The sequence below is a fragment of the Adiantum capillus-veneris genome, chromosome 3 (assembly GCF_014529385.1).
Source record: "Adiantum capillus-veneris isolate H3 chromosome 3, ASM1452938v2, whole genome shotgun sequence".
Classification (NCBI taxonomy): domain Eukaryota; kingdom Viridiplantae; phylum Streptophyta; class Polypodiopsida; order Polypodiales; family Pteridaceae; genus Adiantum; species Adiantum capillus-veneris.
The window spans coordinates 5,490,753-5,634,931 of NC_140933.1; positions in this window are offsets into that span (position 1 = coordinate 5,490,753).

The following is a 144,179-nucleotide window of genomic DNA, read 5'->3' on the forward strand; positions in this document are numbered from 1 at the left end:
CTACACCAAGACTGCACACAATAGCCTCATCATGTGAGGTACACAATAGGGGCACCACCTAGCTTTGAGTGTAGCTAGGACGCATCGTAGGAGGGTTGGCAAATAGCACAAGGAAGATGTGAGAGAGCAAGAGAGAGAGGGAGAGGAAGAGATCACTAGAGTTTCATTAATATAGGCTTCATAAACACCAGACACAAGGAAGATATGAGAGAAGAAGAGGGAGGGAGAGGAAGAGATCATTAGATCTTCATTTATATAGGCTTCATAAACACCATACAAACATTCATGAGGGAAATTGCTCCTAATCAACATCTCACAAACTCATGTATGCATGGTAGCTAAAAGCCATTAAGAAACCAACCAATAACCATAGCCAATACTATGCCATAGTAGAACTATGGGTGCGTAGAGGTGCATACACAAGGATGTAGTATGAGAGCATGAGTGCTAGAGCTTGATTGTCTGTGTGTCAAAGATGGATTGTGTGTTTGTTTACAAGAGAGAAGGCCTCTTTTTCTAGGCCAAGAGAGTGATTAGGAAAGAGATTATGAACAAGTTAGTACAAAGTAACCTTAATTAGCGGCATTCTCCTAATGAGAGAGCTCTATGTGACCTGCTTATTGGCCAATTTCCTCCTAATTGCCTTCATCATGGGGAGATTTTTCTCCATCCCACCTTCCATAGCTTGAGTCCAAGATCTTTCTTATAATATTTGAGATAATCTTGATAAAATAAGAGAAAATCAAGCAATAATGGAGAGAAACCTATAAGAAATTGTGTGTTTGGAGTTGGAAAATCATGACTTCTTCCCCATGTGGACATATAGGCACCACCATTTTGGCCATATGTCCCAAATTGTAGCTCCAAAAATTATTTAAAAAATAGGTACAAAAAGGTCAGTTCAACGCCTACAACTTTGCTATTGTTGAAACTTTTTCCAATTCGAAATGGAAAGAGTAGAGAAAAATCCCACAAAAATAAGTGTCCATATTTTCCCTTCCAAAAGTCTTCCAACAAGTGGTCCCCTCTGAACTGCATGTGCAAGACTTGTGTCCACAAGTGAATTATGTTTGAGTTTGATAATATTTTGTTGACTCCAACCCCATAATGCATAAGATTCTCCTCCCTTTCACTATTGACTCTTATTCTTTACAAGTAGTGACTGTCAGGTAGTGACCATGAGGTACAATCAACATCTAGTGATTTTTTTGTTTTTCATAGGGTTTGTTTCTCCCTCTCCTTATTTTTGAGATCCAAATGTGTCAAAACCATAGCTATGTACAAATTAAATACATAGGTTTTTTGTGATTTTAATGCATCAGGTCCCTCCTCCTCCAAGAAGCCTTGAAGCCTTGCCATTAAGTACATACCAAGAGAGAGGTGGTCCAAAATTTGAAAAGAGGCCCTCATTAGCTCTCCCCCTGAAGCTAGAGGCATTCATGTCTCTAGTTCCATACTTGAGTTAGACTGCAACAAATGAGTTGATATCTAGCTTTCTTTTGAACTAGCCATTCCTTGTGGCCATTAGTGAGATCTCTAGGAAATTCACCTGTTTTAAAAAAAAGTGATACGTCATGACAAGGCTCCCTGGCTAGAGCATCAATGATCAACAACTCAAATTTTTTTAAAATAAATGGGAAGCCTATGACTTCCAAAATTTGAGCCAATATCCTCCAGGATCCCATGTAAAGAATAGGATAGTCACCTACAATGTCCTAACAATAAGACTTCTTGCTTCATGCCAAAAAGGATATGATTTATAACCACCCTAAGTGAAAAGATAATTGAGTGCTTTAGCTCCTTCCAAGAGAATACTTAGAATCATGATCCCCAAGATTGTACCAAGAGTCCTCCATCTATGGCTTCCTTGTTGATGTGGCAAGTCCTAGTTTTGTTTAGAACGTAGCTTATTTCTATTACTGAAGTGAGCAAAAGAGCCACTATCCTCTTAGGAGTTGTCAAAAAGGTCCATTGCCTTTCCTGACATTGGTAATAAGCCACTGACCTTGCAACTAAAAGACAAGCTTGATACATGTTGTACCAAAGTGCATAGCACATACAAAATATAGTCTACAATCCACATGTTGAAAAACACTTCATCTTGACTATATGCATGCAAGACCATACTGCCATCTTTCTCATATTGGGATCCATTTTCTGTGACCCTTATGCCCATCCCTATTTAAATCTTTTTTAAATGCATCTAACACAATATGATCAAACATAGTCTCTATATCTAGGTTGCCAGACCTAGATTGCCAATAAATTACCACTGCATCCATTTGCTTAATAATCTCCTTAGGGTGGACTTCACAATCCCATTGCTTGGTAACAAACATTCCAGTTTGATCTGCAGTTGCTTCCTTTGATTGGTGTAGTTTCAAAGACTTCATGCTTCCTTCTTGCAATTGTATATCTAGTGGATCCACCTTGTTGTGATCAGTGAGAATGAGACCCATGATTTCAAGAGAGTTGTCACTATCATTTTTTGTTGTAGATTCTTCCTCTGATCCTGTAGTAGAATTTGTAAAGAGCTCATATGCAGTAGTCTCTAGGTCCTTCCATTTTTTCTTACCAGTCTTTGTGTTGTATAGAATGTCCTTGTCCACTCTACCTTGCATCTTGAGAATTCTGGTGTCTAAGTATTACTTTGCTCTCATGGCCATGAGCCATGGTCTCTCTAGGATAATTGGGTAGCTCTCCCCCTTAGGAACCTTTGAGTTTTGCATAGAAACATCATTCACAAGATCAAAAGATTTTGTAGACTCACCATTTGTGAGATTTGAAATGCCATTTTTTGGTCGTGGCTTAGACTTTCTCTTGATTGACTCCCTTTTGGTCTTCATTTTGTCTTCTCTTTGTGAAGCTTCCTTAGGCTTAGAGTGCTTAACTCCTATGGTGTCTACCTCTTCAATGTTGGTTTATCCTCCTCTACTCCCTTGATGTGTTTCTCCACCTTCCCTTTTCCCTTATCTTCAAGACCAATGAAACTCATTGCCTAGTCATTGGCTAGTGGTGGGGGAAAGGGTAGAATGAGGCTCTGTGGTGGTGACTGTTGTTGAAAATGTTGTTACAATATTTGCACAAGTGGTGCTTGTTATCTTGCTATCGGTAATGAAATTTGGTTTTGTCTGGCTCCTTTGTTGAAATTTTGCCTCCTTGAGTGTGGGCAATAATACATGCCATAGCCATCTTCTCCACATGTAGCAGTGGTATTCCTGGTTCTGGCTTCATTGTCCTCTTCCTTGCTCTTGATTGCGGTTGTGTGCATGCCCTTGTTGCACCAAATGCACAAATAGATTCTTCAGCTGAGTAGTGATGCTACTCAACAAGTCTTGTTGCTCCTCTGATGCCTCTTGTGGTTGGGTCCTCTGATGCCTCTTGTGGTTGGGTTCTTTGAGTGGCTGTTGTAGTTACTAGGGTTAGTTGGAACGATCTTGATTCCTTTGACTCATTGACTCTTGCTTGCATGTGCATCTTCTTGTCTTTAAGGCGAGCTACTTCCACTGCCAACTCATACGTTGCAGGGAATCTCCCCTTCACCTTCTCCTTAAGCGGCGACCACCACAGGTCAGCCATGAAACGGTCCTTCTTCAGGAAATTAGGTTCTCTTTCACCTTCCTCCAGTGAGGCAACCCATCGCTCCCACAAATCCACAAACTTGGATTCGTAAGTGGCATACTCTAGCAGACTTCCGTGCTCTGACTCTGTCAGCTAAGAAGAGCACAAGGCTATAATAGAATAAAGATGATTAAATCAAAAGAGTGATAGTAATCAAGAATGGACAAGATGATGGGACGTGGAGATCTAAGGATTTCATCAAGCATCTCTGCTCCGAACAGAAAAAAAATCTTCTGCTAGTAGAACATCTTCCTATTAATGTACACGTTTACATGCATGTGTTGCAAGAAATGGAAAGAAAATACTTTTGGCCTATTGTTATTATCCATGTTGGGTGAAGGGTAAGGATTTGACCACTAGAGTTGCATACCTTAAGGGTTGACAAGGTGACATCTTCACCACATGCCTCTACCTCTTGTTGAAGTAATTATAATCCTCCATATTGGGTTCAAAATAGACTGGGTGAGAAGAGTCTACCTTGATTGGCTTTCCATTTACCATGCAACTGTGATGCTTGGGTGGTCATACTTCACTTGAACTCTCTAGGCCTAGAGAGAGCGTAGGCCCACTTTCTTCCACCAAATGCTTTAGGCTTTGTGGCTTGGACTTTGTGGTTGATGTAGTTGATGATTCTTCTCTGACCGTTTGAGAGAAAACACGTGGTGCTACACAAAATCTGACTGATGTAAGAGTGTTGATGTGGTTCTCAAAAGAAAAACTCACCATCCTTTCTTCTCCTCTATCAACGCTCATTGGTAGAATGCTTTGGCTGACAACAATGATGACATTTTGTAGCCATCCCTCTTAATGCTCTTGATTTGTGATTAGCATGAGCAATGCAAGATCTTGTATCAATGACGCTACAACCCGGAACTAGCACTTCGATGAAGGCTGTGAGTGATTCTACATTGTCATCTTCTTCAATCAATGGGGGCACCAAATGAGAGGTGGATGCGCAAAAAATATCCAATGGCCTCTACACCAAGACTATACACAATAGCCTTGTCATGGGTGGTACACAATAGGGGCACCACCTAGCTTTGAATGCGGCTAGGACACATGGTAGGGGGGTTGGCACATAGCACAAGGAAGATATGAGAGAGGGAGAGAGAGGGAGAGGAAGATATCACTAGATTTTCATTAATATAGTCTTCATAAACACCATACACAAGGAAGGTATGAGAGAAGGAGAGAGAGGGAGAGGAAAAGAACATTAGAGTTTCATTTATATAGGCCTGATAACACCACACAAACATTCACAAGGGGAATTGCATATAATCAGCATCTCACAAACTCATGCATACATGGTAAATCAAACCTCCTGGCCATTAAGAAACCAAAATGAATAACCATTATCCAATACTATGCCATAGTAGAACTATGTATGTGTAGAGGTGCACACACATGGATGTATGTAGTATGAGAGCATGAGTGCTAGAGCTTGATTGTCTGTTTGTCAAAGCTTGATTGTGTGTATGTTTACAAAAGGGAAGGCCTCCTTTTCTAGGCCAAGAGAGTGATTAGGAAAGAGATTATGGGCAAGAGGAGTTATTACAAAGTAACCTCAGCTAGAGGCAGTCCCCTAATGAAAGAGCTCCGTGTGTCCTTCTTATTGACCAATTTCCTCCTAATCGCCTTCATCATGGCGAGCTTTGTCTCCATGCCACCTTCCATAACTTGAGTCCAAGAGCTTCCTTATGATATTTGAGCGAATCTTGATAAAATAAGAAAAAATCCAGCAATAATGGAGAGAAAGCTATCGGAAATTGTGTGCGGAGTTGGATACTCATGACTTCTTCCCCATGTGAAAATATGGGTTCCACCAGTTTGGCCATATGTCCCAAACCGTAGCTCCAAAAAAACAAAAGGGACAAAAAGATCATCTCAACACATACAATTTTGCTATTACAAACATTTTTCAATTTGGAATGAAAAAAATATAGTAATGCATAGTCCATTATCATAGAGAAGATAACTATCTTGTAAGGTAAATGGCTCCTCTTTCTTCTATAGCACAAGGGCGGAAATCACATATCTAAAGTTGGGATCAATAGCTTACTCATGTATCATAGAAGATAGATCATTGTGAGTTGCTATGGAAACCGCATTCACTCTCGGCCGTCTTGAGAGTGCATCGGATACTTGATCATGCCTACCAGCAATGTGAGCAAAATGAAAATGAAAATGGGAAATGAATTTTGCCCACTTCATTTGCTTGGCGCGGAGAGTTTGGTCAGCGTCATGAAGTACTTAAGCTTTGGTGATCCATCCGCAGAATGAAGGAGTCCCCGATAAATAGTGCTTCCACGAGTCTAAGGCATGTAGAAATGCAAGGAGTTCCTTTTCATATATTCCTAGAGTAGAGCTTGCTCAACAGGGTTGAGACTTCGACTTTCCTAGGCTATGGCGTGCCCTTCGTGGAGCAAAGTAGCTCCAAGGCAATCACCACAAGCGTCACAATGGATCTCAAATGTTTTTGAGAGATCCAGCAGTGTAAGCACAGGTTGAGAGATAAGCTTTTCTTTAAGCTTTTTGAAAGCATTGTTCTCCTTGGAAGACCATGTATACCTAACATTTTTCTTTGTTAGTTCATGTAATAGTCCAACGTTTTTTGAGAACTTTTCTATGAAGCGTCTATAGTATGCACACATACCTATAAAGCTTCTTAGTTCATGTAGATTCCTTGGATTATGCCATACTTTTATTACCTCTAGCTTTGATGGATCCATTTGGATGCCATCTTGAGAGATAATGTGACCCAAATACTGAATCTCTTGTAGGAAAACTCACTTTTCTTTTGATTAATATAAAGTTTATTCTTTGGTAAGACTTGAAAATATTACCTGGAGGTGTTGCTTGTGTTTGTCTAGTGAGTTAGATTAGATGATTATATCATCAAATAACACTCCAGTAAAGGTTTGATAAGGCCTAAATAGCTTCTCCATCAAGCGGTTAAATGTGGCTGGTGCATTGTTCAAGCCAAAAGGCATGACAATGTATTTGTAAAGACCAAACGTAGTGCAAAATGTGGTCTTTACAATGTCTTCATCAACTATCCTTATTTGATGGTAGCCACATTTTAGGTCAATCCTAATAAAGTAGGTCGACCCTTGTAGCTTATCAAATAGGTCTTCTAGTCGTGGAATGGGAAACCTATTCTTGATAGTGATCTTATTTAGTGTCCTATAGTTGACACACATACGATATGTGCCATCTTCCTTTTGCCCTTCTCAACTAACTCATTCACTTGCCGCATAACATGGGTAAGAAAAATGGAGATGAGATTGGCCTAACCATGCCCTTCTCAACTAACTCATTCACTTGCCGCATAACATGGGTAAGAAAAATGGAGATGAGATTGGCCTAACCATGCCCTTCTCAACTAACTCATTCACTTGCCGCATAATCTCCTCTTGTTGAGGTTGAGAAACTCTATAAGGAAGTTTATTAGGCGGTGAACTTCTTGGAAGAAGTTCAATTGCATGATCATCATTGCCTCGTTTAGGAGGTAGTTCACAAGGGATGTCGTCAATAAAAACATCTTGAAATCCCTTGAAAAAAATTAGATAACTCTAATTCCTTGTGGTTGTTTTTTTTTTTTTTTGGTAAAGCATTAGGTCATTTTGAGAATTTTTAGCAAAAATTATGTACACGGAAATAGAGCTCTTTATTGACTTATTGAAATCTTGCCTATGTACAATAGGTATGGTGTTACCCAGCTCTTTGGCATCTATGTACATATGTTTTTCCGTGAACCTAAAGTAGATTTGCCTTTTAGGGAATTTAACATTGACAGCCATGCAATCAAACCATGGTGCCCCTAGGATTACATCCTCATGCTTGAGAGGAGAGATAAAGAAATCCTCTTTGTCCACTTAGCTTTGTACATGGAGCCTCAATTTCCCAATTAAGGGAGTGACTGAAGCTTCTTGCCCCTTGAAAGCACCATCCACGGGTAGGACATCTCCCATCTCATAGGCTTGGATGCCTAGCTTGGTGGCCAACTCTGTGGATATGAAATTGTGAGTAGAACTAGGGTCAAAGAGAATAAAAGCATCATGTTCTCTTACCTTTCCCCAAGCATGGCATAGAGTGTTGAGATGTCGAGCTCTACACCTTGAGCTGGCATCCACTACGGGTCTTGGCCGCTTACGGCATTTACTCACTGGCGCGTTAGGTGACCGACACGGAGGATCTCTGCCAGTGATTCTACAGCTGGACTACACTTATAGTGCCAGCCTAGTACGCTTCTAGCGAGTTCACACTCAGTGACCGCATGTACATATGTGCTACTTTTCAGCTTTAGCACTTAGTCATTTTGTACTCTCTTTTCTGTGAAGAAGAAGAAGAAGCTTTCCATCTCTGTGTGCTTTGTGCTTGTCTTGTGTAGCTCTCTTGCATCCTCATTCTTTACATGGTATCAGAGCCTGGTGCAGGCAAGAGAGGCTAAGAGAGCAAGAGCATCACAATCCCTTCGTTCGTTCGCACAAGTTTCTGAACAGGTCTCCAAAGTGCAGTATACAGAGATTTACTGTACAAGTACAGTGGTTGTATGTACGCTTGATTGTGGACACTCGTTTAGTGTAGAAAGCGTTACAAGAACCACGATAGCAGGTTCAGCAGATTTGCAGGTTTTTGCAGATTGCAGCTATTTTGTCTTAGTGCTTCAAGATGTCTGACGGTTTCATTCATATTGTTACTGAGAAGCTTGAGAAAAATAACTACCCCTGCATGGAAGTTCAGAATAACAAATTTCCTAAAAGGAAAAGGTTATTGGGACTATGTAGAAGGAGACAATGAAAAGGAACCAGAGATTCCCGAGGCAAATGCTACAACAGAACAAAGGAAAGCTTTGAGGGACTGGCAACAAGGCCAGAGCAAAGTGATGTATTGGCTGTCTATGAGCATCACAGATGGCATGATGGGCTATCTACAGGATGCTGAAACCCCCGCCATTGCATGGAGAAACTTAGGCAGAGTGTTCGAGGTGAACACCAAGGCCAGGAAGCTTCAACTAAAGTCGGAGCTAAATCAGGTTAAGAGGAACAACCTCTCAATCAATGATTATGCCTTAAGATCAAGAGTATCATTGAGGCTCTTGGATCTATTAAAGTCTCAGTGGAAGATGATGACATTGTCCGTGCATGCTTGGATGGTCTAGGAGATGAGTATGTACATTTTAGGTCTTCCATGAATACAAGAGACGACATCCCCGTGTTCCAAGATTTGATTTCTATGCTTATTCTTGAGGAGAAGAACCTTGACACATCTTCTTCTCATGGCAGAAATAATTCTGAACAGGCCTTCTATTCTAACTCCAACAGAGGTAGAGGTAGAGGTCGTGGTCGAGGCCCAAGGGGTTGCAGGGGCCAATTTCTGGAAGGTCAATCAAATCAAAACAATACAGGTGGCAGGGGAAACCAGTCTCAAGGCAGGGGGAGTCAAAGAGGTCGTGGTGCAGGATCAAGCAGGCAGCAACATACTCCAGATAGTAGAGAATGTTGGACTTGTGGTGAAAGAGGTCACATGTCACGTGACTGGCCAAAGGGAAAACCAAGTAGAAAGAGAGAACAGGGCAACTATGCATCTACTAGCAGAGATGCAGATGACAGCAAAAACGAGCGCATGTTTGTTATGCAGCATGTAATGAATACAATGACTGCAGAGAATTCCACCCAAGATGATGTTTGGTATGTGGATTCAGGTGCCTCTAATCACATGACGTCTCGTGGAGAGTGGTTTAGAGATATGCGCAAACCAGATGTGTCAGGCTATGTGCAGACAGGAGATGACACAGCTCACCCCATTGCTCATGTAGGGGACATACCTCTAAATACGAAGAGTGGGAAATCAAAGTACTTAGCAGATGTACTTCATGTCCCAAACATTACAAAGAATCTTGTTTCTATTGGACAAATGGTTGAGCAGGGTTTGCAGGTTCTCTTCAATCCAAATGGCTGTTATGTAGAAGATTTCCAGAATGGCTGTAAGCTGATCACAGAGGGCAAATGTGTGGGCAGAATGTTTACGCTGAATGTAGACATGCCTGAGGTAAAAGCTGCATTATTTGCACAGGGCACAGGTGTTGTGGCTGATGTTGACATTTGGCACAAACGCATTGGCCATGTCAATGAGCAGAGATTGCGTAGCATGCAATCAAAACAGATTGTAAAAGGTTTGCCCAAATTCAATGTGGATGGTATGCATAAAGTGTGTGCAGCATGCCAGTTTGGAAAACAGTCAAAGGGCTCATTTCCACATGAGCGCAATGTATGTAAAAGGCCACTTGAGGTGGTGCACACAGATGTTTGGGGTCCAACCGATACTGCAAGTATACATGGTTGCAGGTATTATGTCTCTTTCATTGATGACCATACAAGGAAAGTATGGGTCTACTTCATGCGTAACAAAAGTGAAGTGTTTGGTCACTTTCAAGACTTCAAAGTCATGATTGAGAAGGAGACAGATATGCAAATCAAGACATTGAGGTCAGATGGAGGGGGAGAGTACTTCTCCAATGATTTTTCAGATTTTCTGCGAATGCATGGTATACACAGGCAGTTTACATGCAGATATACTCCACAGCAGAATGGGGTCGCAGAAAGGAAAAACAGGCACATTGCAGAGGTTGCACGTGCATTGATGAATGAGAAGAACATGCCTCATCATTTCTGGGCTGAAGCTGTAAATACAACTGTGTACATTATGAACAGGACACCTACAGCTGCGGTGCATGATGTAACACCTGAGGAAAAGTTTACAGGTACAAAGCCTGATTTGGCACACTTGAAAGTGTTTGGCTGCATAGCTTACGTGCATGTACCAGATGAGTTGCGTAGGAAATTGGATCCTAAAGCAGAGAAATGTATTCTTGTGGGATATTCCCTTGAACAAAAGGGGTACAGGTGCTACAATCCTACTACACGAGAATTACGAGTGAGCAGAGATGTAGTCTTTGATGAGATGAGCAGCTGGTACAGTAATGCACATGGCACTATTGGGGCTGATGTAAAAGATGATGTGGTTGTACAAAATGTGAGGCCACAGTCACAGGTTTTGAGTGGACCACAAGAGTCCTCTTCTCGTGGCTCTGTTGAGAAACCATGGAATGGTAGACTACGTACGCAGGTTACTCCACCAACAGGTACAGGGAATGTATCACGAAAAGGAAAGGAAAAGGTTGATGAACCTCCCTTTATGGTTGATGCATCATCAGGTTTTTCACATGTAGACATGGATTCAGATGGTTCTGAACAAAGTTTTGATGAGGAATTTGGAATTCCGGCTGTCAGGACACCTGGTGTAAGGAAAGTACAAGAAGATGCTAGAGGGCAAAGGAGTGACCAAGGACCGCGCAGATCTAATAGAGTCAGAAATCCAGTTCAGAAATTGACTTATGATGGGTATCTAGCGCATCACCAAGCCTACATGGCTAAGGTGATACAGGATGTGGAGCCCACATGTTTTGAGGATGCAGTTGGAAATGTGCATTGGGATGATGCAATGAATGAAGAGATGGCTGCATTGGAAGCAAATGACACATGGGAGTTGGTGCCATTGCCAAGTGGCAAGAAAGCTATTGGCTGTAAATGGGTGTATAAAACCAAGCATAAGGCTGATGGTAACATTGAGAGTCACAAGGCAAGGCTGGTCGCAAAGGGTTATGCACAGACGTATGGCATAGACTATGAGGAGACCTTTGCTCCAGTGGAAAAGATGACGACTGTGAGAGTTGTCATAGCAGTGGCTGCATCTAGAGGATGGATTATGCATCAAATGGATGTAAAGAATGCCTTCTTGAATGGTGAGTTGCAAGAGGAAGTGTATATGGATCAGCCACCTGGTTATGTCGATCCAGGTTACCCAGATTATGTATGCAGACTTCTCAAAGCTTTGTATGGTTTGAAGCAGGGCTCTAGAGCATGGTATGACAGGATTGCCAAGTATCTTGTCAGTATTGGTTTTAGGAGAGCTCATGCTGATCATTCACTCTATGTACGTGAGAGTGATGTGGGGATTGTGGTCATTACCATATATGTAGATGACCTTATTATTGTTGGTGACAATGCTATGGAGATTGACCATGTGAAGGGTCTTCTCAAACAGGAGTTTGAAATGAAAGATTTGGGCGAGTTGCGCTACTTTCTTGGCATTGAGGTGATCAGGACTCCAGAGGGTGTATGGCTGTCACAGAGACAATATGCTTTGGACATGTTGTCAAAGTATGGTATGGCTGATTGTAAGCCGATTTCCATTCCCTTGGATGTGAATGCAAAGCTGAGTGCAGAGAAGGGTGATGTTGTTGAGGATGTCAATATGTACAGGAAGATGGTGGGTAGTCTAATCTACTTGACTATCACAAGGCCAGAATTGAGCTACACAGTAGGCTTGGAGAGTCAGTTCATGCAGCTTCCGAGGAAGCCACATTTGGATGGAGTACGACGCACACTTAGGTATGTGCAAGGGACTCTTGACTACGCATTGTTCTATGCAACAGATGCACCATTAGCATTGTATGGGTATACAAATGCAGATTGGGCAGGTAGCATTGTTGATAGGAGATCTACGAGTGGCTTCATGTTCTCTTTTGGGAGTGCTACTGTTACTTGGAGCAGCAAAAAGCAGCCTACGGTTGCTTTATCGAGCACAGAGGCCGAGTACAGAGGTGCAGCAGTTGCGGCGTGCGAGGTAGCTTGGCTACGCACATTACTTGAGGACTTGGGAGTGCAGGTGGACCAGTAGATTGTCATTCATTGTGACAACCTTAGCAGCATGCAGTTGGCTAGGAACCCAGTGTTCCATGCTAGGACCAAACACATAGAGGTCCATTACCACTACGTTCGAGAGCGAGTGTTGGCAAGCGACATCGACTTGGTCTACGTCAACACAGAGGAGCAGATAGCGGATATCTTTACCAAGGCCCTCGGAGCTGAGAAGCTTCGACGTTTCCGGACTATGCTTGGACTCTGCGACATGCAGAGCTCGAGGGGGAGTGTTGAGATGTCGAGCTCTACACCTTGAGCTGGCATCCACTACGGGTCTTGGCCGCTTACGGCATTTACTCACTGGCGCGTTAGGTGACCGACACGGAGGATCTCTGCCAGTGATTCTACAGCTGGACTACACTTATAGTGCCAGCCGAGTACGCTTCTAGCGAGTTCACACTTAGTGACCGCATGTACATATGTGCTACTTTTCAGCTTTAGCACTTAGTCATTTTGTACTCTCTTTTCTGTGAAGAAGAAGAAGAAGCTTTCCATCTCTGTGTGCTTTGTGCTTGTCTTGTGTATCTCTCTTGCATCCTCATTCTTTACATAGAGGAGATCCTTTGTGCTAAGCATCCTCTTTTTGGATTTCGACCAAGGTAGCTCTAGGAGGCTCATGCCCATGCTCCCCACACTTGAAACAACGGCTATCTTTACGATAATGCTCAAGCTCTTCAGGATAGAGTTTATTTTTGCCTTTATAAACTCCCTTCTCCTTAGCTTTGTTATTGTTGGTGTTGCCTTTAGGAGACAACGTCCTTCCCCGTAGGCTCATTTTTATGGTCCTTGTTCTCTGTGGGCTTAAGATTTCTCTTAGCCCCTTGTTGAAAATTGATTCATCAAGCCACCATGGTATGGTGTTGATAGCCGTTTTTCGGCTTTTCATAATTGCCATAGTAAGCTACCTCACCCTATCAAATCACTCAATTGGTTATCCCTACCATTTCAATGTACATAGGCGTGTGTGAGTAGGGGACTTTTCCCATATCTTCTTAAAAACCCTCAATTAGCTAGTCACTGGGCTAGTTGAGCCAAAAAAATAAAAAATATAAAAAATATAAGTATATTATGGCCCATTTTTGTGTAAATATTTCATTGTATATAGGGCCTAAATATAAGGATTTTTCATAATTATTTTGGTATTTATTTAAATATTTACACTTAGGTGTGTGTTATTTATGCTATGTACATTGATTCACCATTACCATATTTTTTCTTACCATTTTGCATACTCTTTATTCCATATAAAAATAATTTCATGCAAGCTTCTCTTATTTTTGGTGTAACTCCATCCCAACAAAAATCCAAAAAAACTAGTTTTATTTATGTGTATATTTTTTCACTATTGTGATTTTTTCCTTCCTACATCTATTCTCTATTACTCTCATAAATTAGACCACCAAAAATATTCATCTTTTTATGGTAGACTTATAATGAGAGAGATTTATTTTGACCCCTTTATATTTTTTCCACCTATATTATTTATATTTGACATGTACATATTTTTTTTAGACCCCTCAATATTTGATTTTCTTAGTTGTACTATTCACTTATATCATGATCTCAACAATATCTTCAATTATAGACCTACCAAATAAGGTCAAGGGTATGTGGAATGCATGCATGCACCATGGGGGGCTCACTCTTGGAGGTATTCAAAAGAATCATCCAAAGAAGGACCTCACAAGGACCTTGTGCAGTGGAAAAAACAGTTGGTTTTTCTGAATTTTTAAAGATCACATGCTCCCCGAATTTGAAAAGGTGATACAAACAAAAGTTGTAGCTTGTGAGCTGAACTTTCACCTCAAATTTTTTCATATTTTTTGAGCTACGAGTTGTGGGATATGATTTTATTGGTGGACCCCAGTTTGCCCATGCTATGCAGCCACACTCCCTCTTCCACTTTATCACCTCTTTCACAAACACTCCTCCCTCTCCTTCCCACTCCCAAACCTGCAACTCCCATGTCCTAATTCACCCTCTTCACCATTGCCACATCTCTCACATCTCCATAGCCTTCATCCTCCATTTCTACACCCTATGTGTCCCCCTTTCTCTCTACATATATGTCCATATTACCATACTCTCTTCAGCTTTGTAAAGAACTTCAAAAAATCAAAAAAAATCCAAGGATAACCTCTGCAAATGAAGGCTTTATCATGAATTTTCCAAGGATTGAAGATAACATAGCTTCATCGATACGCGCTACTTCGCCATGCTGACCGCTTCTTCTACCGGTGCTGTAAAGAGGTGAATGTCAACTTCTCCAAAGCTTCAACCTCTCTTTACAAGCTCATCCCTTTCTCTAAATTTTCTTATCATATATCTCACCATTTGGTGAATGATTTTGTAAATATTTTTTAGTAATAATTACTAACTACTAACCACTAACCTTATTGTAAAATGCACCCTCTACTAGAGTAGGCACTCCCAAATTATTCACTCAATCCTCTCTCCTATCATCCTCAATAATTCTCTTCCCTTGAGCCCACATCCATGTGACTCAAAGGACAAGAGAGACCCACCCTCATTATATATATATATATATATATATATATATGCATGCAATATCTTTTATTCCTTCAAATAAACTTGATTAGGCCTAATCCTAATCGGGGCTTCTAAAACCTATAAATAGAGCCCTTCTCTCCCTTGTAAATCATCACATGATCACACTACACCACACCATTCTCAACACATAACAAACCACTCTTCAAGCCTAGTTGTGTAGAGTGTGTGCATCGTGAGTACTCTATTCCATCATTACACATAGGTGCATGGAGAATCTTGAAGTTAGTTATTCCATCTAGAGGAGTGGAGTGATACTATACTCTGTAATCACACTTGTAGCCTACTCTTGTCCATAAATAAGATTCATAGTTTTGGGTGCAATTGTATGCTGCAACTACGACTCTTCTCTCCAAATTGACTTGATAAGTTGGCTCATAAGGTGGTTGAAGGTATATTGTCCTTGAAGTTTGTTGTGCCATTTCATGCTTGGTGGTTTGAGGGCTTGTTGAATTGTTTGCCTAAAAGGTAAATTGTAAGAGGGTGCTCGGTGAGAGGGCTCCCGTGACCCTAAGACAATTTGTGTATTGGCAACAAGGTCAAATTTTGTGTTGTCTCTCTATTTCTCATCAAGCTTTGTGTGCATCTAGTCTTTAAGGCTAAGAATGAGTTGCTCAAGTTGATTTGTGCGCTTTACCTCTCTCTGGCATGGTGAATGCTTGTGTTTGGTGTGTGTGGCTATCTTGCATTCCCCTCTCTTTGTGCCTTTGAGTACAAGGAGATATCACGTGCGTACTAGTTCGCATCTACAACTAGGTGGTGCCCCTTTTCTTGTTTGGTTTCTGGCTATGGGTTGTTGTTGTCTCTGATTGTGCTTGCCCCAGCCCCAATTGAGCAGCACGGGAGCCACGAAGGGTGTTTAGAGGCCGCTCTTCTTGTTGCCCGCCCCGGACCACCTCAGTGTATGACCGGAAGATATGGTGTGTGGACTTTGGGAGTTGACATACTCCACCATATCTTCAGTTAGACCCGCACAAAATTGTTGTTTTTGCTCTCCAAAATCCATCTGTTTGAAGATAGTGGCTTTGAGATGTAAGTGCTAAAACTTGTCTACATATTTGTGAATAGATTTGTCGTGAGAGAGCTTCAAGCTTCACCATTCACTGAGTACTTTTTCTTTGGCATTGGTAGCGAAAAAGTGGTCATGATGGAAGCTCTTAAAGGTTTCCATGTTCATGGAGCTTCATTGTTTGCCTTTAGGCTTGCCTGTAGTCTAGACCACCATTGCCTGAAGGACCTTTTAAAATGCATAGGTACATGGTGTAGATTAGTGGGCTCCGTGAAGCCCTCATCTCTAAATGTCGCATCAAATTGTTGAATGAAGGCCAAGACTTTGTTCGTAGCACCAAAGGTGCCATCATAGGTAAGGAAAGAGATGTTCTTTCCTCCTTCTTTGAACTTCTTGAGCTTGGATAACCTCTTCCACGCGGAATAGGATTTCCTATGGCCTCTTCTTTTTGATGGTTCAAAAGTTGCACCATCACTTTCTTTAGAGGAGGAAGAATTTGAGGAGGATGGAGAAGAGGGTGACCTCTTTCTTGGCTTTTTCTTCCCTTGTTCCTCCTTGTCTACACCATCAATTTATTCATAAGAGGAAGAGGATGAAAAATATGGAGAAGAGGGTGACCTCTTTCTTGCCTTTTTCTTCTCTTGCTCTGTCATCCTTCTTTGAATTATGGTGTGAAGAAGTGTGCAATGCTCTTCTCTATTTAGGGGGGTGTTGAGCATTTTGCCTGCTGTCTTAGTGGAGCAATCTCCACCGAGGTGGAAGGAGACTCACTTCTTTCTCATTCCTTTGATGGGGGCTCTACCATTGCAACTTGAGGAAGGAGACGTGTCATCAAGTAGTGGATTTTTGAGCCCTTCATAGGGATCCTCTTCTTCTTCCCTTATCGAAGAGAGGCCTCTTTTGGAAGTCTCACAAGGAGGCTTCCTAGGTACTCTCTCTTCTTGGTGGGGAGTTTGGAGAATCCCATGAGCACGTAGCTATTGTTGCAGTTTTCTTTGGAGGGATGGATTGCCCATGGCTTGTTGAAGCTTAGAAACAAGGTAGTTAACAAGCATAGGGGCATCATTAGTAGCCTGTTCATTAACAAAATCAAAGCTATCAATATTAATTTCTAGGTGTAAACTTTCTAGGTGTAATTTGGCACTTCAAGCCCTAGTTGCTACTCCTCTTTACCCCTTTAGAAAAGCACTCAAGCTCCTATACCCATGGCTCAAATATCATTAGTTGCAAGGAATAGAATAGAGAGTATTTCGACACCAAAATAGTACCAGCTCCTGTCAAGCTTCTAATAGCTCAATAGTGGTTAAGCTGTAGGCAAGCCGTGTACTACTCCACTATTAAGACCATAGCACTTGACGATGATGCCCCGTTATCTGCATGAAGCAGGCACACTGCAAGGCTGAAAAATCCCTATTCTACTTACTCAATTGCAATTAATAATACCAACCATTTATATCTAGCTTGAGGACCTCCCTTCTTGAGCAAGAAAAGAGAAACCTTGTGCTATGATACCAATGTAACATTTAATGGCCTAGTAACTTGTCTGTAGCGGAAAAGAACATAGACATTAGTGAGCATTTCATTAGAATAGATTTCTAATGAGCATAGCAAGAGTGCTTGGATGGAGAGAGCAAAAAAAGCATAACACCTAGTTAGATAGCCATGAACAATACTTCAAAAAGAGAGAGAAATTAGGTTATTGAAAATGGTTGAGGACCGGATTTACATGGAGCTGGTCCCCCCTCCAAAAGGCTTTGTATTATAGGTTCCCCCCATCAAGGGAGACATTTTACAATACAATATTTTGTGTTCCTTCGATAACTTGTTGGTGCAGTGAAGATGGAAGCTTCAAGCACCAAGCTCACACTTATAAAACACAACATCAATTCCCTCACGGTCTCAAACCCAAGACCTCACACACCTTCGAACATGGTGAGAGCTAGCGGGGTATGAGAGTAGATCAAGAGGAAGAAGGAGTATTCTTACGATTATGAGGTCCCCAACCCCGAGAAGATTGGGGCGACTTGATAGATGGACTTCCTTTATTCTCCTTTTCCATTGACGACACCCTACTCCGTTTTCACAAAGTAGAGATACAAGCAATAGAAGAGAGGAAGTCCTCTATCCATCATGTTCGTGGTTATAAGGGTCATACACCACAGGCCAAGTCAATAAATCAAGGATTCTAATGAAAGTTGTTTCCTTACATAAAAATGAAATCCCATTGATATATTTAGCATTTATAAACAACGTCTTTTTTCCCACATTTAAGAGGCACGACCTTCATACATAAACCATAAATATGATATGAGACTTAGTCTAAACTAACTCGCTTAATTGGGTCCATAGCTTTAAGGAGCATGTAGGTTTGGGATGTCTAGACTCTTGGCACAATGAGTCTCTAACTTTACTTCTCTCAATAAGATTTCTCGACTAATCGAGACCACCCATCCTTGACTGGCAACCTGAGCCAGCCCCCACTTTCCACCCCACACTTACACTTTTTATCTTGTTTTCTAATTACTACCACACTGTTTTACATATACAAACAATGTTCCTTATTTAATTCCAAACACATGTTCTTCTATACAGCCCTTCAAACAATATCAAAACAATTCAAACAAGGCCTAATCAAGACATCCCTATAATTAAAAAAAAATAACTTTTCCAGTTTCTCATGAGTTGCCGCTACACGCGGACTTCCTCTAACTAACCAACACACCCTTTGCAAAGGATTTATTCCCTAACCACGAATTGCGCAACCTTCCCATCTTGCTAACCGTCAGCCATCCCGCTACCCACGAAGCATCCCGCTAACCGCGCGGAACAAAAGAGAGCCGATAACCTAAGCTTAATCTCTGCTAAACATGGAATCATCTTGCTACCCGCGAGAAACAAGAGATATTCTTTCAACAATTCTTCTCTTTAAACGGAGTTTTGGTTTGTACATTTTTTAGCTACAAAACAAAGCAGTACATAGAATGTTTAAAACATATGGATAAGTGGATGTTTTTTTACAGTAAATGGTTATTATAAAAAGAAGTGTTTAAAAAAAACCATATGGAGCAATTCTGGCAGGAATACTTTTGATGTAGAAAAACTTGAGATTTTATCTACTTTAATATTTAGGACAATAGCTAGTCTAATAATTTTTAAGTTTGCATGGATAACAATTGATAGGTTATTTGAAGCTTGCCATATGTGGCCAAGTCTAACATATCTCCTGTCTTGACTATATGGATGAAGGTGAGAATTCTATCTTGACTTAAAACGGTTTAGCATGCTACAGTCCGACTTTGAAAACACTTGATGATTCAACTGGGATAGTTCTGATACCTTTGTATAAACTCATTTGAAATGATACCTCATTCGTATTATGTTGTACAGTTATGAATCAAAGATTGAGTTGTTTTTGTATAAATCTTTGCCTATCATCTAAATCCAGTCGTCTCTTGAACGTCTTGTTCTTTGGTGTGTATGTATTTTACTTGAAACAGCTACACACATCCCTAAACACTAGGCCCTCCCAAGAAACTGGGTAGACCGGAACACTGGCTTTAGATTATTCTTGTCTTTAGGCTTTGATTGACCCACTATCTATAATTCCTTGTTTGGCTGATAGGTGTTAGGTGGTCTCTCCTTGACTATATACTAGATTCCTACTCACGCCTATTGTAGTCTTTTAGCGCAGTCAATTTTAGGTAGCACGTTAATCCAATTCTACTCACCTATGCTTAGTAAACTTTATTCTAATGATTTCAAGAACATGTTGCTTACTACACATATGACGACTTTTTTGGATTAGGAGAAAAATCATGACATCTTTTATCCAAAGACTATGAATGACAACCTTTACTTTTTTCAAACTAGCCTGACAAAGCCTTAAAACTTCTATATGAATAATGTCTTCCTTGAAGACGATATCAGAGATTGTGTTAATACAACTGATTTTACCCTCTTCAGGGAAACTCTAACTTGTCACTCCTTTGCTAAAGCTTCATTCTCGCTTTTTGTTAAACTCACCTTTTTGATGAGTTAGTAGGCCTATACACAATGGGCTACTACCAAAACCCATTGTGTATGGCACCTGGGATAGGGAGGGTACACACACACACACACACACACACACACACACACACACACACACACACACACACACACACACACACACACACACACACACTTGGTCATGACATCTGAACATGATAGATATTTCTAGTTACACTCACTCAACCTATTGGTATTGCTACCTAAACTATGTATGCAGCTAATGCTTCACCCAACACACACATACTCATACACTTCTAGTAGTTGACGAAGCCTTTGACACTATTGCTGCATGATTACAAGTAGCTTATTTTTAGCATAAGGTTGTCCACCTTGAGAATGAAATAACTGCATAAGGGAATTGAGATTTGATTCCTTGATACTGGCTTACACTGCTATCTTGGTTAGCATGGTTGAAATGGAACCACTAAATGCTAAACTCAGTGGGAGAAATACCTTAAGGATTTAACCCTTAAAAGGTAAATTATAAACTGTTTTCCCATTATGGATCCTCTTGGCATAAACCGATGCGAGGTATTCCATTTCATATCTATCGCCACAGATCCCCTTCCTCGCTTTCACTCAAGAAGATTCGCGATTGAAGTTTCCTTTTCTGATGATGATGGCGGCTTGGTGCAGCATGTAGATCATCCTTTTCATGATAAATCCTCCTCTTTAGGGCTTGTACATGATCCCGATTGGACTGATCGTAGTGGTTAGCATGCATGGTGGTGTCATACCTGTCATATTTTAGGATAACAACTGTTGATGTGCTTCTTTGCTCTTCTCCCTTCACTTAGACTTGGTTTTTTTATGTGTTTTTCCTTTTAGCATATAGGAAAAGAAATTATGGTTTAGGGATTGGGCATTGGGTTTTGTTGTACTGTCCCTTGCAACATTAAAACAACCAGATATGGTTGACTTGGTTGTATTGTATAAAAAAAGGGGGAAAGAGAGAGTAAGAAGTCATTGGAAATGTGCTTGGATTTCCGGGGCACTTTGGAAAATTTTTGGTATTGCTTTTGCTCCACACGTGCTATATTTCACTCAAATCTAAACTTTGATATCTCACTAATACCTTATTGATAGATCACTTGGGCACTCGATACGAGTGATTTATATTCACACATCAATGGAGTGTTGTTGTTGTAATTGGGTGTAATGTTTTAAAGTGAAAATGAATATGCTCACTACCTTTATTTAAAAAAATTTCCGTAGAAAATAGCTCCAATTTTTGTGGCTCTGGTTGATACTTCCCTGGGAAGTTAGTCCAACCGCTACTTTGATACAAAGAAAAATTATTTATGGTATTTGGTGTGTGCTGATGAGTGTACATGCCTATTGTAGATTAGGAGATTACTCATTGACTTTTGGTTCTTGATGTATTTTTTGACTATTGATAACCATATTCTTACTTACACGTTATTACCTTATTAACTCTTGAGCTAGTTTTTTTGACTCTTAATTATTCAATGTATTTATTTTTGAGGAAGGTATGGCAAAATCTACTATATGGCTATACTTATTGTGATAGTTTTGAGTTGAACTTGGATTTTCTCTAATAAAAACAATTTGAAATTTTGGCTGTGTACACTGTCATGTTGACTTGGCAAGATCTTTCACCTCTAATATGCTGAAATTGTTGGATTCCTGTTGGTGGCTGATGACTTGACTCGAGATCTAGTTTATGGTTGGACCTTTGATCATGGTCCCTAGCTGTATGGCTTTATTTTTCTTGGGATTGAATTCCTCCTAAATAACTTGGCTCTGTTTGGGCAAGGTCTACTGGTGAGGACGTTAAATTTTTAAGAAAAACTCCGTCTGGGCTGTTGGTTATACTGGGTAAAACGGTTTTTTACAAGATTTACTATAGTACTTGATCTGGGCTAAATCCTAGGAGATATGAGACCGTGGAAAGGACCGGAATGACTTGCTTTGTATATTCGGAGATCTAGCTTTGATTGGTAACCTTATACATACATACATATTCTCAAATTTGAGTTAAACTCTGGTTCTTAGTGCCATATTTTGATTTTTTGAAAGATTTGACTCTGATCTAATAATCTTCTTAGAATTCATAGTCTTGTTTTTGGTTGCTAAGCCGAATATGTCTTTTTCTTTGCTGGTTAATACCTTGGGATTTTTCTAATACAACTTTCTAACATATGGCGGAAAAATGGATCTTTTTGATAATCCTATATAGGGCTAGCATACCCTAATTAATGTAATTTGTGAGCTTGCTTTAACTAAAGCTTCAATACTAACCGCTATTTTGAGATGAAACACTTGGGTAAACTGAGATTTCTAGCCATTGTGTTCTATTTGAAGGGATCGACTTCAGTGCATTTATTAGGATGTAGTTACAAAACAAAGCATTGCATGCAAGTTTTGGTTTGTACATTTTTTAGCTATAAAACAAAGCAGTACATAGAATGTTTTAAACATATGGATGAGTTGACATTTATTACAGTAATGGGTTATTGCAAAAAGAAGTGTTTTAAAAAAACTATATGGAGCAATTCTGCTAGGAATACTTTTGATGTAGAAAAACCTTGAGATCTTATCTACTTTAATATTTACGACAGTAGCTAGTCTAATAATTTTTAAGTTTGACATGGATAACAACTGATAGGTTATTTGAAGCCTACCATACGTAGCCAAGTCTAACATATCTGTTGTCTTGACTATATAGATGCATGTGAGAATTCTATCTTGACTTAAAAAGGTTTAGCATGCTATAGTCCGACTTTGAAAACACTTGATGATTCAAAATTGTTTCTGTACAAATCTTTGCCTAGTCATCTAAAGCCATTCGTCTTTTGAACGTCTTGTTCTTTGGTGTATATGGATTTAAATTAAAACAGCTACACAACTACACACACACCACAGATACACACTTAGGTAAAGATATATATTCGTATTAAAGCTTATAATTCTCACTCTCATTAGAGTGTTTCCATGCCTTTCCAAGGCATCATGCGCATCACCATTTTTTTACTACCCTACGTGGGATGCACCCCTTCAAGCCCCCCCACCCCTTGGTATAGCTGTTAGTAGCAGCTAGCACAGGCTACACCAAATATACATCAAGCGGGAGATATGCTATGGTTGTGCATAATATTTCCAAGTCACTTTGTATAAGTCTTGGGCTCATTGGGAGTACCAAAGTTGTATATGCTAGCTAGAGGGATCAAGCTTAAACCCGTAGTAGAAGGGATTGTGGTGAAAGCCTTTAAAAGGAATCCTTTATGCAAGAAGGCTTCATTCTTGAGTATCCACTATTAAGGATCCACTTTTGAGAGCTCCCTCTCTCTTGAATGTTCACTCTATGGTGTAGCCTTGAGCTTAATGTCCATGCTTAAGAGGTTAGTGTTAATCCATTGTAATTAGAGTAAGCTCTTCTTGATTATTCTAATTCCTATTTTCTCATTAGTCTACTTCTTCTCTACATTTCATTATGTCATGAAGTAGTATTACACTCTCATTATTCTAGATTTGAGAGAGGTATGTACTTCTTGCTATTAACCAATCCTATTCTTCTGAAGCATTCAATTTGTGATATTTAGCATCGCTAATTAGGGTGATTAACGTGTGTCTTAATCTGGTAATTAGTATGTGTGCCCTATTGTTTGCTTATGTGTAGATATGTTTTATGAAACTCTAGCACCATTCACCTTGTGTGTGTAGCTATTGACGAAGTGCCGTGATTGGCATGTGGTGATTGGAGAGGCCAACACCAATGTAATCAGTGCATGCTTATCATTAGTGTGCTTGGGGTTTCTAGTCTATGGTAAGTTGGACTTCGGTGGACTTGATATGTGTAGGAGTTGATTGATTAGTGATTAGCATATCTTTAGAGTTAGTCTTGCCATGGCTAATCTCTACTTACATTGAAGAGGTGATCTCTTGAATCCTCTATTTCTATTAACCCGATCCTTGTGCTTCCATGCCCTAGCCGGGTTGCTGATCCACGGAGTTGATAATTTTGTGTGGGTTGCAATTAGGTCGTTGCTACAATGCCTCCCAACATTTGGCACCATTGCTGGGGATCGATAACCTAAGCTAGTGAATATAGGATGTTTAGAATAAAGTACTTTCCCGACTAATTTCATTGGTGTTTGAGTGTGTGTTACTCAATTTTTGTTTGATTTGATGATGTTGTGCAAGTAATTGATGTTAATTTTGAGTTATGAATACCCCAAACCCCCAATTTCACTAATTTCATACTAACCCTTGCTAATTTTGCTTCATTTCCATGCTAATTGTACTAATTTCATGCTAATTTTTACTAATTTTTGACTAACTTTTCTAACCTAATCGCTAACATTGAAGTCTAATTTATGTTAAATCCACTTTTACGAGGTGGAATTCTCACTTTAATCAAGTTAATTGTGCAAATTTATGCATAATTTGATGATTTGAGTGTTGGATTTTTGGCCTACAATGGTCAATTTTGGAGCCTATTTGATGGTGCACACACTTATGTGTGCAATGATATGTCTTCACGTGGAGCAAAGAAATAGGTTGGAGTGTGATTACAATGTAAGTGCACTCACTTGCTCGTGTCAATTCTTGATTGATTAATGTGGTTCAATGTTGCTAATTTTTTGCTAAAATTAGGTGTGTAACTCAATTGACCTACACTTTGCACCTAATTTGATTCACTTGGAATGAAATTGGTCAAATTTTGACTAATTAACTTTGTGCGTATCAAAATAATGCTTAATTCTCATTAAGAATTCATGTGTGTGCATAAAAATCATTGTGTGTGTAACGCACTAAAGAGGGAAAAAACTGCCTAAAAATTCAAGTGTGTGTGCACCAAATCTTGAGTGTGTGCATGCAGAGAAGTTGATAAAATTGATGATAAATGAGTATACAATCATGTAATTGATGTGTATGCTAGGCTAATTCAACCATTGGATAAGCTTAATTGCCAAACAATTGGGCAAAGATTGAGTGTGTGTGCCCATCCAAGGCCACTTGATTTTCAATGATTGATGGTCAATTGGCGCACCAAAATGATTTTTGATTGAGAAATGTTCATTAAAAAGTGTGTTCAATCATTATGTGTAAGTCTAAATGCATTGGTAATTGAGACAAATTTGAACTTTTGTGGTTAATTTTTGAGTGTGTGCATTGCTTGATTGGGTCAAAATAGTGTTAATTTTTTAGAAATTGAGCATGCATTCATTTATTTATGCTTGATTGAGTTTGCAATTTGAGAATTTCAATGTGTAATTGATGGATTAATTGCATAAATTTTTGGCCTAGATTTGTGTGTGTGTGTGACTAGTCAATGGCATGTGCAAGATCCTTGAATAAATAATTGGTATTTTTTACCAATTATGATAATCAATTTTCCCAAATAGTTGATATGTGTGTCACAATTGGCTTGGGAAATTGGGATAGCGTATACAATTTTCAATCAATGAATTTGAGATTAACAATTTTGCATGGAATTTTTTCGATCCAAAGTGTGCATTGAAATGGATTTTGGATATATTGTCGACTTGAGGCATCCTCATTTTCTATCATGTGTTCTGTCCATGAACTTTGATACGAGAGTGTCCCTCCCACACATGATCTCTCATCTATTCCTGGATTCTAAAGAGCCCTAAGAAGTTTGCCACAAAGGCTATTCTCAAGGTCAAGCACACATCCTTGCCCTTAAGTCATCATGGGAACATCCTCTTGGGACGAGTTTCCAAGGAAACTTTTAAAAAAAATGAAAAAAAAACAAACCCGGCTTTAGCGTTGACCCATTTTTGGCTCATGCACCCACAGATGCGTCCTCTCTCTGGCGCAGCTCACGCCGACTTCAATACTGGCAGGTTTTTGGCCCTACCGTGATGCGCGTCCCACTACTGTTGTCTCGCACACACACACACACATACACACACCTCCTGTAGTTGCCATGTTGTCAAGTATGCACAAGTCCACCATGCTCCATTGGAAAACAATAATTGTGCACACAAAATTCCAGGAAGTTTGAGTGAGTCTCCATGGCCTCGTGCCCCGGTGTTTGCATCCCCGCTAGCTGCACACTGCATGTTGACTGCCGCCTTTAGCTCGCAACACACACACACACACACATGAATCTGTTCTCTCTGTCTAACCAACAGAGCCTTTGCAAAGGATTTATTTCCTAATCACGAATTGCACAACCTTGCCATCTTGCTAACCGCCAGGCATCCCGCTACCCACGAGGCATCCGCTAACCGCACGGAACAAAAGAGAGCCGATAACCTCAGCTTAATCTTCGCTAAACATGGAATCACCTCGCTACCCGCGAGAAATAAGAGATATTCTTTCAACAATTCTTCTTTTTAAATGGAGTTTTGGTTTGAACATTTTTTAGCTACATAACAAAGTAGTACATAGAATGTCTAAAACATATGGATGAGTGAATGTTTTTTATAGTAAATGGTTATTATAAAAAGAAGTGTTTTAAAAAAACCATATGGAGCAATTCTGGCAGGAATACTTTTGATGTAGAAAAACCTTGAGATTTTATCTACTTTAATATTTAGGACAATAGCTAATCTAATAATTTTTAAGTTTGACATGGATAACCATTGATAGGTGTTGACCGCCGGGTCAACAACACAACATAACTCAAGTTTCGTACCAAAGTCTTATCTTTTGCGAGTTATGAAATGGTGTGGATTATGGCTATAAATATTATTTGTAATGAGTAGTTATTCTAGTTTCAGAAGCCGGGGTGCAATGGCACTTCCAGATTGTAAATACAAAGCCATTTGACCCTTTCAACCCCATTTTTGGTTAAACCTAAGGTAGCCTTAGTATATAAGGTACCTAGGTCATTTTGTAAAAGGAGACTTTAATCATAATCAAAATTTTAGCGCTGCCGTCTACTGTGTGTGAGAGAGAAAGAGAGTGAGCGTGAGCTTTATCCTCTCGCTACGCCCGGCTCGCTCAACACATTGGAGATCCGACTACACCATTGCTGTAGGCTCGAGGAGAGCTACGCGACAACGCCAAGCATTCCACGCTAGACGAAGCGCACACACCGATGCATCTACGAGCTATTTGTGGCCGTAAGTGTATCAAACGATGTCTATTTTCTGCGTGCTAGTACTCTATACAATCGTGGCGACATAAGCTACGCATAGGTACTCATAAATTTCAGTTTCGAGCACTTTCAAAATTCTACTCTGTCATCCTACGCATTTTCTGCAGATGGGTTTAGAGTGAGGGTTTAGAGTGTAGAAGCTTAGGGACAGGTTTATCCTAGTGAGGGGATGGTGTTTCTTAAGTTTCGTACGAATCTGGCATGATTAGGTGAGTTACCAAACAGAATAAGACCAAACATGTGGGCTAATGTGGGTAAATGTCTAGAGAAATTTGGTGTAAAAACCCCAATGACTCCAATCGAGGAAGGCATCAAAGAGCTTGAAATGCCTCAACTAAATACTAGGCCAGTGCCATTAAACAAGGTAGGCGACTATTACGAGGGAGAAGAGGGAAACACCACCCTTCCTGTGGAATTAAATGGTGTAAAAACCATGGCAATTCTGACAGTGGAGCTGGTGTGTCCATTGCAACCAAAGAGGTTTGGAAAAAATACGGAAAACCTGCCTTGATATCCACACGAATGACCCTGTAGCTTGCAGATGGACACAAGGAAAAGCCCCTAGGACTGCTAGAAAAAGTACTTCTTACTTCTTGTGGCATTGAATATGAACACACTTTTGCTGTTGTTGACTTTGGCAAGAAGAACAACTATGACATCATTCTGGGAAGACCATTCATGCGAATTGAAAATGGTCCAAGATTGGGGTTCTGACCATATATACCTGAGACATATGGAAACCATAACAAAGATAAACTTGAGGGACCATAGCTATAGGGATGTGACGAGAACACCGGCTGAGGAGTTTGATTCTGCCACAGTAGCAGGATCAGAACTTCCAGCTTGGTTAGGTAAGCCTAAAGACGTGTCGATGTGTGGATCTTCACAATGTGGTAGATTGAAACATGAGGAATGTATCCTAGAGCGGGTTATAGAGGATATGGACTCTATCCCAGAACCATTTGCTGAAGAAGAGTTAGATCCTTTTGGATGGGAACACATCTTGGCTACTGTGGACGTGTGCACCATGGAGGATGCTCCCATAACAAAGTTTTGTGATGAAAATGTCTATGATGTCGTTCCTTTTTTTGCAGTGAGTGTAATCCAGGAAAACGAAGAGAACCAGACATCAACTAGCTCTCGAAATAAGGAGCAAACAAAGAAATGTAAAGAATCAAAAGATGAAGAAGACGACGAGTTCTATGACTCTGTAGAACACTTCGAGCTTCAAGAAGATCAACGATCCGGGAATCAATGTCATCGCTACATGAATAAAGTGCATCAAAAGTGAATTCCAAAGTCCTCGGTGAAGACACAGTCACCACAAGCATCCTCATACATGGCTCCTAATAAGGATGCAAAGACTCAGCTAGGAGGAATACGACCAGAGCAATGAGCTAACAATTCTCTAATCAATGGGCTAGAAAAGTCCTCCAAGAAACTACCACCCACGATCAAACAGACAGTAACTTTCCACTAGCAGCCAAAAAATCAAGGGAAAGTACAAGAAGTCAACCTTGCTGAGGATAGTAGCGATAGTGATGAATCTTACGACATCCCCTATCATCAACTCAGGCCATCACTATCGCCAACCCCTTCAACAACAACCATGACAGGTCAAAAGAACAGGACAACAAGTCAAAGCCAAAAAGCTCGACAAATCTGGATACCAAAAAGCCAGATCGGCCAAAAACAGATATGGATCAAGAAGACAAAGATCTCCAATGACAAATCACAAGATCCAACACCAAAACAAAAACAAGAAAGCGTGCACGAACGGGTAAGAATATCACAAAGTCGCAAGCTTTCACAACTCAGGTTTGGGCTCCAAAGAAGTTGATTCAAGCACAAAATTGTCAGGAATTCATTTGGATTCCAAAACAACCACAATATCAACTTTCAAAGTCTGAATCCCGTCCCCAACCAAGCGTACAAGGGCTGAAGCAAAGACCAATGTTGAATCACACAACAAAAAGGTGGATCCCAAAGAAGTCTCTTCAAACACAAACGAAGCACGGGCAAGTATGGGTTCCCAAACGAGAGCCAGCAACAAAACAACCAATAATCGCAAAGAAATGGGTCCCAAAGAAGAACAACAAAACTACTGTCAGTGCATCGCCGCTTGAATTCTTACAATTCTTCCTACGATTATAGTACAATTAGAAGAGAGCAAGTCGCTTCAATCAAGCAACGATACAGAAGCTTCAAAGACCATTACATTGCTTAGAATAGGAAGCCTTGCCAACAAATGCCAATAAGCAAATTGCTTATACCCACATCTTGCACAACATAAATCTTTTTCATGCATTGACTGTGTATGCATAATAGGGCTACATTACAAGGCCTGCATACCCAAGCACAACACATACCCTTTGCGATACCCTGTCGTAAAGGATGACTCCAAATAGGAAGAGGGGAGGCATTCTGAACGCGGACCTAACATTATGACTATTAGAGGGGAATGTTTTGTGAGAGGCATTGAATTTTTGCGTTTTATTGTGATAATTTTTTGACGAAATTTAGAGTATATGCCCTCATAGTAGTGTTACAGAGGAGTATGGGGACAAAATCCATATATGAGCCCCTAGGGACATGTGTATAGTGTACATAGCATTTAGATTTCTATTTGAATGATTTTTCTTTTGTTAAGTTTTTTTTTAAGATTTTCTTTGTTTATTATTAAGAAAAAATAAAAAAATCCATAATCCACATGAAGAAAAGACTGACGAGAGTCCTGAGCACTACAAAGAGAAGAAGGTACAGGAACACGATGAAACTTCACAAAGTATGTCTCAGCAGCCACTACAACAGTCGAAGAACTTGTCACAAAGCAGTGTCAACATGCAACCGACAAGTCATACAAGTCAGAGTCGAGTAGCTAAGCCACAAAATGAGTGAGATGTTAGTCCCAAAGCTTCAAGTAATATTCTCTGTGGTCTAAGCGTCTTAGCTATTCTAGGTACTTCTCAAGCTGGAAGAGTTGAGCATATTTACATTGTGTCGCTCATGCTGGTATAGGTGAGCAAAAGAGTCGAAGTCTAAGTACTTAAGTCTGGTGAAGTGAAGGTGAAGGTCCAAAAGACACTCACCTACTGAGCACAGTGAGATACGAGTGGAGAAACTTCTACATCGATAACCCTTCTTGGAAAGGTGGAAGCTATTGAGACATCTTTTAATGTCACATGTGCTACATTTATTCCTCGAAACACCCATCATCTCCTTCTTTCACATTGCATGCTTTTGGTGACAAATTTCTCATATGCATATAGAGTGTCCCATAATTGGCACTTGCATCAGGCACTCTTTCCGTGTTTCACCCAAGCACTCACCTTTCATGAACATGTACTTCACGTTCAACTGCTCAACTCCAATAAGAGCGTATACCAAAGGCATTTTTTTTCCCACCGAGTTTTTTTCCCTTTGGTCATCCAGGTTTTAGACCCTAATCTAAAGACACCTATCACCATCCTCTTGTACATATTCCTTCTACATCAACAATAAGGAAATTCTACTCAAATCAATTGACAAATGAATGGAGCACCAATTTCAGATCATAGCATACTTATGCTCAATGGCAAGTCGAAGAATGACCTACAATGACAAAGCTGCAGAAAACACTAACAACATGGTTGCACAGGAACAAAGAAGTCCCCAATGAAGAAGATCAGACATAAAAGTAATCAGAGGATCTCAAAAGATGAATGGTTATGATGATAGATGTCCGCTCTAATGGATCATAGTTCTTGTTGTGGTTCGACAAAGTTACAAGCAGTGCAACAGATGAAGACAAAACGATAGCAAAGACCACATCGCCATCGACAATCAGGTGATGTCGGGGACGGCATGAACGCGGAAGGGGGGTGTGTTGACCGCCGGGTCAACAACACAACATAACTCAAGTTTCGTACCAAAGTCTTATCTTTTGCGAGTTATGAAATGCTGCGGATTATGGCTATAAACATCATTTGTAATGAGTAGTTATTCTAGTTTCAGAAGCCGGGGTGCAATGGCACTTCCAGATTGTAAATACAAAGCCATTTGACCCTTTCAACCCCATTTTTGGTTAAACCTAAGGTAGCCTTAGTATATAAGGCTCGCTCAACACATTGGAGATCCGACTGCACCATTGCTATAGGCTCGAGGAGAGCTACGCGACAACGCCAAGCATTCCACGCGAGATGAAGCGCACACACCGACGCATCTACGAGCTATTTGTGGCCGTAAGTGTATCAAACGATGTCTGTTTTCTGCCTGCTAGTAGTCTATAGAATCGTGGCGACATAAGCTACGCATAGGTACTCATAAATTTCAATTTCGGGCACTTTCAAAATTCTGCTCTGTCATCCTATGCGTTTTCTGCAGATGGGTTTAGAGTGAGGGTTTTGAGTGTAGAAGCTTAGGGACAGGTGTATCCTAGTGAGGGGATGGTGTTCCTAAAGTTTCGTACGAATATGGCATGATTAGGTGAGTTACCTTCCGTATGTGTGTATGTGGCTAGGTGGTGTAGTTGAGAGCAGTGAGGTTCTTGATTGTGGTTTAGTTGGCCTTCCAGAGTGTTGTATGTGTAGGATGGTCTCAGCCTGACAAGCTAAAGAGATTTCCTCCGTGTGCCTATTGTGTCATCTGTGTCCTCGATTGACATTATGTTGATCTAGGTAGTGTTTGCATGCACGCACTTCATGGGTGTGTGAGTCGCTCCTCCAACAATAGGTTATTTGAAGCTTGCCATATGTAGCCAAGTCTAACATATCTGCTGTCTTGACTATATGGATGAAGGTGAGAATTCTATCTTGGCTTAAAAAGGTTTAGCATGCTACAATCCGACTTTGAAAACACTTGATGACTCAACTAGGATAGTTCTGATACCTTTGTATAAACTCATTTGGAATGATACCTCATTCTTATTATGCTGTATAGTTATGAATCAAAGATTGAGTTGTTTTTGTATAAATCTTTGCCTATCATCTAAAACGAGTCATCTCTTGAACGTCTTGTTCTTTGGTGTGTATGTATTTTACTTGAAACAGCTACACACACCCCTAAACACCAGGCCCTCCGAGGCAACTGGGTGGACCAGAACACTAGCTTTAAATTATTCTTGTCTTTAGGTCTGATTGACCCACTGTCTATAATTCCTTGTTTGGCTGATAGGTGTTAGGTGGTCTCTCCTTGACTATAGACTAGATTCCTACTCACGCCTATTTTAGTCGTTTGGCTCAGTCAAGTTTAGGTAGCAGGTTAATACAATTCTACTCACCTATGCTTAATAAACTTTATTCTATTGATCTCAAGAACATGTTACTTACTACACATATGAGGACTTTTTTGGATTAGGAGAAAAATCATGACATATTTTATCCAAAGACTATGAATGACAACCTTACTTTTTTCAAACTAGCTGACAAAGCCTTAAAACTCCTACATGAATAATGTCTTCCTTGAAGACGATATCAGATATTGTGTTAATACAATTGATTTTACCCTCTTCAGGGACACTCTAACTTGGCACTTCTTTGCTAAAGTTTCATTCTCGCTTTTTGTTAAACTCATCTTTTTGATGAGTTAGTAGGCCTATACACAATGAGCTACTGCCAAAACCCATTGTGTATGGCACCTGGGATAGGGAGGGTACACACACACACACACACACACACACACACACACACACACACACACACACACACACACACACACACACACACAATTGGTCATGACATCTGAACATGATAGCTATTCCTAGTAACACTCACTCAACCTATTGGTATTGCTACCCGAACTATGTATGCAGCTAATGCTTCACCCAACACACACATACTCATACACTACTAGTAGTTGACTAAGCCTTTGACACTATTGCTGCATGATTACAAGTAGCTTATTTTTAGCATAAGGTTGTCCACCTTGAGAATGAAATCATTGCATAAGGGAATTGAGATTTGATTCCTTGAGATCCCCTTCCTCGCTTTCACTCAAGAAGATTCGCGATTGAAGTTTCCTTTTCTGATGATGATGGTGGCTTGGTGCAGCATGTAGATCATCCTTTTCATGATAAATCCTCCTCTTTAGGGCCTGTACATGATCCCGATTGGACTGATCGCAGTGGTTAGCATGCATGGTGTGGTCATACCTGTCATATTTTAGGAGAACAACTGTTTATGTGCTTCTTTGCTCTTCTCCCTTCACTTAGACTTGGTTTTTTTATGTGTTTTTCCTTTTAGCATACAGGAGAAGAAATTATGGTTTAGGGATTGGGCATTGGGTTTTGTTGTACTGTCCCTTGCAACATTAAAACAACCAGATATGGTTGACTTGGTTGTATTGTATAAAAAAAGGGGGAAAGAGAGAGTAAGAAGTCATTGGAAATGTGCTTGGCTTTCCGGGGCACTTTGGAAAATTTTTGGGATTGCTTTTGCTCCACACGTTCTATATTTCACTCAAATCTAAACTTTGATATCTCACTAATACCTTATTGATAGATCACTTGGGCATTGAATAGGAGTGATTTATATTCACACATCAATGGAGTGCTGCTACTGTAATTAGGGTGTAATTTTTTAAAGTGAAAATGAATATGCTTACTACCTTTATTTAAAACATTTTCCGTAGAAAATAGCTCCAATTTTTGTGTCTCTGGTTGATACTTCTGTGGGAAGTTAGTCCAACCGCTACTTTGATACAATGAAAAATTATTTATGGTGTTTGGTGTGTGCTGATGTGTGTACATGCCTATTGTAGATTAGGAGATTACTCATTGACTTATGGTTCTTGATGTCTGGCCTAAATTTGATCTTTTTTGACTGTTGATAACCATATTCCTACTTACACGTTATTACCTTATTAACTCTTGAGCTAGTTTTTTTGACTCTTAATTATTGAATGTATTTATTTTTTAGGAAGCTTGGCAAAATCTTCTATATGGCTGTACTTATTGTGATAGTTTTGAGTTGAACTTGGATATTCTCTAATAAAAACAATTTGAAATTTTGGTTGTGTTCACTGTCATGTTGACTTGGCAAGATCTTTCACCTCTAATATGCTGAATTTGTTGGATTCCTGTTGGCTGATGACTTGACTCGAGATCTGGTTTATGGCTAGACCTTTGATCATGGTCCCTAGCTGTATGGCTTTATTTTTCTTGGGATTGAATTCCTCCCAAATAACCTGGATCTGTTTGGGCAAGGTCTATTGGTGAGGAAGTTAAATTTTTAAGAAAAACTCCATCTGCTGTTGGTTATACTGGGTAAACGGCTTTTTACAAGATTTACTATAGTACTTGCTCTGGGTTAAATCCTAGGAGATATGAGACCGTGTAAAGGACCAGAATGCCTTGCTTTGTATAGTCGGAGATCTAGCTTTGATTGGTAACCTTATACATACATACATATTCTCGAATTTGAGTTAAACTCTAGTTCTTAGTGGCATATTTTGATTTTTTGAAAGATTTGACTCTAATCTAATAATCTTCTTAGAATTCCTAGTCTTGTTTTTGGTTGCTAAGCCGAATATATCTTTTTCTTTGCTGGTTAATACTTTGGGATTTTGCTAATACAACTTTTGACATATGGCGGAAAAATTGATCTTTTTGATAATCCTATATAGGGCTAGCACACCCTAATTAATGTAATTTGTGACCTTGCTTTAACTAAAGCTTCAATACTAACCGCTATTCTGAGATAAAACACTTGGGTAAATTGAGATTTCTAGCCATTGTGTTCTATTTGAAGGGATCGACTTCAGTGCATTTATTAGGATGTAGTTACAAAACAAAACATTGCATACAAGTTTTGGTTTGTACATTTTTTAGCTACAAAACAAAGCAGTACATAGAATGTTTTAAACATATGGATGAGTTGACATTTTTTACAGTAATGGGTTATTATATAAAGAAGTGTTTTAAAAAATCTATATGGAGCAATTATGCCAATAATACTTTTGATGTAGAAAAACCTTGAGTCTTATCTACTTTAATATTTAGGACATTAGCTAGTCTAATAATTTTTAAGTTTGACATGGATAACAACTGATAGGTTATTTGAAGCCTGCCATACGTAGCCAAGTCTAACATATATGTTGTCTTGACTATATGGATACATGTGAGAATTCTATCTTGACTTAAAAAGGTTTAGCATGCTACAGTCCGACTTTGAAAACACTTGATGATTCAAAGTTGTTTCTGTTTAAATCTTTGCCTAGTCATCTAAAGCCAGTCGTATATGTATATGTATTTAAATTAAAACATCTACACAACTACACACCATACACACACACACACACACACACACACACACACCACACATACACACTTAGGTAAAGATATATAATTGTATTAAAAAAAAGCCCTTGTTCAAGCTTATAATTCTCACTCTCATTAGAATGTCTCCATGCCTTTCCAAGGCATCAGACGCATCACCGTTTTTTTACTACCCTACGTGGGATGCACCCCCGCCCCCCCCTCCCACCCCACCCTTGGTATAGCTGTTAATAGCAGCTAGCATAGGCTACACCAAATATACATCAAGCGGGAGATATGCTATGGTTGTGCGTAATATTTTGTTAGCGGCTGGACACACCCAACAAAGAATGATTGATGGGCGGAATATTAATTTTTGTAATTATTCTTTAATGGAGAAAAGCCGTCATTTCACCTTTGTAAATAGTGGGGCTTGCAGAAGTTTCAAAATTATATCCCATTTTTTACATTTAGATTGAGTAGATGGTTAAATTGGAACATTAGGGTTTGAGATTGTAAGGTATTTATACCATTTTTGACCTTAATGAAAGAAACCCTTTGTCATTTTAAATAGTTCGGTGTGTGTGAGTGAGTGTACTGTGTACGAGAGAGAGAGAGAGTGAGAGTTTTATCTTGACACTACGCACGCACCAATGGTCAGAATCGAGTGCAGAGAAGTGCAGCTTGTTGCCCTCGATGAGAGCTACGCGCCAATACCTACATTGTGGGTGTACGGTCTAGTTTCGCGAACTCGAACCACGAGCTACATCTGGTGATTCAGTGAGCATACGTTGTTTGTTTTCGCATTTCAGCATATCCATGCGTTCGCATCGAGTAGAGCTACACATTACGCACTTTAGTTTTCGAAAACGACGACCTGTAAATTTTGACCAGACATCCTACGTGATTTTGCACCAGGTATTTAGGGTTGGGATTTTGGTTCATGGACCTTGGGGAGAGCGACCTATTGGTGTTAATAGAGTCTCCGTCAAGTTCTGTGGTGTTTCGAGAATGTTTGATGGGTATTTGGCTCTTGAAAGCGTTGTAGGAAATCTCCTCTTATGCACTCCTGAAGGCTGTAGCTTAGACATTGGATAGAGACCTCTGTAGGAAGTAGTCTAGAGTTGGTCGAGTGTAGGTTGACACCCTATGCTTGCTTCCACGCGCCCGCTGGTCGAGCTTCATCCTTAGCTGACAAATCTTGCTAGGAGAGTTCTCGCTGTGCTGATGTCCATCGTGACGTATTCGCCAACATTGGCGCCGCTACCAGGGACGAAAACCCTAGATAGGTGATCGAGACTAGTCCTTGAGGATAGTGATTCCCTGGCTTGCCAGAGTCTTGTTTTACATTTAGATAGGATCAGAGGGTGGAGGACTGTCTAGGTCTTAGGAGGAGTCTAGGGACGCTCCCTCTGGCCTAGATCCTTCGACTTAGGTAGACTTAGATAGTTTTAGGTATTAGTTAAGTTGTGGTGTAGAGAGTAGGATTTGGAGTGGTAGAGGCGGTGGAAGGAGAGCTTGAGAGTTCGGAGAGACCAGGAAGCAACCAAGACACCAATATCACCATCTCACATGATGAGTAGGAGTAGGGTAAGTAGGAAATCATGATTTATGATCTGGAGCACTTCATGCATGTTATATTTGCTGTTAGGCTCATCACAAGGCTGTAAAAGATGGAAAAGAGTGTTTGAAAGCTGAAGTGAAGTTCAAAATTTTGTGTGAGTGTTTCTGAGAGAGCTGCGGAGCATAAGAAGTACTTCTGTCAGGAAACAATTAAATTTTAAGCTAGGAGACATCCTACGCGTAGGATGTCTACAGGGTGTTCTGGTGAAAATTTTGAAAACCTGAGTTGACCAGTGTGTTTAGAAGGTAGGTTTTACCCTATTTTCACCTAGAAAGTGGAAGTTTGATCATATCTTGACAGGATAAGGCCAGATAGAAAGAAAATTGCCAAACATCCTACCCAAATTGTGCCAAGGACTTATTTTAAGACAAAAACCATAGGATGGCTGCATGAGCATGATCTGCATGATTTATTGAGTGCCTGAGAAAGGTTTCATCTCAATTGGGTGAGGAACTTGGTTTTAAGCAAACTTTAGCATTTTTTATTGAAAAGGGCTAGGATAGCTAAAATTGGGGTCTTTTGAAATCCAAACTAAAATCTAAGCATAGCACTGGGTTGTGGACATCAAGGGAAGTTGTGGCTCAAGTTTGGGGTCAAACAGACCATATAGACATCCTACGCGTAGGATCTGTTCTGTGTGATTTAGCACTCCAAACCTAACTTTGAGCATACCAAAGTGATAAGCACCTTAATAGGAGTCTGTGCTTTGCATTTGAAGCTATTTTGAGCTGTTAGACATGCTACATGTAGAATGTCAATGCATGATGTTGAAGCCAGAAACTGACAGTAGGCATAGCAGGGTGTTGTATAGTCTGAGCCCGGGGCGATCAATTTTTAGAATGTGTATGATATCACGTGAGTTAACCGGAGAGGATTATTAAAAGACCAAAATCTATACATACAGAGGGGGGGAGGGGGGGGGGTTTAAATAGGCTCACAGTGTAAGTATAGTATGTATATTGGGGTATTATTAATTACCTCTTGAACGCATGTGATATAGGGGTCTTTTGATAAGTGACTGCCCCGGGAGCCTGAGGCAAGCCTCCTCGTCAATTTTGGTCAAAATTGGAGTTGATTTGACTGGTCAGACCAACATCAGGCTGCTGGAATAGTTTTCTGATCAATTGACCAGCTTATAGGTGTCCAAATCAAAAAGTAAAAACAGCTGTGGACTCAGCACATCAAGGGGAATCTATAGTGCAAACTCCAGGCAAAATAGAGCAGATAGACATCCTATGCATAGGATGTCTACAGGGGCTTAGTGAAGAGAAAAGCTAACCGAGGAAATAGCGTGATGTTCTAGTTGACTTAAGAGTTCCAGAACTTCTTTCAGAAGTGAAATTGGACCTTGTTTTTGACGTTTTGACGGAGCAAAGACGGAATTAAGACTTTCCATGTAAATTGACCAACATTCGAGGGAAGTACAGCTCCAGATTAGCAGACCTAATCAAGAACATACGAAGTGTATAAAATACAGTAGTGGTGGAGTTTAACCCTCCAGTTATATCAATCATTACTAAGACCACCTCTAGTGGTTAAATGCTTTCATTCAATTACCGAAATTAAACGCTTGTGTACAGGTATATTCAGCGGCAAGGCAAGAAGTTGGGCGAAAACTGATCCTTTACCAGGTGAATGGTTGGATTTGTGATAAATTGCATTGCTAAGTTTGATGAATTTAAGATCAGGAAGACACATTCTTAGAGACCAAAAGGTGACAGGTGATCAAGGTAGCTTAGTGTCCACCGAGGAGAGTGTAACTCAAGCAAGGTTAGATCCACTAGCACCGACCATTGAGGAGGGTAGTGATACTGACACTTCATCCGATAAGTCCTTCATGATGGGTAGTCAACAACTAGGAGGTTTCTCTGATGAAGGACCAATGCTAGGAGGAAGCACCTCCCAAAATCCTTTGAATGATTCCAAGTTCACTATAATCTTCTTAGAAGGAACAAACTCTAGGGGAGACCTAGTTTATTCTGACTATTAAGGACGCAAGTGTATTTGTATTGAAGAAAGACCTGCTTAGAGATTGGAGATAATTTGAGTCTATGATGATAGAGATAGATTCCGAGACAGAAAGGGGAACCACTATCTGATAGTTAGTAACCCTAAGGATTACAACAGATATGGAGATAATGTGGCAAAAGGAAAAATGGTTTCAGAAACTCAAGAATCGCCTCCAAACATTGATTGACCGGGAGCTCTTTTTATGTATGATAAGAAAACAACCAGGGTCTCTACCTATAATGAGAAGGTGGGAACTTACAAGCATGAGAGCGAGGGAGTAGTCTCTTATTTTCGATGCAAAGAACCCTACCCAAAAGAATTAAGCAAAGACAAGGTTCTTTACTTATTCTCTTATGAAATTGCTATGGGGAAGGATATCATTTTTGTTGATAGGTACGGACGAGAATACAAACATATTCTCTCAAAGGAGGTAGAAAAGGCAACAGTTCCAGAAACATCAACATATGCCCCCGAAGAAGTGCCAAGGGTCACCTACACCCCTAGCAAGGCTACAAATCCATTTTCAAAAGAGTACAACGTGACCTCACATTCTAACCGGCAACATACATTCAACTACCAAAACCAATCAGCAACCCAACCATCATTGCAGGCATGGCTCCCACAAAGTGCATCATTAGAACAAGACCAAAATCGAGATGGTTATCCAGCCGCACGAGGGCTAAGGGATTTACAAGGACCACCACTCTATTCACGGTATCAAGGCGAGAGTAAGCCAAAAAGTCAAGGGTCAACAAAGCCTGGAAGACAACCCATAGAACGAGTTCGAAGAGATGAACCATCTCTTGCAAAAACCGTCCAAAATTATGGCTTAGGAGCACCTCTGTAAGAGGAACCTGCCCACTACCGAAGGCCAGAGGAGGTATATCAATTGGGATGAGGAGAACCAATGATGAGATTTGTAGACCATCGTAGAATTAGACCTTCTCAGGTGCAAAAAATGGTTAAACAAGAAATACACGGAAAACAGAGATCCTAGGGATCATGTAGCAGCCTTTGTGCGTGTAATTAGAGCTGAAGAAGTGTTAGACTTCCCACCCCAATTTGCAGGGTTTGGATTGACCCTAGAGGAGGATGCTGCTACTTGGTTTGACTATGTGGAGCGTAGAGACTTTGAGTCTATGGAGGAGGTGTTTGACGAGTTTATTGAGGAATTCTCACAAAGGGGGATAGCTCTTAATACAACTCACAAATCCATAAATTCAAACAGAAAGAAGGGGAGTCTGTGCGAAAGGCAGTCCTACTTCTAAAAAGATATGTTAAGTTCTGTCCTGTGGAAGAACTGCCAACTCAGTCCAGACTTATGCTTATATTTATTCAAGGACTAAGGAATGCAGATCCCCAGAAGGAGTTTTTTACGGCATTAGCCGCACCTGCGGTCCTGCGGAGGTCTGGACACTGCGGATCTGGAGTCAGGAGTCATGCGGTATGCGGCGGCCGGAGCGGCAGTTCTTCATAGGATATCATGGGACAGGAGTGTGTGCACCGTTCCCGATCTGCGCTGGAGCAGCGGTTGTATATGGAGGGGCATACCTGTCTTTTGATGTAACTTAACCAATCTCTATGATATTCATGGCATCATCTATTGTACTCTGTGTCTAGATTACAGATGAATGAAGCAAGGGTTGTTCTGTGTCTGTGTACTTTGTACTTCCTTCTCTTGTCATTCTGTGAGTTGATGTTCATATAATGTAGTTGCGGGTAATCATTCTCGTAATGCCTATTGCTCCTATGTGGGCAATAGCCATTACATTTGGCGACCACGATGCGTGATGAACGGCCTGCGATGAATATGCATGCGCACTAGGTCACAGGGTCCGCTTGACCCTGTGGTTCCAATTGTAGGAAGACGTTGGAGGAGAGGCGGTTCAGATGAATTTGTTTTTTCTTCACCGCAGATTGAGGAATCTGTATCTCCATCACCAAGCCTGGTGCGTGGTAGGAGGTTGCGGCGAGCGAGACGTACTCCGCGCAGTCAGTCATGTCCTCATGTCGTACGGTCACCCTCACCCACACAGGTTGCTCCACCACCGTCTCCGGTAAGCAGTCCGGGAGTATCTGCGCCACTGTCCCCACCTCCTAGTGCTCGTCAGCTTTTTCCGGGGGGAGGAGGAACAGTTGGGCAAGGAGTGATGGCTCATCCTCAGATTAAGTATAGTCGGTTTTGAGGTCTTTCGAGTGAAGACCCGGATGCACATTTACGCCAATTCAATAAAGCTTATGGATTGAATCATCCTGGGGTGGTGATTTCTCTCCATCAATAGTCAGTATTTGAATCTACACTCTCAGGGAAAGCTGCGAAATGGTTGTCCGAATATCCTGATGATCATTTCCAGACGTATGCTGACGGATCCATAGCGTTTTTACGAAGGTTTCGAACGGAAAAGATAGTCCCTCAACATTTGGAGAAGCTTCGAAAGCTCCGGCAGAATTCATTGCCAGTGGAGGATTACGCTGCAAAATTTCGGATGCTTTTGCAGAGGGTACCTCAGGCACAAAGACCGGCAGCGGAAGTACTGAATGACTATTTTTTGTGGGGGCTCAACAAGGATCTCAGAACGGCTATGGCGATAGTGGATAAGGTAACTACTCAACTGGATACTGTAATTGCTAGGGCTGTAGTAGCAGGAGAGGCTTTAGAGGATACGGAACATCCAAAGAAGTCAAAGAAGAAAGATAGAAAGAAATCTCATCGGAAGTCACAGGACAGTGGCAGTGATATTTCGGAGTCGGAATCCGCAGGATCCGATTCCTCGGACTCAGGCAACAGCGATTCAGGAAAACAATCGAAAGAGACACCACGGAAAAAATCCCAGCGTCATGGGAAAGGTGTATCCTCCGGATCTACGGAATCGGCTGCAGTGGCTAAAAGTCTGAAGGAAATCTGGTGTACCCAATGTCGGAATCCGGGCCATGCTGCTCAGGAATGTACAATGAATCAGAAGTGGTGTGCGATTTGCACGACCAATACTCATAATACAGTGGAATGTTATTTCAATGGCCGAGGTCGTCAGAGACGAGGAGACTCTTCTACCTGGCAACAACCACAGATAGGGCAGGGACAAGAGCTTGCTGTGGTGATGGCTCATGCTCATACACCAGAGCCGCCTCTGCAAGGTCAAGCAGGAGGACGGGGTCAAGGGGGAGGACGAGGCCGCGGAAGAGGTGGCTGAGATCCTAATTGCCCCAAGACATTCCTTTTCTGTTTGGGGGATGGTCATTGGCGATCTGAGTGTACTGAAGCTATGGAATATGATCGAAAAAAGCAGGAACACACTGTAGGGAAACAGCCTAGTGTGGCTATGGTTCAGATTGAAGGATTGGAGGAGTCTGACCCAGCGGTTTCATTAATCACGCGATCGGGTAAAAATGTGGTTCCAATTCCCGATGTGGAAATTCCGGATTGGACGGCTCAGGAAGAGGTGCAGAAAAAGACCGTGTCCTGGTTGCCACAATCCGCACCACCAGTAAAGACAGTAGGACCATCGACTATGCCAACCACTGTAGGCCTGGAAATAAGGGAAGGCAAAGCTGGAATTAAGGGTGATATTAAAGAACAGGAGGAGTGGAATTCAGTTTGGAAAGAGGTTCTCACGTCACCAATTCAAGTACCTCTGGGTTCATTGATGAAATTGGTCCCGAATTTCCATAATGCATTGCTGCGACAAACGGCCACTGAGCTGAGGGAAGTCGCCATTGGGAAGGTTGAAAGCGAGGATGATGATTCAGCCCTGTTTTCAGAGAATAGGATCACGGATACCCGTATTCTGGAACTTTCAGTTCGATACCATGGCACATACATTGACAAGGTACTCTTGGATGGAGGAGCGGGGGTAAACATTATCACCCAAGCAGCGTGTGAGCGTTTTGGTCTCAGTGATTGGGAGCCTACACCCTTTGTAGTCCGCATGGCAGATCAACGAACAGTGCAACCAGTGGGTTTACTTCGGGGTATTGTTTTGGATGTAGCGGGCTTGTCCTTTGTTGTTTCCTTAGTAGTTTTGAATATTGAAGATCATAATTAGGATTATCACATTATCTTGGGGAGACCCTGGTTACGACAAGCGAGGGTAAAACATAATTGGGAAGCAAATATGCTTACAGTAAAGAAGGGTAAAAGAAAAGTGCATGTGATGTTGGGAACATGCCGACAACCAGTTCAGGAAGCATGGCCGGTGATAGCAGAAACAGTTAATATGGTGGAAGGATTAGAAGAGGATGAAGAGGAACAATTTCTCAAAGCGAATCTGGATTTGGTTTCTCTATACCTTGCGGATATTTCTCTGATTCCGAAAGGGCATTCGGTGGGGGTTTCAAGAACTCCAGGAGGAATAGGGGAGCCCCAACAACAGGTGCTTCCAAGTCCTAAGTCACTGGAGGACGTGATTCAGCAAGAATGAGTGTTTGAGGCGCAAATGGAAAAAATTACAAGGGTTAAGGAAGATGAATTAGAGAAGGTTTTTCTTGGGGAGCAAGCGGAGTCGCAGCCCATATACATTAATAAGCAGTTGGAAGCAAGTTTTAGAGATGATTTGATCAAATTACTGACAGAGTTTAAGGATGTTTTCGCATGGGAATATGCGGACATGCAGGGATTGGATCCTAAGTTTTATCAGCATACGATCAATCTGAAACCGGATGCGGTACCCGTGAAGCAGCATTCGTACAGGATGAATCCGAATGTGGCAAAGCAAGTTAAATTGGAAATTGATCGCCTGTTGGAAGTGGGTTTTATTACCCCTATTGATAATCCGGAATGGATTTCTCCAATTGTGGTAGTACCAAAGAAAAATAAGCAAATCCTAATTTGTGTGGATTACCAAAAATTGAATGCCGCCACTGTTCCAGATCCTTTTCCTCTCCCGTTTTTGGATTCCATTTTGGATGATGTAGCAGGACATGAGATGTATACTTTTCTGGATGGCTTTAGTGGATATAATCAAATCAGAATGGCATTGCGGGATCAACCAAAAACAGCTTTTATTACCGCATGGGGAGTATTTGCCTGCACAGTAATGTGGTTTGGATTGCGGAATGCACCTTCCACTTTTCAACGGGATATGTTTCAAATCTTTGGGCCTTACTTGACGGATTTTATGCGGATTTTTCTGGATGATCTCAATGTTTTTGGAGCACAATTGGAGCATTTGCAACAATTACGGTTATGCTTTACGAAATGCAGAGAGGTAAAATTCAGTTTGAATCCTTTAAAGTGTGCATTTGTTGTTCGTAGTGGCAGGCTCCTGGGGCATATCATCTCTGAAGACGGCATTTCTATGGATCCGGATAAAATTGCCACAATTATGGAAGCGCCTGCACCGAGGAATCAGAAACGGTGCCAGATTTTCCTGGGTCAAGCCCGATGGCATGGGAGGCATTTGCAGTTTGTCACGCATTTGGCAATCCCGATTACTCAGGCAGCTCATGCTATAGATTTCGAATGGACATAGGAATGTGACTTGGCTTTTCAAAGATTAAAACTACAGCTCTCCAAAGCTCTGATTATGTTGGCACCGAATTGGGGGCAGGATTTTCATGTGTTCGTGGATGCTTCGGATCGCGCTATTGGCAGTGTGTTGATGCAGGAACAAATTCAAGGATGGTTCCGACCGGTCTATTATGCCAGTAGACGATTATCATCTGCAGAAAGAAATTATTCAGTAACGGAAAGGGAATGTTTAGGGATGATTTATTCAATGAAGAAATTCTGGCACTATCTGTTGGGCCGATGGTTTTTCTTCCATGTGGACCATTCGGCTCTGTTATACCTGGTAAGGCAACAGAATTTGACGGGAAGATTGGCCCGATGGGTGCTTCTGTTGCAGGAATTTGACTTTGAGGTCATACACAGGCCAGGGGCTCAGCATGCGGTGGCTGACTATCTATCATGGCTAGACTCTGGAGAGCCGCCGACGGGGGTCGCTGATGAATTTCCGGATGCATATCTGTTTCTAACAGGAGTCGTTGCAGAAGATATTACCGTCCCGAGTCAGGTAAGGGTCATTCCGAGCATTCCATGGACATGGTATGAGGAGATGTTTCATTTTCTCGACAGTGGTGACATGCCTTCCTTCTTGACCAGCCATCAGAGAAAACGTATGGCTATTAGAAGCAGGAATTTCGAGATCATTATGGGGAAGCTCTATTACCGCACGATGGCAGAGATGTTACTCCGATGTGTGCTACCACAGGAGCAGGAAGCAGTCCTAGAGGAAGTACATACAGGTATTGCCGGAGGTCACTTTGCAGCACTAATTTCAGCTAGAAAGGTTCTCCAATCAAGATTATGGTGGCCCACATTGTTTCAAGATGTGAGAAACTATGTGCAACAGTGTGATGTGTGTCAGCGTTTGGGGAAACCTACCAAACGGTCGAGAATGCCTTTTCAGCCAGTCTTGCCCTTAGAGCCTTTTCAAAAGTGGGGTTTGGATTTTGTTGGTCCTTTTAAACCAGTGGCAGCTCACACAGGGAATAAGTATATCTTGACAGCCACGGATTACGCTACCAAATGGGTGGAGGCATGGCCTTTGAGGGATAACACTGCAATTTCTGTGGTGGGATGCTTATATAAGGATATCTTTTCTAGATATGGCTGCCCTATTGAGCTGGTTAGTGACCGGGGAAGTCATTTTTTGAATAAGGTGATGGAGAGAATGCTGCGGTTTTACTTTGTATTGCACAGGAAATCTTCTCCATATTATCCTCAGGCAAATGGGCAAGCAGAATCAACCAGTAAACAACTGATTCAAATTTTGACAAAGTTAGTGAATATGAATAGAACGGATTGGGATGTGAAACTTCCTTCTGCCTTATGGGCCTATCGGACAGCTTACAAAGTGGCAACAGGATTGACTCCTTTTAAGTTAGCATTTGGCATGGAGGCAATCACTCCGGTGGAGCATGTGATTCCGAGTTTGCGGATGTTGATTGCGGATCGGCTTCTTTCGGAGGATTCCGTGATTTATCGATTGGATGTTTTGCAGGAACTGGACAAAGATCGGCTACAGAGCTTTGCGGTGCTGCAGGATCTGCAGTCTAGGCCGAAAAAATGGCTGGATCGCCCGAAAGCACGGCAATTTGTTCGAGGAAAGCTGGTCCTTGTCTTCGATTCCCGTCTTGAAAAGATGCCGGGGAAGGTTAAATTAAGGTGGTCAGGACCATTTTGGATTTTTCAAGCATGCGGGCCTATTTCTTTTTATTTGGCGGATTTCAGGGGGGAGGTTATTTTTGTGCCGGTCAATGGTTTCAGATTGTGCCATTATGTTTCACCTACCACGATTCAGTGCCCCTTTGCTACGGTACAAGAGCCGAAAGCCGCCTTAATCATGATTGGGGATTCTTTTGCATGCAATCTTTGGAAGCAGGAAAAGATCTATGATGGTTGCAACACCGTGGATCGCCCTATTTTGGGAACTCGTTGTGGAAGGGTTACTATTGCATGCAGACGTCTTTTATTGTGGTTCTCTAGTTTCGTGTGTCGTGCACTCTTAGTGTTTTATTCTCTTCTCCTGCATCTCATCGCCACCATGACAGCTTCTCTTCTGCAATGTGTCCCTATCACTCCCGTGCAGCAGCTCGTGCTTCGAGGAATGGACGTATGGCTGCAAGACTTGCAGCTGCGTGTGTTCGCCAACCTGGACTGGAAAGGAATCCCAGTGCACCCGCGGGCAGCACATTTGATCGAGCAACTCGCGGCTGGGGATATGGTGGTCCTCAACAATCAACAGATACAATTGACAGCAAAAAGAATCTCAAGATGTTGCTGTTTACCCAACGATGGCGTGGTGCGAGCCTCCCATGTGATCCCTGCTGCAGATGTCGAGCAGGAATTTGGCTTGAAGATCAAAGGGGAGTATAAACTGCCAGGGTTGTCAGATGTGGCAACCAGGGATGCATATCGGTGGTTCCTTGAGGCGATTTGGCTACAGGCCAAAACGTATACTATTTCGACCCGAGCTAGAAATGTGTTGCATTCGGCCAACTTTGGGCCAGTAGCTTGGGCAGCAATGGTCAAAGAGCGACTGCTGGCGGAGTGCCAATGAGTGATGGCACAGTTGGGGAGGGGTACCCCAACCAATACAAAGGTGGGCCAACTGCTCACATTGATCTTCCTTTGAGAGAAGTGTTTCCTCTCGCGCTGCGTCCTCTTTGCCACTTTGAAGATGATCGCTTGGTGGCCCAAGGCACTAATCCTCCTCTGTCGTAAACACAAAGCTTGGCAGTGCCGGTGGAGAGGGAAACACAGCAGCAACAGGTGGGTACTGTGGAATTGCCTGGTTCATCGACGGCGGTGGTATCCTCTGGAGCCCAGGAGATGGCCACTGCAGGTGCAGGATCAGCAAGCCGCAAGCGCGGTCATGCGGAGCAGCAATTTTCAACACCACCTCCAGCAACTGCATCTCCTGTTGCGGAAGATTCTGTGGTGGCCCGCTGGCGCCGCCGAATGCAGGAAAGAATTAGCAGTACGACTCCCTTGCGGATGAGCCTTGCGGTTGCGGATGTCCCCGCTCAACCGGAGACGTCGGGTATTACGAATGCGGCTGCCTCGACGGGAGGTATTCTCCCCGCAGCGCTACCATGGGAGGCTACGGCAGCAACGACCCCTGCTGACCAATTACAGGCATGCGGCACATTTTTGAGCAGACTTGCAGAGTCTATTCGTGCGGCCTGGCCAGCCCCAGCCACAGAGGGACGAGTCAATGAGCTGGAAGCGCAGGTAGCGACTTTGCAGACTCGGATTGACGAGTTAAACACTCAGAATGAACAGCTGACTGCCACTACTCGCCAACAAGGGGCAGAAATACAAAGATTAAGAGGGGCTAATGCTGAGTTTGTAAGGTCTATTCAACAAGAACTTCTTCAGTTGAGAACACAGCATAGCCTAGCTTCTTACTTAACCTCGCACCCTGGTGATGTAATGATCAACATGACTGATTTGGATGCATTGGCAGTGGAGATGCAAGAGGATCTCCGAACTTTTTTAGATAATCAATTACAAAGCTGGAGCACACGCTTGGCTGCTGAGGTGGGAGCACAGCCACCCGCTCAGCAGGTTGTGGTGCACCAACCCGAGTCATCCAACACTGACAGAGGTAAGAGTGTTGTTCCAGAGGGTTTTGATGTTGCTGATTGGGCCCAAGCTACAGAGGATTGTGCTGAAGCCCAGGCTCATGTCTCTCATTTGCAGAAAATGATTCGTCGATTTCGTAAGGAGAGGCGCAGGGTCTGTTTTTGGGTGGAGACCTTAGCTCATTCCTTTTCTCTCAGTCTCCCACCTTGCCCTCCATTTTGGGATGCTCTTAATTGCTACCTTACTCGTTATTATCCCTTGCATACACCTCTTGCTCCTCTGCCACAGCCGTCTCAATCTATCTCCTTGCCAACGCAGTTTATTCCTCGGGCTGCCTGGCGGGAACAAATTGAGATAGATCCACGTCTTTTGGATGAGGTCTATCGAGCCCATACTGCAGATTTTCGGGGCTTTGGCTATATTGATGTTTCCTCTTCACCAGAGCAGGGTGCAGAGCAACCACCAGAACCTTCCAACTGGAGGGGCTGATTGTTACGGCATTAGCCGCACATGCGGTCCTGCGGTCCTACGGAGGTCTGGACACTGCGGATCAAGAGTCAGGAGTCATGCGGTATGCGGTGGCCGAAGCGGCAGTTCTTCATAGGATATCATGGGACAGGAGTGTGTGCACCGTTCCTGATCTGCGCTGGACCAGCGGTTGTATATGGAGGGGCATACCTGTCTTTTGATGTAACTTAATCAATCTCTATGATATTCATGGCATCATCTATTGTACTCTGTGTCTAGATTACAGATGAATGAAGCAAGGGTTGTTCTGTGTCTGTGTACTTTGTACTTCCTTCTCTTGTCATTCTGTGCGTTGATGTTCATATAATGTAGTTGCGGGTAATCATTCCCGTAATGCCTATTGCTCTTGTGTGGGCAATAGCCATTACAGACTTACATATGAAGAGGAGCACGACGTTAAATGAGTTAACTAAGGAAGCTCTTTACCTTGTAGAAAATTATGCGGTCTATAAGGAGGGTGAATTCAAGGATCTTGACGACGATTCATCCTCACAACAAAGTGGAAGTAAATCCGCTAAGACAACAAACAAAAGGAGAAATAGCTGTAAGCCAGGAGCAGCTTGTAGAGGAAGTGCTAAAAAAGATTAACTTGTATGCCAAACCTCAAGTTAAAAAGCCAAAGTGGTGTGCTATTGAATAAAAATGGACAAACCATGTGACGGAGAAATGTTATTTTAACAAGGGGTATGTGAGAGAACGACCTTATGCTCCCCAGGCTCACGTAGAATCTCCTCAACTTCCACCGATACCTAGGTATCAAGCAGGCAACCTACCAGGACCTGTAGGTGTAGAAAGATCACAACCAGTGTTGGGGTAGCAACCACCCCTACCAGGATTACAATCAGTCGGCATAAGATACACACCAACCGTAACTGAACCAGAAGAGAAGGCTTTGGTGCCTATGCATGCATATTACGAAGATCCCAATGGATATGCTGCAAATCCTGTCTATTATCCACCGGAAGAACCCCCAACGCCAGAACCATGGAGCATGATGGGAAGTGCAGGACCACCAACAGCTGCACAGGCAGTAGGAGAAGGAAGATATACCTTGGATGAATGAACATTGTTGTTCATAGCCAACAGAGGCATGGGCGGGCAGAGACACGCATACCAACAAAGAGGAGCTCAAGGAGCACCTCAACAGCCTAAGGGACCCTGCTACAAGTGTGGTGGAGACCATTGGCTAAGAGATTGTCCTCATGATGAAATCATTAGAGTCAACGCATATTGCACCGAGTGTGGAATTACTCATTTGATTCCTGATTGACCTAAGAACCCAAGCAAAGGAGCAAAAACTACCTTGAACATGCTGGAAGCAGTGCCTTCCAGTGGAGGATCAGAAAACGAGACAGTAATACCTATTCAGGCAGTGACACGAGTCCAAGCTCAAAGAATGACGAATGAACCCATAATTGAAGAGCCAAAAACCGATGCCCCAAGTTCATAAATGAAAATTCAAAGAAGCACTTGGAAATCTAGAAAGGTGCGTATGAAAGCCAGGAGAGAACGAGAGCAAACAGCTCTATCTGAGGAGTTAAAATACACAAAGGATAGATTAGAACGGTTAGAGGATCTAACTAGTCTAAGCTCACACACTGCGGCAACCATAGCACCCAAGGAAATATTAGAACCAAAAAGTGCGGGATCACGGGGATCAGTGTTGGCAGAAAAGGTAAATGAGCAGCTAGACGCACTTTTAAAAGCATATGAAGCCAAACTAAAAAACAACCAAACCCAAGAGCAAAGATGGATGACTAATTATCCATATGCAGAAATAGAAAAACAAAGGTTGGAAATGTGTCAAAAGATGATTGAAATAGCCCAATCCTTGATAGAAAACCCGCTTGGTAAACCTGCAAGCTGGCATGAAGTACCAACTCCAACCCCTATCAAACCAGCTTTAGAGAAACAAGTAGACATGAAGGAGAGACTCACGACTGCCTCTGAGTCTAGGGGAGAACCTATCATAGTGTCAAATACAACAGATGAGACAATTGATGGTTTTCAGCGTAAAACATTGGTAGAAATGGGTAAGGATTGTAACGGTCTAGATGACATGTGGAAGCAAATCCACGATGCCAACGAAGCTAACAGGGTGAGCTACCAAATGAATAGCACGAGAAAAGAGAAAAATGAGATTTTACCTCCTATTGAAGAATTTGAGGCAAGATCACAAATGAACTTTGATATGCATTCACAAGAGGGAGACCAGGGATCAATTAGTTCGGGGCACATCCAACCAGACTCGCTAAAAACTCTACCCTCTTACCTAGGGGAGTATATATGAAGCCAAGTCTGAGGTGAGAGCAATCCCATCTCAAAGATTTTCTTCTTAACATAGTGATGGATTCACAAGGGTTGATTGAGTTATTGTCCACCCCTGTAGCATGCACAATCACATTAGCAAAACTCCTGAGGTTACGACCAAACATGTGGACCACCGTAGGCAAATGTTTAGAAAACTTTGGAGTAAAAGATCCCACCTCGAAGCTTCAAGAAGGGATCAGAGAATTGGACAAGCCTCAACTAAGCACTAGGCCAGTACCTTTAAACAAGGTTGGAAAATATTGCAAGGGAGAAGATGGAAATACCACACTACGAGTAGAATTCCAAGGAGTAGTTTCCAAAGCTATTCTTGACAGTGGAGCAGGAGTCGCTATCACTACTAAGGAAATCTAGAAAAAATGGGGAAAACCGGCTTTGAGAGCTACCAGAATGAAATTGCAACTGGCAGATGGGTTCATGGAAAAGCCTCTAGGACTTTTAGAAAAAGTAATTGTCATCTCGTGCATAATCGAGTATGAGCATACATTTGCAATAGTCGATTTCGACAAAAAGAATAATTACGAAATCATCTTGGGAAGACCATTCATGAGACAATTGAAGATGGTCCAGGATTGGGGTTACGACCACATATACCTCAGACATGGCAAGACTACAACCAAAATACACCTAAAAGACCATAGTTACAAAGATGTGAACCAGACACAAGTGGAAGAGTTTGATTCAGCTACATTGGCAGGGTCCGAACTCCCAGCATGGCACAAAAAAGAGCTATGGATGTGCGGAGCTTCACATTGTGGGAGCTAAAAAAGAGAGGAATGCGTCTTAGAAAGAGCTATTGAGGACAAGGATTATATTCTAGAACCTTTTTCTGAATATGCCTTAGAACCTCTGGAATGGGAACACATACTAGAAACATTGGATGTCGGTACCATTGCAGATAGCCCAACGATAAAATTTTGTGATAAGGACGGCTATGATGTGCTACCCTATTACATGGTAAGCCTTATATCAGCAAAAGATGAGAATGTCGAACCACCAGAATAGGAATAGTATTATGACTCCTTTGGGCATCTGGAGGTAAATAACAATGCAGATAACGAGTGCTCAGACAGCTCAAGCGAACGTGGGGAGAAAACAACGAATATCAAGTTTTATGATTTTGCCAATCAACACCCAGACGCCAGGAACACTATAGAAAAAAAAGAACAGATAACAAAATTAGAGAGAACGTGATGCCCAGGATAAAAGCTAAAAGTCACTATCTAATGCTTGTCAAAGCAGAGGATTGTGTAAAAGACCAAATATCAGGAAGATTCTCAAAAGTTCAAAGGGAAGGAACGCAAGAGGAAGAGGAAATAAAGCAAGTACGGAAGGCTAAAATAGAAACAAAATCAAAAAAATCTCAACAATCACAACAGGAAAAAACAAAAGACCCAAAATGAAGCGTAAAAAGAAATACCAAGAACTCAAACGGTCGTTACGAGAGGTATGGACTACTGAAGGAGAAAGTGATGGTAAGGAGGAGTCAGAAAAAGAAAACATGAATGTACCATCCCACTACAAAAAATTCACCATCCAGGATAGAAAAATCATAATGACACCACCAGTCAGGGAAAGAATAAACCAGGAATCTTACGATGGGCTGGCAAATGCAAAACGGATAGACCTCGCTGCGCCAAGTGAAAAGCCTCAGCCGATCTATATCGCAACTGATTTAGAGCCTGAAGAAGAAGAACTGCTAACACAACTTCTCAAGAGTTATAAATGTGTTTGCATGGTCCTACAAAGACCTCAAAGGAGTTGATCCATTGATATGCCAACATACAATTCGATTGAAATCAGATGCCAAACCTAGCAAACAACGTCCTTACACATATAATGACACATTTCCTAAACGAATCAAAGAGGAGATTGATAAGCTGATGGATGTTGAATTCATCTATGAAATCGAACATACAGATTGGGTGTCACCCATTGTGGTTGTCCCCAAAAAGAACGGAAAGCTGTGAGTGTGTGTGAACCTCAAAAAAGTAAATGCAGCCACCATAAGGGATAATTATCCCTTGCCAATCACAGAATATGTACTTGAGAGGGTGGCTGGGAAACGGGCTTATTCCTTTCTAGATGGGTTTTCAGGGTATAACCAATTGGCAATTGTATTAGAGGATCAACACAAAACAGCGTTTGCCACAGAATGGGGAATATATGCGTATAGAGTTATGCCTTTTGGCTTGACCAATGCCCCAACTACCTTCCAAAGGTTAATGACTCATGCATTCAAAGAATACCTGAGAATATTCTTAGAAATATATATGGATGATCTTTGTGTCCACTCTCTTCTACGAGAACAACATATTGACCATTTACAAAAGGTATTTGAGAAATGCAGAACATATCGAATCTGTCTTAACCCAGAAAAGTACATTTTTTTGGCTAGGCAAGGCCGCATCTTAGGACATATTGTCTCAAGAAATGGCATAACCACTTACCTACACAAAATTAGGATCATAGTAGACTTGCCCAGGCCTACTAATGCCAAACAAGTACAATCCTTCATGGGACACTGCGGATATTATCGAAGATTCATATATATGTATGCAGTCATTGCACAACCTCTGTATCGCTTATTAGACAGTTTCGACTGGACCGAGGAGTGTGAAACTTCATTCCAAAAGCTTAAGAAAAACCTCGTATCATCACCTGTACTTAAAGCACCAGATTGGGAAAAGATATTCCATGTTCACATTGATGCATCTGCATATGCAATTGGGAGTATTCTGGCTCAACCTGGAGAAGGAACAATGGATTTCCCAATTTGTTATGCAAGCCGACACAGCTAAATAGTACAGAAAAGAACTACACAACCACTGAAAGAGAGGGATTAGGAATGATTTATGTTGTAAGAAATTTCATCATTATTTGCTCGCAAACAAATTTGTGTTCTTCACAGATCATCAAGCTCTTTTGTATCTAGTAAATAAACCATGCAATACTGGGAGAATAGTACGCTGGTTTATTATATTGCTAGAGTTTGATTTCCTAGTGGGGGTGGTCAAAAAGGGTAAAACTCATCTACAAGCGGATCATCTTTCAAGGCTGCAAAATGGGGAAGCTCCTAAAGGAGTAGACAATGACATACCTTATGCTTATCTTTTCAATATTGAAATGATACCCAAATGGTCTCAGGAAATTGTTAGCATTCTTTCCTTTGGAGGTAGATTTGATAACAAGGAAGACAGATCCAAACAAAAAACAATTCGACAAACAAAACAATTCCAGTTGATCGCAGGACGACTGTATCATCTAGGCTCGGACCAAATTCTACGATTATGTATAAATCCGGAGGAATTCGAGTGTTATCTTGAAGAAGCACATGTCCAGGATTGTGCATTTCATTGTTCAACAATGAAAACACACCAATGACTGAAACAATTAGGAGTTTATTGGCCAACTATGTATGCTGATACACATGCTTATGTTAACAATTGTACTATATGTAGTGCCAAACGATCCGTGGATCACGCGACATTGTTTCAGGTAAACATTGCACCTGCATGGAATCAATATATCATTGATTTCTTAACAACAAGGACATTTCTTGAAAACATAACAAAAGTGCAGAAAAGGGCAATAGAGCTGGAGGCTCGCGACTTTAAGTTAATTGGGAATCAACTCTATAAGCGAGGAAAGGATAATCAACTTAGAATCTGTGCAAGTGAAAGCGAACACCTGCTGATTCTAAAACACGCACATGGAGGAATAAGTGGAGGCCATTTTTCAGGCGATAAGACGGCAAAAATTTTCTTAACCGCCGCAGGAATATGGTAGCCTACATTGCATATGGATGTTGAGGAGTTTGTAAAGCGTTGTGACGCATGTCAGCGCACCAAGGTGCCGATAAAGAGAGATGAGATGCCACTATGGCCAATGATGGGAGCAAGGGCATTTGCAAAATGTGGCATTGATTTTGTGGGGCCTATTTCACCCCCTGCATATCGCACCCATACCCAATATATCATTGTGGCTACGGACTATCTCACAAAATAAGCGGAAGCCAAGGCAACACAAAAAGAAGACGCAAGAACCACTGCACAATTTTTGTATGAAAATTTCTTTGTACGATACGGATTACCAATAGAAATTGTCAGTGATCGAGGAACACATTTTCTTAATGAAGTCATTGAGTATCTGCTAGAGGAATTCATGGCATACATAGAAAATTTGCTCCATATCATCCACAAGCAAATGGACAAGCTGAGGCCACAAATAAAACACTATGCACTGTTCTGACTAAAATTGTATCAGAGTCAAGGACAGACTGGGATCAACAGTTACACTCAACACTATGGGCATACAGGGTAGCTTACAAAACATCAATAGGAACAACACCATACAACATGGTGTTTGGTCTACATGCTATATTACCCATAGAGTTTTTAATTCCAACTCTACGAGTAGCGAAACGTTTAGAATGGACACGGCATGAGCTCCCTTCAAGAATACATGATCTTGAAAAGCTAGATGAACTTCGATTGAGAGCTGTAGCTTCGATCTATGCTAAAAAGAGAAGACAAAAAGAGTTTTTTGACAAGCATGTGCGCACGAAAGAGTTCAAAACAGGTGATTATGTACTTGTTTATACCCTAAAGCAACATGCCAAGAAACTTAAAAAGCGAGGGATGGGACCCTTTGTGATTAGTGACTTATCACAAAGTGGAGCTGTCAAACTTGCTACATTAGCAGGAGAAGAAATGCCAAATTGGATTAGTGGGTGCCGATTGAAAAAGTATCATTTACCACTAACACAGGAGATGCTTCAACAAATCCATCAAGAAAAACAACGGATAAAAGAGAAACAGAGGGTACGAGAAGAGGCCCAATCAGAAGCAAAAGAACGCATTGCAAAAAGAAGGCTTCTACGACAACAACAACAATGTGGATCACCGTTGCGAATAAATGCTATTCGACTCACAAATTTTGGTGAAGACACAGTGGAGCCAATAATTGCAATCAAAGTGGGTAGCAATCAAGTTGAATCGACGGCATTGATTGATTCTGGAGCTCAAGCAAATCTGATCTCTTACAAATTATACAAACAGCTCAAGCCCAAAGATCAACTACATCCTACTCCACAAGTGTTGGAAAGTAGTACATCACATTCGCTAAAAACATTGGGCTGGACTATATTACATGTACAAATACATCAATATATTTACCCACACAAGTTTTATGTGGTTCAGGATGAAAGCACACAACACCCCATGTTGTTGGGACAACCTTGGCAAAAAGACTATAATGTGCAAATAGATTGGAATGCGGATGCAGTCAAAATTCAGCATGCACAAGAACAACAAGTGGTAGCCTTTGCTTAGCAACCCCGGAAGAACCAGATGGCAGCAATGCAATCACTGGATAAAGAACCAAAAGGATGGGTGCCACTAAAGAGAAACACGATACCCATGGAGAACAACCAGGGAACTGCCAACCATGTTCACTACAAACACAAAACAACACAGACCGCAGCGCAAAGACCAAGGTTAGCAACACGCGAAAAACAAGTATGGGTGCGGAAGGATAGAGGTGACATGGCAGACCAGCCACAATACAACAGAAGAAGTCAGCAGAAGCACACAGTTCAACCAAAATCCAAGGGAACAAAACATATATGGATCCCAAAGAGAATGCTCAGAAACAACTTAAATGCGACTCGCATTTGGATCCCGAAACCAAAGCAATGGGAACTCCCTTCAGTACAAGCAACATCCGCATACAGACGTACACTACCTATGCAACCGGCAAACCGATCAATGTGGGTGCCACTCAGCAGCACAACAATGACAACCGCGGAAGTAGCAATAAACCTACAAAAACCTCCAAAATGAAGCTATCCAAAGAGACAAAGACTATGGCCAATTCCATCACTACAATTCTCTCCAAAGAGACAACCATGGCCATATCGACAGTAGCAGCAAACCAAGCAACTTTTGCAAGCAAGACGATCAAACAGAGAGCTGTAGAGTTACAACTTTTACTTGCAAAGAAAATGCGCCAACCAATTCAACAACAAACAGGAAACTTCAACGGCGAATGCCAATAAGCATCTTGCTTATTCCCTCCTCTTGCATAGCATTGATTTTTCCATGCAGTGATCGAGTATGCGCCAAATAGGGCCACATTACACGGCCGAGCATTAGCACAATTTTCAACCCATGCACGGCACATACTCCGAGGCGATACATTGTCGTCCGGGAGGACTCCGGCTAGGAGGGGGGAGGCATTCTCAAATGCGGACCCAATGGTAAAAAGAGCAAAAAAGGACATGTTTTTCGACTATTTTAGAGGGTTGTCATTTGATTGCAAAATTTTCTGGACTAACCTAAGTACATATGCCCTTATACAGCATGAATCTACAAGTATATGGGGCCAAACGCCAAATCAAGCCCCTAGGTGTGTGTATATAGGTAAAAATAGTCATTTTTCGAGCAAACTATTGATAAAATGGAGAAATCCGGCCATAAAAATTGCATGTGAGTGTATATAGTGTTTTGCGGTGATGTTTTTGAGTTATAATGATTTTTGGAGATTTTTTGGGTTTAGTTTGCTATTTTCTTTTAAATTTTACTAATTATTGGCATAAAAACTTCAAAAATACAAAAAACAGGTGAAATACGGTCGTAATGAAAAACAAAAAATATGGGGATAATCAGTGACTATAGGACAATCTATGGTACAATGGGGGTGCAATTATGTGAATGAAGCGGAAAGCGTGTTTTGCCAGATTTTGACCGAAACGTCAAATTTCTCGGAAACTAGGCAAATGGAGTCCAAATCAAGAATTTTTCGAGCCTAAACCGCATCTCGCAAGAAGTTGGGAGCACATGTCAAATTTCATGGAAAGTGGTTCGGGGACCCCCATTATAAGATTTTTTCACTTCGAAGCTCATTTCTATTATTGCCTTCTTTAGAGAGAGCTCTTGCCACCTAGAGAAACCGGACTTCCAGCGGCTTCTACGACGTGCATGACCACCCGAAAGGCTCTAGACGTGAGAGGTAGGCTCATCACCTTGAACTTTTCGCATATGTTTGATGTTTTGTCGCGAAAACTAGCGTAGGGTTCACACAAGAAACGAGCAGTAGACACCTACAAGTAGAAGTGGCCACCTAACGACTAACCCAAAAGCAATAAGGCTTCATTAGCGGCTTACCATAGCATAGGAGACCCCTTTTGAATGCACAAAGGTGGCGGAAAACCATCGGGAAAAACCCTAACTTCTAGAGCTCTACAAGAGGCCACCAAATGGTAAATTGGTGGAAAGGCGCCTAAATGCTACCAAAACTCATGGGTAGGAGTATCTCGACATGCTCTACAAGTTTATATAGGCCACATGGCCATAAGGCGACCCAAAGCGGCACTAAGCTTCGAAAACGGCATCAGACACACAAAGCGTCAACTAGCTCTCACGGCCAAACCGCATGTCCATTTGCCACCAAACTCACGAGCGGCTTTCTTAGACCATCAACAACCAAATCCTATGGTGGTAGACCACCACAAGTCATCAACGACATGTAAACCCAACCACGGATGCTTCCAGAGCAACAAATTGCCAAACGAAGCTCCGGTGAAGCCAAAGTCAACAAAAACCATATGGCAAGGATCCCCAAGGAACCGGGAAGCTATGGAGACTAACGTCAAGAAATTTTATCGCCGAAAAGCACTCCAAGAGTCAGAAAACGGCTCAGAGGCTCTGAAAGCCACACAGGGAGTTTCTATCTATCTATTTGACTTTTTTGTTGAAATAGGGCTTGAAAGGGACTCAGGGGGGCTCAGGGCATGTACCAGTAGTACTTCCCATATAAATTTCATCAGAAGACATCCTATGTGTAGGATGTCTGAAGGCCATATTTGGGAACCAAACTCAACATCTCATCTCACACACATCTTCTACATAGCCTGTACATGCTAGCCACCAAGTTTCATCACATTTGGACAAAAGTTGACCTTATATGCATCAAAAAAACGCAAAGTCAAAGCATAGAGGCAATAATGGGTCATAGACCTACCAAAACTAGTCCAAATCACATGAAACTTGCACAATATACTCATGAGCACATTGCCAAGCTAACTGTGGGGTCAGATGTGAAAATTGATAAAATAGACATCCTAAAAATAGGATGTCTAAATGACCAATTTGACCCCCAGATGGTATTTTTGAGTTCTAGATCTCTTTATAACACCTTCACAAGCTCATGTATCAAATTTCAAGCCATTCACATCACCTTTGGGCCCCAAAACCTCGAAGATGCACTTTTTTAGCCTAAAAACACTACGCATGCTCTTAGCCACACCAATGCTTATCCAAATCAAAATCTAAGAGCAAGGCCATGTTCCACATGCTAAGGGCTACCCACAGAACCAATTTCAAGCCATTCTGATAAAATAGACATCCTACACGTAGGATGTCTCCAGTATGATATTGACCTACTGTGCAGGATCTGACTTCATGGAAACCATTTACATGGTGTAAGAAGCCTGCAAATCAACTTTCAACCCATTTGAATATCATTTTCCACCTGTTGAGGACATCCTACCCAATTTGTGAGCCAAAAGCCTGAATCTGCCCAAAATTGCACTTTTTGATGCCCAAACCCAATTCCAATCACATAGCCATGTTGCACAGGTCAAGGGCCACAAGCCTGCCAAGTTTCACAAAAAACAGACAAGGTAGACATCCTACGCATAGGATGTCTACATGATAATTTTTTAGCCAGGAAGCTACTGTGGGCAAATGCAGAGTTTCCCTAGTTCCTTTTAAGTTTTATTTTCAATTTTCAAGTCATTTGGGTAGTTAGAACTCAATTTATCAGCTAATATGTAAAAAATGCTAACTTTGGACTACTGAGTGCAACAGGATCCATGGCAGCTGCAAAATCACCTGCAAAGAAGAAGAGGATGACTATAAAGGACTATTTAGAAGAAGTGGAGCCTTTTGTGATCCTAGAAGGAACCGTGAAGCCCACAAGCACATGGATTCAAGACAATCTGATAGAGTCCAATGATCGGAGAATCTACCAAGGAGTACTCAAAGATCCTGAAGGAAATGCAGTGGAGCTACCCATGATACCACGAGATCTCAATGAATTTGTCAGGAGCAAGATGGGGGATTACTTGGAGAAGCTGGATCTCCACAACTACTTTGAAGCTTTGCCAACGGAGATTGATATAAAAAGAGTGTGGGAATTTGTAACCACAATCAAAGAAGATGGAGTGGCCCGAGTCATCAATCTGCAAGGCAAGCCTGATACAATGATTTTCATCATAGAGAGGGTGGTGGCAGCCGCACTTGACATCTCAAACAAAGGAGAGAGTGTGACAAAGAGGCGAGATGAACTCAAGGTCTACTCGAAAAAGAAGAATAACTACACAGTTGAAGATATTGCAAACCCGAAGGTGGCTATCATGAGTCAACTCTACAATCAATACTTCCACATGTGTACAAAGTGGCCACATAAATACAGGATGCCACCGGGAGCCATAGCCACCACTTTCACCTGGGCAATGTAGAAAGGCAAACCAAAAGAGATAAATTATGCCGCTTACATCCATGACAATCTGGTGAAGATGGGGAACATAAACCCCGCCTATATTGTACCTGGTGAGCTGATAAAAAAAAGTTGTCTATGGAGCATTGCATGTCAAAGGAAACTGGCCTAAACCTCCCTCACAAAATGATTGGCTAAAGCTAAAGGAAGACAAGGAAGAAGAACCTCCCAAGGCAGCCAGGGTAGCCACATGGTTGAAGCGCCGGTTAGAGACCGTGCTAGAAGAGCCGCCAGAGTCAAAGAAGGGAAAGAAAGAAAATGTACAGGTGCCAATCAAGGAAACCAAGTCGCAGAAAGTGGCGCGGCTCAAAAGATTGATGGAAAGTTTCAGAGCCGAGAGAGCACTAAAAGGAGATCTAAGCGAGTTGTGGAAGCCATCTCATGAAGCCATGTTGGGATTATCTCAAATGGTTCACCGGGATCGGTTTGAAGACTATATCAAAAACTTTGAGATCTTAGATGCTACAACGAAGAATATCCCGAATATCCCATTTATAGAAGATGAGGTGGACGAAGTAAGACGGCAGATGCTAGAAGAGCAGGAAGGCCAAGAAAGAGAGAGAAAAACCAAGGCGGACCGAGATTTCAAGAAGAAGCCACCAACTCCACTGTCAAGCCGGGAATCCGGCCCACCACGATCACCACCTCCCCTTAGCCCTCCACAAACCCAACAAAAAGAGGAGATGAATATACCTAAGGAAAAAAAAGAGTCCAAGCAAGAGAAGAACAAAGAGGAAGAGCAGAAGGCAGAAAATGAGACGAAAGAGGAGAAGCCCGATCCAGAGGAAATAAATTTTAGAATATTTCTTGATCTACTAGCTACGGGGTACTCTCGAGAAGAGGCAGCTACGATAGATTTTGAGTTGGAAAGCACAAAACCCAAGGAATCTCTACAGATCCTTCGGTTAGTAGAGTTGAAGGAAATAGCAACGGGCACAGTGGACCTACAGTCACCAACCAATGATTGGGATGTGTTGATGCAAAAGCTAACCGGGCTCAAAGCAAGACCAATGGCCACTGAGAGTGAGATTGATACTCTCAAAACAAATGAAGTCCTTATCAAAGCTGAAGTGGACTCACTACAAAAACAGCTCCAAGAGAACATAGAGAAACAAACAAAGCTGCAAGTCAGTCTGGATGCGACATTACAAAGATGCCAGGAGATGCAACAATAGAATCAGGCAGCCGAACACAAGCTTCAAAGAGCAGAAGAGGAATACAAGAAAATAAGCAAGTCACTGACAGATGCGGAGAAAGAGAGGGACAACCTGACTCTACAACTTGCTGATGAGTCCAAAGAGGTGGAAACCTTGAGGAATGCCAAGGAAAAGGACGAGATAGAACATGAGGCAAGCTAGGATGAAGTGATCGAGCTGAAAGATCAGATGAAAGTGAAAGATCAGACTATTCGAAGGCTAAGGGAATCTCTGGCCAGAGTCAGAGCTGCTAGCTCGACTGGCACAACTTCAGAGAATGACTTGTATGAAGAACAAATGAAGGAACTCTAAAAGGAGTTAACACTGGAGAAGAGGCAAAGACTGATGCTGGCTGAGGGATCTCTTGTTATGCAAAACCACTGGGAAGAAGAGAACCAGGCCATGAAAAATGAGCTAGAAGCCGTGAAAGGAAAGATGGACGAGGAATTTCAGAGATGGCAAACAGAAAACAAAGACATCAAGAGGAAGCTGAAAACATCAATGCAGATCTGAACGACTTCCTAGTAAACATGGGAGATCAAGCGGAAGAGGCAAAGAAGACATTTCAAAAGCAGATAGAAGAGCTAAAAGGCCAACAACAAACTGAAGAGCAACAGTTTAGCACCGGCCCAGAAGCAATGGAGGGTATTGACATAGAAAATGTGTCAGATCCAGTGGACACCACCATGCAAGAGGACATCCTGGTGAGACCCTCACAAGAACCCCAGGATCTGGAAGTAGAGAGTGTTTAAATCTATGACCATTTAGAAGATAGATGCCAGTATCATTCGGCGTGAATGGCTACAACCTTCTCTCCCATATCCACTTCTAGAGTATGAAGCTGCTACGATCAACAAACGGATAAAAGAAGAGCCAATAGTGCCATTCTACAAAGCAGATATCTCCAAACCCGAAGGAGTTAAGCTGATCGTGGATTCTCAACCCCGGTGGAGAAAGGCATGGCTCACCAAATATCTGCAATATTTAATCCATCTAGTAGAGGCACCTAAAAGAATTAGAGACAACCTCAGTTTTTTCCCTCTACCAAGGATGCGAACATGGAAAGCACACAAGGTGTTGCAGAGAAACCAACCCACTTGGTTCAATTACCCAAAGCTGCCAGGCTTGAAGGCAGGTGAGAGAATGAGTGAACACTACATGGTGAAAACCCTAACGGGCGCCATCAAATTGTTCACTGGCTCGCCTGACCTATCTTGCATCATGCTTAGAAAAATATGTAAAACCCTTATGGTGGTCTTCGAATCCTTTAAACCCGGACATGCAACAAACAATATCTTTTTCTTCCAAGATACATACAGATGTGCATACGATCTGTCTACTCAGCCTTCGCATGAGGTGATACATGCACTTTATCAGAGAATTATGTTTTTGCCTTCTTATCACCTCCAGGCCTTTAAAGAAGCCTTCTACACCGGCTTCTTCACCATCAACACAGAGATATTCGGCCCGATGTTACTGGCTCAGCATGCACCATATGAGTCCCTTCTAAAGATGCGCAAAAGCCTCCATTAAAGAAGCAGATCTACTGCCATGTCGGGGACGACATGAACTAGGAGGGGGGGAGTGTTAGCGGCTGGACAAACCCAACAGAGAATGATTGCTTGACGGAATATTATTTTTTGTAAGTATTCTTTAATGGAGAAAAACCGTCATTTCACCTTTGTAAATAGTGGGGCTTGCAGAAGCTTCCAGATTGTATCCCATTTTTGACATTTAGATTGAGTAAATGGTTAAATTGGAACATTAGGGCTTGAGATTGTAAGGTATTTATACCACTTTTGATCTTAATGAAAAAAACCCTTTGTCATTTTTAAAAAGTTATGTCTGTGTGAGTGAGCGTACTGTGTACGAGAGAGAGTGAGAGTTTTATCTTGACACTACGCGCAAACCGGTAGTCGGAATCAAGTGCGGAGAAGTGCAGCGTGTTGCCCTCGACGAGAGCTGCGCGCCAATACCTACATTTGCGGGTGTACGATCTGGTTTCGCGAACTCGACCCACGAGCTACATCTGGTGATTCGGTGAGCATACGTTGTCTATTTTCGCATTTCAGCATATCCACGCGTTCGCATCGAGTAGAGCTACACATTAGACACTTTAGTTTTCGAAAACGACGACCTGCAAATTTTGACCAGACATCCTACATGATTTTGCACCAAGTGTTTAGGGTTGGGATTTTGGTTCATGGACCTTGGGGAGAGCGACCTATTGGTGTTAATAGAGTCTCCTTCAAGTTCTGTGGTGTTTCGAGAACGTTTGATGGGTATTTGGCTCTTGAAAGCGTTGTAGGAAATCTCCTCTTATGCACTCCTGAAGGCTGTAGCTTAGACACTGGATAGAGACCTCTGTAGGAAGTAGTCTAGAGTTGATCGAGTGTAGGTTGACACCCTATGCTTGCTTCCATGCACCTGGGGGTCGAGCTTCATCCTTTGCTGACAAATCTTGTTAGGTGAGTTCTCGCTATGCTGACGTCCGTCGCAGCGTATCCGCCAACATATTTCCAATTCACAATGTATCAATCTTGGGCTCATTGGGAGTACCAAAGCTGTATATGCTAGCTAGAGGGCTCAAGCTTAAACCCGTAGTAGAAGGGATTGTGGTGAAAGCCTTTAAAAGGAATCCCTTATGCAAGGAGGGTTCATTCTTGAGTATCCACTCTTAAAGATCCACTTTTGAGAGCTCCCTCTCTCTTGATTGTTCACTCTATGGCGTAGCCTTGAGCTTAATGTCCATGCTTAAGAGGTTAGTGCTAATCCATTTTAATTAGAGTAGGCTCTTCTTGATTATTCTAATTCCTATTTTCTCATTAGTCTACTTCTTCTCTACATTTCATTATGTCATGAAGTAGTATTACACTCTCATTATTCTAGATTTGAGAGAGGTATGTACTTCTTGCTATTAACCAATCCTATTCTTCTATAATCATTCAACTTGTGATATTTAGCATCAGTAATTAGGTTGATTAAGTTGGGTCTTAATCTGGTGATTAGTATGTGTGCCCTATTGTTTGTTGCTTGTGTGTAGATATGTTTTATGAAACTCTAGCACCATTCACCTCGTGTGTGTAGCTATTGATGAAATGTTGTGATTGGCATGTGGTGATTGGAGAGGCCAACACCAATGTAATCAGTGCATGCTTATCATTAGTGTGCTTGGGGTTTCTAGTCTATGGTAAGTTCGGTGGACTTGATATGTGTAGGAGTTAATTGATTAGTGATTAGAGTATCTTTAGAGTTAGTCTTGCCATGGCTAATCTTTACTTGCATTGGAGAGGTGATCTCTTGAATCCTCTATTTCTATTCACCCAATCCTTGTGCTTCCATGCCCTAGCCGGGTTGTTGATCCAAGGAGTTGATAATTTTGTGTGCGTTGCAATTAGGTGGTTGCTACAATGCCTCCCAACATTTGGCACCATTGCCGGGGATCGATAACCTAAGCTAGTGAATATAGGATGTTTAAAATAAAATAATTTCCTGACTAATTTCATTGGTGTTTGAGTGTGTGTAGCTCAATTTTCGTTTGATTTGATGATTTTGTGCAAGTAATTGATGCTAAGTTTGAGTTATGAATACCCCAAACCCCCAATTTCACTAATTTCATACTAACCCTTGCTAATTTTGCTTCATTTCCATGCTAATTGTACTAATTTCATGCTAATTTTTTACTAAGTTTTGACTAAATTTTCTAACCTAATTGCTAACATTGAAGTCTAATTTATGTTAAATCCACTTTTAAGAGGTGGAATTATCACTTTAATCAAGTTAATTGTGCAAATTTATGCATAATTTGATGATTTGAGTGTTGGATTTTCGGCCTACAATGGTCAATTTTGGAGCCTATTTGATGGTGCACACACTTATGTGTGCAATGATGCATCTTCGCGTGGAGCAAAGAAAAATCTTGGAGTGTGATTACGATGTAAGTGCACTCACTTGCTCGTGTCAATTCTTGATTGATTAATGTGGTTCAATGTTGCTAATTTTTTGCTAAAATTAGGTGTGTAACTCAATTGACCTACACTTTGCACCTAATTTGATTCACTTGGAATGAAATTGGTCAAATTTTGACTAATAAACTTTGTGCGTATCAAAATAATGCTTAATTCTCATTAAGAATTCATGTGTGTGCATAAAAATCATTGTGTGTGTAACGCACTAAAGAGGGAAAAAACTGCCTAAAAATTCAAGTGTGTGTGCACCAAATCTTGAGTGTGTGCATACAGAGAAATTGATAAAATTGATGATACATGAGTATACAATCATGTAATTGATGTGTATGCTAGGATAATTCAACCATTGGATAAGCCTAATTGCCAAACAATTGGGCAAAGATTGAGTGTGTGTGCCCATTCAAAGCCACTTGATTTTCAATGATTGATGGTCAATTGGGGCACCAAAATGATTTTTGATTGAGAAATGTATATTAAAAAGTGTGTGCAATCATTATGTGTAAGTATAAATGCATTGGCAATTGAGCCAAATTTGAACTTTTGTGGTTAATTTTTGAGTGTGTGCATTGCTTGATTGGGTCAAAATAGTGTTATTTTTTTAGAAATTGAGCATGCATGCATTTATTTATGCTTGATTGAGTTTGCAATTTGAGAATTTCAATGTGTAATTGATGGATTAATTGTATAAAGTTTTGGCCTAGATTTGGGTGTGTGTGCCTAGTCCATGGCATGTGCAATCCGGTCCTTGAATAAATAATTGGTATTTTTTACCAATTATGATAATTAATTTGCCCAAATAGTTGATATCTGTCTCACAATTGGCTTGGGAAAATGGGATAGATCACTCAATTGGTACTCAAATTTCTAGATTTTTAGTGCATTTTCATGCTAATGATGAATCAATTTGATGAGCATGGAAAAAATGCACTAATGTGTGTGCCTATGCAATGGTGTTTGATATCCAATTTGAAAAGAATGATTTTGGTGTTGTTCACTAGTCATAATGATTGAATATACCTAAACCTTTGTGTGTATGTAATCAAATCAATTGAGATGAATGACTCAATTGCACATAATTGAGAATGATTGTATTGCCTTTGAGTTGTATGCCAATTCAAATGGATATGATAAAGGATTTCAATGATTTGTGCATTTGAAAACGCAATAATCAAGTGTCCGTAGCCATACAAACCATAAATGACAATCTTAATTGGGTTTGAATCGTTTGAATTAGAGATGAGAAATTAATTTTGCAATGATTAAAAACGGGTTTGAATTGACTAATGTTTGTGACAATTTGGTCCGCATATTTATGGATACCAAATATGAGCCAATGAGTTGTGATGGTTGATAATTGGGTTGAAAATAGCCAATAAAGATTGGATTGCTCATTTTGTGTGTATGCAATTTTCAATCGATGAATTTGAGTTGCCATGTTGTCAAGTATGCACAAGTAGGGCCAAAAGCTGTCAGCATTGAAGTCGGCGTGAGCTGCGCCAGAGAGAGGACGCATCTGTGGGTGGATGAGCCAAAAATGGGTCAGCGCTAATTAAAGTTTCCTTGGAAACTCGTCCCAAGAGGATGTTCCCATGATGACTTAAGGGCAATGATGTGTGCTTGAGCTTGAGAATAGCCGTTATGACAAACTTCTTAGGGCTCTTTAGAATCGAGGGCCAAAAAGCTTGACAGCTTCTTAGGACTTGTGCATACTTGACAACATGGCAACTACAAGAGGGCCATGACGCGTACTTTTTGGCAGCTTTTAGACCCCACTTGCCTCGCCGCCTTGGTCGTTGGATGCACTCACACACACACACACACACAATGTTTTCTGCGGCCCTCCCACACACACACTTCTCATCTACTCACACTTTCTTTCTCCATGCTCGCGCTAGTTGATAGCATAACAGAATGCCCACCACATTAATTTTCAGCAATAAAATTGAAAGATTTATTAAAAAAAAGAAAAAAAGAAACCCCAAAGAGATGATTCCCACAAAAAAGCTAGAAAAGGCTTCGAAAAGAGACTGAGTCATAGACATTCATTGTCCTCAACTGAATTGGAATTGCAAACTGACAATTGATAAATGGAATTAATTGAGTCTTCTTAATTTTCATTTGATCAATGGGTTTGGGTAGTGACATACTCACTCACCTGGTATGCAAAAACTTACTAATTGAGAGTTTTTAAGCATCGATTGTTGATTAAAGAGAAATTTATGAATGGATGAGTGTAGTAAGTCACTAAAACTCATCTAGAAAGGAAAATCCCATGATTTAAAAGAGTCTTTTGTTGTGTATGCTAGGGTGGCGCATGAGATTGAGACACTCATTTGTATTGTTCATTGACTGGCACCACTATGTCTTTCTCTCTCTCCTTTTCTCATATGTAAAAAGTTGCTATGGAGTGCATATTGGGGCATATATTGTGTCATGAATTGTGATTCTCTTCATGTATTGCATTAATCTTTTGATGCTTTTTATTGTTCATGACTTATTTAGTGCCTACTTTGAATGCCTAATGCTTTTATGCACTAAGTAATGAGCTGTTTTGTAGAGGTATTAATCAAGAACAACACTGGATTTTGAGTTCCTCAAGAGAGCTAAAAACCACTACCTTAGCGCCTTCTATCTCTTAATTTGTATGCTCAAAGAAATTAGACTAACCATCGATTGTGTGTGAGGATCCCATTGCACAAAATTTTTGGTTTATGCATTTTTATGCTCTAGTGCGTGGCTTAATTGAAAGATTCTCCTTGCACTAAATAGGAAAAAAAAAACTTTTTGGAATCATGAGAGCTTCATGTGAGAGTTACACTTGATGATGTGTTGTGCTTGTTTGGTTGGGACTTGACGCTTGAAAATGGCATTGGATATGCATTTTAGTGCTTGAATTGAATGTAAAAAACCTACGTAGCACTGAAATTGAGCTTGTTTGATAGCCAAAAGAGATCATTAGGGCTTGACATTGACTGTGCATTTTAGTGCTTGCTCTAAATGAAAAAATCCTTGCCTAGCACTAAAGTTGAGATTCGGTGAATGATCATGGGAGAGCAGTAAACTTTCAGGCTTGTGATTGAGCATGCTTTTAGTGCTTTTTTGAATGACCAAATGATTAAAAGCACTAATGATTGAGTTTGTTTTGAAGGGGTGTGGCAAGGTTGAACTTTCATTGATCCAAGGTCATCATTACAAAAAAATGCAAAATTTGGCTAATTAGAGCCATTCCAATTCTTTGGATTAAAAGTTGCATACATGCTAGCTCATAGCTTGGTTGAGGAAATCCATGCACCGAGCGAAAAAAACGGAGCGTGGAATTTTTTCGAGCGAAAATAAAGAGAATTTTAACACAAAAATCTTTGTTGTATTAAGCCCTACCATAATGTCAAGTGTAGGCAGTCTAACAAAATGGTCAATCAATAGAAGGTGATCATTGTGACAAAATAAATTCCTAATTGATTAAGTAACATAAGCTATCAAGTATAATAGGCACCCAATTTGCAATGGAAATTGCAAGGTGGAATCCAAAAAAACAGCTAATACATAGAGGACCGTAAACCTTAGCTCAAAAAGTTGAATACTCACTCCAATCCTCAGGGCTTTGTGCCCACACCAAATACCTGAATGCGGAATCAGTCAAAGTACAATGCTCTACTTCTTTGCCATGGGGTAAGCCCAAATACATTTTCATATATATGTCCATTGCTTGCAAAGCCACTATTGCTTCCATTTGATGTTCAACTGCTTTTTAAAGCCCTTCTTTAACCCCATCTTTGAGTCTGAAAGAGTGATATATATCTCTGGCAACCCTTGTGAGCTGATCATTATGAGTATCTGATCTTGAATGGAGATGTAATGTTGACAAAGAAGTCTTTAGCCTGCTGGCTAGGCACCAGGCAGCATCACTTTGGCTCGGGTTGAATTGAACTTGCAGTGTCTCCTCATCCTTGATTCTGCCTTCTAAAAAAAGATCAGCCCAAGAGAAAATGCTAGACTTATGAAATTTGTAAGATTTTCTAGATAGTGTAAACGCATAGATCTGGAAAACATCCATGCCAAGGTGAGTCTTGAAGCAAACAAGAGAGATTCTAGTCTTAAACTTTGTCCTTGGCTTCCAATGGCTCCATTTTCTCATCAATAGACCTTTGCCTATTGATAGGATATGTCAAAGGGACACCAAAACATGCCTCCAAAGTGACGTCCTCCCACCAGAATAGGTGCCTTTTTTGCTGCTTTCAAATGTTACAAAAACTTCATGGACATTGCCCTAACTTCTCGATCCCGCGTCAACATGTGATAGTTTAGGGTAGTGTAGACGGCTGGATAGTCACCATGTGGGAACGTGTTCTTAGAAGATGGACACCGAATCACTTAGTAATTACTAGAGTAATTACTATAGTAAAACCAAAGTATATAAATAGGACCCATTACATTGATATCGGGTTGGAAATTGTAATCACTTGTATTAGCGCTTTGGGCTATAATTGCACTTGAGCATCAGTGGCAACATTATTGGCTATACTTTTTCTCTGTAATCATATTCGCTGTAATCTCAATCATGGTATATATTTCAGTGATACTTACTTCTCAACAGTCTTCTGAATCTGAACTTTATTCCAGTCTACAAGTCTGACTCTTATTTCAGTATCCACAATTCAGCCTAGTCTCTGATTTCTGTCTAGTCTACTGTCTGAAATCTTTCCACACTAGTAGCTGAAATCCTTCAACACTGGAATTAGCTGTCTCAAGAGATCAGCTCCAATTCCATTTTGGTGATCATGGTGGCTAGAGCTGAAGCTCGTTGACTGAAAGACTCTTCTCCCAGTTGAAGTTTTCAGCAATGGCACCAAAATCCAATCGTGGCCGGAAATCTACCAATCGTGTGGACCCCATTCATGAGGATTTAGGAAGAGAGTCTGACCCCAAGCAAGAGAAAATGACTGACACTGAGGCTCAAGAGGAGCATAGTCAGGCTGATGAGGCGCAGGTCTCACAGCACTCCAGCCATTCTCGACGCAGACGGGCAGAACGGGAGGCACGAAAGGCAAAGAGTTCCAAGAGTTCTCAGTCTCGCCAGAAAGATGAGCATATCAAAGGCAGAAAGGGAAGTCACCATACTTCTAGCAGACAAAACAGAGAAGATACTGATACTGAGACTGAGACAGAGATTGATTGGGATGCTGACACTGACAATTGCAAGAAGGCTTGGCAAGCGTCATTCTGCAGCCAAGAAGAGAACTGGCGGGATTAGCAGTAATCGAAATGATTATACCGCTTCCCTGAAGATTTCCTTTCCCATATTCAAAGGAGTATTCAAAGGAGGGAAAAAGGATGATCCTGATGTTCACATACAAGCTGTCGAGCAGTATGCTGAACTAAAAAACATTGATGAAGATGATTGGGGGGAATACTCTCCACAAACCTTGAAGGAAGCAACAAGGAAATGGTATTACCATTACCCTGCATGCCAGCTGAGATCATATAATAGATTACTTAAGGCCTTCAGGTTGGAATATGCCGACAATCGAGGAGATGAGGATATTCTCTGTGAATTGGATCAGATAAAACAGAGGAATTTGTCAGTCCGTAGCTATGTCAAAAAGATCAAAGAACTAACTAGGCAGTTGCAAGAACCACCGTCTGAGAAGAGATTGAGGGCATGGTTTCTGAATGGATTCAGAAGCAAAAAGCTAAGAGAACAAGAAGTACCAGCCCCTACAAAGAAATTCACTGATCTGGTCCAGCAAGCATTAAAACTGGAACAGCAGGCTAAGAAAGAAACGAGCCACAAGAAGCGAAGGACCAGTAGCAGTAGTTCGGCTACTGAAACTTCTGATTCTAGTGCAACGTCCAGCAGCTCCGAGAGCACCTCCAATGAATGGACAAAGAAAAAATCTAAGAAAGGATCATGGACCAAGAAAATTGAAGAAATGTCTAGGAAGATTGCAGAGATTAGCCACACAAGACAGCCGGTCCAGAAGATGGAGACTTGGTGTTCAAGATGTAAATCCAAGGACCACATCTCCACGGAATGCCCACAATGTACCTACTGCAAGGCCTTTGGTCACCTATGGAATAATTGTGGCATCATAATTTACCATTTTAAGAAAGGAAAGGATCTATCAGTGGTTGCCTACACTGAACCAGTAAAGGCAGAGCCAATCAAAGTAGTCCAAGACAAGGGACCAGGTCCTAGTGGTATTGGTCAAGGACGTGGCAGATACCAATAAGGAATGGGCAGAGGAAGAGGAAGAGGCAACTTCCAGACCAGGAGCATGAATTGCTACACCTGTGGGAAGTATGGTCATTTTGCAGCCCAATGTCTAGATGCACCAGTAACGACTGCTACTGAGGCTAAGGCACCAGAGCCAGTCCTATTCAGAGTAGTTACCAGGAGCAAGGGAGCGATCATTGAAGAAATTCCAGACATTTTAGAAGTACCAGCTAATCCTAACAACAGCAAGTGGGCCCAGCAAAGGGAAGTTTGGAAGGCCAAAGGTAAAGAAAAGGTGGTAGATGAGTGGCAAGAGCAGCGGGAACTAGCAGCTAAGATCACAGAGGATTTAGCTAAGAAGCTGCCAGAGCAGCCAGAGAGCTCCAAGGCTAGGGTCATTCAGAAGATACCATCCCAATCGACTGATAAAGATCAGTCAGTACCGGCCATGACAGAGACCATGCTGGCTGTAGTACATGGACTAGCTGATGAAATGGGAGTGGAAGGAAAGAGTAGTACTGATAAAGAAGAATGGCAGTGTGAAGACACTAGTTCTTCGAGCTCTGACAATCAGTCTGACCAAGAGCGAGAGGAAATTCATGTGAAAATTTGTGATAGAATTTAGAAGCTGACTGTAGAGCTGGAGGATATAAGAAAGACCTTACCTGAGGTGGCCAACTTTATCAGACAACGTAGGAAGACTAAGGCAGAGGCCAAAACAGTGGACCTGACGGCTGTCCGGGATGATGAAGTTCCACTGATTCAGGTAGATTACAAGGTCAGGAAGCAGTGGGAACCTCTCTCAAGCGTCATACTGGATGGAGGAGCAGGAGTCAACATAATGGGAGTCCATCTTCAGCAAAGAATGGGTATAACTAACATGAAACCAACACCATTCAAAGTAAGAATGGTAGATCATCGAGTCGTACAAGCGACGGGCATGATTGAAAACATGCAGATAAGAGTTGGGAAGGAGAAATTCAAAACTAGTTTCCTAGTCTTGGATGTACAGGGAGCATATGGAATGCTATTAGGCCGCCCATGGTTAAGAACAACACATGTTGTTCATGACTACGCAAACCAGATTTTAACCATCGAAGGGGCCAGTGGTAGAATCAAAATCCAGACCAACAACACCAGGAGCTAGAAAAAGGAACTGAGGCCGAAGGAGTTGTGTCAGAAATACCGAGCTAAGAAAATTGAGAGAATGTTAGCAGCTATGAACATCTTTCCTTTGGCAGAAATTGATTTGAATGCAGTCCTACTAAACAAAGAACAAGCTGACAAGCAGAAGAGACAATTCCCTAGTTTACTGAAGTCAATACAGGGGAAAGAATCATTCAGCTAACTGGAAGAATAGAGGAACCAGCTGATACTGGTAAAATAGAAGAATCAGTATGTTCTGAAGAGTATCCATTGAATCAGAATAATGATTCAGAGATGAATGGACCTTCTTGGGACTACGCTGAAGACTCGACCAAACAAAAAGGAGGAGGACCAAATTGGTTGCTTCCAGATGATCAGGAAGTAGAGGAGTGGAACCTGGGATTAGAGGAAAATCCTAGAATGATCAAAGTCAACAAGCACCTGAAACCGGCAATGAAGAAAAAGCCAAGGAAAATGTTCCAGAACTATAAAGATGTATTTGCTTGGGAACATACAGATTTGAAGGGAGTAGATCCTGAAGTCTGTCAGCACCAAATACCACTGAAACCGGAAGCTAGGCCAGTCAGATTGCAAAGATACCGGATGAACCCCAACTATGCAAAGAAGGTCAAGGAGGAGATTGATAATCTTCTCAAGGCTGGGTTCATTACGGAAGTAGCAAGTAGTGATTGGTTATTTCCAATAGTCATTGTTCCTAAGAAGAATGGGAAATTAAGGGTTTGTGTCGACTATAGGAAACTAAATGCCCAGACCATTAAGGATCCGTTTCCCTTACCTTTTACTGATATGTTGCTTGATGAGATTGCAGGATATGAGATGTATAGCTTCATGGATGGTTATAGTGGCTATAACCAGTTACAGATTGCTCCTGAAGATAGGGCCAAGACCACTTTCATCACTGAGTGGAGAGCATTCATATATCTGGTGATGCCTTTTGGCCTGTGCAATTCACCAACTACTTTTCAACAGTGTATGATGGAGATGTTTAATGAATTTCTTCATCGGTTCCTTGCCATTTTCATGGATGACTTCACTGTCCATTCAGCTTAGGAACAACACCTTCTATTCCTCGAGATGGTTTTTAAACGCTGTCAGGAGAAAAGGATTTGCTTGAATCCATTTAAATCAGTATTTCTGGTTTGGAAGGGACAACTACCGGGACATGTGGTTTCCCGCAATGGAATAGAAATGGACAATGACAAAATACAATGTGTCCAACAAGCTAAAACACCTAGAACTGCTTCTGAGCTGAGTTCTTTCTTGGGGTATGTGAATTTCTATAGAACATTTGTACACAAGTTTGCTTCTCAAGCAGTACCACTATATGAGCTTACAAAGAAGACCAGTAAGTTCAATTAGACAGCTGAGTGTGAGGAGAGTTTCCAGAATTTGAAAAAAGCCATTACCAGTAAACCAGTCCTCAGGCAACCGAATTGGGATATTATTTTTCATGTACATGTAGATGCTTCAGGATTGGCAATGGGGGCAATATTAGCTCAACCAGATGGCAAAACAGACTATCCGGTCTATTTTGCTAGTTGGAGATTCAGTCAGGCTGAACAAGGCTATATGAATACTGAAAGAGAAGCCCTCGAAATGGTTTTTAGCACTACGAAGTTCAGGCATTACCTATTGGGGAAGTTATTCCATTTTTATGTGGATCATCAAGCTCTTCTGTTTCTGATTAACAAAGTTATTATTCAAGGCAGGCTGATAAGATGGATGATGTTCCTTATGAAATTTGAATTTAGAATTTTCCATAAGACTGGCCGAAACCACTCTGGAGCTGACTTTCTTTCCAGAAGTACAGAAGGATATTCAGAATCACCTCTGAGAGATGAACCAGTGGATGCTGATTTATTTCAGTTAGAAGCAAAAGAATCAGTGGATCTTGAATGGTATGATATTTATCAATTCCTTTCCCAAGGTGCCTTTCCAGAGAATTGGAAACAAAATCAGAAGAAGGATCTGATCATAAAAAGCCTGAAATTTACCATCATTGGTGGAGTACTTTATCGATTGGGTGTGGATGGTATACTTCGGAGATGTGTCCCTATGGAGAGAAGAATGCAAGTTATCTCAGAAGCGCATAATGGAGAGTCTGGTGGACACTTTTCCAATGAAGTGGCCTACAAGAAGATTCTGCAAGCAGGTCTGTGGTGGCAAACAATGATTGCTGATGTCATAATCTTTTTTAAAACTTGTGACATGTGCCAAAGAATGGGCCGACCAACAACTGCAGACATGACTCCCTTAATGCCAATACAACCATTGGGAGTATTCATGAAATGGGGACTGGATTTTATGGGACCTTTTAAGAAGGTGACCCCCAGGAAGAATAAGTACATTGTGATGGCTACTTGTTATGTTACCAAGTGGGTTGAAGCTAAAGCTCTTCCTGACAACACAGCCAAGTCAACTGCAAGGTTTCTGTTTGAGAATATTGTCTGCCGATATGGATGTCCAGTGGAAATCGTGACCGATCAAGGGACACATTTCATCAATGATACTATGGAAATCCTATTGGATATGCTTTCAGTCAAGCATCGGAAATCTACTCCTTACTATCCCAGATGCAATGGACAGGCTGAAAGTAGCAATAAGACAATTAAGACTATTCTCACTAAGGTGGTGCTAAAGAAACCAGACCAGTGGGATTTGAAGCTTCAGACTGCTCTATGGGCTTATAGGATAGCTTATAAGGTAACTACTGGAATGACACCATTCAGAATGGTGTATGGTACTAAAGTTGTGGTTCCTATGGAGTTTGTAATTCCCAGTCTGAGAATGGCTGTAAAGTATGGACTGGACTTCAACCATAATCTTAAGAAACGACTGGATGAACTGATGCAGTTAGATGAACTCAGGCAAAGAGCTATATTGGAACAAGAAATTGTTCAACAAAGAAGGAAGCACTGGCATGATCGTCGAATTAAAGTCCGAGAATTCCAAAAGGGAGACTTAGTGCTTCTATATCAGTCTAAATTGGGTCCAAAGAAGCCGAATTTGAAGATTGCCTAGGCAGGACCTTTTGAGGTTGATTGGGTCTTCTCCAATGGCACAGTTAGATTAAAAGACTTATCTGGACTGATGTTTCCGGGAGTATATAATGGAGCAAAGATCAAACTTTATTATTCAGAGACCAGAGAAACTGGGTTAGAAGAAGTCACTAAGGAACTGGAGGTTGTTGATCAAGAGATACCAGAATCATATATTTTTGGTCTTTTCCATGTGCAACCAATTCCAGCTTCAGAACCAGTACCGAAAGAATCAGATCAGGCTGATTTAAGAACCAGTACCAGTATGGTCCAGCCAGAGTGGGAATCAGTTCAGAACCAGTATGAACACACTTTCCAAATTTTAAATGGACAACGTTCAAGTGGTGTGCCAGTGATAATTATTACAAGGATGGGTTGCAATCTTGTCGAATGCATGTTTGCCACAACAGCAACGACGCACACAAGTCTAGGAGCGGCAAGTGGTGGAGCTTTTATGGCGCGAACACGTATAACAATCAGGAGAGTTAGCATTTTTCCTCATAAATCTCCTGCGCGACGCTTTCCTCCTGTCAACCATTCGCCATCGCCAAGCTCCGAGGTTTCTTCACTACAACCGCAAACTTTGACCTCTGACGAGACATTTCACTGTCAGACAGCCTTACCAGTGACACCAGAAAACGGCTTTAACACAAGTAAGTCCTCTTCGCCTTCGCCTGTTTCATCGTCGTCGACCTCACAGTGTATGGGTAGAAGGAAACGCTCAGAGAAGATGCAGGAAACTCTTGAAGAAACCTAGGCTATAGTTGCTGAGGCAAAGGCAAGCCTTCCTGTTCTTTCATACAGTAAAATCCAAAGATATGTCTTTACTGATCACGCAATGACTCTGCTACAACTCTGGGATTTGCGAGTTGTGTTGCAAGCCACAAGGATTGCTTTTCAGGAAGATATTATTAAGCAAGGTCTTGATTCCTTTGATGTTGAAACTAGCAGTGCTGTGATAAATAATAGGAAGGTGTCAGTGACACCAGAAGCCATTGCATTTGCATTTCGGATGCCTAATGAGCCCAAACCGTCTGTGGCAACTGCACAACAAATAAGTACTGCTCTAAAGGAGGACGAAACAGCTAGAAAGAAGCGCAAGGCAAGTGCTCAAGGAGTTCCAGTAGCAAGACTGGAAGCCTCCGCTGCTTACAAGTTTGTCACCGAAGCAGTCAGTCTTAAGAATAACCCAACGTATGTGTCCGAGAAATTATTTTCTATGTTGTTGGCCAAGATACTGGATCCACAAGTCCATATCAACCTATGTCAAATACTCTCGCATAATGTACTCCAACAGACTGCCAAGCTGAAATCTCAAACTATTTTCAAGGCATGGTATGTTTGGCAATTTTTGTATTGGGCTACTGCTGCAGATGTTAATGAGCAGGTAAAGCAGGCATGGAGTGAGCAGCCCATTTCTGAACCAAATAAGATTGAACTATCCTCAGACGACGAGGAAATGGACAGTCAAACGATTTCCAATGACCTGAAACGGAAAGCCATTGCAGAGGAAGCTGGCAGTTCAAAGAAACCAAGAATCACACTGACAAAAAGCAGTGAATTCTTGAAGCAAATCGAAAGATAGGTTAAGGCAGCAAGCACTGAGAAAAATGTACCTGATCAGTCAGTTGTCAAACATACAGTTGCTATTGGATCTGGGAAAGATCAGGTAAAGCCAGTCACTGAGGCGCAGGTACCAGACCAGTCAGGAGACAAAGGCAAGAAGCAACTAGATAAGGGGAAAGGTCCAGCGACCTCAACGTTGTCTGAAATAGTTTCTACCACTTTTGGAAACCCTCTGCAACTGGTTAAAAAGGATAAGTTGCAGCAAATGCAAACTCAGCAATTGAGAGGGCATATCTTGCTCACCAAATCGGATTATGCAACTTTAACTTATGTGGCTCCTGTGGCAATATATGAACCTGCCGATTCTGATCCAACCACGGTCAAAGACAAATGTTCAATACTGATATAGTATTCTTGGAATACTATTGTCAGCTGTATGGGACAATTGGTGGAGGCTGTTGGATCAGAAGACGAAATCAATAAGCTCAAGGCTGACTTGGCAAAAGCACGGCATAAGATTGCAACACTCTAGAAAGCCCAGGAAATGTAGAACATACAACACGGGGTATTGGAAGCTCAATCAGAGAGCTCAGGAGTTGTTGAACAAAAAGCTAGCCAAGGCTGAGTCTGAAATTATGATCATGAAGAGTCAAAGGAATGAGGCACTGAGAGCTTTCGAGCAAGCTGAAACAGGGCTCAAAATGAAGCGGGCAGAATTCAAGAAGTCGCTAATACACCATACATCTCTGAAGCGTTTGCTAACTGACAGATACATCTACAATAGTTTGTATGAAATTTTAAACCCTGCAGGCAGTGCTGTTTTTGACTTAGAAAATTTAAAGTCCTTAATGGAAAGTCTACAGAGTGATTTGCAGGACAAGATGGGTGAGTTCAATAATGCTCTGATGAACCAAGCCATAATGGATTATATTGAGCAACAGACTTCCCCGGATGAGGAAGGAGAAGATGAAGAAGATGAAGCTGATCAGGAGGAGGATGATGAAGAGACTGGGCATATAAAGGATGATGATGATGCCCCACCACCATCTCCACCCCCAGGACCTCGTACTGGTGGGACAGGGCCAGATGAAGGAGGCCAGTCACAGCCAGACCAACCAGACCATACTGAGGGACAGCAGGAAGGACAGGGAACAGAGCACCGGTCGGGTCATCAACAGACTGAAGAGCAGCAGCCCGGTAACACTGAGAATCATCCCACGGATCAGTCCCATCACAACAGATAAGCTAAAGGGAAAATGATTCAGGATAAAGGACCAGTGAATGATCATCAGCATTCACTACAGTTCATTACCTTGAATAAGCAACTGAGACATCAACAGGCCTCCATCACCAGACAGTATCTGGAGGATGATGCTCTCTGGACTGATTTAGAAAGGTTTCAAAGACTATATGTGGGAGCCAGGGAAATGGTAGAACATTGGAAATCTGCTGCATTTCATGATAAAGAAGCTTGTAGACTACCTGCGCATCCCAGTACAGTTCAGCTGTTGGAATGAGTTCCGGAATGGATACTCAATGTTGATGAGAAAGTGGTAAACCCGCACTGGCAAAGACAGTCTACTGCAGATTGTCAGTCTTTAGCTCTAGAACTGGAACTTCTGTTGGGTAACAAACCAACTTACCGCTGCATGAAGGACGTTAGGATCCAACTTAAGGATGTTGTGGTACAACTGCAAACTGCCACAGGTGTTTTGGAACAGAGAGTGAAAGCCATCCTGGAGGACCAGACAGCCACTAGCAGAGGACCTCAAACGCGAATGTCAGTAGGAGCACAGGCAACTGCTCTCCGAACTCTATTCCAGCTAGTAAGAATTACTAGGAAGATGGTGCAACAAGAAAACCAGGTAGTCCTGAATTTCCTGGAATTTGTGCATGATTCTCCAGTTCTCTTGTATGCTGTTCCAGCAAGAGAAACTGATTTTCCAAGATTCTTTCCAGCGTTGTATCCTCAACATCAAGAACCAGTCGATTGACTCACATATTTCAAAATAACTGATGAGCTTCGGGATTGGTATGAGCGATCAACTGTGGAATGGAAGACTTGGCATACATTGCTCAATGATGCTCTTCAAATCAATGACATCCAGGCAATGAAGGAAGAGCTACACCGGATTCAGCTATGTATGGGCCAGTGGAAGATTCAGGTCAGAGGATTGACTAGGATTACTAATCAGTTACTACAGCTCACGGTCGAATCTTCCAAACTGCTTGAGAAAGACATTACAGCAAAGCCGGGCCTGGCACCGCAGTACAGGGAGATGGCTGAGATTCTTTTCGAAGCTCGCGTCAAAACAAATCAGCCTCTTCCAGAAGGATGGATCCATACTGCTTCGCATTGTCATAAACTGGCCAGAACCAGACTGAGCAAGGGCAGGCGTACACTCTATGATCCTGACACCAAAACCTATCATTCTCTCACACCTTATGAGGTAGAGATGACCATAGACAGGCGGGATCAGCTTGAGCAGGAGGCCATTTACCGACTAATTCAGAAGGAGAATGTTGATGCTGGAACTTCTCAAGCACCAACCCGGTCAAAGAGCAAAGGCAAAAGGAAGACGGTCCAATGGAAGGATACTGGGTAGTTCTATCTCAGAATTCAGGGGCGACTTTTCTTCTCAGCAGGCAGGGAGAGGTGACAGCTCCACCTTGGCCTTTTCAGCTGCCTCTCGCAATCTGTTATCTTTCTAGAGCTCTGCATCCTTCACCATCTTCTCAATGTCAGACTCTGACAATACATCACAACCAGACAATGGATTTTTCAGTCTTACATCAGAATCAGACAGGAGAATTTTTCAGAAATTTTGGAATCTTGCCAAAATTCAAGATAGAAGGGAAGGATGTAGACGACTGGATAGTCACCATGTGGGAACGTGTTCTTAGAAGATGGACAGCGAATCACTTAGTAATTACTAGAGTAATTACTAAAGTAAAACCAAAGTATATAAATAGGGCCCATTACATTGATATCGGGTTGGCAATTGTAATCACTTGTATTAGCGCTTTGGGCTATAATTGCACTTGAGCATCAGTGGCAACATTATTGGCTATACTTTTTCTCTGTAATCATATTCGCTGTAATCTCAATCATGGTATATATTTCAGTGACACTTACTTCTCAACAGTCTTCTGAATCTGAACTTTATTCCAGTCTACAAGTCCGACTCTTATTTCAGTATCCACAATTCAGTCTAGTCTCTGATTTCTGTCTAGTCTGCTGTCTGAAATCTTTCCAAACTAGTAGCTGAAATCCTTCAACACTGGAATTAGCTGTCTCAAGAGATCAGCTCCAATTCCAAGTAGAGTCCGAATTTTTCTGTTGTTAAACATTGAATATAAAAAGGGATTGGAGGGTGAGGTTGTGCAAGGTAAGGGGGGCCTGGGTGAGAAACTTACTCGCAAAAAGGTCAGTTAAGATGATTCTATAGAAATTAAAAAAAGACAAAAAATATTTGCTCTTCAAAACACACTATAGAATGCTTAATCCTTTTCGATTGGAGCACTGCAGAGTAAAAGAGGGATGGTTCATGTAATTTATGGTCTACTGTGAAAGAATAAATTCTTGTTTTCTCATTGGTCCCACAATTGCCGGGTCCTACTACTACTCTATTCGTTGTGTCCTACTCTTTCATTTTATTTAGTGTAATCTTCACATATTCCCTTGCTCCCTTTCCTCTTAAGTTTCTCCAAGAAAATGAATGGCTCAATTGCACCTTGTGTAACCACTCAAGCTAGCTTCATACACAGCTCCGTGTAGGGCGTTCTAAGAAAAAACAAAATCTCAGACCCTCGTCTGCTACTCTTGCTCCGACTCCTCGTTGTCTCATGTCCACCACGTGGAGTGGCAAGGGTATCTTGCAAGTGACTCAACGATATATTGTCTATAGCCTCGACACCTCCTTGATGTCATCCAAGTGACTCAATGCTTTCCGCTTGGCACGTCCTGGTCCGCCCTGCCTGCAAGCTGCCAACCGAGCCTCATCTGGATTCCCACTGTCCACTCCCTTGCTCCGAGAGAAGCAATTGCATGTACCATTTCTTATGAGGCCCACATGCGTGCTGCACGTTGTTGAGACACCTTGACTGTCTCTCACTCTCTTCCCTCTAGAGAAACGGCATTCGCAGCCTGTAAGCACAAACCTGTGCACCCTAATCACCGTCTCTCACTCTCTTTCCCTTTGATCCCAAGCTGGTCACAGCCTGTAGACACAAACACAACAATCAGAGAGAGAGAGAGAGAGCATGTACCCTGACTGGCACTACCTCTCGTTCCGTTTGGTCACATGGCGATCGTAGACAGTAGTAGCTGGCGCAAACGAGAGGACGCGCAGGTGCAGAGAGAGAGAGAGAGACGGTTCGTGTCGGCGATTGGCTCTTGTTGGGGTATAAAGCCCAATGTGGTCGCCCAGGTAAGTGGGCGGGCCGCCAGGTATGTACACATATTCTTTTGTTAAAACCTAATAAGAACTCACTATGCTCTACACATTACAGTAGAGCGAGTTCACTATGTCGTCGTGCTCTTCTTCTCGCACTCTCTCTCACGTCGCACTTCCGCTCGTACTCCTTCAACTGGTATCAGAGCTCAGATCGAGGTTTCGGGGCAGCATTGCAGGAAGCTAGAGTCACCTGCTCAGATTGGAGTGAGATTTGACAGGCGAAGACACGGCCCCAAATCCTGTGGGAGACCTCGAAGGGCTTGTTGTTCTCAAAATTTCATTCTGAGGTCATCTCGGCCACCGTTCGGCTTCGACAAAGCTCTACGCATGCCATTTTCGACTACGTGGTCTCGGCGGGTGCAGATCCGACTCTGCAAATTTGGGGTTTCGGCCTACGACTGCAAGTGCTAAGGATATCTGCACTTCCAGAATGCTGATTTGTGGTTGTCTACACAACGAAGGACGGCTCACAGTTCTTGGAGGCGTGTCACATACGACACGGACGAACCTACACACAAACTGTAGGCGACATCCACTAGTTCATCAGGTAGCTTGTGTTTGTTGCTTGATATTCTAGATTTCATCCTGACATTGCAGGTACTTCCACATGGGATGTATTGTCAGAGATGATGTATGTCTGTTGAGGGTTTGCTGGCAATGAGTCACGTAGCAAACAACCGCCGCAACAGCTACAGCAGATAGTGGGAAATTTTTGGATGTATGACTTTGTGGGAAGTCTATGTATTGTCAGATTTACTGCAGCCTTTGTTGAGGGTCGAGTGAGGTTTTATTGAGCTGGGGGACTCTCGAATGTTGAGATCCTTTCGGTGATACAGGTCTTGGAGCGATCCCTCGAGCCCCCTTAGATAGGCAGCTAGGATGTATTGACTGTGAGTTAGACAGTTGGGATTGCATCTTTGCTTTACTACCGTTGAGGCATTGTCGCAGTCTATGATTACAGGACAGTGAGAGACAATACAGGTGCAGGACAGGTTTACCCACAGCTTACAGTGTTAGAGAGACGTGGTTTTTTCAGCTGTTTTTGGTCTGTTTTTTTAGTACACCAGAGACATTTTACAAAGGAGACTCTGCCAAAATTTCTGCAGAATCTAAAGCTTTCTTGGTTCATTTGACCGGTTGATATTGGTTCAAAGGTCAGTTTACAGGGGAAACTCTGCCAAATTTTTCCCGGGAAAGTAAACTACTGTGAAGCGTAGCTATGGCTGGATCACAGGACATTGCTCTTTACAATATCAAGAAGCTGGATGGAACCAATTGCCCATTGTGGAAGAAGCAGATTTGGCACATGTTGGTACAAAAGAAGCAGATAAAACCTATAAAGCTCAAGGGGATAAAACCAGAAGATATGGACAAAGATGAATGAAGTGAAATGGATGAACTAGCACTTTCGACCATTATGCTCACTTTGGCAGAAAGCGTTTACTTCATTGTAGCAGACGAGATGTCGGCTTATGAAGCATGGACAAAGCTGAGTGATCTTTATGAGAAGCACAATGCAGCTTCACAGGTATACTGGCTTAAGAAGCTTGTTGACTTGAAGATGAAAGAAGGGACACCTATGTCCAATCATCTGAATGAATTCAACACCATCTACAGTCAGTTGTTGTCAGCTCAAAGTGTCAAGTTTGATGAACCTATTAGAGCTATGTTCCTGTTGATCACATTACCGGAAAGTTCGCACACTTTTTGCACAGCTTTGAGTAATTCTGCACCTCCAGATGGTTTGACCATAGCAGGTGTAGAAGGCAGTCTCCTTACTGAAGAAACCAACAGAAAGACAATGGACAAAGGCAAAGGAACAGCCTTAGTTGTCAGGGGAAGGACCAAAGAAGAGGACAAAGGTGGAAAGAGGAATCAGTCTCGTAGCAAGTCCCGCAGTGCTAAAGGCAAGAGTGACATAGAATGCTACCATTGTGGCAAGAAGGGTCACATGAAAAGAGACTGTAGAGAATGGAAAGCAGAAAAAGGCAAAGAGAAAGCTGAAGACCATGGTGAGAAGAACAAGTCCTCAGTGAAGATTCAAGAAATAAATGTGACAAACACTGTTGAAGAGCATGACATTCTAGTGTCAGGAGACATCTACTTCTTGAAGAATACAATGGAGTCAGCTCTTCTTACAGCATCTGATGGAAATGCACCGAGTGACTGGATTATAGACTCAGGGGCATCACTTCATGTGTCTCCAAACAAGGAGTGGTTTACCTCTTATGTGACCACTAAAGATCATGTTCGGCTAGGCAATGGGTAGACATGTGAGATCTTAGGTGTTGGAGATGTTTAATTGAAGTTTCAGAATGGCTCTTATTTCACGGTGAAGAATGTGAGACATGTTCCCGCAATTACAAAGAGCTTGATTATCACAGGTTTACTTGATGATGCTGGCTACGTCACCACTTTTGGAGAGAACATGTGGAAGATATCCAAGGGTTCTATGACAGTAGCACATGGAGTAAAGTTTGGAGGACTTTACATGATTTATGTATCAAATGTCTCTAAAAATGTAATCAATGTAACCGAGCAGCCGAACGTTTTTTGTGGCATAGCCGGTTAGGACATATGTCCAAGAAGGGAATGGAAATCTTGTCTCGTTCTGGTTATTTTCCTGGCTTGTCATTTAATGATTTTGAATTCTGTGAACATTGTCTGTATGGTAAGCAAACACAGCAGCCACATAAGCATAGAAGCAGTAGAAGAGATACACAATTGGCACTTGTTCATAGTGATTTGTGTGGACCTATGCCTAATCTATCTCTAGGGGGAGCTTCTTACTTTATGACATTTATAGATGATTACTCGAGGAATGTATGGGTTTACTTTGTCAAGCACAAGGATGAAGCGTTTAGTGTTTTCAAAACGTTTGTGACACTTGTGGAGAATCAGAGTGGCAAGAAGCTTAAATGCTTACGCACTGACAATGGTGGAGAGTATGTTTCAAAGGCCTTTCAATACTTTTGTGAGTCAAAAGGTAAAAAACGTGAACTTACTTCTCCTTACAATCCTCCTCAAAATGGTGTTGTTGAGAGGATGAATAGGACCATACAAGAGAAGGTCAGAAGTATGTTGTCTAATGCACAACTGCCAACTGGGTTTTGGGCTGAAGCTGTATCAACAGCTGTTCATCTTATAAATAGATCTCCTAGCAAGGTTTTGCAGAAGGATTCAGTGGGGCAGAGATGGTATGGTCAGGAAAAATGCCCTCATACAGGCATCTCAGAGTCTTTTGCTGTGAGGCATATACTCATGTTCCAAAGGAATTTAGGAACAAACTTGAGCCAAAGAGTAGAAAGTGCATCTTTCTAGGCTATGGTAATTCTGGTGAGATGGGGTACAGACTTTGGGATCCCGAATCCAGAAAGGTTATCCGCAGCAATGATGTTCACTTTAATGAAGCCAAATATCATTCTAAACCAGAGAGGGTTGAGGAGATTAGAAGAGTTGTCTTCCAAGAAGATGGACCTGCACGTGCAAGACAAAATGTTAGAGCTCAAGAGGAGCAAGGACAGGATAGAGTGGAACCACAGGTTGTGACTGAGCCTCAGCCACCTATTTTGCATAAATCGGGATGGATCTCATGACCTTCTGATCGGTTTGTTCCATCTATGAACTATGTCATGTTGACTGATTGTAATGAGCATTCATGTTACAAGGAAGTAGTGCAAATGAAGGACTCCGGGAATTGGCAATTGGCCATGCAGTCAGAGATGACAGCTCTGCATAAAAACCAGACATAGAAGCTAGTTAAATTACCACAGGGCAAAAAGGCTCTACCTTGTAAATGGGTTTACAGGTATAAGATCACTACTCATGATAGTCAACCAAAGTACAAAGCAAGGCTTGTCGCCAAGGGCTTTAAGCAAGAACAAGGCATTGACTTTAAGGAAGTCTTCTCTCCGATGGTCAAGATGACTACATTGAGATGCTTTCTTGCATTGGTTGCCATATTAGATTTGGTGTTGCACCAAATGGATGTCAAGACAACGTTCTTGCATGGTGATTTAGATGTGGATATTTACATGCAGCAGCAAGAAGGGTTTGTTGAGAAAGGCAAGGAAGATTTGGTATGCCAATTGTTAAGAAGTCTTTATGGCTTAAAACAATCACCGAGGGCATGGTACCATAAGTTCCACAAGTTTATGCTTTATCAAGGCTACAAACGTAGTGAGTTTGATCACTGTCTATATCCAAAGAAGGCTAAGGATCGCAGTTGGCTGATCCTTATTTTGTATGTGGATGACATGTTGATTGCTGCCAAGCACTTGGAAGAAATTTCAACTTTGAAGTCAAAGATGGCAAAATCGTTTGACATGAAAGACATGGGTGAGGCAAGTCATATACTTGGTATGCGCATTGAGAGAGACAGATCAAAGAAGTTGATTTGGTTATCTCAAACAGAGTATATTGACAAGGTTTTGCAACGTTTCAATATGGAGACGGGAAAGGCATTGAGTGTTCCATTGCCACCATATGTGAAACTTAGCAAACAAGATTGTCTTGTGTCTGAGGAAGAATAGGCTGAAATGGATCAGATTCCATATGCGTCTGTAGTGGGTAGTTTGATGTATGCAATGATTTCTACTCGCCCACACATTGCATTTGCAGTGGGAGTAGTAAGTCGATACATGTCAAACCCAGGCAAGAAACATTGGAGGCAGTGAAAGGAATATTGAGATACCTGAAAGCTACAAAGAGTATGCGCATATGCTATGGGAGTCAGGAGATAAGTGTAAAGGTTTTTACAGACTCAGATTATGCAAGTGACTTAGACAACCGAAGGTCTATGTCAGGGTATGTCTTTACATTGGCTGGTGGAGCAGTATCATGGCGTTCTAGATTACAAGATTGTGTTACGCAGTCTACTACAGAGGCTGAATATGTTGCAGCATCAGAGGCATGCAAAGAATCAATTTGGCTTAATCGACTAGTAACAGATTTGGGAATCAAAGAAGAGATGCCTGTGTTATATTGTGATAGTCAAAGTGCTATACAATTGGCTCGCAATCCAGTTTATCACTCAAAGACAAAACATGTGGATGTGAAGTATCATTTCATCAGGGAAATGCTCGAGGATAAGCAACTTCAGCTTGTCAAAGTTCACACCATAGAAAATCCTGCTGATCTACTTACAAAAGGACTTCCCTCAGAGAGCTTTGCGCATTTTCTCAAGCAGTTAGGTGTAGGGTAGTACATCACTTCTCTACATCTCTTGTATATTAGCTTGTATTTCTCTCACACTTAAAGTACCACATTGGAATTTAAGTGGGAGGTTGTTGGGGTATAAAGCCCAATGTGGTCGCCCAGGTAAGTGGGCGGTCCTTCAGGTATGCACATATATTCTTTTGTTAAAACCTAATAAGAACTCACTATGCTCTACACATTACAGTAGAGCGAGTTCACCATATCGTCATGCCCTTCTTCTCACACTCTCTCTTGCGTCGCACTTCCGCTTGTACTCCTTCACCTCCTGTAGGCACGACGGAGATGCACTCAATGGCTTGGACTGCCATATTGCAATCGCGTGCAATTGCAAATGGAGAAAGCAAAGAAAAAGGTAAGGAGAATCTGTCATCCTTAGGCCTCCCTACCAGTTGGGTTCGTTCATGAACTAGTTCCGCGCCGATGCGGTATGCTGCAAGGTCGTGTCCGGATCGTGCCTCCCTACTTGGGTTCATTTCTTAATTGGTTCTGCATCGACGCGGTATGCTGAAGGGCTATGTCTGGATCATGCATCCCTACTTGGGTTCTTTCCTTAATTGGTTCCGCTCCAATGCGGTATGCTGAAGGGCTGTGTCCGGATAGTGCCTCCCTACTTGGATTCTCTCCTTAACTGGTTCTGCGCCGACACGGTATGCTGAAGGCCCATGTCCGGATAGAGAGGAAAGGAAATGGATATTAGGGCAGTTTCGCACAGGTCGGAGTAGAACCTTAGCCGGCTGACCTCAACGAACGCTGCTTGCATCTCCCCACTCTGCCGATTTTGGCAGAGTTGGCAAATGCCCTCTTCTATCCCCGCTTTTGAAATTTTGTGCAGCTCACGCATGCAGCCTCATAAACCATTACGCTCCAAAATAGCTTGCGTGGAGCGGGGGTTCTACCCCCTTCGTGAGGATGCACCTTTATACACGCAAAGACACACACTACGTCCTGCAAGTTTTCATAAACGTGGACAACCTGTATGACACCGTCTTGCACCATTAGAGAGAGAGAGAGAGAGAGAGAGAGAGAGAGAGAGAGAGAGAGAGAGAGAGAGAGAGCTTTTGCCATGCCCTTTCTTAAAGTCTATAGACTCGCTTTAGAAGTTTCAAGCTTTTTGGCAGTGAAGTGTGCTCCCTCTTTGACATGAGCTTCTCATAGAGGTGTTATTCGCCGATGAAACCTCCCGTGACAATCATGCAAATGGTGAGCATCTCCACTAGGGATCGACCAAGATTACCTCTTGCAACAATACAAGCCATGTTGATCGAGGAAGATCTGGAAGGCTCACACCACAAAGAAGAGAATATTCACACTATAGGATGACAAGCGGACCCTATATTAATAGCGTCCATGCCGACGCAGAATGCTTAAGGGCCGTGTTTAGATTGAGATGAACGGATTGAGAAGAGCATATGGGGGAACCTTAATTGGGACTATATCCTAATGGGTTCCGTGCCGACACGGAATGGTTTGGGAGTGTTTCCTTTAAAAAAATAGCTTAAATTAAAAGTAGCTTTTATACATGGCTGCTTGACAAGCCAGTGTAGGTATCAATGAGGTTGCAACAACTGGGCACGCAGGCACACTGATTTTGCTATCTTGAAGATGTGATTTGGCAGAATGTCATGTGAGGAGAACGGCAGAGGTGAATAGCATGGGTAGATAGGGCTGATGATCAGGTAGATGCAGAGAAGAGAAGAAGCCATCAATAGTCTGCACACCAGGTTAAGGAGAATATTGAGGCTACTTTAGGCTAGCGTAGTGGGCACCGATTCTGCAAAGAGGGCGGTGATGATTTTTGAAGAGATAGGGGTGCAAGTGGAGGCTCATTGCTTGGCTGAGAAAAGCTTCCAGACGGCCTTGAGATGATTAAGCCAGTTGATTAGCGATACTCTAGGTGATTTTTGTTTGTTAAGGGATGCAGTTACGGTGTGAGCTATTGAATGGGCTTGGAGTAGCAGGTATTTTAACTTAGGGATAGAGTCACAGACTATTGAAGGTGGGCAAGGTTGGGAGTCCCTGCCCATGGGCAAAGCTATACACTACTAGCGTCTGTGCTGAGTGGAGTTGAAGGTGCAATCAAGTCAGAATCCTAGCTTTAGCCCTTGTCTTGTGTTGGGGTGTCTCTCACGTCCTTTTGTTCTTATAGCCACATATAGAGAGTCTATAACACAAACACACACACACACACACACACACACACACACACACACACACACACACACACACACACACACACACACACACACAATTAAGAGAGTTATAAAAAACAAGACTAATCACCTTTATTTTGAGAGCATAAAAACTTTAAACAAAGCTTGACATGAGGGCTTTTAGCACAGACATAAGAAATTAAAACAATCAATTAGATAATCAAGCCCAAAATTCACATAAAATAGATGCTAAATTGAAGCAATTAGCACACAATGAATGTCCAAAATGTTTTAATCTCTCACTATTGATTGCGAGGATAAATTAACTCCAAATGGAGTGCCTAATAGCTTAATCAAGAGATTGTGAAGAGGGAGATATAGAGAGGGGGGGGGGGGGGGGGGGGGGAAGAGAGATATCCACAATCCACAGAGGACATCAGATCCTCCACATGTATGTCCATATGCAACAAATAATTCTTTCTCCTATGGTGTGTGTGTGTGTGTTTGTGTTTCACCAAGATATCGCTCGGTTTTTGTGTTTTCTCGATAAAGTTTGCTCGGTGCTTGGTAAGACTCGCTTGGTCTAAAACGCAAATGTTTTCATTTGAGCTAGTTGTTTACCCAACTTTTTTGAGAGCTTTCAAGTACAAAATTTGGCTATTGAGTCATTTAGTTTTCACTCAATTAAAAGTTGAAGTCATCTCTAGCTCATAGCTTGCTCTAAAAATTGTCATTTGAGATAGTGTCTAGCCAACTTTTTGGAAAGCTTTAAAATTGTAAAATTTGTCTTTGAAGAGCCACTTCATTTCACCAAAGTTTCATTATTTTCAGCTCTTGGCTTGTTTTAAATTCCATATCTCACTGAGCTAGAAACTAATCAACTTTGAATCATGCATAAGAGATGGTAGAAATTGCAAACTTTGCTTATGTAGAAGCTCATTTTATCTCTCATGGTTGTTATGTATGCATAAATTTGCTGCAAAGAGCATCATGTGCCAAACCAAAGGCACTTTTTTCTCTTAGGTTTTTTCCCTTTGGCAAATTCGGGTATGCAAGACTCTAGCTTTAGGTTTTCATTAATGTTTTTTGTGCTTTTGGATTTCAATAATTGGCTTTTGTAGCTTGTGTTTACACTTAGCTTCCAAAAGCTTCTTTTGCAAATTAAAAAAATCAAGAGACTTCTCTACACAAAGGGGATTCTTGGTCAAGGATGCTCAAAAGAGCATGAATAGGTGTAATCCTTGCATGATTTTGCTCTTTTTTATTTCTCCATTCTCTATACTTGGCTTAAGTAATTTTTACTTCTAAGCTATGGTTCTTTCATGTTCAAAGCCTAGGCATACTAAAGTTTCAACACTTTGCTTTGTGAAAATTAACTCATGAAAAAATTAGGTTTATGTGTGCTAATCATAGGTAATTGGCCTTGACTTAGGTTAATGTAGGGTCATTTCTCATTAGTCCTAAACTCTTAGTGATAGTTTTAATACTCCATTCATTTTTAACATGACCTAGGGCTATGATTAGGCTTTAGTCCTTTAGTCCAATTGTCATAAATACTCTCATGTTGGAAGCAATAAAAAAAGTTCTAAAAAATGAAACAATGAAGTAAAAAGTGTAAAGAAAAAGTAGCAAAAATGTCACTAGACACATGAAAAGAAAATCTCTATGTTATCATGTGTCTATGTGAGGCCTAGAACCTTATTGGCACTTGGTAGACAAAGGGAATCACCTTGGCTTGCTTGATCAAGGCCCTAAACCAAGTCCTGGGCTGATAGGGGTTAGTCGGCGCCTTATTAGGCTAGTAGGATTTTGGAAACACCTTCTTGAGGGCTCAAGGAGCCGAGAGTCGTACCTAGACTTGCCTTGGGGTGGTATCCTTATGATTGTGATTTACTTTTTTCAATGAATAACAAATACAAAATGTCCATGAGCTTCAAAAAATCTTTGACAATGTGGAAACTACCACCATCAAATTTGGATTGAAAGGTCATGGTAAAAACTGTGGAAAACCATATTTTGGCCAAAACACCATAACTTTAAAATTTTGAGAATTTGATGGTAGAGCCTTAAAACCTAATCCAATTTCAAAAAAAAAGGTTGTGCATGGGCATCGGCAACCAAGCCTACTCGTTGACGGTTGCAAAGAGTGGGCAACACCAATGGCCAGACAACTCCCCTAGTTGAAGAAAAGGAAATCAAGTCAATAGGGAGGAGGAGAAAAAACCGTTCTCCATATCCCTCTCATCCACCCTCAGACTCCCCTTTGTCCACACCAGTGATATATCCCGTGCTAGAAGAGGACAAAGAAGGTGTTCACTACTCCTTCACGCAAGGCCTCCACTCCCAAAACAAAGGTACTATTGTGCAAGCATTCATGTGCTTTACTAAAAGTATGTTGATGTTGATATTGTGACCTCTGAGCCTTATGTATTACTAGTGCATACATCCATTCATGCTTTTAAATTTTGTCTATCTCTACACATAGTACATTGTTGTTTCCAATATCCATAAAGTTATAAGCTTGCTTTGAAGAAAACCCGGATTAGAGTCTAGATGTTTGTTCATTCCTTCAAGCTCCATAAGCTTATATGAATGCATTTAAAATGTGGGGTAGAGGCCTACAAGTCTGCATTTAAGCATACATTTTTTTACATTCATGAATATTTAGTCTAACTTTTATTGGATGGCTGCCCATGTTTCCATGTCTTAGCGTTTTCCCTGTTTCTTATAGGGCAAGATGCATTGGTGCAATCCTTATGTGCCTTTATGAAAGGAAGACAATTTTTTGCATGAAGAATGCCAAAGCACATGAAGTATATGACCTTCCCAACTCAGGAGTGAATGCACGATCCCTGACTGAGGAAGATTTCACAAACAAAGAATGGTTGACATGCTTTAAGGAGGTACCAAGGAGGGGCAATAAAGTTAAACGTAGAGATGTGAAGCCAATGTTCTGGAATAGGTTTTATACATTTTTCACATCTATGTATCAAAAGAACATCCAAGCCATTATGGTATGGAGGTGACCAAAGAATTTTCTAGGGGCTTTCTATTCAAACAATCGAAAGGACATGTCAATTGAGCTTTATTTTTAGAGAGAATGATCACACATATGAATGTAGCCAAATTCAAGGCAAAGAAGCACAAATAGGCAATTTTCCATTCCTCCAATTCCCCTCAAAGTTCTAAGGAAATGATGAGGACTCCGGATCACGTGGAGGCAAGACATGAAACTCCAATCCCTGGGGTGGATGATGTGCAAAAATAAATAAATTTGTTCCATCGTCTCTTGCAGATCTAGATACTATTTACAACATGGTTGAAAGCAGGAATGCTTTGGCATTGTCATAGTGTAATGAAGCTACCAGGAAGCTTGAATTTTTTCTTGTGAGCCAATTGTACTCTTGACCTTTGCAATTTTCCAAAAACAATTGCACTGTCCAGTGTTGTTTAATTCCCCTTCTTTGCTTGCCTTGTAGCAATTGCACTGCACGCCTTTTCTTAATTGCAACCCTCAATTGGCTGCTCGAGTCTGCTTGGTCTTGCAAATTCCCCCTTTTTTGAGGTTCTACAAGTGTTGTCCAAGTTTTCCCGTTTGTTGCAGCATGGCCTTCGATTTCACAAGACCTCCATTTTCCAAGCTCTTCACTTGCCTTCTTGCAATGTCGACAGAACAAAGGCTCTAATTTTGAATGTAGCCCAATTTTGTTTGTGTGTGTAAGGCCATCACACACCCAAGCTCTTGGACTGTGCACTCGAGATCAAAAGCTATATCCCTGCTTTCATTCTCTACCTTTTATGTCAAGCCTCTACTGCATAGAGGTTTTCATTTCTGTTGAGATTCCTTCAAGCCTCCCAAGATTCCCTCTTCTCTAAGAGGGGTTGCCCACACGGTGATAGACCACTTTTGGCATGTACAAAGTAGCGTATATATGCATGTGCATATGTACAAAAGGATGTAAATACATGAATTTGGGATCCTTTTAGAGTTGTTTTGGGTTTGAAACATGATGTGATGTGTACACATTGTGAATAGTTAGGTTTGCATGCTGACATTCAGGCACATGTACATGCCTGTATAGGGTATTGAGGACTTGGATATGGTTCCAAGTGGTTTCTTTTGGTTCTAGGGAATGTGTTTAAGATTTCTAGGATTTAAATAATGCAAGTGGGAGGTGTGGGCACCCTCAACCCATTCGAGAAGTTTGACACATGCAATAATTATCTATTTATGATGCTTGATCTACAGTGATGCATGCATCGCCCTACAAGTCATAAAAAATGGAGTGTGGGGATGTGGAAAAGGGATTTGGGTATCAAGTAGCAAGTGTAGAAAATTTGGTGAATTTTGGAGCCTTTGGGGTTTTCCTCGTGAAAAAATTCTCGTTCGGGGTCAAAATTGGCCAAAACTAGGCCAAAAAGGGGCAAAAAATGGTGTGAAAAAGGGGGTAAATTGCCACATAGCTCATTGTGCAATGAGTTTTCAATCTGAAGGATAAATTTTTAATCCAATACTCGGCATTTTCACCTCTTTGTGTGTGGGAGGAAGCAGGGTTCCTACAAGTGGTCTAATGTAATCCCTTCGCGTTCACATCCTGTTTTCGAGTGTGTGGAGGAGTGGATGAAAGATTTTTCTCTTCAATTCTTCACTCAGGAGAGTCTATGGAAGTTCTTAGGTTTCCATGGATGTGTGTGTGGAAGGGATTGAGGCAAGAAGGTGCTACTTTCTGCAAGACTATGTGACCCTATATTGGTGCCATTAAGTTTGGGGCGACTCCAATAGTCCAATAGAGTGGAGTTTGGTGAAGCCTTTGCAATGGTTTGAGAGATATGAATAAGACCCCTTGCTTCACATTTTCGATTAGACTCGGAGTCCTAGCCATTTCTCTCTCACATAGGGAGAAAACTCTACCCAAAAATCACTAGAGAGCAAACCTCTAGTCGATCATCCACGGTGATTAGTCTAATCCCTTTTTAATTAGCAAAATCATGCTAATTTACCTATTATTTTCTTAATCAATCTAATATATTAAGAAGATTAAATTTTTTGACACCCTAAATTACTTTCTTAATCCTTAATATTTTGTTGATTGCTTAGATTAAGATTAGGGATATTAATAAATTAATTATTAAGCCATAGTAGGATTGAAATTAGTCTTTTTGGTCATAAATTAAGGATAATTATACTAATTAAACTTAGATTAGTATAAAATAATTATTAGAGCAGGATTAGATTATCAACATGCCAGGAAAATTATCTCTTAATTTTTTGATTAGTTTTTCTAACTAATGAGGCAAAAATTAGCTATTTTCAATCAAAAACCTGACGGGAAACCTATTTAATTAGCTCAGAAGTTCTTAATCACAATTAGGAAATACTATTAGGAACACAAGGTAAATTATTTATTAATCAATAATTAATATAAGTATTTAATTAAGCTATAGTTTTTAATTATAAATAAAAGAGGGAAATTAGAAAAACATGTTAGATAATTATGTGCTATTTATTAGAGTTAGTTTACATGTTAAAGAAGCCTTGATAATTATCTTGAGGTTGAAAAAATAATATAGCTATTTAGCTAAGCCAAATTAGATAATTTCTAACTAAAAATAAAAGGAGGAAATTAAAAAAACATATTAGATAATTATGTGCTATTTAGGAGAGTTAGATTACATGTTAAAAAATCCGTGATAATTAGTAAAATTAGTAAACTAGATTTGATAAATATGGGATAATTACAAGAGCACAATAATACTATTAGGAAGTTGAGGAAAAAATATCTCACCCAGAATTTTATCGAAGATATTTACTTAGTCCAAAAATCCTTATTTTTGGGTAAAAAATAAAAAGAGATTATTCCATTAATTCTCTGATCGATTAAGTATCCTTTTATAAGGCTACCACTATGGCTCCGAAGAGGACCCAAGGAAATCCTCAGTCCGATGAGGACAATGGAACTCACAAGAGGCTAGGGTGTATCATGACCACGAGGTTGGGCCTAGTAGTAGGCCTACGGAGGAGAGTCTTTAGGCGCCAACAACAACAAATGGCCGATCAGTCCCAGGTGGCTTTCCCACTATTCAAACTTCTAGAATAGTTTAAGTTCTTTTATAAGTTAATATTGCATACGTAAGGAGTGAGTAAGAATCATAAAAGGAATGATTGGCCAAAAATGGAAGGTAACTTCCAACGTGCATTTGCTTGTAAGTTAGGAATGAATTGTTTGGGTCAAAACTGGTTGAATTAGGAAAGATATGATTGATCATCCTTAAGACAGCTTGTCTCAAGACACCTCCGACTCCTTGATATATTTTGATAAATAATGATGGCTTTCCAGCCACAGATAAGTCGGTTACCCCTATGAACAATGAGTTTCTACTCCATTGTCATGTCTTGATGTTTCTCCATAAGTTAGGATATCGTTTTTATCCTAGGGGAGCTGCCCGGTTGTACCTACAATTGGATTGGTGTATGGGTACCCCGAACCTTGGGTGGCGGTTTATCCACCCTAGATTGTGAATAAGGAATGGGTGCCGTTTTCTCACCCTTAGGTGGTCTTGAGACAAGAAGAGTATTGGTCATGGTTATTATGGACAATGTGTTGATTGACACTACCCTGTCTTAATTTTAAAGATGTTTGTTGTTAAAAGAATGCTTGTCAATGTTGTCTTTAATACTTGATTGAAGGAATCACTGTGACAAAAAGTTAAAAGAAACCATTATTTTAAGTGTTAAAACTATGTGATGGTAATTAGAAAACAAAAGAATCATGTGTGAGTGTGGGGTGGTAAATGGGGATTGACTAAGGTTGTCAATCATGGACGGGTGGACCTAATTAGTCAGGTAACTATCCATCCCTACGTACTAAAAACGTTTAGAAGACTTATTTACTTGGAAGAGGAGTCCACCAACGGTTGTGCCCTCACATCTGTTAGGTTGAGGATACCTTAGCCCAACTTGGAGGTTATAGGGCCGAAATAGTTTTTTGGACTTTTAATATGTTGTCCCGTTTCTGTTGCGAGACAGGACTAGGTCTTATTCTAGGGCTATAGACCCAAGCAATTGTCAATGGTAAAGGTCTATTCCTTGATTTTTCTTGTTTAGAGACTTTGAGTTTTATTAGGCCTAGAGACCTGTCAAGGATCCCTTCCCGATTTTTAGTGTTAGCGGGTTGGACATCGCACAAGTGGTATCAGATGTGTGTTAATTAAAGTCTTGGACCTAGGGAAAAGTTTAAGGTTTGGTTGAAATAATTGATCTGTTGGGGTATAAAGCCCAATGTGGTCGCCCCGGTAAGTGGGCGGGCCGCCAAGTATGTACACATATTCTTTTGTAAAAACCTAATAAGAACTCACTATGCTCTTCACATTACAGTAGAGAGAGTTCACCATATGATCATGATCTTCTTTTCGCACTCTCTCTCGCGTCACACTTCCGCTCGTATTCCCTCAACTGGTATCACAGCTCAGATCGAGGGTCGGGGCAGCACTGCAGGAGGCTAGAGTCACCAGCTCAAATTGGAGTGAAATTCAACAGACAAAGACACGGCCCCGAATCCAGTGGGTAAGCCCGAAGGGCTTGGTGTTCTCAAAATTTCATTCTGAGGTCATCTCGGCCACCGTTCTGCTTCGACAAAGATCTGCGCAAGCCATTTTTGACTACGTGGTCTCGGCGGGTGCAGATCCGACTCTGCAATTTTGGGGTTTCGGCCTACGACTCCAGGTGCTGAGGATATCGGCACTCCCAGAGTGTTGATTTGTGGCTATCTACACATCGAAGGACGGCTCACAGTTCTTGGAGGCGTGTCACATACGACACGGGCGCATCTACACACAGACTGTAGGCGACATCCACTAGTTCATCAAGTAGCTTACGTTTGCTGCTTGATATTCCACATTTCATCCTGACATTGCAGGTACTTCCACATGGGATGTATTGTCAGAGATGATGTATGTCTGTTGAGGGTTTGTTGGTTGTGAGTCACGCAGCAAATACGGCCGCAGCGGTTACAGCATACAGTGGGAAATTTGTGGATGTATGACTTTTTGGGAAGTCTATGTATTGTCAGATTTACTGCAGCCTTTCTTGAGGGTCGAGTGAGGTTTTATTGAGCTGGGGGATTCTCGAATGTTGAGATCCTTTCGGTGATACAGGTCTTGGAGCGATCCCTCGAGCACCCTTAGATAGGCAGCTAGGATGTATTGATTGTGAGTTAGACAGTTGGGATTGCATCTTTGCTTTACTGCCGTTGAGGCATTGTCGCATTCTATGCTTACAGGACAGTGAGAGACAGTACAGGTGCAGGACAAGTTTACCCGTAGCTTACTCTGTCAGAGAGACAGTGTTTTTTGAGCTGTTTTTTGGTCTGTTTTTTAGTACACCAGAGCCATTTTACAAAGGAGACTCTGCCAAAATTTCTGCAGAATGTAAAGCTTTCTTAGTTCATTTGACAGGTTGATATTGGTTCAGAGGTCAGTTTACAGGGGAAACTCTACCGAATTTTTCCCAGGAAATTAAACTACTGTGAAGCGTAGCTATGACTGGATCACAGGACACTGCTCTTTACAATATCAAGAAGCTGGATGGAACCAATTTCCCATTGTGGAAGAAGCAGATTTGGCACGTGTTGGTACAAAAGAAGCATATAAAACCTATCAAGCTCAAGGGAATAAAACCACAAGATATGGACAAAGATGAATGGAGCGAAATGGATGAATTGGCACTTTCTACCATTATGCTGATTTTGGCAGAAAGCGTTTACTTCAATGTAGCAGACGAGATGTTGTCTTATGAAGCATGGACAAAGCTGAGTGATCTTTATGAGAAGCAGAGTGCAGCATCACAGGTATACTACCTTAAGAAGCTTGTTGACTTGAAGATGAAAGAAGGGACACCTATGTCCAATCATCTGAATGAATTCAACACCATCTCCAGTAAGTTGTCAGCTCAATGTGTCAAGTTTGATGAACCTGTTAGAGCTATGTTCCTGTTGATCACATAGACGGAAAGTTTGGACACTTTTCGCACAGCTTTGAGTAATTTTGCACCTCCAGATGGTTTGACCATAGCAGGTGTACAAGGCAATCTGCTTACTGAAGAAACCAATAGAAAGACAATGGACAAAGGCAAAGGAACAGCCTTAGTTGTCAGGGGAAGGACCAAAGAAAAGAACAAAGGTGGAAAGAGGAATCAGTCTCGTAGCAAGTCCCGCAGTGCTAAAGGCAAGAGTGACATAGAATGCTACCATTGTGGCAAGAAGGGTCACATGAAAAGAGACTGCAGAGAATGGAAAGCAGAAAAAGGCAAAGAGAAAGCTGAAGAACATGGTGAGAAGAACAAGTCCTCAGTGAAGATTCAAGAAATAAATGTGACAAACACTGTTGTAGAGGATGACAGTCTAGTGTCAGGAGACATCTACTTCTTGAAGAATACAATGGACTCATCTCTTCTTACAGCATCTGATGGAAATGCACTCAGTGACTGGATTATAGACTCAGGGGCTTCACTTCATGTGTCTCCAAACAAGGAGTGGTTTACATCTTATGTGACCACTAAAGATCATGTTCGGCTAGGCAATGGGCAGACATGTGCGATCTTAGGTGCTGGAGATGTTCAATTGAAGTTTCAGAATGACTCTTCTCTCACGCTGAAGAATGTGAGACATGTTCCCGCAATTACAAAGAGCTTCATCAGCACAGGTTTACTTGAGGATGCTGGCTATGTCACCACTTTTGGACAAACAATGTGAAAGATATCCAAGGGTTCGATGACAGTAGCACATGGAGTAAATTCTAGAGGACTTTACATGATTTATGTATCAAATGTCTCTAAAAATGTAATCAATGTAACTGAGCAGTCAAACGTTTCTTTATGGCATAGCCAGTTAGGACATATGTCCAAGAAGGGAATGGAAATCTTGTCTCGTTCTGGTTATTTGCCTGGCTTTTCATTTAATGATTTTGAATTCTGTGAACATTGTCTGTATGGTAAGCAAACACAGTGTGAGGTCTCTGCCCCTTGTCGAGAGGAGCGGAGTACCTTTGATAGGTCTCCAATCCTGATAAGGAAAAACCAACGGACATTGCCTTAGCTACTACGTAGCCACGGGCATGAATCGTTAGTGAAGGATTGGTCCTATCTCGCTATGGCAGAGCGTGACCACCATAACCCTATCTAAAAACTATCTATAATCAATTATACCTAAAACTGTAAATCTTAGAGTGACCAACCTGTGCGCTTTTTTCTCCATGTTTCAGAAGCACAGCCGCCAAGGTTTGTCTCTTTTAAGATTTATGACTAAAAAAAAATTCTAGCGTTGGAAAGTTACCCGACTCATCGAGTCCACCCGTCCATAGAATGATACCGTCGGGGTATCATTCTCCCACTTTCCACACCACACTCACCCTTCTTTTGTTATCTAATTACTACCACACTGTTTAAACATACATGTTCCTTTACTTTATTTATGATATTGGTTCGTTAAAACAGCCCTTCAAACAGTATTACAAACAATTGTCAAACAAGACGTCGTCCAATTTTAAACCAACAACCCTTGGATTAGGTTCACTCAAGAATCTCTACTGATGCTATTATGTCCGATCAGTATATACATTATTTATAAAAACCCTTGTCCTCATGAGCGTCCCATACCGCTCGACAAGTATTCGTTGTGCTAATCTGGACGTACTCTCATCACAGCAAAAACGGTGCCAATCTGGGCGTCATCCTCACGCCACGGCAAAACAAAACCGTAGTATCCAGTTGGGCTAATCTGGGTGTACTCCCACCACAGCATCAGCGGTGTCATCCTGGGCGTCATCTCACGCCTCGGCAACTGCCACATAATACCAGCGCTAATAAGTAGAGAGACTTGAGAGAAACCATACCGAAGGTTTTGGACAAACATTCTTTCCTATAGCAACCAGTTTAACCAGACAATCTTTCCTACTTGTCAAACATATGACGAGTTTCTCGGAATTAAGCCTCGTGGTTTCGGTCCGTGTTTTCTTTTCATAAGGTAAATAATATATTCCTATGGTCTCGCATATGCAATGATGCATAACTTGAAACTGCAATACTAACCTGTACCATAGCTCCGATTGGTCCGATTGGTGGAGACATAGCATTTTCCGCAAGGATTCCACCATTACTTGTACCAGCTTCATGATCATTAGCGCCTTGGGTTCGAGCACGTTTAGGAGCCATTTTTTTTGTACTACACTTATGTTATACACTTAGAACTTTAAATTGGTCAATTTCCCTAGTAATCTCCTTGTTTTCAAAGAGAGTCTGTAATTTGAACCCTCGCCAACTCGGATTCACACTTAGTGTTGTTGTTCTACATCTAATTTCTATACATCAAATATTTGCTAATCTTAATTAATCAAAAATTAAGTGTGTAAATTACGAGTGAAAGTTTAGGAATGCATTACTTTTATGCATGACATTTCTAATCCAATTCTAACTTCAATTCTATACTTCAACTAAATCAATTTTTAGTATTATTCAAAATTCTATTTAACCTAATTGACAATAACATTGGTGAATGAGAATTTCATCATGTATAATAAGAATATGATGAGTTCTCTTATGTATTAACTTTCAATTAAAAATATATAAGTTAATAGTGAAGATGTACTAACTAGAGAGAGTAGGTATACTTAAAGAGATTAGAGTAAGAGAAAACATACACACACATCTTTTCTAAAGTTAATTGAATCTTACTATCCATTAGAAAGATTAGAGTAAAAGAGAACACACACACGTACTTTTCTAAAGCTAATTGAATCTCACCAATCTATTAGAGAGATTAGAGTAAAAGATAACACACACACACACACATCCTTCTTAAAGCTAATTGAATCTTACTAATCTATTAGAAGATTAGAGTAATAGATAGCACACACACACACATAACTAATTGAATCTTACTAATCTATTAGAGAGATTAGAGTAAGAGATAGCACACATACACACATATCCTTCTTAAAACTTATTGAATTTTACTAATCTATCAGAGAGATTAGAGTAAAAGATAACACACACACACACACGTATCCTTCTTAAAGCTAATCGAATCTTACTAATCCATTACAGATTAGAGTAATAGATAGCACACACAGACATATCTAATTGAATCTTACTAATCTATTAGAGAGATTAGAGTAGGAGATAGCACACATACACACATATCCTTCTTAAAACTAATTGAATTCTCAATTAATACACACCTTATTAGTCCACTAGAGTTTTTGCTCTCTTAGTGGTTTGTGGACGCCTTCTCTCTAAGAGAAGTGGCAGCACTTCGTGAGCGCTATAGAGGCAATCTCTATCTCTAAAGTGTGAGCATGGATGCTCTATTTATAGCAGAAAGAAAAACGTCCAACTTTTTTTTCAAAAAAAATTAATTAATTTTTTTAAAAATAAATTTTTTTTTTTCCAAAAATCATACCCGCGTTTTTGGTACCCTTGTGGTACCCATGAGCTTGACCACTTTGTCATTATCATCAAAAGATAAGGCCACACAGGCCCCCCCCTCATTAAGATTAGTCAAGAGTAGCCTCTCCTTTTTCATGTGACAGTGTGTCCCACTTTGTCCCCTCCTATGTGAGTCCATGTGCCTTCATTTGTCATCCCTGTGTATTATTTTATTTATTTTCTTAATGATAATTTACTTTACATTTTTAAGTTAAACTTTACAGTCTTATATTAACTTTACGGTAGTAAAAGAAAATTCTACAATCAGTAAATAAGTCTTGCAATAAGTTAGTTAGTGATTCATATAGCTAAACATGTCAAAATTTTGTAGCGTAAATTTTAATTTCTAGGTTTTCTCAACCTACGATTCATAATTTGAACTCGAATATCTTAAATAAGGAGTGATGGTTCAAAAAAATACAAATGCGTAATAGAACTTGTGTGCAATTTGAAAGTAGAGACCTAACAATCTCCCCAACTTAGAATTTGAGATGCTCTCATCTCAAGAACAGTGAAGGGTAATCCTTAAGAAGGGATGTCTCATCTTCCCAAGTAGCATCTTCTATAGGGAAATCCTTCCATAAGATAAGATGTTCTTTGATGGATCTATTCCTAAGCTTTCTCTCTCGAGTTTCTAGGATAGTATCAGGTTGGAGTTGTAGAACATCCTTAGCAGGTAAAATGATTTGCTCATCATCAAGGACATGGTCAGGGTTATATACATAAGGTTTTAACAGAATTACATGAAATACATCATGCACTTTGAGATGAGAAGGGAGTTTTAGTCTATAAGCTTGATCACTTACAACCTTGATTATTTCGTAAGGTCCACAATATCGGTAGCTAAGCTTCTTATACCTTCCGAGAGATAGATTGCTCTTTTTGGGTTTTACTCGTAAGAAAACTTTGTCACCTTCTTTGAAAATCCGATCAGATCTTTTTAAGTCGGCGTACTTCTTTTGTCGATCTTGAGCCGCTTGAATATCCCTTCGAATAGCTTTGGTTTGAGCTTCCATTTCTTCAAGCATTTTCTTTGAGGCTTCTACCCTTATAGTGGGGTCAGAAAAGTTAAGAGGTGATAAACATTCTTGACCATAAAGAGCATTAAAAGGTGTCATTCCAATACTTCTATGAGTAGAGGAATTGTATGCATACTCTACCAAGGGTAGGTATTGAATCCACTTGCGAGGTTCTCTATTGCAGTAGGATCTAAGGATGTCTTCAATTACTTGATTAACTCTTTCAGTTTGGCCATCAGTTTGAGGATGATAAGCAGTACTAAAACATAACTGGGTTCAAATAGCTTGAAACAATGATACCCAAAACTTTGAAGTAAACTTGGCATCACGATCGCTAGCAATCCTCTTGGGTAAACCATGAATTCTGAAAACCTCCTTCACAAACAGACGAGCAATATCTGAAGCTGTAAAGGTTGTCTTGACTGGAATTAAGTGAGCCACTTTAGTAAGCAAGTCGACTATGACCATGATTGAATCATAGCTAGCTTAGACAGAATGAAACCCGGTGATAAAGTCCATGCTAATACATTCCCATTTCATTTGGGGAATATCTAAAGGATGTAATTTACCTCGCATCTTTAGTCTCTCTGCCTTAATCCTTTGACAAGACAAACACTGCTTGACATAGCGAAGGAAATCACCCTTCATACCTTGCCAATAGTAACTTCTGCGAATTGCATTGATGGTTTTGGCATAACCTGGATGTCCTGAAGTTGGGCCATCATGTGCTTCATATAGGATAGCATTCCTTAGGGTAGAATCCTTAGGTATGCATAGTCGATTCCTATAGTAAATTTTCCCATCTTCTAAGGAATAATGTAGAGATTTAGGCTGATTTCATGATACCCTCTCTTCACGTAGGATACTAGCAAGCATCTGGTAATCTGCATCTCTGACAGAAGCATCCAAGACCTTGTCTAGAATAGGGTTGTTAGCCATGGAAATTGCCCCCAGAAAAGCTTTACGGCTTAGGGCATCTGCCACAACATTATCCTTACCTGGTCTAAATTTAATATCAAAATCATATTCGTGCATGAGCTCTATCCATCTCCTCTGTCTCATGTTAAGGTTAGGTTGGGTAAAAATCCACTTAAGGCTCTTGTGATCTGTTACCAACTGGAATTTGCGTCCCAATAGATAATGTCTCCATAGCTTGAGAGCATGAATAACTGCTAGCAATTCTAAATCATGTGTAGCATAATTCACTTCATGAATCCTAAGCTTCCGAGAAGTATAAGCTACAGGCCTTCCTTCTTGAGTAAGGACTCCTCCTAATGCAAGGTTACTAGCATCTGTGATCACCTCGAATTCTTGGGTGAAGTCTGGAAGTTTTAAGAGAGGTTCTGAAGCAAGATACTCCTTCAGCTGTTTGAAGCAAGATTCATGTTTTTCTTCCCAAAGTATCGTAGCTCCTTTCTTTAGCAAATCAGTTAGTGGTATAGCTTTAAGAGCATAGTCCTTTACAAAGATCATGTACCACCCTGTGATACCTAAGAACCCTCTGACTTCGGTTTGTGAAGTGGGTTGAGGCCATTCCACAATATCTTTGACTTTGTCAGGGTCAACAGAGACTCCTTCATGTGAAATGATAAACCCTAAGAAACAGACCTTAGGGGTAAAGAAGATACATTTTCTTTTCTTTGCATACAGCGTATTTCGGCGTAAAAGCTCTAACACTTTCCTAACATGTCCTTCATGCTCTTCCTCTAATTTGGAATAAATTAAGATATCGTCAAAGAATACTAGGACAAAATCATCCAAGAATTCTCTAAAGATATCGTGCATCAGACGATTGAAAGTTGCAGGAGCATTCGTAAGTCCGAAAGCCATCACTGTAAATTCGTAATGACCATAACGAGTGTTGAAAGCTGTTTTGGAGATATCAGCCTCCTGGATTCGAATTTGATGATAGCCAGATCGAAGATTGATCTTTGTGAATATTTTGGCTCCATGTAATCTGTCTAGCATCTCATCAATACGAGGAATTGGATATTTATTCTTGATGGTAACCTGATTTAAGCCCCTATAATCTATGCAAAGTCGAAGAGAGCCATCCTTTTTCTTTTGGAAGAGAACAGGTGCACCCCATGGAGATGTACTAAGTCGGATAAACCCTTGCTCAATCAACTGCTTGAGCTGCTCCTTGAGTTCTATAGCCTCTGGAAGTGACATCTTGTACGGCGCTCTTGAGACTGGTTCACTACCTTGATAATTTTTGATTTCATGGTCTACCTCCCTAGGTGGTGGTAGTTCAGAAAGTTCAGCAAGGAAAACATCCGAAAATTCTTCTAGCCACATTGGTTCACGGTTGGAAGAAGATTTTTCTACTTTGTTTAGCTTGACTAAAAAAATTTGTTGACCCTTGCGTAACCCTTTCAAAAGACGATTAGCTTTGACCAAGTAAGCTTTTGGTCTTCCATTCTAGCCTTGAATAGTGACTTCTTGACCTAGGTTTTCCACAAAAGTAACACTTCCTTGGGCACAATGGATATTGGCATTATGACTGGCTAACCAATCCATTCCAAGAATTTCGTCATAGATTCCTATGGGTAAGGTTCGAAAAGTAGCAGAAGTAGAGTATTCTCCCAACTTGAAATCTATTTTGCCCACAGTGTACTGAGATAACACCTCCTTTCCATTGGCTAATTCAACTCTCATCTTTCTTGTAGGATGTTGATTAAGTCCTAACATCCTTAAACATTTAGGTGACAAGAAAGAATGAGTACTACCACAATCAATAAGAAGCTCAAATTTTTCACCTTGGTGATTTGCAGGTGTTTGAATGACAGCATATTGTTGTCTTGCTCTTGAGTTATCAATTGCAGCATGTAGAGTTGCTCTTTCCTCTTGTTCTTCTCCCAATGTTGGTTCTCCTATGATAGCATTGACTTTGGCAGCCATTCCGCACCCTCGACCTCGTCCTCCATTTCTTCCTTCACGATTTATTATTTGGCCTCGTCCTTTAGCTTGATTAGGTGTATTTGTTGCGGAGACTCTCCTAGGACATACATTCCTGAAATGTCCTAGCTCGTTGCATTCATAGCATCTAAGATCTGCATTTTGAGCTCCATTTGCTGAAGCTGCAACTATTGGATGAGTTTGGTGAACTGGGTGAACTTGCCTTTGGTTCCACATCATAGACCGTCCTCTCCTTCCAGCATTCCTTAAATTTCCATTTCGTACCCTTTGAGATTTTGACATCTCTTTAGCTAAGGGTTTAGCTCTTGAAAGAGCATCTTGCAAATTTACAGGCCTCATGGCTTCTAGACGTGTATTTAAAGGAGCATTTAGCCCTTGGCAGAAACGGGCTACTTGTTGATCAGCGGTCATTGGCGGAGCATAGCGTCTAAGAGTTACAAATTTGGAGTAGTATTCTTCCACTGTAAGATGAAACTGACGTAAGTTGAAGAATTCATTCATCTTAAGGGATTCGTGTGCAGGTGGAAGATAACGTCCTTTGACAGCATACTTAATATCTTCCCAAGTTTGAGTGTTTTGAGCTACTTGGTTATCTTTGCAGTGTTGTTTCCACCAAAGCTTGGCATCCCCCGTGAGACGAAACATAGCCAACATTGCTTGGTTATCGGGAGTAGTACCAACAGGAGCAAAATAATCCTCCATCTCTTCGAGCCACACTTCTGTATCACGCTCAACTAGGGCTCCTTCCCCTTTGAAAGAGGGAAGTTTAGCTTGCTTGAGAAGTAGCTTTTTCTCTTGAAGAGATGTGTACACCGCACTCTGTGCAATATAGATTAAGTGAAACTTTATTGGATACTCTAACTTTAATCCACTTTAAAGCAAGACTTGATCAGACAATAATACAAACAAAAGATAATATTAATCCAAACTTTATTTATATACACATTATTTACTACCAAGGTTGGTAGTCTTTAGGTACAAAGATTGTAATGTCTCTATATTTTGAGTTTAGTGACTACAAAAGGATAGGCTAAAGGATCAAAATAATAAGTTTCTTTTGACCCCTGAAAGCTACGAGATACACATATGGGTCGAATCCTACCACCATGGATAACTTTTGTAACTTGGTTATAGACCCATTGAGTCTGAGATATCTTTTCTCCTCCCAAGTTAATGGTAGCATCCGGATTCTTAGTACCAAGAAAAAGATAAACTTCGATGACTTTTAACTCCTCTGCCCAACGAAGTTTCTTGAGATTGGTATCCATGCACCATATCTTGTCAGCATCGATGGTATAGATTCCTCCAGATGGACTCCAATTGATACCCCATCCTCTATGCACCCTTGGAATAGGTGGTGCAAACACCCTATCCAAAATCATCATCACCCTTTTTCGAAACTGATAATTTGGTGTTTGGCATGCATTTTCAAACATGATGGTGAACACCTGGAATTTCTGGTAGGCTGAATGAACATTTTCCTGTACCAGGAAAGTTCAGTCTTCAATACCATATAAAAACTCAAAACAATTTTTCTAGGTTCTTCTATTATTTCAAACATTCGCATCCTTCAACATCCAAACATCAATCTAAAAATCTCCCCAAGCTTTAACCTAGGCTCTGATAGCAGTGTGAGGTCCTTGCCCCTTGTCGAGAGGAGCGGAGTACCTTTGATAGGTCTCCAATCCTGATAAGGAAAAACCAACAGACATTGCCTTAGCTACTACGTAGCCACGGGCATGAACCGTTAGTGAAGGATTGGTCCTATCTCGCTATGGCATAGCGTGACCACCATAACCCTATCTAAAAACTATCTATAATCAATTATACCTAAAACTGTAAATCTTAGAGTGACCAACCTGTGCGCTTTTTTCTCCATGTTTCAGAAGCACAGCCGCCAAGGTTTGTCTCTTTTAAGATTTATGACTAAAAAAAAATTCTAGCGTTGGAAAGTTACCCGACTCATCGAGTCCACCCGTCCATAGAATGATACCGTCGGGGTATCATTCTCCCACTTTCCACACCACACTCACCCTTCTTTTGTTATCTAATTACTACCACACTGTTTAAACATACATGTTCCTTTACTTTATTTATGATATTGGTTCGTTAAAACAGCCCTTCAAACAGTATTACAAACAATTGTCAAACAAGACGTCGTCCAATTTTAAACCAACAACCCTTGGATTAGGTTCACTCAAGAATCTCTACTGATGCTATTATGTCCGATCAGTATATACATTATTTATAAAAACCCTTGTCCTCATGAGCGTCCCATACCGCTCGACAAGTATTCGTTGTGCTAATCTGGACGTACTCCCCTCACAGCAACAACGGTGCCAATCTGGGCGTCATCCTCACGCCACGGAAAAACAAAACCACAGTATCCAGCTGGGATAATCTGGGTGTACTCCCACCACAGCATCAGCGGTGCCATCCTGGGTGTCATCTCACGCCTCGGCAACTGCCACATAATACCAGCGCTAATAAGTAGAGAGACTTGAGAGAAACCATACCGAAGGTTTTGGACAAACATTCTTTCCTATAGCAACCAGTTTAACCAGACAATCTTTCCTACTTGTCAAACATATGACGAGTTTCTCGGGGTTAAGCCTCGTGGTTTCGATCCGTGTTTTCTTTTCAGAAGGTAAATAATATATTCCTATGGTCTCGCATATGCAATGATGCATAACTTGAAACTGCAATACTAACCTGTACCATAGCTCCAATTGGTCTGATTGGTAGAGACATAGCATTTTCCGCAGGGATTCCACCGTTACTTGTACTAGCTTCATGATCATTAGCGCCTTGGGTTCGAGCACGCTTTGGAGCCATTTTTTTTGTACTACACTTATGTTATACACTTAAAACTTTAAATTGGTCAATTTCCCTAGTAATCTCCTTGTTTTCAAAGAGAGTCTGTAATTTGAACCCTCGCCAACTCGGATTCACACTTAGTATTGTTGTTCTACATCTAATTTCTATACATCAAATATTTGCTAATCTTAATTAATCAAAAATTAAGTGTGTAAATTACGAGTGAAAGGATAGGAATGCATTACTTTTATGCATGACATTTCTAATCCAATTCTAACTTCAATTCTATACTTCAACTAAATCAATTTTTAGTATTATTCAAAATTCTATTTAACCTAATTGACAATAACATTGGTGAATGAGAATTTCATCATGTATAATAAGAATATGATGAGTTCTCATATGTACTAACTTTCAATTAACAATATATAAGTTAATAGTGAAGATGTACTAACTAGAGAGAGTAGGTATACTTAGAGAGATTAGAGTAAGAGAAAACATACACACACATCTTTTCTAAAGTTAATTGAATCTTACTATCCATTAGAAAGATTAGAGTAAAAGAGAACACACACACATACTTTTCTAAAGTTAATTGAATCTCACCAATCTATTAGAGAGATTAGAGTAAAAGATAACACACACACACACACACATATCCTTCTTAAAGCTAATTGAATCTTACTAATCTATTAAAAGATTAGAGTAATAGATAGCACACACACACACATAACTAATTGAATCTTACTAATCTATTAGAGAGATTAGAGTAAGAGATAGCACACATACACACATATCCTTCTTAAAACTTATTGAATCTTACTACTCTATTAGAGAGATTAGAGTAAAAGATAACACACACACACACACATATCCTTCTTAAAGCTAATTGAATCTTACTAATCCATTAGAGATTAGAGTAATAGATAGCACACACACACATATCTAATTGAGTCTTACTAATCTATTAGAGAGATTAGAGTAGGAGATAGCACACATACACACATATCCTTCTTAAAACTAATTGAATGCTCAATTAATACACACCTTATTAGTCCACTAGAGTTTTTGCTCTCTTAGTGGTTTGTGGACGCCTTCTCTCTAAGAGAAGTGGCAGCACTTTGTGAGCGCTATAGAGGCAATCTCTATCTCTAAAGTGTGAGCATGGATGCTCTATTATAGCAGAAAGAAAAACATCCAACTTTTTTTTCAAAAAAAAATTAATTAATTTTTTTTAAAATTAAAAAAAAAATATTTTTTTTTCCAAAAATCATACCCGCGTTTTTGGTAACCTTGTGGTACCCATGAGCTTGACCACTTTGTCATTATCATCAAAAGATAAGGCCACACAGGCCCCCCCCTCATTAAGATTAGTCAAGAGTAGCCTCTCCTTTTTCATGTGACAGTGTGTCCCACTTTGTCCCCTCCTATGTGAGTCCATGTGCCTTCATTTGTCATCCCTGTGTATTATTTTATTTATTTTCTTAATGATAATTTACTTTACATTTTTAAGTTAAACTTTATAGTCTTATATTAACTTTACGATAGTAAAAGAAAATTCTACAATCAGTAAATAAGTCTTGCAATAAGATATTTAGTGATTTATATAGATAAACATGTCAGAATTTTGTAGCGTAAATTTTAATTTCTAGGTTTTCTCAACCTACGATTCATAATTTGAACTCGAATATCTTAAATAAGGAGTGATGGTTCAAAAAAATACAAATGCGTAATAGAACTTGTGTGCAATTTGAAAGTAGAGACCTTACACACAGCAGCCACATAAGCATAGAAGCAGTAGAAGGGATACACAGTTGGCACTTGTTCATAGTGATTTGTGTGGACCTATGCCTAACCTATCTCTAGGGGGAGCTTCTTACTTTATGACATTTATAGATGATTACTCGAGGAAAGTACGGGTTTACTTTCTCAAGCACAAGGATGAAGCGTTTAGTGTTTTCAAAACGTTTGTGACACTTGTGGAGAATTAGAGTGGCAAGAATCTTAAATGCTTACGCACTGACAATGGTGGAGAGTATGTTTCAAAGGCCTTTCAGGACTTTTGTGAGTCAAAAGGTATAAAACGTGAACTTACTGCTCCTTACAATCCTCCTCAAAATGGTGTTGCTGAGAGGATGAATAGGACCATACAAGAGAAGGTCAGAAGTATGTTGTCTAATGCACAACTGCCAAATGGGTTTTGGGCTGAAGCTGTATCAACAGTTGTTCATCTTATAAATAGATCTCCTAGCAAGGTTTTGCAGAAGGATTCAGTGGCAGAGATGGTATGGTCAGGCAAAATGCCCTCATACAAGCATCTCAGAGTCTTTGGTTGTGAGGCATATACTCATGTTCCAAAGGAATTTAGGAACAAACTTGAGCCAAAGAGTAGAAAGTGCATCTTTCTAGGCTATGGTAATTCTGGTGAGATGGGGTACAGACTTTGGGATCCCGAATCCAGAAAGGTTATCCGCAGCAATGATGTTCACTTTAATGAAGCCAAATATCATTCTAAACCAGAGAGGGTTGAGGAGATTAGAAGAGTTGTCTTCCAAGAAGATGGACCTGCACGTGCAAGACAAAATGTCAGGGCTCAAGAGGAGCAAGGAAAGGATAGAGTGGAAGCACAGGTTGTGGCTGAGCTTGAGCCACCTATTTTGCATAGATCTGGACGTATCACGTGACCTCCTGATAGGTTTGTTCCATCTATGAACTATGTCATGTTGACTGATTGCAATGAGCCTTCATGTTACAAGGAAGCAGTGCAAATGAAGGACTTCGGGAATTGGCAATTGGCCATGCAGTCAGAGATGACAGCTCTGCATAAAAACCAGACATGGAGGCTAGTTAAATTACCATAGGGCAAAAGGCTCTACCTTGTAAATGGGTTTGCAGGTATAAGATCACCACTCATGATAGTCAGCCAAAGTACAAAGCAAGGCTTGTTGCCAAGGGCTTTAAGCAAGAACAAGGCATTGACTTTGATGAAATCTTCTCTCCGATGGTCAAGATGACTACATTGAGATGCTTCCTTGCATTGGTTGCCATTTTGGATTTGGTGTTGCACCAAATGGATGTCAAGACAACGTTCTTGCATGGTGATTTAGATGTGGAAATTTACATGCAGCAGCCAGAAGGGTTTGTTGAGAAAGGTAAGGAAGATTTGGTATGCCAGTTGTTAAAGAGTCTTTATGTCTTAAAACAATCACCGAGGGCATGGTACCATAAGTTCCACAAGTTTATGCTTTCTCAAGGCTACAAACGTAGTGAGTTCGATCACTGTCTATATACAAAGAAGGCTAAGGATGGCAGTTGACTGATCCTTATTTTGTATGTGGATGACATGTTGATTGCTGCCAAGCACCTGGAAGAAATTTCAGCTTTGAAGTCAAAGATGGCAAAATCATTTGACATGAAAGACATGGGTGAGGCAAGTCATATACTTGGTATGCGCATTGAGAGAGACAGATCAAAGAAGTTGATTTGGTTATCTCAAACAGAGTATATTGACAAGGTTTTGCAACATTTCAATATGGAGAAGGGAAAGGCATTGAGTGTTCCATTGCCACCATATGTGAAACTTAGCAAACAAGATTGTCCTGTGTCTGAGGAAGAACAGGCTGAAATGGATAAGATTCCATATGCGTCTGCAGTGGGTAGTTTGATGTATGCAATGATTGCTACTCGCCCACACATTGCATTTGCAGTGGGAGTAGTAAGTCGATACATGTCAAACCCAGACAAGAAAAATTGGGAGGTAGTGAAAGGAATATTGAGATACCTGAAAGCTACAAAGAGTATGCGTATATGCTATGGGAGTCAGGAGCTAAGTGTAAAGGGTTTTACAGACTCAGATTATGCAGGTGACTTAGCAAACAAGATTTTCCTGTGTCTGAGGAAGAACAGGCTAAAATGGATAAGATTCCATATGCGTCTGCAGTGGGTAGTTTGATGTATGCAATGATTGCTACTCGCCCAGACATTGCATTTGCAGTGGGAGTAGTAAGTCGATACATGTCAAACCCAGGCAAGAAACATTGGGAGGCAGTGAAAGGAATATTGAGATACCTGAAAGCTACAAAGAGTATGCGCATATGCTATGGGAGTCAGGACCTAAGTGTAAAGGGTTTTACAAACTCAGATTATGCAGGTGACTTAGACAACCGAAGGTCTACGTCAGGGTACGTCTTTACATTGGCTGGTGGAGCAGTATCATGGCGTTCTAGATTACAAGATTGTGTTACTCAGTCTACTACAGAGGCTGAATATGTTGCAGCATCAGAGGCATGCAAAGAATCAATTTGGCTTAATCGACTAGTAACAAATTTGGGAATCAAAGAAGAGATGCTTGTGTTATATTGTGATAGTCAAAGTGCTATACAATTGGCTCGCAATCCAGTTTCCCACTCAAAGACAAAGCATGTGGATGTGAAGTATCATTTCATCAGGGAAATGCTCGAGGATAAGCAACTTCAGCTTGTCAAAGTTCACACCACAGAAAATCCTGCTAATCTACTTACAAAAGGACTTCCCTCATAGAGCTTTGCGCATTTTTGCAAGCAGTTAGGTGTAGGGTAGTACATCACTTCTCTACATCTCTTGTATATTAGCTTGTATAGTAGCTTCTCTCACACTTAAAGTACCACATTGGACTTTAAGTGGGAGGTTGTTGGGGTATAAAGCCCAATGTGGTCGCCCAGGTAAGTGGGCGGGCCGCCAGGTATGTACACATATTCTTTTGTAAAAACCTAATAAGAACTCACTATGCTCTACACATTACAGTAGAGCGAGTTCACCATATCGCCGTGCTCTTCTTCTCGCACTCTCTCTCGCGTCACACTTCCGCTCGTACTCCCTCATGATCTCCAATTCAATTAAAGAGGTATTTAATTGAAAATAGGGAGAGAAAGGAAGAGAGAGATTTATCCCCATCTTTGCATGGATTTTAACATTAGGTTTATGAGGGCTTGCCTATCCCGAGACTATTCAATGTGAAAAAGCTTGATGACCCATAGGTGCATGCCCTAGTTTTAGTGGACCAAAAGTGTTGTATATTTTGATCCTATATCTGATCCACCCAAAGTCCACAAGATTCTAGTATAGATTGTCATCGCCTTTGTACATAGTAGGATCTTCATGGATTGTATTAGCTCCTGAACGTACTATGGTTCTCATGGGTATGCTATACGCAGTTTTGTTTATGGTTTGGCAATTGTCTTGATCATGTGTGCAAAAGTTTTGAGTATGAGATAAGTTAAAAGCATAAGTAGGAGAGGTTTTCATCTAGTACTAAATTCTGCTAATTCAATCCTAGGGTAATACTCGCGTAAATAGCCTTTACACTGATACTCAAAAGAAAAAATTACTACTAAAGCAAGTCCAACTTCCTACCTTCAAAGGAGAGGGACCAAATTTAGAAAGAGATGTCGAAGCATGGATAGGTGCTATGGACGACTATTTTAAAGCTGCAGGAACTGCGCAGGAAAAACCAAACAATGTTGGGTATGTTCTGTCTCAACGGAGATGTCAAACTTTGGTGGAAGCAACACTGCAAAGATGATCCCACAAGTAGTCCATCTTGGGAGAAAATAAAACAGGCAATCAAAGAACGTTATCTCCCTCCTGCACATCAGGCTATCAAGATGAACGAATTATTTGGTCTACGCTAGTTAGGACTCTCTCTGGATGAGCACTACACAAAATTTGTGTCCTTATGACGTTATGCTCCCCACATGACCATGGAGCAACAAATTGCCCGTTTCTGTCAAGGCCTCAACAAACCCCTGAGTTCATGTTTCGAAGCTATGAGGCCTACATCAATTCACTTTTGAGGGCCAAGCCTCTTGCAGCTGAAGGAACCAACTTTACAAGGAACTTTAATGAAATTAATAAATTTAGGGGAAGAGCAAGGGAACTTTCAACCAAGGATATTAACAACGTAGAGTAGCTACAGCAACAAGCTTGGAACATACCTTCCCAAACGTTAGGTGCTATGGGTGCAATCAAATGGGGCATTATAGAAATAACTATCCTGAAGAGCCAAACCCCGGGGGATTCACCATGGAAAACTTACCGCACCACGTAAGTGCAAGGGAGGGGGGGTTGTCTACAAGCTACATAATCGTATAAGTTAGAGGTAGGCCCCCAATAATTTATCCCCAAGCTTAAAAATAAGGGAGGGGGGTATCATATCTTTGGGGGGGGGGGGGGGGAGGCACACATACTATTCCCTATACTTTTCTTTGTTTTATCCTATTCTAGATGCTTGAATATCTAGCCTATAGTTTTTATACTATCTTGAACCAAAATTGAAGGCCACATGTCAGTGCTCAAAACAAACCTCGTTTTAGTGTATTTCCACCTACAAATTTTAAAATTTACCTCTTGAAATTAATTATGTGGGTTTTGGCAACTTTTTTTAAAAAAGCCTAGTAGGTTTTTTAAGTGTATGCAAAGGAAGAGGAGATAAACTACCTTTTGAATATACAAGGATAAGATAAATATAAGGGAAAATAAAAAAGTTATGTAGTTTTTTTTAGAATTTTAAAGTGCATTATGTTCTTGAAGTGAGGAATAGGACTAAGGATAGTGGGAATGGAGAATCACAATGCCTTAATCAGGTTAATGTAAATTTTAAAGACTTTACTGTTGCTATTAGGCTTAGCTAACGTTCAAATCTAAATAAACATTATTTTTGGTTGGCAAGGCTCCCGTCCCTTCGTGTCATCCCTACTCTTTACAATTTGCCTTGTGAGCTTGTGACTTGTGAGCGTTGTCTATGAGTCCCCTCTCACTCTCTCTCAACATTTGTGGCACACGTGACACAAGCTCTGTCAGATTTTCTCATCCCGCATCTTCAAAGATTTTCTTTGTGAGTCTGTGAGTGCTGAGCAGTGAGAACCTTAGAGCATGTCATATTGTCTCTCTTGGCTGGTTCTAACCAAGAAGTAGGAGAAACACAACAAGAGGTAATTTGACCACATAGAATTACCTTGCTGGCACCTTGTAAAGTGGACCATTGATCCTTATGGGTGGTATCGTATGGGAACCCTTCCCATTGTCCAAATGTGCACATGTGCCATATGTGAGTGCCGAGGTTCCATTGTCGCCAATGCAGCCCACTCTTAAACTCTCACCTCTGTTTAAAAAGTTCCATTTCTTGCTTTCTAATCTCTATGGGTTGCCCCTCTTGTGAGATTTAGTATTCAACTTCGTCGTACACACCCATTTTGCATCTTTCCCTCGACACAGATAAAGTCGCTCTCTCCCTCATCAAGGACCGCTACACTTGCATCCTTAGGGTTTCCCAAACGCTTCACCCCGGGATGCATCCCCCCCCATCTCCACATACCTGCAAAGACGACCTCTACATTTGGATTACTTCTACATTTGAATTTTCACAGATTGTCTATCCTCTCATTTATGAAGGAGTTGACACACATATCACAAGAACTTCACGACACATTCCCAAATGAAAAAAGGGTATTTTTTCCATATAATTTACCACGTTCAAGGGGGGGGAAAACCTTCAAATTTTCTTTTCCATTTAGGAAATCTACTAGTAAAATACACCCATGTTGGAAAATGTGATTTGCAGCTGACAAAGGGAGGATGGCGATGATGTGCGCTCCTTGCCGCACTGTCGAGGCAAGGGACTTGCCGATACACCGTGTACGAGCCGCAGACGGCTCCAAGCACACAACTAGTTTAACTAGTAAGCTCAAAGAGGGCAATGGTGTGTCACTCACCGCCTTATGCTCCTGTCGTAGAGGATTCCTCGCCGCGAAGAAGAGGGAGACGCTGCTACGCCGCGCTCAACCGCCTCGCCGCCGTCGTGCCGCCGCAACGCTCGATCGCACACACACACTCACACTCTCTCTCTCTCTCACACACACGCACACACACAAGGAGATGGTGAAGGAGAAGGTGGAGATGGAGCAAGAGCAGCTTCTATTGCACAATGAGAGAATGACTCAATTTTAGGTTTAATTGGCTTTTATGTGTGCTCACCCCATTCACACTTGGGCGCCCATGCTTAGCCAACTAACCCTAGCATGTTCATGTTAGAGTGCGCCTCTCATCGGCGATCACTCTACCTTTCCCTATTGGACCGACAAGCCCGGTGCCTGACTCTACTTAAATAAATAATACGGTTACAGTGTCCGTCGTAGGCGATAGGGTGTCCGTGACACAAGAGGGTTAACATTGCCCCCCTTCCTGATGTAGATTCCGTCCTCGGAAGCTATTGAGTTGAAGCTTGGTAAGTCCATGTTGTAGAGCATTTAGATTTGAATCTGCAAGGCAAAGTCACTGTTTTAGCAAGCGGAATTATATTCCCATAAATCATGAGGGGAATGTAAAGTACATGTGGAAATGAGTAAATGCAAGATTTATGAAATGTTAGACTGCCATTAAGGACAAATAAATTGCACTTTGAGTAAATTAATTAATCAAGAGTTTTGAGCTTATGGGTGAGTCTATCAATTAGTTAGCTATGACTAAGGTTAAAACAACTACTCTAGTACTAGCTAAGCTAAGAAGATTATCTAAATGCAAGATTCCCTAATTATGCTTTTCAGCTTTGATTAGCCAACTCGCTCTCACAACTGCAAACAAAAGCTTGAAATGTTAACTGTAAGCTCAATGGAAGTCTTTTAATTTCTTTTCTTTTTTTTTTAATACTTTTTTACTTTGGGTCACAATCATGTGACGTGTGTGCTTATTGTGTATGTCCGGGGTTTTTTGCTTCTCAAGGAAAAGCGCCCACACTGGGAACCTCTAGGGCTCTAGTACCATAGACAATACATGTGAGTGAAGTACCAATTCAAGCCAGGATTTCTCTTCCAGCGTAAGATTTTTCATTTGTGGCACTTATGTTTTTTTTTTTTTTTTTTTTGCTTGCATTTCCTTGGTATTCGCACTAGTGTTTTTTGTTGTTTGAGTGAGCAAGCCTTTCTCTGCCTAAAACATTCCTAAGGTCTCAAATACTCGGATAATTTTATTAGCTAGGCCTAGTGGTCAAGTAAATGAGTTAACCTAAAGTCACGGTCTCCTAATCTCCAGGCTCATCCATAAGATTAAACTGGAGTTCAATCAACTTAAGCAAAGACAAATTTATACATCTATAATGGCAGATAACAATCATAACTATTGCACTCAAACAAAGAATGAAAAATCATTATTAGAAATTACACATATCCACCAACATGAATCATGGAAAGTAGTACACCTGGAGGTATGGAGTGGCTCATTTCGTTGAAGCAGATGTCCTCAGCCATGTGGATGGAGATCCATATAAGTCCTACCTAACACATCCAAAAACAGGCACTATACCTCTAGGAGGCATGTCAGTGTGAAAAATTAAAACTCTAAAAAACAAACTCAAAACACAATCTAGACCCCTAACCTACCTATCTGTCACCCCTTTTAGAATCAAGGAAAGAGGATATTATATAAACCGGGTGGCCACCCTAAGGCTAGGCCTCTATCCTCATCATCTAGATAAATAAAATCGTTGTCCGTGAGGCCATAGTCTTCCTCGGTCTCTATTAGTTCCTCTTCATCATCCTCTTGTGCAAGCATGCTAATCAAGAACCTCGCGATGCGTGGATACTCATCTTGTGCAAAAGAATAAGCATGTGCCATTGGAGACACATTCGCTACTGGGTATGGATCACTAGTTAGCCATACACGTATCAGCCATTCTAACTCCTCAAAATTTCTCTCACATGCAAGGCTCTCTATCAAATCCCATTCGCAAGAAAGTATAGGGTAGCATACGTAGAACACTTGAGGAAAAGACAAAGGGTACCTTTCATCAAAAATAGAAGTGCATGCCTCTGGTGAAGTAGCCATTTCTGACAAGACAGATAGATTTGGTTAGGCCTTTAAAACATAAGAGTTGTTTTTGTGTGTTTCTTGAATTGACACGGTGAATTTGGACTTATATGTAAGATCTGTTAGGGTGCTCTCTCGTTGCTAGTCGCTCTTGCTCTTTACTATTTTTGTTTCTTGTGAGTATAAGGCTATATATATACATTCCCTAAGATTGGAATTGAGAGGTCAGGGAGGAAGGTTGAGAGGGGAGCGAGTGAATGATTGATGTTAGCAAACACTCCCCCCTTCCTTGGGTAGATCATACCTTTTGGAATGAGGTCGTCACCTTTTGAAACCAATTGTTCCAAGTTGTTATGGGTGAAGGTTTTAACCAATAGTTTTCGACCGCCCTATGCGTTTCATCTAGTTGCAAGGGTGGTAAGGTACTCTCCCATGATTTTATTTGCAACATTGTTGTAGGTGGTGAACTTACCCCGGGAGGTGCAAACTCTTTCGTGCTTGTATGGATATGTACAGTGGTAGGTGGAGGTTGTGTCGAAGCTTCTATTTGCGTATAGGAACTACATGAAGAGAAAGAAGCTTCATTTGATTTCCCTGTTCCTGAGCTAGGTGGAACAAATCGTTCTTTCTTTGGTACCCAAACTAGCTCTAGATCGGGTGTGTAACATTCCATGATTTTTTCCTTTCTGCGATTTTCAATTTGTTTGGGAGCCACAGGATTGGGTTTACATGGGTAAGAGTACACTTTACGTTTGGGCACCCAGATTTGATCATTTCCTTCATAGTATCCTTGGGCTTCCAATAGTCGTTTAGGAATCCAACGCAACGTTTCTTTACATTTCTTGGAGTGAGTGGGACGGTTCTTACTAGGTTTCCGTTTTTTTGCATCAACCATGCTCACTACAGAGGCTTTAGGGACCCACTTGTATGTTTTCTGTGTTATATTAGGATGGTTCTTGTGTGTCTCAAGCTTTCTTTCAACTACATCAGTTGAAGCTCTAGAGAGTTGGGCTATGGGGACGTATGGTTCAACCTCCTGGACATGCAATGTCTTGGGTTTTATTTCCTTAGGCAATATCTCAGGGACTATGGCTTGAGTGGTAGGGCTAAGAGTTGGTTTTTGCGTTGTAACGCCCCCAGTCCCCCAATCAATAGTGCATTTGGTGGCTATCATCCACGTGCGGCCTAGGTTTATATTACCCTCCATAGTTCCAGTAGGCATGACCAAAAAGTCTTGAGCTACAATTCCATTGTCATAACTGACAGAAGTGTGCCAGATTCCAAAAACCGTCGTTTTTTTCTTGTTGACACCCTTGACTTGGATAATACTCTCAGACAGAGGTGGCTTCCCTAACTGACACCACACCCCATAGGATAGCAGATTATATTTAGCACCCGTGTCCAATAAGGCGTTATATAGCACTTTTCCATAGGCACTATTTAACTCAATAGGGTATCGTAGAGGTGTGTCAGAGTCCAACCCATCCTCTTCGATTTCCACGTGGAATGCATTTGTGACTCCAAGGTTAGCCTCTCGTTTTTGTCTTATACGTTGTTGTCGCTCCTTAGCCTCAGCTTGAGCTTGTATCTTGTTTAACTCGGTTTGTGCTTTGGCGGCCTTCTTTTGATGAATGGCCCGTAGTTCTTCTTGGCTTAAAGGATCGTAATATCTTTTGAATTTACTCCCATTGAGGAATCCAATGGTTTCAACTCCATCAAGAGTTTCCACATGAAGGGTACCTTGTGGGGTAATTTCACATACTCTATATGGTCCTTTACCAGCATATTCCAACTTTTTCTTCTCTTTACGTACTCCATACATAAGGACTTTATCACCAACTTTGATGTCCTTGTCCTTCACATGGTGATCAAACCACTTCTTTCTCCTATCCTTTTCCACAAGAGCATTTTGCACAGCCAACTGTCTCTCTTCGTCTAGTTTTTCTAAGATATACAAACGCTCGGTTAAGGGGTTACCATTCCATCCTTCTTGCGAAGCTACCCTAAGACTAGGAATGACAAACTCCCAAGGCATAACCGCTTCTTGGCCGTATACCATTTTGAATGGCGTACAATTAATAGCCACTTTATAAGCAGTACGATAAGCCCATAGAGCAGATGTCAATTTCAAATCCCAATCAGTGCGATGAGCTTCTACCGTCTTGGTTAAAATAGAGATTAGAGTCTTGTTGGTGCTCTCGGCTTGTCCATTAACTTGCGGGTAATAAGGTGTAGACTTATGGTGGGATATCATAAAGGTCGTGGTAAGCTCTCTTATTACCTCATTTATAAAATGGGTACCATTATCACTAACAATTTCAAAAGGGCAACCAAATCTTGTGATAATGTTCTCAAAAATAAACTTAGCTGTTGTCCTCGCGTCAGCTTTTTGTGAAGCCTTAGCTTCAGCCCACTTTGTTACATAGTCCGTAGCAACTAGAATATATCGAGATTGAGTGTTGCGAGCTGCGGGACTAATTGGACCTACAAAGTCTAAGCCCCATTTTTCAAATGGTTGGGTTACTTTAATAGGATGTAAGGGCATTCTGTCTTTGCGCTGTGTGGTCTTGTAACGTTGGCACTCATCACACCCTTTTGTAAAAAGTGATGCATCCTTAAATAAAGTTGGCCACCAATAGCCTGATTGCAGCACCTTTCTAGCAATCAGGTCTCCTGAAAAATGTCCTCCTGCTATGCCCATATGTGCTTCTTGCAAGATATACAAATATTCATCCTCGCGGGCACAACGCCTAAGAATATCGTCCTTGCCTAATCTATACAGAGTTCCGGCAATCAAACAATAGGGTTCACATTCTTTTACTAGTTTTCGAGCGATATCCTTACGAAGTTCCTTGGGTGGAAAACCATTAACTAAAAAGTTAACAATGTTCTCACTCCATTCAGGCATAGTCTCAACTATGAATAGGGAAGTATCGGGTAATTCATCATCAACTCCTGTAGGGGCTTCACCATTGGGTATGCGAGACAAATGATCAGCCATGACGTGCCTTTTACCGGGTCTCACTACAATCGTGAAATCAAACTCCAGAAGAATTAACAACCATCGTGTGATTCTTCCTGTGGAGCATGGCTTGTTTACCAGATACAACAACGCTTGATGATCCACATAAAATACAAACTTGTTTGCCAGAAGGTAGTAGCGAAATTTCTTTACTGCATAAACCATTGCCAAACCTTCTCTCTCTGTAGTGGTGTAGTTCCTTTCAGCATCGTTCAATTGACGGCTTGCAAAGCTAATGGGATAGTCCAATTTATGTTCTCCTGGTTGAGTGAGAACACACCCAATAGCAAAGTTTGATGCATCAATATGCACATGGAAAATGACATCCCAGTTAGGTGTCCTTAAAATCGGAGCACTTGCTAGTGTTTTCTTCAATTGTTCATAGGCCTGGTCACACTCTTCAGTCCATTTAAATTCAATGAGAAGCTTGTACAAAGGACGTGCTATCTCAACGAAAAATAAAATAAACCGTCGATAATAACCCACGTGTCCCATGAACCTTTGAACTCCCTTGTAATTGGTTGGTGGTGGTAACTCTAGAATCACTTTAATTTTGCTCTCATCGGTTGAGATACCATTCTTGGATACTATATGCCCTAAAATAACTTCATGCTTGACCCAAAATTGGCATTTGAACGGGTTCAATGAGATACGATATAACCTACACTTTTCAAACACCTTCCGCAAACATGATAGATGTTCTTTCCAAGAAGAGTAAACACAAAGGTCGTCTAAGAAAGCTTCACAAAACTCTCTCAAATATTCTTTAAAAGCAGTGTTTATTAATCGTTGGAATGTAGCAGGGGCATTTGTTAAGCCAAAAGCCATCACACGAAATGCAAACACGCCAAATTCTGTGATGAAGGCAGTTTTAGCTTGGTCCTCTAGCGCTATCGTGATTTGGTTGTAGCCTGAGTACCCATCTAGAAAGCTATAAGCTTCCTTGCCTACAACTCTTTCGAGTACATGTTCGGAATATGGTAGGGGGTAATGGTCTCTTCTAGTAGCTGCATTAACTTTTTTGAGGTCCACTCACACCCTGAGTTTCCCATTCTTTTTTGGCACGATAACTATCGGAGACACCCATTCAGAGTGTTCAATAGGATATATGAACCCACATTTGATAAGCTTTTCTAGTTCTTCTTGAATGATCTTTGCGTACTTAGGATTCATCGGGTAGGTTCTTTGTTGTACGGGCTTCGCAGTGCTAATCATAGGGATTGTATGTTGGACCACAGAAGGTGGAACACCTTTCATATCATGGTATGTCCAAGCGAATACGTCCTTGAATTCCTTAAGAAGCTCTTTGAGGACCGCCTCTTCAACTTCTGTGAGGTCTTGGGCAATAAAAACAGGTTTTGATTCTTCATTGGGGTCAGCTAATTCTATTTCTTTAACTATTGCCGGACCATCATAGATTCCATTATTCCCATCGATAGGTATTCTTTGGGCTTTTGTGTACACAACCTTTGCTTCCCCTGTGGTGTAAGATTTGAAATGTTCTGGTGCAGGATGCAAGTCTGTGGATTCTGGTTGTGCTTTGGTTTGTGCTTCCATTTCTGCTTTCTTGTGTTGTCGAGCTAACTCTTGGTTTTGACGCCTCCTTACAGTGCGGCTCAACTTTGGCTTGTCTATGATCTCTAATTGGGCTATGTCATGGGGTCGTGGTCTACACCACATAACATTTTGGAGATATTCACCCCAATTGTCTACCAATTTTCGATGAGCATCACATGCTCCTATATAACTGAGCCATTCTGCTGAGGATATCTTCTTTTTTATCCTAGCACGTACATTGGCTCGATATCGACGCCTCTTAAGGTTTTTCTTTTTCTTATTTGAGACCTGCTTTTTATTTGCATTTAGATCTGGCTCACTAAAGGAGTCCTCGTTGGTGTCCTCGTCACTCTCGTGGGAGCTATCATCGGTTGATGTGCTCGGTCCTTCCGAATGTTTTGACTCTGACCTTGCTCCACTCTCTAATTCATGAGATTTAGAATCCGTTTCACTCTGGGAGTCAGTGTCCAAGTCGTGTTGGTCAAAGTCTTCTATTGAGCTATCGGTGTCACTGTCAGATTGGTCCACAATTGCCTTGCCCTTAGAAGATGCATGTATGGCACTTATCATGTTCAGAGGTGCAATTTGTGGTACCTCTTCCCCCTCTGGTGTGACCCAAGTGGTTCCTCTATTTCCCCAGGTATCTATGGTTGCAGCTAGGTGTACCCAGTCTACGTTGTCTGATTCCGTCATACCCGGTAACACATTCATGTAAGGGGAATCTTGGCCAATGTCTGTATCCTTCTTACAAGTGTAACAATATTGTAGTGGGGCCGAGTGAACGGTGGTGTCAGAGCGATGATCAATAATGGTTTTACTCCCTAAGGGGTGTACCTTACCAGTCACCAAATCCACTCTAAGGACAGAGTCTTGGAATTGCAAATAGACATGATTTTTAGACCAATCGTGAACCATTTGTGCTTCCCTCATGAATGGTCGTCCTAAAATCATTTCATATGACATAAGGTGTTTAGAGAAATCCATTACAATGAACGTATGTCGTACCTTGTGTCCTAGAAATTTGATCTTAAGATCCTTGAGCATCCCCATAGGTTTGGCTATGGTACCATTTGCCATCTTTACCAGAATGTTAGTAACACTGAGGCGGGGTTTTCCCATGGATTCCCAACAATCTTTTGTAACGATGCTAACTCCCGCACCACCATCAAGAATTCCCTTTATAGTTAATCCCTTGGTAGTGATGGGTAGGGTCGCATTAGACTCGTCGCCTTCAAAATACTGCCCTAATTCGTTAATGGGTACCTCGATCACAGACTCGTGTCCATCTAAGTCAAGTGATTGCACATGATTTTCCTCATCAATCATAATCGAGTCAGGCCTATTTGGTTGCGTAAACTGCGGTAATCCCGTTCGTAGCTCTCCGTTAAGGAATGCTCAAAGCGCAAGGAATAACTCAGGATCTCCATACAGCTTTGCTATGATCGTGGTTCGGACCTCAGAAGACATGAAGTCCACTAGTTTGGCAACATTCATTGGCGTTTTGCAGGGTGTAGGTCCTTGACTAGGAACTGGTGAGGATGGAATCTCATATTCCTCAATGGGATCAGGTATTCCTTCGTTAAACATCCTTTCCAACAAGAAAGGTGTATGCTCACTTTCTGATGTCCCGTCCTCACTCCCTTCTTGGATGATACTAGATATGGCTAACGGTCTATGGTTCATGTGGGGTGGATGAACTTGCGTGGGAAACACTGTGTCATGAATTTTGACATGCATGGGTTCTGGTTCTAGTTTCCTTTGAGTCTCCTCCACTAAACCTCTTAGATGTTTCACCTGCTCAATCTCGTCTACTGGGTTTGGGTACGTCCCAATCTTCTTTTTACGATTCTTCCCTTTTTGACCCTGCGGTTTATCTTGGTGGTCTTGGATTGGATTTGGAAACACTTGTGGTGTTTTCAGAGGATCTTTATGGTTTTCTCTTATTCGGTTTTCATTTGGTTCCATGTTACGGTTTTCTTTGTCGGTCTTTCCCTTTGTGGTATTGGTTCTAGTCTCCATTGTCTCGATTGAATCTGAATCATCCTCGAGGTCATTCATATACACGGGGTCATCTCCTGTTCCTATGTTTGTTTTGGAACTTGGCTTTGAATTTCCCGTATTCTGCGACCTCTTCCTTCGTGTCTTCTTTTTCTTTGCTTGGATAACTGACGCGGCATCTCTCTCTTCGAGGATATGGCCTGGCCCTTGAAGCATGGACCGTGTAATCGCATAAGCGGGTGCGACGGGTGGTATTGGCGATGTCACACTAGCAATTTCGACCAAATTTAGGGGTGTGATTTTAGGCGCATTTGGGTTATAGGGGCATTGGGCAATCAAGTGATCTATGCCACAACGATTACATGTGAGTATTGGCATTGCAGACGTGCTCCCTTGATTCATTTGCATCTGTGCAGCATTCTTTTGCAGCCTAATAGGGCACTCCGCCGCCCGATGTGGTCCACCACACTCGTAGCATTGAAGAGGTGGCCTCCTAGCCTGGGTGTTGATATTTTGACCTCTAGATGCGAGAGCAGCAGCTTGATAAACCGGCTTGACTTGCCCCCAACAATCTTCCATGTAGTATATAGGACACTCTTCCAATGTATCAAGTCTGTAGGCAATACTAGTGTCTATTTCCTCCTCATAGCCATCTGCATAAGCATTAGATGGCTCGCAACCCACTTGGTTCATAGGGGCGACCCTTGGATGCGGGGGCTGCGGTCCTAGCACAGGAGGTGGTAACGGTGTAGCTTGTACAACATTTTGAGATCTAGGGACCATGTGTTGCGGTAGTTGCTCAACAGGTGGAGCAGGCATCAATACAGGAGCTCGAGGTGCATCCGTCCAGGCTACAGTTGGTCTATTTGCCATCATACGTTTGATCATTAAACAATCCTTAGCTTGGTGACCATACCTACCACATGCGTTGCAAGTTCCATTAAATTTTACTCTAAACGTAGGGCACTCACTAGTGCTATGTGGACCTAAGCAAATGGAACACCATTGTTGCTCCCTTCTTGGATACATGTGACTATTTTGAGGGGGTCGATTATCCTTAAGAGACTCTTGGATTGCCTTGGTGAGGTATGTCAAGAATGTCTCAAATACCTTTGGCTCATTGGCAATGGGCTTTGCAGTCATGGGTTCATACTCAATGGCTTGTGAGCTAGTGGATCTCGTGTCAGTAGACACCCTCATGCCTGCTATCATCAAGTTGTCCTCCAATTGGATTGCATTGGCAGTGACATCTTCCCAGGTTGTGATACCTCTAATCACTAGTCCATTATAGATTCCTTCATTCCTCAACCCTCGAATGAATCGATCAAGCAGTTGGTTATTGTTGAAGCGCTCATTTACAGGGCAACGAGAGTTTAAGTGCTTTAGACGACTAATGAAGTCCCTTACTGACTCTCCTTCCTTACGTTCGGCCTTCTGTAGCTGAGATGCTACACCCCAAAGCACACCTTCTCGTATGTACTCCTTTAGAAACAACCTTCGAAGGGTAGGGTAGATTGTTTTCTCGTCCACCCTTAGGGTCCTATACCAATCTCCAGCCTTCCCACTTAATGTCAAGCTTAAGGCATTGCACTTATGTAGTTCGTTGCGTTCCCCTAAGGAATCACATACTTATTCAAACACTTCAATGTGTTTCCTAGCATCTTCGTCCCCATTGAATTTTTGCGTGAGTTTGGCAATTTGTACTGCCTTACTTCTAGGCTCTCTATCAGATGCATGACGCATATTTTCCACGATAGATCGACCTATGGTTTGAGCAAACGCTTCCAAGTCACCTATGTGAGGAAGCAGGGCCGGTAGAGGTACTCTTGGAATCATATGTGGGAGAGGGACGGGTACCGGTCTTGGCATATGTGTGGATGATGCAGGATATGGAACATAACCGGGCATAGGTCCACTTGGATAAGGGCTAGGGAGCGGCACTCGAGGAGCATAAACAAGTGGTACAATTGGAGGTGTGGGGGCCATGTGTGCATAAGGGGCTAGAGGCACATACGGTCGAGGCCCCATATTAGGTACTACGACACTAGGTAGTGGCACTGCGCTAACCGTAGATGTCATCGGTACATTCTCTGTCAGGCTTATCCCTGGAGTGAGCACTGTGTTTTCCTTAATAGAGGGTTGAGCCAAGTTAGGGAAGCTAAAGTTGTCGCTCGGAGGCTCAGATTGCATAGAGACCCCAGGTGAAATGACGTAAGATGGGTCCATGGGGCTCATTAGAGGAGTCTCCATTTGTGATAGAGTAGGCTGTTGAGCCTTGCTCGTATCCAGAAATCTCATGGGGCCAGTTGAGAGTATATTTACCCCTCGATTTTGCCTTTCTGATTGAATAATGCCATGGATAACATTACAGATCATTTTCTGTTGATCTTCGATGCTCGTGGCACTAGAAGTGGATTGTACAATCTCTATCCATCCTACATGGTAGGCGTGGCCAGAGTGTAGATCCGTCAACACCTCAGTGTGGAGGTCGTATGTCCAATGATCATTAATGAACAATCCTTCTAGAGTCGACGTCTTAACGGTTTCTTGTGAGGTAGAAGCAATGTTGCTCCCCGTGGTTTTATTTGTCACCAACGGTACTCTAGAGGGAACTTCTGAAGGAGGCAGCTCAACAGGGCCTTCTTGGTAAGAAGTTGGCAAGATATCCACATGGACACTCTTTGGGGGTGTGGGGTCTACATGCGATGTGAAAGGAGAGTCCACTTCCCCACCCCCTTCGTGTGCTTCATTTGCATCAGGTTCCGAGCGAGTAGCTCTACCTAATGTTTCCATGAAACGGCTAAACATACTAGTACTAGGCTGTGGAGCTTCGGGAGGTGCATGGCCTTCTCTCTTAGTGTTTTGGGTAGGGTATGCTTCCATGATTTCTGAGTCGGAGGAGGAATCACTAGCGGCTATTTTAGGGTCTTGGGTGGTGCTACCTTGTGTCCCCACTGAGGGTTTAGATCCTATCGTGGATGGGTAATGGGTGTCCGTATGAACAGAAGCACCCTCAATATGCTCGTGTTCTAGCACCCGCCCAGAGCGTAAGTGCATGTGCTTTTGATACCCTAAGGTGTCAAAAAGCTGCTCTAGGAGGCCTTGTGACTAGTTTTTAGCGTGTTTTTTGTTTGTTTTTTTGCTAGATTTTTTAGAGCGTGTCGTGGAATGGGCCGTGTGATAGCTCGAAACGAGCGTATCGGTCAGAGGGTCGTGCCGTGCTTTACAGCCCTCCATTTGGTCACTCTATGCCCTCGGAATCCCTAAAACTGTCAATTTCCAGTAGGGAACTAGGCCCAAACTAGAAAGTCTAAGGGTGCAAGTGGGAAGAGAAGGGAGGAGAGTGGAGGACTTGTCCCACATGCTCTCATTCCCTCTTGAGGAGGTAGGGTATATATATAAGAGTGAGTCTAGTATATATCATGAGACTGAGGACTGAGGCCTGGGCTTGGGCTTGGGCTTGGGCTTGGGCTTGGGCTTGAGAAAATGATTCTGATCTAACTTTTATACAAACCAACCCATCCGTTTTTATAACTCACGTTTTTATTTTCGAAAATCTAACCTCCCCCTCACTCACGTTTTTATTTTTCGAATTTTTTTTTTTTTTCCAGATTTTTTTTTAAAAAAAACTTTTTTTTTTTGAGATATTATTTGGTACGCGTTTTGGTGCGTGTTGACCTCACCTAACTATTTACTGTCCCACCTACCTGCTGACCTGCTAATCGGTGGTTCACCTAATTACTAACCTGCTTAATTAACTAACTGTGCGCCTAACTGTGCACAAACCAGAAAACACAGAAAATGCAAAAATTGAAACTTGACAGAACTGTGCAGTGAAAACACAGAAAATGCAAAAAAACGCAAGAAATGCTAACTGTGTGTAAACAGAAAAATAGAATTTTGCTAGCTGTCTAACTAATTACTGAATGTACGCAGCAGAAAAACAGAAAATGCAAACTGTGCGCATTGGAAAAACAGAATTAACAACTTGCAGAAAAAATACGCCTTCCTCTCCCTCTTCTTTCCTACTGCAAACCACTCATACAAGAAGCACAAAGTGCCTCTTGGGCTTAGTGCAGGGCTATTCCCCGACAGCGGCGCCAAAAATGTGCGCTCCTTGCCGCACTGTCGAGGCAAGGGACTTGCCGATACACCGTGTACGAGCCGCAGACGGCTCCAAGCACACAGCTAGTTTAACTAGTAAGCTCAAAGAGGGCAATGGTGTGTCACTCACCGCCTTATGCTCCTGTCGTAGAGGATTCCTCGCCGCAAAGAAGAGGGAGACGCCGCTATGTCGCGCTCAACCGCCTCGCCACCGTCGTGCCGCCGCAATGCTCGATCGCACACACACTCTCACACTCTCTCTCTCTCTCTCTCTCTCTCTCTCTCTCTCTCTCACGCACACACACAAGGAGATGGTGAAGGAGAAGGTGGAGATGGAGCAAGAGTCGCTTCTATTGCACAATGAGAGAATGACTCAATTTTAGGTTTAATTGGCTTTTATGTGAGCTCACCCCATTCACACTTGGGCGCCCATGCTTAGCCAACTAACCCTAGCATGTTCGTGTTAGAGTGCGCCTCTCATCGGCGATCACTCTACCTTTCCCTATTGGACCGACAAGCCCGGTGCCTAACTCTACTTAAATAAATAATACGGTTACAGTGTCCGTCGTAGGCGATAGGGTGTCCATGAGCCACGAGGGTTAACAGATGATAAGGCATGCATCCCCTTTATATGTTTGATAAGAGTGCATTGCTAGAAGGCGTAACCCACAAGTCACATTACGAAGGCTCTATGTAGTTGAGTCCAACTCTCCAGCTTCTGTAGCCCGACAGTGATTTCCATTTTTAGCCAAGCTGCACCTTCCTGTCCTTAAATGCTGAAAAACTGACGGGAAAGAGAAAGAGAGAGAGAGAGAGAGAGAGAGAGAGAGAGAGAGAGAGAGCATAGCACGGAGCCTGCCCGTGCCTTGCCTTGCTTCTGCATGCAAGGGTCTCGTCGCCAGTCCAGTCCACACACACACACACACAGAGGCTTAGAGTAGCCCCATCCCCCCCACGCAAAATAGAGAGAGAGAAGAGAGAGGAGCACCCTCCCATAGCTCTCACCAACTCCAACCACAGTAGTTGTCAGCACTTGCATCGACCCATATGCAAGATGCCACCTACACTCACATTCTGTAGCCCGACATTGATTTCCATTTCTAGCCAAGCTGCACCTTCCTGTCCTTAAATGTTGAAAAACTCACGGAAAAGAGAGAGAGAGAGAGAGAGAGAGAGAGAGAGAGAGAGAGAGAGAGAGAGAGAGAGCATTGCACGGAGCCTGCTTGTGCCTTGCCTTGCTTCTACATGCGAGGGTCTCGTCGCTAGTCTAGTCCACACACACACACACACACACACACACACACACACACACACACACACACACACACACACACACACACACACACACATACACACACACACACACACACACACATAGAGGCTTAGAGTAGCCCCATCCCCCCCACGCAAAATAGAGAGAGACAAGAGAGAGAGAGAGAGGAGCACCCTCCCATAGCTCTCACCAACTCCACCCACGGTAGTTGTCAGCACTTGCATCGACCCACATGCAAGATGTCACCTACACTCACATCCTCCAACCACCCTCTCTATCCCCTCTCTTGTCCAGATGGAAAGTGCGAAATAGAGGGATTTGGTGAGATTTCCTTCAAAACAAAATGGGCACCACCCGACTCTGCTCATTAACAAAAAAAAGTTGCTTAGTGTGGCTTGCCCTCAGTTACTCAGTAGTGCCCTCTCTCAATGGCCTGCTGCTCGTGGTATCATATGCCAACATCTTGCAGAAGCTTGCACATTTTGGTCATCTTCAAATTTATTGCCATTAATTTTTTAAGCTTTTTTTAAAGCTTTAAAGTGCCTTGATTAGAGATTTTTTCTTCAAGTTATGAGTAGTTCTCTATAGGGTTATGGCTATGGTAGGATCGTGGCAAATTGTGTGTAGACAGATTGGGAGGGCATGTATCTATGAATTATGGAGTTGATGTTGAACTTGTGGATTTGTGATGTTCAATTGTGAAAGGGGAGGCCTTTGTCTTCATATGCATTGGTCTACGTGTGTTGAAAATCCGTGCTTTGACAAGGGTTTCCTCTTATGTGCTATGGTCCTTTGGGTGGGTGTATGCTTGTAAATTCCAAGGGAGCATAGGCCTTTTGGTTGAGGTTTTCTAAGGGTGTTTTTGGTACAAATTTTGGTGCTGAGGTTGATGTTTTAACACTCTTGGGCTTTAAAGATATACAAGTGCCCCACTTTTTATTTTACCCACCAACAATGTTTCGGTGTCTACCACCAAGGAATCGCTTCAAGTTACTTCAATTTACAGGTTTGATTGGCTTGAGGTAGAGTTTCCAATATCTTATGGTCATGTAGGTGAGTATGTTGATGCATTCATTGAACAAATGGAGTTTTCTTGTTTGATTGCAAATAAGGAAGATCCAATGCTTATGCGAAAGATTTTGGTCTTTTGCTTGAAAGAGGATGCAAGGACATGGTATGGTGTGCATGAGTCTTTCTTGAAATCATTTGAAACTCCACAAGTGATGACTTATGATGCATTAAAGAAGGCCTTTATTTATAAGTATAAGAACATAAAAGAACCAACGAATGTATGGCACTCCATTGAAGGACTTGTACCAGGTGATGATTAGAGTGTAGATGCCTTTGTGGAGCAATTTATTGATTTGTGGAAGAGATGGTGTGTTTCTATGGGAAATGAGGTTCCTCCTCTTATGCCTAAGAAGATCATTTTTATGTGAAGCTTACGGGATTATTTGATATTGAAGGTTAAACTTAAAAAACCAAAGACATTTGAGGATGAAGCTAAGGCTGCAACCCATAAGGAATGGAAGCTAGAGACATTGAGAGAGCTTGGATTGCAGGGTGATATGGAGCCAAAGGTTTCTCTATGCATTGATGTAGATACAAAGAAAAACTCTAATGTAATATTCTATCATGATGGTTCTCTTGAGAGAGAGAGCAGGAAGCATATAGTGAGAAGAAAGATATTGAGAAGAATATACAAATGATACCATCCTAGCTATTTATGCCTCTCAATGGTGTTTCACATGAGAAAGATGATGTCTGTAACAAAGTCAAAGTTAATGAGAAGGAAAAGGATGCAATCAATGAATTATTAAGGAATGATCATGGTGAGAATCAAGTAGTAGATGCCAATGTATATGCGATGCAAGCTGATCATGTGTGTGTTGTGAAAGTGGATGTTGAGTATCCCTCTCCTTTATGTGAAGTAGATGAGAATGATTTGCAAGTCAATGAGGATACTTGTATGGAAGTGAATGATGTGAGTGAATCTCTCTCAAATGCGTGCGATTGTTGAGTTTTTCTTAATGAATGATGATGCTATTGAGCATGTTGTGGACATTGTTAATGAGGAGTTTGTCAATGAGGACTTTTGTGATCGCATTTGTAGTGATGTATGTGGCTATCCCTTGGTCAATGAGGATAATTTGGATGTATTTGAGGATATGGAGAGCCATGAAAATGTAATCCTGACGCCTCATGAGGTGTTTGATGCTTCCTTGCTTGATCCGTATGCTAAGTATAAGAAGCTATGTGTAGAAGATGTCTTACCTATTGATAGCCGTTTTTCGGCTCTCCGTAATTGCCATAGTAAGCTACCTCACCCTACCAAATTCACCCAAACACTATGGCTATCCCTACCATTTCACTGTACATAGGCGTGTGTGAGTTACGGGACTTTTCCCATATCTCCTTAAAAACCCTCAGCTAACTAGTCACTAGGCTAGTTGAGCCAAAAAAATAAAAAAAATAAAAAAATAAAAGTATATTATGGTCTCTTTGTGTGTAAATATTTCATTGTATATATGGCCTAAATATAGGGATTTTTTATAATTATTTTGGTATTTTATTTAAATATTTCTACTTAGGTGTGTGTTTTATTAAACCTATGTACACCTTCTTTCATCCTCTTACACCATAATTATATTTTTTGCCAATATGTACATACTCTAACCTCATATTTTTCCTTTATACAAATCACTCCCACATTTTCACCCTCACCCTCGTGAAAACAAAAAATTGATTTCTACTCATTGGTTATGTTTATTATATTATTTACTTGCATATATTTTCCTCTTTCACCCAAAATAATTCAAAGAGGGACCATATCATATGATTCCAATATCTTTCCATATCCATAACTCCTCCATATTTTTATTATTATTTTTACTCATTATTCTAACACCATGTGCTCATTGAGCTAAAGTCCATGAATAGTCCATACACTAGTCCCACCATGTATATATTTCTTTATTCACCAATAATCCTCCTCCATGCATGGGTTAAGGGCAACTTGGATGCTTTGTATTATGATATGACAAAGGAGGGACTCACTCTTGGATGCATTGTACAAATTCAACAAAGGAGGGGGCCACTAAAAGACTTTTGCAGGCATAAAAAAAGGCTTTTTGGTGAGAATTTTGACACCTATCTCCACTCCGAATTTGGAGCGGGGGTCAAAAGAGAAAATGTAGCCCACGCTTTGAATAATCACCTCAAATTTTTTCATGATTTTTGGAGCTACCAACGGTGAGATATGATTTTTTGAGTGGACCCCAGTTTGCCCACTTTTCTCACAAGTAGCCCATAGTCTTCTCTCACCTCTTTCCACACTTCTACACACACACACACACACACACACACATTCCTCTCAATCCCTCACTCAAACCTGCACCTTCAATGGTTTCTCTCACCTTCTTCACCATTAACCTCCCCTCTTACTTCCATAGCTCTCATATGAGCTCTCCATGTACATACACCATCTCTATGCCTCTCTCTATTATCTACAAAGTACAATTCCATCTTAACCCTTATATATATACATAAATTCAGCATGTGTACCATGCTTAACCTCTGCAAATCAAGAGATCTCATTAATGGAATTACCATTTTCATCGTGATAATCAACCTTGGCGGCGGTGGCGTAAAGAAGAGAAGACGAAGAAGAAGATCGATAGTCATTTTGAGAACCTACACAAGTAAGTCCAAAACTTCTTCAAGCTTCACCATTGCAAGGATTTGCTCACTTCATTCAACCATCTTACTTCAACCATCCACCCCATTCTACCCATTGTAAATATATCATTAACTTTCTAGTGATTACTAACGACTAACATACTAACACAAAATAGCATTGACCTAACCATAAAAGACACCTCACCTCAAGACATGTGTATAGTAACTCTCTCTCTCTCTCTCTCCTTAATTACTTTCACCTTATCTACCATCAATAATGCTCTCTTTTGAGCCCACACCCATGACTCAAGAAAACAAAGAAGGCCCGCAATGTTTTGATATTCAAAAAAATCATAATCCTGATTAGTTAGCTTGTAAATTAGGATTTCCAATAATCTTAATGAGGGGTCTCCAACCTATAAATAGGCCCCTCTCCTTCTTGTAAAACAACCTCCAACATCTCACATAGCACCCCAACACTCTGTGCGTGAGGAGAGACTTAGGTGTAGCAACCACTTGTGAGCTTCACTCTCGGTGTGAGAGAAGCCTTCAAGCTACACATTGCAAGTGAGAGAGCGTGAGTTCCACAAATCTCAAAACCACTATTGTATATGCTCCTTCATCATCAATAAATTGAGGTTTGGTGCATCAAAGGCGTGATTCGACGTTCAAATCTTCGTCCTTCCATTTGTGCAATACGGTTTGGTGAATTCAAGGTGACTTGTGTATTTGAGTTTTTATCGGTTGATCTTGATTTTAGAAAGTGTTTTAGTGTGTTTTGCATTGCCAGTTTTGTATCCATTGTAAGAGGGTATTGTGGTGAGAGGTCTCCCACACCCTAAGACAGTGTGTGTGTGTTTTGGCAATGTTTAGCAATCACTAAGCATTGAGTGAGTTTTATACAAGTTCTACGATAGCATCATAACGAACCATCTCCATTTTCAAGTCACAAATAAGGTATTACTCAAGATCCTTTTCTCTCTCTCTTCCCTTTGCTCTAGCTCTCTCTGGTCCAGTTTGAGTGTGTCTTGGTGTGAGGTTATTTGTGTGTGTTGTGTGGTGCATCTTCTTGGTTGTGCCAAAATCTCTCTTGCGTCCTAGTTCGCATACCATAACTAGGTGGTGCCCCTATCTTGTTTGGGTTTGGCTGTGGGTTTGTTGTTGTGTTGTGCTTGTGGTTGCCCCAGCCCCAATTGAGCAGCACGGGAGCCGTGAGGGGTGTTTAGAGGTCGCCTCTCTTGTTGCCCGCCCCGGACCGCCTCACTATCAAGCATGGTATCATTGAACTAGATGGACTCATAATGAAGAGTAGGGGGAATGATTCAGATATGCATGAGGATCTAAAAATTGGTGATGTAAAAATTGAAGGAATTTTGGATGAGATATTAAAGGCTTCATTGCATACTATGGTAATGAAAGGGTCTATCTATGTGGTATCTATTGAGAGTACTTTATGCTTAATGAGAATGTGGATTCTACATATGGTTTATGCTTTCATATTGGGAGTGGAAGAATTGATATGGCTAATGTTTTTTCATGCATTTTGTGCTTATGTTTTTTGGTCTTTTGATCCAGGTGGACAACATGTTTATGCCAATGCTGAGCATGAATGCCCTAGCAGACTAGGGGTTCAGCAAACTACGACACCCCGCTTTTTGTATATTTGTACATATGGACATGATGCTTGATGCCAAAAGTGTGTGTGGGACTTATTTGTTGGGTTTTTTAGCTTGCTTTAGCAAGCACATATACATGCAAGGCAAGTCGCTAGTGCAATGCCAGTTGTTGGATCACTGTAGTTTTTTGAAGTGAGATTTGTATATAACTAAAACTCATGTACAAATTTAAACAATACATCCAAAGTTCAAAAAACTACAAGTTTGGGGTTTCTGTTTCTCCTTGATGCTTTTGGATACAATTTGTTTCCCTTGCCTTGCCTTCTTTGCATGTGTTCATAGCAAGATAGCTCTTTGTTCACGTCAATTTTTCACATAGAGGCGTGTAGAGTCAATTTTGTTCATTTTCAGCTTTCTTTCCATTTATTTTTTAAGCTTTTTCAATCTTTAAAGTGCCCCAATTGGAGTTGTGATCTTCAAGTTATGACTAGTTCTCTGCAGGGTTATGGCTATGGCAGCATAGTGGCAAATTGTGTGTAGACAGATTGGGGAAGGGCATGTATCTATGAATTATGAAGTTGATGTTGAAATTGTGGGTTTGTAATGTTCAATTGTGGAATGAGATGCCTTTGTCTTCCTATGCATTGGTCACCGTGTGCTATAAATTCATGCTTTGATAGGGTTTTCCTCCTATGTGCTATGGTCCTTTAGGTGGAGCATAGGACTTTTGGTTGGGGTTTGCTAAGAGTGGTTTTGGTACACTTTTTGGTGTTGAGGTTGAAGTTTTAACACTCACCGTGTGCTATAAATTCATGCTTTGATAGGGTTTTTCTCCTATGTGCTATGGTCCTTTAGGTGGGTGTGTGCTTGTAGATTCCCAAGGGAGCATAGGACTTTTGGTTGGGGTTTGCTAAGAGTGTTTTTGGTACACTTTTTGGTGTTGAGGTTGAAGTTCTAACACTCTAACACTCTTGGTCTTTAAAGTTATAGAGGTGTCCCACTTTTCTTTTGCCCAATAGCGGCAAGAGTGGGAACATTTGGAAGCTTTATAGGTGCAAGATGCATGGGAAGCCATGGAGGAGGCCCATGCATTTGAATGACACGAAAGGGTACTTGAGACCAGATTCCCCCAAGGGAGAAGGAGTAGCAATTGGGGGAGAGGGTAGGGGAACAATGGCAGGAGGGGACATGAAAACAGTAGCAGGAAAAGGGACTAGCAATTATCACCATTTGTATACATTTTGGAAAGAAACAATATAATTTTGTAAAGTTTTGAAACAATGAAAAGTATACACTTTTGAAACAATGTTTGGGTGACACAAGATGTCTTTGTATTAGTCATTTTGGAGTGTACATCTTGGATTGCATGGAATTAGATCTCATTGCCGATGGAACCAATTAAATGAAGTGTATTTGAGAGGGACTCCTTGCACAATGTTGTTTTCTCCTTGCGTCTTGGTATCTGAGAAAAAGAAAGAGTTGGTATCTATATTCGAATGCATTAAAGACAAATGAAACTTCTCCATTTAGTAAGTACCTTTCTATTGTTGAGACTGAATGTATACACTTCTAGCATAAGTGGAAGGTCTTCATATTTAAGATCTACCCTCAGCTGTGCAAGAGTTGTACTTGGTATTGTCTGCATCATAGTAAGTAGGATATCTCAAAAGTAGATCTCCATTGCTAAAGATCTATTCTTAGATTTAGACTCTATATCTTGGTCGAGTGGAGTAAGTTGTGTACCTGAAATTTTCTCCATCACAGTAAGTAGGCTCTCTAGAAAGTAAATCTCCATTGCTAAAGGTCTGTTCTTACAGTTAGACTCTATATCTTGGTCGAGTGGAATAAGTTTTCTACTAAAAAGATGATATCTAAACTATTAAAATGACACTATGAAATTTTGAGAACTTATAATGTACTTGCAAATTATGTTCTTTTGCAAAATACAGATTTTGCCTTGTGATTGCTTTCTATCCCAATTATCATCTAAAAAGTCCAAACAGCTCTTAGACTTGCAAATGAGCATTGTTGTGCTAGTTCTTATTTTCTCATCCAAGAAGAAGTCTTCAAACACTTCAACATGCATATTTATAGAGTGAACCTAACAATCTTCGTAGCAATTGAATACTTAAGGGACTTCTATATATCATCCTGAAACAGCTTGTTCCTAAATCTTTCACTACTTTGGGAAGCTGGCAAAGACAAATCCTTATTGTCAAAGGATGGAAGTGGCAAAGGAGTTACATGAACCCAGCTAGAGGATATTTGGGGTTCCAATTGACATATCATAAAAAAATATTATATTATTTGCAAGCTCCTTGTGTTGTCTTCCTCGGTACATTTGCTCACCAATAAATGCATGGAAAGCATCAAAAATCCCAACTATGCTCTTAATTGGTTGCAAGTCCATCATGTTTGATAGACAAAAATTTGCAGCATACCAAACATGATATCAACCCTAAACTTGTGAACATAATCATGCACTAAATGAGATATGATGCTCAAAATAACTTACAATTGGGTCAATGCCATGGAAAATTAGGAGGAGATGTTTGCAACCTTAAGTCTGCATGTTGGAAAAAGCATGTTGTATGAGGACCTCTTTCACCCATTTACTTTTTGTACAAACTTTAAACTCTTTAAATATTCCCTTGAAAAGCCTCCACAAAATTGTTGTGCTGCCTCCTCTTCCTCCTCCTCGTCTGCAATAGTGCCCAACTTTTGATAGTTATTCTAGACAGTATCCATGCCTGATCATGTCTCCTCGTCTGCAATAGTACCCAACTTTTTGTACAGAGTTAGTATGATTAATGGTATTTATGCTTTGAAAGTGTGACATTGTATAATTTGAAGAACAAAAATATTATTCTCTTCATTTTTTCTAGACGAGTTTGACTCCAAAATGCTGATTTTCAACGTAATGTAAGCATCTTCCTCATTGGTCGAGTGCCACTCTCTCTCTAGAGCCAAAAGTCTTGAAAGTGAGTTCAAGTTTCTGTGGATGGGTTTGCTAACCTCACTCTTATCTTATTGCAGACATAGCGAGAACCAAGAACATAATTGTCAATCCATGACTCCGAAGTTGACTCAACTATTGCATAGAGGCTACAAGGGTGTCAATCTCTTGGAAAACAATAGACAACTTGCATCTAACTCAAGCTACACTTAAATGACCTAAGCCATCAAAATCTAGTCGCTCATCGGCAAGCAAACCATGATCGTTACATCATCAAATGACATCCGAGTGTTACAGAACTTCTAGGATAAGTATATAAGACCTAAGCACACATGCTTATGGTCTCAAATCTCACTTTTGACGAAGTGCAAAAAATGTGATTATTAACAGCAGTGAGATTTTGACCTAGTTGTTTCTGACCCCAAATGCATCTAAATGCTTTAGCAATGATGCCCCAATACCCCACAGATGCTTATTTTGTGATTTTCTAGCTTAAATGCTTACTTATTATGAAATTAGGCCACAGGTTGGCGATGCCAAAAGCTACAATCTACCATGATATGTTTGCGTCAATGCGTAGAGCTCTTACTTGTGGTTGCAACACAATAGATGACAATGCAATGTGACAACCGACCGTGAGAGTAGGAAGCATGAGAAGGAGAGAAGTGAGCGTTGTTAGCTCACGTATTGTATTTTTTACCAAAAAACTTAATAAAATCTTTACAAAGTTGGATTTTATACCTTAGCCAAGGTTTAGAATGTGTAATGTCCCGGAGCCTAAGACCTTTGAGGTTCCACACTTACTGTATTTTCAACCTAGATACACTAACTAACCTATTCTTTACATCTTGGAACTCTTATTGAGCCCGTATAACAGGTTATAATTATCACAATGGCTAAATAAATTGGGAAATTACAATACATGGCCATTTTGAAAAAATGCAAAAAGTGTCTAACTCTAATCTTCACTGCTTCTTCATATTCATCTTTGATGTGCAATCATAAGGCTTCAATCTTTAGCAGCTTCTGGTAAGTGATGTCGAAGCTCAGTTAACATTCTCCCTTTCCGATTTTAGTGCTCGCCCTGTAGCACTATTGAGAAGTGTCCGTGGAGGCAATGGAAGGTTTTGATTGGTTGTTGATGAGCTGATTGTCTTCATTTGTCATTAAATTTGTTGACGAGATTTAATTTGTTGCAACATCTTTATTGGTCCAAATATGTGTGATGGGAGAGATAATGTTGCATTTGTCCATTGTAGCAGCATAATGGCGAGACTGTTGTTTATTTATTCTCCCTTTCGGATTTTAGTGCCCGTCCTCTAGCACTATTGAGAAGTGTCCGTGGAGGCAATGGAAGGTTTTGATTGGTTATTGATGAGCTGATTGTCTTCATTTGTCATTAAATTTGTTGACGAGGTTTAATTTGCTGCAACATCTTTATTGGTCCAAATATGTATGATGGGAGAGATGATGTTGCATTTGTCCATTGTAGCAGCATAATGGCGAGGCTGTTGTTTATTTATTATGAGTATATACAAGAGAAGTAGAATGATGAGGATCTAAATTAGGGTCTAATACCTGGATGACCAAAGGGAAAAAACCCAGTGGGGAAAAAGTGCCTTTGGGATAAGTGCATTATGAAGTACTAATTAGAAAGGGAAATATTAATAAAGTACTGAAGGGGTTGTTTGTTGATGGATATAAAAATAAGAGGACAGTAAATATATGAAGGTAGCATGATGGAACATTGGTTTACCCTCTGTAGTCCACTCAAGGTGCATAGGTGGAAGCAAAAAAGAGTGTCTAATGCATATGTCTGATGATGGGACATCCTATATGCATACATAGAAATACATGGGAAACAATATGTTGTGCAAGAAAGATTTTGAGTGTTAAAAAAAAAGATGGTGTAGCTATAAAAGCATATGACATGGCTTTGCAAGCTCACACCCCTTTAAGAATGGTTTTCGTCGTCGAGGATATGTGTTCTCATCTTACTGTGCATTGTGCATGAGTGTTCAACTCTACAACATTCCACCAATTGTTGTAAGTTAATAAACTTTGACTCTTATGCTCATCTCATCCAGCATGAGCGACATGACTTAGATATGTTGAACTCTTCTAGCTTTAGCGTATGCCTATTCAATACGACTCTTAGCATAGAGTTTATTACGACTTGAAGCCTTGGGACTAATGCTTTGCTCACTTAGTGGCTCAGCAGCCCAACTTGTGCTTACTACAAACATTTCTTCCGGTAAAAGTAAGTTTGAATCCTCAAAAAGAGGATTAGTGAAGGAACAATTGAAGGTTTCTTTTGCCATACCTGTTATCATCTTTGACTCTGCATTTGTGTTGGTTGGGTTGTCCTTCTTTGACTGTGAAGACTACATTATTTGTGTGATTCTCCAATTGGGCCTGTTGTAAGGAGTCTTTGAGGTTGTTTTAGGACTCTGTTGGTTGTCGACATCTGTCTTTTGACGCAGTTCATTGGAAAACTTAGGAATCCAGATCTCTTGAGGACCTTGGTAACTCCTTTGTTGACTTTGCTTAGCTCTATGTCTTGTTGAGCTCTTGAGATCCTCATGCAGGTCTTGTGTAGTTGCAATTGTCTTGTGGTTGATTGGTAGCCAAATCTTTGTACAATCTGTGTAGAATCCTTGTCTAAGAGGAAGATTCTTTGAGATCCATCTTTGTTTTGTATCCTCTTGAGAGTTGTGGTAGACTTTAGCATCTTTCAATGTTGTTCTATTGTATACCTGCTTCTTATGTATCCTAGGATATTGTCAAGTTTGATACCTTGTGGGACTTCTTTCTTGGGAGGGACTTGACGTTACTTCATATGCCCTTACGTGAGATTTTGGTGTCCATCTCTGTATGTTACCTCTATAGTACTCTTGTTCTTTTAAGCTCCATTGTGATGTTATCCATCCCATTTGTTTGTCTTTTTGTGTTGATTTCCCGTCTTTAATCCAAACCGGATCATTGACTTTGACTAAAGTGCTCAGAACAAACACTTGCTTGACTGTCTTTTTCTTTCTTAAGTACTTTGGCTGAAATATCTTTGTTTTTCTTGGTGTCTCCTTAGAGGTTTTAGTTAAGTTAGCAATTGCCTTGAAGTTTTGAAAGCCTGACTTGCTAGAAGTATCTGATCCATGAGGGTTCTTTGATGTAGAAGCATATGATGTCACACCTTTTGTGCTAATTGGTGGAAGGTCCACTTTGGCTTCACCTTTGTCTGCAAGATTTGTCTTTGACTCTTGTGACTTTTGCAACTCTGAATCTAGCATTAATGGTACCTGTATCTTTTGCTTGCTATCTCCTCGAAAGTCGAGTAGTAGTATTGTATCTTCTTTGTAGGCATTGTGTTGGTCTAGCACTGATGTCCAAGGATGACATCTGCATGCAAGTGTTTTGAAGACTTTATTTGAAACTTTACATGCTTTTGGATGCTAAGAATAGCAAACATGTCTTTCTGACCTGTATGCATACCTAGCATTTTTTTGCTATCATGTTTGCATGGAGTGAGCTGGAGGATCCTTTGGATGTTCTCTGCAATCATATTGCACTCTACTTCTTTATCCAACAGGGCATTTCATCTGACACTTGCTCCATCTACACTACTGAGGACTATATAACTGGTGTAGCATTTCTTGGTACTAGAGCTGAGTTTGATGGATCTGTAGCTCCCCCCTTCCTAGGGTGATCACTATAGCCTGCTCCATTGTAAGATCTCAAAACAGTTTGGCTCTGGCTTAGTCTAACCTTCTGGGATTGTGAAGGTACACTTTGGGTAGGATTGTTGATGTTTTGCATCTATAAACCTTCTGCATAGTTTCTTATGTATCTCCATGAAACATGATAAATTATTCCCCAAGTCAAGCTGTAGATAGCATTATATTTTCCATATTATTGTCTATCCCATGGGTCTCCTATGATATGAGCTTCTGTGGTTTTAGGACCCAAGGCATCATAGATTTTAGACTCTCATATATCTACGTCTGTTTTGGTCAAAGTATATGCTCGTTTAGTCACAACGTCGAAGCTTCATTTTTTATGGAGAAGAGTTTGGATCTAAACAGATTTCTGGGTTCACTTAGGTAATGTCATTCAGTTCTAGAGAGGATGGGCTATAATAGATTTTATCCACTAAAATGAACCATCCTTTTTTATCTATCACTAGATGCACTTCTATGAGCTGGGATGTGGGATGTTTAAACACTGGTTGATCCTTTTTGTACAGTTGCTCTTTTTGGTCCACATAGTGTGCATATGAATTGTGTGTGCCACACAAAGATAGCATCATTCTCTTTGATGTGTCTCTTAGACTCATGAATGATTGCACATTTGTGGCACTGGATGCAGAATCATTTGCAAACCTTACACTCTTTTTGACCTTCGGTAATAAATCGGGATTCACATTTTTAGTTTGCTCCATGCTTTGCTTGGTAGGTGATGTGTCCCTATTGTTTGGATTTCTTGGACAATCTTCATGAAAATTTCCACTTTTCTTTCACAATCTGAGCAATACACCATGACTGGTGGTATTTCATTTGGTTCTGTCATGTCAGCCTCTCTTTATGTTTTCTTTGACTCGGTTCTCCAATTAAATTGGCTTCAATTGGCTAATCTATTACATCTCCCATTATTGGCTCTCGACTCTAGATTTTACCAATGTAATCCATGTACAACGATCCTAATTGCATATGGACTAAAAGGATGTTTTGTGGGCTTGTGCACGTTTTTGGATAACCACTTGGATCCTATTTTGCACTTCTTTTTTGAGCTTGCAATACCGGGCTCCACTGAAGTCTGTGAACATCTGCGATTTCTCTGATCAATAGGATCGTGGCTCATGTGCTGCTTTTGCCAGTCATAAGATACCTATGGCCTTCCGAATCTATATATAAAACCTTATCTCCATTGTAGCCATATAGATGTATAATTTGCTCTGTTGCGATTGTGCATTTGTTTCTACTTCTACTGGTTAGATTTGGTTCTTGTGCATTTGAACTCTGGGCTCGACTTGAATCCTTGTCGTCTTGGTCTCAACAAACTATCTTGTAGGAGATCCTCGTGTTGATTAGCAAAACTACTCCTGTTCGAGTTTGATAAGACTTCTTTTGGCAAAGTAATTTTGGTAGTTGATTGCTCTTAGACTCACAAGAGTTGATTAACTCTAGCTTGAAAGTGTCAAAATTAACTGTAGCCTTTGAAATGATGGAAATCTAGGCCTTGAATAACCTAAACTACAAGTTCCATGTGTGAAACTACCCGAATGATTGATTTTACTGAAAATCCGTTTTGAATTGCACTTTTATATGCTCAATCCCATTTTGACAGGTTTTTGATAGTTCGCTTGAACTGCTCAATTTTTTACTAACTATTGTGATTGGTCTGTGTATATCACTTCAATCTGAGCTAAGTGATTCAGCAAATGAGATTTCCAAATTATATTCT